This window comes from Hoplias malabaricus, chromosome Y (genome assembly GCF_029633855.1).
Source record: "Hoplias malabaricus isolate fHopMal1 chromosome Y, fHopMal1.hap1, whole genome shotgun sequence".
Taxonomy (NCBI): Eukaryota; Metazoa; Chordata; class Actinopteri; order Characiformes; family Erythrinidae; genus Hoplias; species Hoplias malabaricus.
The window spans coordinates 71,897,249-72,041,427 of record NC_089820.1 but is presented as its reverse complement, the minus strand read 5'-3'; the positions used below and the strand labels follow the sequence as shown (position 1 = coordinate 72,041,427).

At 41.3% G+C, this 144,179-nt stretch overlaps 4 protein-coding genes across 10 annotated transcripts in view; all 4 read right to left on the bottom strand.

The window, feature by feature from the left end:
* Window positions 1-26,438: 26,438 nt before the first annotated feature.
* LOC136679308 (alpha-actinin-4) lies at window positions 26,439-61,313 on the bottom strand. 2 transcript variants are annotated; one of them, XM_066657759.1, is made up of 21 exons: window positions 61,081-61,313; window positions 46,558-46,672; window positions 46,084-46,203; window positions 43,462-43,548; window positions 43,197-43,284; window positions 43,043-43,121; window positions 42,837-42,918; window positions 39,773-39,858; window positions 36,447-36,539; window positions 36,124-36,354; window positions 33,529-33,676; window positions 33,253-33,403; window positions 33,036-33,144; window positions 32,814-32,954; window positions 32,466-32,648; window positions 31,973-32,107; window positions 31,575-31,754; window positions 30,839-30,985; window positions 28,591-28,671; window positions 27,619-27,777; window positions 26,439-27,352 (listed from the first exon to the last, which is right to left on the bottom strand). In XM_066657759.1, exons 1-21 carry the CDS (start codon window positions 61,201-61,203, stop codon window positions 27,194-27,196), a joined length of 2,697 nt encoding a protein of 898 aa, XP_066513856.1. In that variant the 5' UTR covers window positions 61,204-61,313; the 3' UTR covers window positions 26,439-27,193. The 2 variants fall into 2 exon arrangements, with proteins under 2 accessions (XP_066513856.1, XP_066513855.1); XM_066657758.1 differs by lacking the exon at window positions 39,773-39,858 and adding an exon at window positions 39,383-39,468.
* Window positions 61,314-64,373: 3,060 nt separating this feature from the next.
* On the bottom strand, window positions 64,374-68,861 carry LOC136678934 (eukaryotic translation initiation factor 3 subunit K). Of its 2 annotated transcripts, none has more exons than XM_066657130.1 (8): window positions 68,704-68,861; window positions 67,615-67,713; window positions 67,368-67,488; window positions 65,655-65,732; window positions 65,448-65,514; window positions 65,185-65,262; window positions 64,870-64,995; window positions 64,374-64,572 (listed from the first exon to the last, which is right to left on the bottom strand). In XM_066657130.1, exons 1-8 carry the CDS (start codon window positions 68,757-68,759, stop codon window positions 64,541-64,543), a joined length of 657 nt encoding a protein of 218 aa, XP_066513227.1. In that variant the 5' UTR covers window positions 68,760-68,861; the 3' UTR covers window positions 64,374-64,540. The 2 variants fall into 2 exon arrangements, with proteins under 2 accessions (XP_066513227.1, XP_066513228.1); XM_066657131.1 differs by having other exon boundaries at window positions 65,655-65,729.
* Window positions 68,862-69,852: 991 nt separating this feature from the next.
* LOC136679091 (histone H3.3A) lies at window positions 69,853-111,264 on the bottom strand. Of its 4 annotated transcripts, XM_066657376.1 has the most exons (9): window positions 111,133-111,264; window positions 110,762-110,865; window positions 110,402-110,518; window positions 110,046-110,214; window positions 109,496-109,576; window positions 107,287-107,409; window positions 78,201-78,268; window positions 71,789-71,930; window positions 71,435-71,573 (listed from the first exon to the last, which is right to left on the bottom strand). In XM_066657376.1, the coding sequence occupies exons 1-8, from the start codon at window positions 111,218-111,220 to the stop codon at window positions 71,808-71,810; spliced, it is 873 nt and encodes a 290-aa protein (XP_066513473.1). In that variant the 5' UTR covers window positions 111,221-111,264; the 3' UTR covers window positions 71,435-71,573; window positions 71,789-71,807. The 4 variants fall into 4 exon arrangements, with proteins under 4 accessions (XP_066513475.1, XP_066513474.1, XP_066513476.1 ...); XM_066657378.1 differs by lacking the exons at window positions 107,287-107,409; window positions 109,496-109,576; window positions 110,046-110,214; ... (1 more) ...; window positions 110,762-110,865; window positions 111,133-111,264 and adding exons at window positions 69,853-71,258; window positions 103,560-104,051 and having other exon boundaries at window positions 71,420-71,573; XM_066657377.1 differs by lacking the exons at window positions 78,201-78,268; window positions 107,287-107,409; window positions 109,496-109,576; ... (2 more) ...; window positions 110,762-110,865; window positions 111,133-111,264 and adding exons at window positions 69,853-71,258; window positions 76,816-76,974 and having other exon boundaries at window positions 71,420-71,573.
* Window positions 111,265-137,688: 26,424 nt separating this feature from the next.
* LOC136678709 (ephexin-1-like) overlaps window positions 137,689-144,179 on the bottom strand; it is a 14,387-nt gene continuing 7,896 nt past the window's right edge. The window contains exons 9-16 of one of the 2 annotated variants that reach the window (XM_066656816.1): window positions 143,592-143,721; window positions 143,313-143,387; window positions 142,491-142,580; window positions 140,992-141,155; window positions 140,476-140,634; window positions 140,153-140,232; window positions 139,936-140,040; window positions 137,689-139,710 (exon numbers count right to left, since the gene is read on the bottom strand). In XM_066656816.1, the coding sequence (XP_066512913.1) occupies window positions 139,463-139,710; window positions 139,936-140,040; window positions 140,153-140,232; window positions 140,476-140,634; window positions 140,992-141,155; window positions 142,491-142,580; window positions 143,313-143,387; window positions 143,592-143,721 (1,051 nt within the window). In that variant the 3' untranslated portion in view covers window positions 137,689-139,462. The remainder of the gene's footprint in view (window positions 139,711-139,935; window positions 140,041-140,152; window positions 140,233-140,475; window positions 140,635-140,991; window positions 141,156-142,490; window positions 142,581-143,312; window positions 143,388-143,591; window positions 143,722-144,179) is intronic. The other variant, XM_066656817.1, reaches the window with a different exon arrangement.

Sequence of the window (144,179 nt, the reverse complement as noted above, 5' to 3'; positions counted from 1 at the left end):
CTCCTTAATGCTGTTGTGCTCTGAGTTTATGCAACATTTTTATTAATGCTGCATTTTTAAAATGTATTTGTGTTCTCATTTATGCTGTTGCGTTTGCTGAGTTGAGTTTTTGTTTGCTTTGTAAATGTTGTTCTGATGTGACTTAGGTGGTCACCGTAAACAGCCGGAAACCACAACAGTGGCAGTGCTAACATTAAGCACTGTTTACTCATCGTGTATTGGTGTGTTGTTGTTTGGGAACACAGCTTTGTCATGAGTTCAGACAGATTAGTAAAGTTTGTTCCTTACTTGTTGTAGCATCCAGCTCTCACTGGATTATTTCATCAGCCACCGATCCAAGGAGCGTTTGAACCTCTTCAAAACACCATGGCATATTTTTATGAGCTGCCATTGTGCGTTAAGATAAGAACAAATGTGATCTCTGCTGTAGCTGGAGATTTTACACATGCAAGATGCATGGCATAGAGTGATGACTCTCTCTGGACAATCAGCTCTCTGCAACAATCAGCTTCTCAGCTCTCTGAGAACAAGGACTAAAAAAGAACCTGGTTCCAGGACCAAATGTACCTGTTTGAGTAGCAAAAAAGACAAGTAGAGTCGAATAGTGGAGGGACCAAATAGTTCCAAGGGGGAACCATATGTCCTCCTCTACAAGCTCCTCAAAGAAAGTGAGGACAATAAATTTTGGAGGACTGTGGACAACGGAGGTGAATGTAACCAGACGTCCTCTTCTAAAAGCTCCTCACAGAAAGCGGAGACAGTAAACTGCGGGGGACACACGGCTGATGTCTGGCCTTAGTTTGGAGAAGGTGGTGATTTTTAAACCAAGTCCTGGTGGAGAGGGACATGCATGAGGCTGTGAGAGATACATGCTGATTGAGTCAAGACATCCATTGTTAAACTGGCCTCCGCTCTGAGAGTAGTGGTGTGGACACTGGCTCAGCTCTGGGTGGTGTTTTTCCACTGGTTTTTTTTTTTTTTTTTTTTTGCTGAAAAGCTCATTATCTGACTTTGCCAGGAATTATATAACAGAGTTTGCTGGTATTAATCCTTCCTTTCGGAATGCCTGGTACAGGACAAGAATTCTTGACTGGGGCTGAGATTTGAGTTTCTGCTGCTTTCTCGGATGAAACTTTTCTTGACCCCAAGACGTTCAGCAGAAAAACAGATGATTCACTAGTGGACGTTTACTTCACCACAGCCCTCACGGAAACTCTGGAACAAACTTCTCTGATTTTCTTGAAACTCTGCTGTTGTGGAGACACAAATTTTTTGTCTGAAGTGATAACTCACTTTCTAAACTAGAAATGGTCTCCTGCACACTCTCAGATTTTACAGGGCTCTTGATCAGGGACATGAGCTCTCAGACTGTGAGGGTTATACAAAAAACATACAGAGAGAGAAAACAGAGAGGGAAGAGTTAGAGAGATAGAACAGGGAGAGGGAAAAGGTAAAGGGAGAGAGAGGGAGAATGTTAACAACTAACAATGCAAATTAATTCTTTCTTTCCACTCTGTAATGTTGTAAGAGAGGGATAAAGATATATATATATATATATATATATATATATATATATATATAGAGAGAGAGAGAGAGAGAGAGAGAGTGTTTGTGTGTGTGTGTGTTAATGACAGAACAGAACTAGACGGGTCGGTGTGTGTGTCTGTGTGCCGTGTTAGTGTAGGACCCTAAGTTTGCGCTGTATCTGAGACACAAATGGAACTTTAGCTGGACATCTAGCTCCTCTTCAACTATTGCCTTCCTTTTCTATACAAACAGGAATTCTCCCATTTCTGCATCATTATTTAAAAAATTCCTCACAATGCATAGAAATGTAGGTGGAGTTTCCATGTTCTCCCCATGTCTGCGTGGGTTTCCTCTGTGGTCTCCGGTTTCCTCCCACAGTCCAAAAACATGGAGGTTAGGTGAAATGGCTTCTAAAATAACTGTCCTGGTGTGTGAGTGAATAAGTGTGTATGTGAATGAATGTCTGTATGTGCCCAGATATGGACTGGCGCTCTATCCTGAGTGAAACCCTAGTGCCTATATATATATACAAATCGGATTCCAAAAAAGTTGGGACACTAAACAAATTGTGAATAAAAACTGAATGCAATGATGTGGAGATGGCAATTATTTTATATAAATATTTTATTCGTAATAGAACATAGATGACGGATCAAAAGTTTAATCTGAGTAAATGTAACATTTTAATGGAAAAATATGTTGATTCAAAATTTCACAGTGTCAACAAATCCCAAAAAAGTTGGGACAAGTAGCAATAAGTGGCTGGAAAAAGGAAATTGAGCATATAACGAACAGCTGGAAGACCAATTAACACTAATTAGGTCAATTGACAACATGATTGTGTATAAAAAGAGCTTCTTAGAGTGTCAGTGTATCTCTGAAGCCAAGATGGTAAGAGGATCACCTATTCCACCATTGTTGCGCAGAAAGATAGTGCAGCGATACCAGAATGGTGTTACCCAGCGTAAAAAATAGCAAAGACTTTTAAGTTATCATCATCAACCATGCATAGCATCATCAAAAGATTCAGAGAATCTGGAACAATTGCTGTGCGTAAGGGTCAAGGCCGTAAAACTCTACTGGATGCTCGTGATCTCCAGGCCCTTAAACATCACTGCAGCTCAAACAAGAATGCCACTGTCAAGGAAATAACAGAATGGGCTCAAGAATACTTCCAGAAAACATTGTCAGTGAACACAATCCACCGTGCCATCCGCCGTTGCCAGCTGAAACTCTACAGTGCAAAGAGGAACCCATTTCTAAGCAAGCTCCACAAGCTCAGACGTTTGCACTGGGCCAGGGGTCTTTTAAAATGGAGTGTGGCAAAATGGAAGACTGTTCTGTGGTCAGATGAGTCACGATTTGAAGTTCTTTATTGAACACTGGGACGCCATGTCATCCGGACCAGAGAGGACAAGGATAACCCAAGTTGTTATCAACGCTCCATTCAGAAGCCTGCATCACTGATGGTATGGGGTTGCATGAGTGCTTGTGGCATGGGCAGCTTGCATGTCTGGAAAGGCACCATTAATGCAGAGAACTATTTTCAGGTTCTAGAACAACATATGCCCCCACCTAGACGTCATCTCTTTCAGTGAAGACCCTGCATTTTTCAAGTTTAAGTTTACCTGCTTTCAAAGACATGAAGACTAATTTGTATGGTAGGTTTATTTTAACAGAGAGAGACAGAATATCAACAAAAAAATCCAAACAAAAATATTAAATATAAGTTATAAATTAGGGGGTTATATGGACATCCAGCCACACCCACAATATATGGAAATACGTCAGTGAGACTGTGGGGATAAGAACAGGGAAAACAAGACAGGAGAAACTCAGCTACTCCTCAGACCTGCAGACACTGAACAGAACCAACACTGGGTCTGAAAGTAAGAGGTTCAGAAAATTTGATGGTGTTTATAGTGTTTGTGAATCGTACGTCAACCGTCCAGGTATTTCTGGCCCCAGTGGACACATCTTCTCCATTTGTGTGTGTGTGTGTGTGTGTGTGTGTGTGCTCTGAGGCGAAAGAGGAAGGAAACCATTACTATGGCCTTCTCTGGATTAGCCAACTAGTGGCTACGCAAAAACAACATAACAATATCTCCATTCCGTCTCTCTCACACAGACACATGTAGTCCCAATGCATGTTTGTTATGAAAGTGAAGTGAAGGATGAGTATAAAGCTGAGCTCTGAGGAACTTGGTCTGGGCGGTGGAGAAGAAGAACCCCAGGGTTCTGTGTCAGAGGCTGACAGCTAAAGCCCAAAGTCCGGGGGCAGTGGAGGATGGTCATGTGGTCTGAGGACTGCTCACTGCAGTCTTAAATTTCAACCTGTCCAGACTCGGTTCAAAGCCTGTTGGGCGCAGACTGCAGGGAATCGTCCTAATACCTGAGGAGAGACGTCACACACATGTTGCAGTAACACACAAGCTGTCACACACACTCCTGCAGGAGCTGTAGAATGGTGAGGTTGTGTATTTGTGTAGGTGTAAGGGGTTGAAAGTGGGGGAGGTGTATCAAATTCATCATGAAAGAAAAGTCTCAATTTCAGTCTAAAAAAAGAGGAAGATGCTCAGAATAGTGGCAGAGTTTACATCAGGACTGAGGTACTCTGTCTAGACACGGCCGACAGTGAGGGAGGTGAAATGTTGTTAGTGACTGTTTTTACAGCTGTAACTGTGTCGTAATCTTCTGAATTTTTCTCTCTCACATGTCTCACAGATCCATATGTCTCAGCACAGCTACACACACTTCCATACGTCTCAGTACCAATCCACACACCTCAATACTCAATACAGCTTGACACACATCAATACAGCTCCACAAATCTCAATACAGATCCAAACATCCCAGTACAGCTCCACACACTTCCACACATCTCAGTACAGATCCACACGGCTCAATACAGCTCCACACATCTCAACTGAGCTCCAAACAGTTCCAGTACACACTGGTTTATTCACACAGACTGTTCAGGTGTGAGTGACTGAGTGAGTGTTTGAGTAAATTGGTGAGTGTGTGGTGCTCTGTCCAGTGTGTGTTCCTTGTGTCAAGTGATTCTGTGTATACTCTGGACCCATCCTGACCCTGAACAGGATGAAGTGCTTACAGAAGATGAATGAATGAATAATCTATTATTTGTCATTGTGTGTGTGTCTGTGTGTGGACTGTGTCCTCAACCTGAAACTAAATTTAGAAATGGCTTATTTGTTTAAACTTTAGTTAGAGACTTGTGACCAAACATCTACATACATCTGCCTTTTTTAACCTTGCCTGAAATTTCAGAGAAAGAGTGTTTTCTGGGGCAAGAGTTTTCAGACATTTCTCACTAAACAGAACCCAGCGCCAGGAGTGAAACATCCTCCTCTTCACTGCAGGAACAGACTCTGATCTACTACAGACTTCTCACTACACACTGGAACACTGCTGTGAGAATCTGATGGTGTTCAGCCTCATAATCATCAGTGAGGGTCAGTGTCTGTTCCAGGAGTGTTTTACAGCAGCTGAACTCCAGGGGGCATTCTGGAGCCTCCAGCAGATCTCTACAGGGCCACAGAGCAGTTTCTATCTGCTTCCCTTCCACCTTAAAACTTTGGAATGTAGAGAATGCCTCAGTATAAACACACAGACTCATGCACATATAAGGAGCAGAGTGTGGTGAGGACTCCTGAAATTGTTTGAACCATTCACAGCTAAGATCTCCACTCAACTCGAAACTCCTGCAAACAGCTCATCAGTGCCACAATCCTGATGGACCTGGGGCAGGACTGGGGTGGTCTGGTGGACTGTGATGGAAAATGATGAACTATAATGAGCTGAGCTGGTTGTGTGTGTGTGTGTGTGTGTGTGTGAGAGAGAGAGAGAGAGAGAGAGCAATAACAGGAAGCGGTATGTGCTGAATGTGCATCAAGAGAATTCAGATACTCGACGGGCTTTTGCTGGGTTCTGGATGACTGGAAGTTGCTCATTAATGTTTCAGCTCTAGAAAATAATTCCCAACAATATTAAACCTTGAATTACACTAATTTTCCTTTTTTAACCAATTACATCATTCCGACATCCACACACTACCCAGGACTCAACACGCTCGGAGGAGAACACTAAGCATCACCTTGCCTGCACAGTAAAACAGAATTGCCACAGACTTTACCCCAGCCCCCCTGCTACCCTAGTGGGGACTCAGGGTAAAGTCAGAGTGAGCTTGTGCATGAACAGAGCTGTTAACATCCCAGAGTTTTTCCTGTACACGCTGCACAGGCTCTGCCCCCAAAGCCTAAGCCAAACCTTTCCCTCAGAGAGAACACATCTCTCAGCGAAAACCTCCCACTCTGAGCCATGTATGAGAGAATAACTCCAGGATTTCTCTGGACCCATTACTTCAGAGTTTCTCTGGAGTTTGTGTGTGTGTAAAGAGCTGAGAGAGAGAGAGAGAGAGAGAGAGAGAGTGAGAGAGAGACCAAGGGCACAGTGCTGATCCAGGGGAATGAGCTCAGTCTGGGCTACTTTGAGGAGACCTTTCCCATGCTGAGGACAGAGGTGGAGAGAGAGGGGGAATGCCACTGTAAAGGACAATCCAGAGAACCCATTCACACCTTCTACTACAAAAGAAGCCTGACAAAACAGATTGAAAATCTAAAAGAACAGCTCCAGAAACCCGCAGCACATCATCATCCACATGGGCACCAAATGATTTCCACACCCTGTGCAGCAACAGTGCTGAGGCAGTACGTAGAGTGGCTGGAAGCAATTCCCAAAGAGCCACATCGTCTACACCCTGCAGTCATGGTCTGACACCCCCCCCCCCCCCCCACTTCACCTAGAGCTTCTGGAGGAGGGTCTAACTGACTGTGGTATAGATGGAGTATCGGATTGTGATGGAAGGGGTGTATTGGACTGTGATGCAGGGTGTTTAATGGGCTGTGATGTGGTGATGAGGTGGAATATAGGACGGTATTTGAGTGGCCGTGTTGGAATGTGATGGAGTGGCTGAATCTGACTGTGGTGTGGATGTCGAGTAATGGACTGTGGTGGCGTGGTATATCGGACTTTGTCTGAGCAGCTGTATCGGACAAAGTGGAGATGGAGTATCGGACTGTGATGGAGGTTGTGTAACAAACTGTGATGAAGGGGCTGCATCGGTCTGTGATGGAGGTCGTGTATTGGACTGTGATTGACAAGCTATATCAGACTGTAATGGAATGAGTGTATCTGACTGTCTTGGAAGTCGAATTGACTGATGGAGGGGCTTTATCAGACTGTGATGGAGGGGGTGTATCAGGCTCTGGTGGAGGTGGAGTATCAAACTGTGGTGGAGATGGATTTTTGGACTGTGGTGGAGGTGGAGTATCAAACTGTGGTTGGGGTGGAGTATCAGATTGTGATGGAGGGTATATCAAACTGTATGGAAGGGCTGTATGAGACTGTGGTGGAGAAAGATTAGTGAACAGGGAGACATTTTGGAAAGAGACTAAAGAATGTGGTCTGGCATTATCTTGTTGAAAAATGCAGGGTCTTCCCTGAAAGAGATGACGTCTAGATGGGAGCATATGTTGTTCTAGAACCTGAACATAGTTCTGTGCATTAATAGTGCCTTTCCAGACATGCAAGCTGCCCATGCCGCAAGCACTCATGCAACCCCATACCATTAGTGATGCAGGCTTCTGAACGGAGCGTTGATAACAACTTGGGTTATCCTTGTCCTCTCTGGTCTGGATGACATGGCGTCCCAGTGTTCCATAAAGAACTTCAAATCGTGACTCATCCAAAGAGAAGAGGCCCACTTACACAGCTGGTCTGGACCCTAGCTTCACTAACACACATTAACCCCCATCAGGACCAGTCTGAATCGCCACCTATAGGAGTCAACCAAATTCTAACACTCCAAAAACACAGCTAACAGGGAACGTTCCCACAACTTTAGTTAATGTTATGTAAAGGTTATCCTAATATTAGATGCAAAAGTTCTTACAGTAACATCAATGGAATTTTCCATAAACATTATTTGACCTTGATAAATGTTCTCCCTATGTTAGTCTGAAATTTTCCATGTGAACATTACATGAACATTCTTTTAACATGTTTTAATAGAAATAGTCTAAATAAGTATATGTATGGTATTCTTTAGACATATATTAGGAAAGAGTAACCTGTTTTACCTCAATCTTTGAGATAAGGTACCCCATTGAAAGATCTGGATCCATTGGTTGTGTTCAAATACTTTAATATATTTCTTTTTGTCTTATTACAAACCGAATTCCAAAATACTTGCTTAGAAATGGCTTCCTCTTTGCACTGTAGAGTTTCAGCTGGCAACGGCGGATGGCACGGTGGATTGTGTTCACTGACAATGCTTTCTGGAAGTATTCCTGAGCCCATTCTGTTATTTCCTTGACAGTGGCATTCCTGTTAGAGGTGCAGTGACGTTTAAGGGCCCGGAGATCACAAGCATCCAGTAGAGTTTTACGGTCTTGACCCTTATGCACAGCAATTGTTCCAGATTCTCTGAATCTTTTGATGATGTTATGCACGGTTGATGATGATAACTTAAAAGTCTTTGCTATTTTACGCTGGGTAACACCATTCTGGTATCGCTGCACTATCTTTCTGCGCAACAATGGTGGAATTGGTGATCCTCTTACCATCTTGGCTTCAGAGAGACACTGACACTCTGAGAAGTTCTTTTTATACACAATCATGTTGTCAATTGACCTAATTAGTCTTAATTGGTCTTCCATCTTTTCGTTATGTGCTCAATTTCCTTTTACCAGCCACTTATTGCTTCTTGTCCCAACTTTTTTGGGATTTGTTGACACTGTGAAATTTTGAATCAACATATTTTTCCTTTAAAATGTTACATTTACTCAGATTAAACTTTTGATCTGTCATCTATGTTCTATTACGAATAAAATATTGACATTTTCCATCTCCACATCATTGCATTCAGTTTTTATTCACAATTTGTTTAGTGTCCCAACTTTTTTGGAATTCGATTTGTAATAAGACAAAAAGAAATATATTAAAGTATTTGAACACAACCAATGGATCCAGATCTTTCAATGGGGTACCTTATCTCAAAGATTGAGGTAAAACAGGTTACTCTTTCCTAATATGTGTCTAAAGAATACCATACATATACTTATTTAGACTATTTCTATTAAAACATGTTAAAAGAATGTTCATGTTATGTTCACATGGAAAATTTCAGACTAACATAGGGAGAACATTTATCAAGGTCAAATAATGTTTATGGAAAATTCAATTGATGTTACTGTAAGAACTTTTGCATCTAATATTAGGATAACCTTTACATAACATTAACTAAAGTTGTGGGAACGTTCCCTGTTAGCTGTGTTTTTGGAGTGTTAGAATTTGGTTGACTCCTATAGGTGGCGATTCAGACTGGTCCTGATGGGGGTTAATGTGTGTTAGTGAAGCTAGGGTCCAGACCAGCTGTGTAAGTGGGCCTCTTCTCTTTGGATGAGTCACGATTTGAAGTTCTTTATGGAACACTGGGACGCCATGTCATCCAGACCAGAGAGGACAAGGATAACCCAAGTTGTTATCAACGCTCCGTTCAGAAGCCTGCATCACTAATGGTATGGGGTTGCATGAGTGCTTGCGGCATGGGCAGCTTGCATGTCTGGAAAGGCACTATTAATGCACAGAACTATGTTCAGGTTCTAGAACAACATATGCTCCCATCTAGACGTCATCTCTTTCAGGGAAGACCCTGCATTTTTCAACAAGATAATGCCAGACCACATTCTGCAGCAATCACAACATCATGGCTACGTAGGAGAAGGATCCGGGTACTGAAATGGCCAGCCTGCAGTCCAGATCTTTCACCTATAGAGAACATTTGGCGCATCATAAAGAGGAAGGTGCGACAAAGAAGGCCCAAGATGATTTAACAGTTAGAGGCCTGTATTAGACATGAATGGGAGAGCATTCCTATCTCTAAACATGAGAAAAACTGGTTTTCTCTGTCCCCAGACGTCGGTTGAGTGTTGTAAGAAGAAGGGGGGATGCCACACAGTGGTAAAAAATGGCCTTGTCCCAACTTTTTGGGGATTTGTTGACGCCATGAAATTTTGAAACAACATATTTTTCCCTTAAAATGATACATTCTCTCAGTTAAAATTTTTGATCTGTGATTTGTGTTCTATTCTGAATAAAATATTAGATGTTGGCACCTCCACATCATTGCATTCAGTTTTTATTCACAATTTGTTTAGTGTCCCAACTTTTTGGAATCCGGTTTGTAGGTTTAAGACCAGCATCGGGTCACTGCCCTGAGGAGTTTGGTGTGTTCCCCCACAGTGCAAAAACACATGTTTGGTAGGTGGACTGGCCAAGCAAGAGTGTCTATAGGTGTGAGTGTGGTGCCCTGTGATGGTCTGGCACCTTGGTTACAGACAATGAATTAATTTATGGTTAGATTAGTTAGTAGTACTTAATGGCATTGAGTACCAGAAATGTATATATTTTGAGTTTTATTAACCAATAAACACTTAAAGTAAATGTGTATGCATACATCTGGCATTTGAGTTTATGAACTTAAAAAAAATTATGGCAACTGATAACCTTAATTTTTTAAGTTCTGCTAATGTATTCAGGTTTAGAGTGACAGTTTGTTAAAGGTGAAAAATGTCTGTGTCATTTCTAGGTTATGTCATAAGTTCTAATGGGGTAATCATGAGCAACCAAAAGTTGAAGCAATCATATGTTGGCCAGTTCCCACTTCTGTAAAGGAGTTACAGCGGTTTCTAGGTTTTGCTCATTTTTACATGCAATTTATTATTCTCACTGTGTTGCTGAAAGATTCCCCCAAGACAATATTCTGATCATATTTGGCAAATCCTCTCTGCCAATGCCAAACAGCTTATTCTGCCATTGACTCATTTGGTGTTTGGTGGACTGGATGATTGAAGATTGAAGAAACAAGACATTTTGGAAATTTAATAATTTATTCATTTAAGAAAAAGGAGCTTCACTAGCGTGTGGAAGAACCATACACAGCCACAACAGTATATAGTTATTATAAGATAAGCGCCTCGTTATTATGAGATAGTATCACGGTGGGATAGCAGGTAGTGTCGGACCTGGAGGTTGTGGGTTCAAGTGCCACTCTGGGTGACTGTCTGTGAGAAGTTTGGTGTGTTGTGACGTCCATGTAATGTTTGTGTGTATGCTTATTTTCCTGTAAAATGGCCTAATCACCTTGCCTCTTTCACACACTGATAACTAAGCAGCAGCTAATTTGAGCACTTTTCGGTAGGGCTGGGCGGTATATCGATATGTTAAAATATATCGGGATAGAACAGAGCGGGAAATGGAGTGAGGCTATATCATTTATAACGATATTTAAAGTTTTTAAATTGTTCTGAGTCTTGTACAGTGCCATTCTGTTCTCTCACTATGAGGCTGTGCTCTGCTCAGCTTGTCTGCTTCACTCTGCTCACAGCCCCGCCCCCACCCGCGTTCTCTCACACACACACGCACACACACACACACAAAAATTGGAGGTTGAGTAATACAGAGCATGAAGCGGAGTTAGCCTATACAAAGAAGAACAGCAGTTCGGAAACGGACTATCTGCAGGGAATGCCGAAAGGAATGCGCTATTAAAATGCTCTAGTACTACCAACCTATTTCACCACTTACAACAAAAGCACAAAACGTCTTTACAAAGAAGCTGTTAAACTCTGAGGTGCTGTTGCTACTGTTGAAGCATTCACGTCCCAGTACCACTAAACCAGTTCAGACAGCATTGCAAGCTTCATTAGCTAATGCTGTGCTTTACAGAAAGTAAAGTATGAAGTGGTGTGGTAGTTTACTACATAGCAAAGGCTGTTCTCCCGATCTCAGCAGTAGAGCAGAAGGGCTCCAAAAGGCTGATTAAAATTCCTGACCCACGATACCAATTGCCTAGTCACAGTTTCTTTCCACAAAAAGAGCTGCTTAACAGGCGGCACGGTGGCGCAGCAGGTAGTGTTGCAGTCACACAGCTCCAAGGACCTGGAGGTTGTGGGTTCGAGTCCTGCTCTGGGTGACTGTGAGGAGTCGGTGTGTTCTTCTGGGTGCTCCGGTTTCCTCCCACGGTCGAAAAACACACGTGGATTGGTGACTCAAAAGTGTCCGTAGGTGTGAGTGAATGTGTGTGTGTTGCCCTGTGAAGGACTGGCGCCCCCTCCAGGGTATATTCCTGCCTTCCTGATTCCAGGTAGGCTCTGGAGCCACCGTGACCCTGAACTGGACAAGTGGTTACAGATAATGAAGATGCTGACTACAAGGTTGGGGGTGGCTGGGTCGGTTCCCTATGGGAATTAAATCCTGCCAAAATTGAAATTAATTAAATAAATAAAATGCAAAAACTGTTTTGCCATTCCTTTCTCCAAACGTGTGCAAATATAATAACAAAATTAAAATGAAAATAAATGTGTATATAGCTTTTCATTTTCAACTAATTATGCAACAAATGGGACAAAATTAAAATGAAAATGAAAAATGGAAAAATAAAAGTCAAAGTGACCGTTTAAGATTCCATTTTCAGCTCTGTAGGCGTTTCACTGACAAATTGAAAATGAAAAATAAACTAGAAGTGGGCAGATTGATCCAAATATCGAGAATATTGATACTAGCGCTGGTATTGGTATTGATCAATACTTGTGTAAAAAGTATTTTTTTCTCTCGCAGCCCCTAGCGGTATCGGTATCGATATCGGCAATACTGGCCCTGTACTTACTTGGTATCGGATTGATACCAAAACTCAGTATCGCCCACCTCTAAAATAAACATGCCACCTACTGCTGATCTTTTTAATTTTCATTTTCAAGCTGAATAACATGCAAATATACGCTGATTAGCAGTGGGCGGAGCTACCCTCCCTGCTTCTCGCGTTACCCCCACAGAGCTGCTGAGTGGGGCCTCGGCGATAGCAGAGCCTGGTCAAAAAAAGCTAAGTAATGTTTATGTGTGCTCAAAGTTACTCATTCTTGAATATGGAGCCCTTCTTTGTTTTGGAAAACAGTGTCTTTGCTGTTATAAGCTATATGTGTTAAGGTCAGCACATGTGCCGTCTAAATTGGGCAAGTTGCACAAATCGGTTAGCGACATGGGTGGAGGACAATCTTCTCTGAATTTCCTCTGAATCCTGTTTGCCTCCCTTCACATCCCAAAATTTTCCCTGTGCACTATGGCCTTCTCTTAAGTGCACACTTAGGTCAGGATTGGGTTTGAGTGTCTGAGGTTCAGAAACTTATAAACAAATAGTCTGACTGTTTGTAATAAGCCACTGTAAAGCGCAGGTTGCGTCCTCAGCGAGAGGGTGCTCATAAGCATGACACTGCTCCCTACAGACTTGTGGTCCTCACATGCACACAAGGGGCACCATTTGGTCTGGGCTGGTGTGTGCTAGGATGTGGTGCACAATGTGGATGTGGTGTTAGGGGAGTATGTTCTGATAGGGAGCACTGGTGAGAACTGAGAGGGAATATTTAATAAACCAGGCCATCACTCTGACCACAAGGCTGCAAGTGTGAAAAATGAGACACAGCCTCTTTCATTAACATTAAATACTGACCATGGAGCGGTGGACAGAGGCCTGGACGGCAGCCAACGACAGAGGCTTGGCCAAAATACTTTCTGCTCTGTTCCAGGTCTCTGGAGGGTAGCAGAACTTTGGGGGAGGACAGGACCAAGAAAGTCCCATAATGCTTGGGGTGAACCAAGGCATGGGAAATAGGGTGGGATTTTTCCATTCTGTACACAAAAATTAAATCAACATCCCCCACAGGGGATGTCTCAAACACGGTCAGTTTTGCTCCATCTGTAGAGGTCAGAACTCCAGTGGTGTCTGGTCACTGATGGAGCAGGGTCCAGTAAACAGGTTCATTTTTATAAAGCTGTACATTTTACACTGTTACTCCCCATTTCTGTCCAGATCCTCGGGGATGTCTCTGAGCTGCATCAAGTCTCTCCTGCAGAATCCCACGCAGCTCTGCTCATCTCGTTTTGGCCCTGGTTCTAGTTCTTGCGAAACTCTGAAAATTAATTTGCTTCTCTGGACTCTTCTGAGAAACCAGCCCAGAGAGCAGAAACATCCAGATCTGAGACCAGAACTACACCGAGCCGGGACTCTCTCTGACTCTGAAGGGTGTGTTTATTATTTATGGCAACAGGACTCTCATTAAAACACATCCACACTCTCAATCACTGCAGCCCGGATCCGGACCATGGCATAATTTTTGTGCTGTTTTAGAGTTATTTGATTATTTTGTTTCATGTTTCTTGTCTGCCACCTGCAGGTCACACTATGTAATTCTGCTGTTCACACAGCTTTTAGGGTGTTTTATAAAGAAACCATGTGTGTTTTCCATTCAGAAAGTGAAACAGACTGATATTTCAAGTGTTTATTTCTTTTAATTTGATGATTATAACTGACAACTAATGAAAACCCCAAATTCAGTATCTCAGAAAATTAGAATATTACTTAAGGACAATGCAAAAAAAAGGGATTTTTAGAAATGCTGGCCAACTAAAAAGTATGAACATGAAAAGTATGAGCATGTACAGCACTCATTACTTAGTTGGGGCTTCTTTTGTCTGAATTACTGCAGCAATGGGGATGCCATGCCAGGCTGTGGCACTGCTCAGATGTTATGAGAGCCCAGGTTGCTCTGATAATGGCCTTCAGCTCTTCTGCATTGTTGCATCTTCCTGTTCATAATACCCTATAGACATTCTATATGGTTAAGGTCAGGGGAGTTTGCTGGACAATTAAGAACAGGGATACCATAGTCCTTAAACCAGGTACTGTTAGCAGGTGCCAAGTCCTGTTGGAAAATGAAAGCTGCATCTCCATAAAGTTGGTCAGCAGCAGGAAGCATAAAGTGCTCTAACATTTCCTGGTAGACGGCTACGTTGACCTTGGACCTCAGAAAACACAGTGGACCAACACCAGCAGATGACATGACACCCCAAACCATCACTGACTGTGGAAACTTTACACTGGATCTCAAGCAACATGGATTCTGTGCTTCTGTCTTCCTGCAGACTCTGGGACCTTGATTTCCAAAGGAAATGCAAAATTTACTTTCATCAGAGAACATAACTGTGGACCACTCAGCAGCAGTCCAGTCCTTTTTGGAAGCGAGACGCTTTTGACACTGTCTCTTGTTCAAGAGTGGCTTGACACAAGGAATGCGACAGCTGAAACCTATGTCTTGCATATGTCTGTGCGTTGTGGTTCTTGAAGCACCAGCTGCAGTCCAGTCTTTGTGAATCTCTCCCATATTTTTGAATGGGTTTTGTTTCACAATCCTATCCAGGGTGTGGTTATCCCTATCCATATACATCAAAGTTCATTAAATATTTCAGTGGCTTGCCATATATGTAAACACAAAGCACAAAGAACTAAAAAGTGTCCTGTGAAGTTTTTTTCTTCAGACTGTCCACTTGGGAGTGCTGTTGGTCCACGCTTGTTTCTCCAATTTTCCAAGAATGCTTCACTTCAACTGAGGGTCCTTACCATCAAGTGCGATAGTCTTAGTTACACAAATTAGTTACAAAACAAATTTGATGGATGTGTTTGCTTAATGCTGAAAAGAGGAAAGAAGATTTTTTTATATTGAATGCATCAAAACGCACTCTTTAGGCTGAAAAGAAAAGTTGAGATAAAAGTAAGCTGAATCACTTAACAGCCAAGAGGAGAGGGACATCTGCTGATCTCCTCAAAGATTCTACCAGACATTTAGGGTGATGGATATCAGTGGTGATATCACATAAGTCCATCATGGGTCATGGTTCGACCATGAGGGCGTGGGGATTGTTTTATGGTGTTCATAAATCATTGTCAGAGGAAATCTCAGTATCCCCTCTTTTAGTTCTGAGACTTGAATAATCCTGAAGGTCATCAGCATATTTTGTCCTTACAAAACTACATGGGTGACCCTGAACCATTTATATTCCAGGTAATAATATTAATGTAGTTAATGTTCATTTTCTGAAAAGTGTGAAAGCAAGCCCCCACAGAGCTCTGTTATATGACATTTAGATGTGTCATCGTCCCATTTCAAATTCAGGCCTGTCCAAACCCAAAGCTTGGGACGGAATCTTTCATACCTAATTAATTTTATATTTTACTAGACACAAAAGCCCCACTGCCCTTCTAAAAATCTCTATTTACAAGCAGGCAGTTTACCAGCAGCAACACTTCAGAACAGAGCCAGAAATAATTTTCTCCTGAACCGACTCTTATGAATAGATTAAAAGGAGTAAACGCCATAGGTTGTGCGTTTTAAGTAAGAATAGGTATAGCAATGATTGAGGTGCTCAGAATGTGTTTTGTGTTTTACACGAAGAAAGTGAATAACATTATAGAAAAGAGTAAATGCCATTGTTTATTTTAAAGAAACTGATGCAGATTCATGTTTCTCCGTGTTTGTGTTAAACAAATTAAGAAGAATTGTGTTTGAAAAGCCTCGCATATTCACCTATTTACGATTTGCATAGCTGTTTAATGTAGAAATGAATATTCAATAAGAAGTTAGGGAACAAAGGCAGACACCTCTCTGCAGTTTTGAAACCATTATAGTTCCGTTTTTAAATGCTTGGTGTCAATATCACAGATTGCTCCTTTAACAGATGCATGTCTTTCATCCCTGTTTTATCTTTTATTCTTCTTCTATATTTTGTCTTTAGAAGCCATTGTCGGTATGTAGGAAGTTGTTTCTACTATTTATTTCTCTATATTGATGAGTATTTGGAATGTTTGCATAGGTTAAAGGTGAATTTAAGAGATTGATTTATTGTATGCTAATCACCCCTGTGCTTATTATACATGTCCAGAATATGTATAATTATCCAATTTAATTGCCAATTCAATTAATATATTTCAATTGATGTTATGTCCAATGCTTACATTCCACATCTATTAACTAAGTCATTAGCCATTTCAGTTGTTGTATTCAGCTATATTTCTAGATATAGAATATAACAAAATGTCATGTTGATTTCCTTCTAAGTTTTACCCTACTCCAGGTGCCTAAAGTAAACAGAGAGATACTCTTGTCTGTGCGGTTATTGGAGGAGTTAAGACTGCCTGTCAGTCTAAGCAAGGCTCTTCATTCGAGGACAGGACAAATACAGTGATCAATACTGGGGATGCAAAAGACACCATACTGTAGGAATGACCCAACTACCAGTTAATTATACATTTTTCCCCAGTTTACATATATATTTAAATATATTTAATATTTCACTATATAGAAATGTTAAGCATGGATATGCGCCTTGTTCTCCAAAGGGGACACAACTTCTGCCGTGTCCTCATTAATCCCAGAGACGGCTCCAGTCCCTGGCAAAGAAAATTTATATTTTCAATATGTTGGCACATCACATTTTAAACTGTACCTAATACCCATATTCACACGAACAAACCTGTAAATACTAATATAAAGCTTTAATCGACAGAACTGTTTAGAGTTAACTTAGATTCTATTAACTTCCGTCCATTCGTTTGAATGGCGCTTAGCTAAGCCATTTAGATAGATAGATAGATTGACTTTATTGATCCCCAGGGGAAATTCAAGGTCTCAGTAGCTTACAAACTTAGACATCACATACAACAATCACTAAACAGCAATGGACTAATAAAATTTAAAAAAACAAAAAAACAAAAACAAATATCAAAATCAAATACCCAAGAAGTTGACAGTGTGCTTAAGAATATTCAATCAAAAGTCAGAATAATCAAACATAGCCTGGCAAGAATCTGTGATACTGTGAGCAGCTGGGGATGATCTCTTTAGTGCAGCATATGATTTAAAAGTTGAAAAAGTGTGGATAGTGCAAAGGGTATGGAATGTGCAATATAAGTACAGTGCAATTTCAGAATTAGAAATAAATATATTAAATAAAATAGTGCAAGGCAATTCAGTGCAATGTACCTGTATTAAGTATACACCTACTATTGTAGCTGTCAGATTAAGGTACACATGAGGTAGATGAGTTGGTTGACTTGTCCAGTGGTTGACCTGTCCAGTGGTTGACCTGTCTATTGTCCAGTTAGGTACACATGTGCAAATATGGAGGAGGTGGAGGTGGTGGTGGTGTTGGACGGGCAGACAGACTATGCAGAGAAGTCCAACTCTCCTCTCCCCTTTAGTGAAGCATTGAACAGCTCAATAGCCCTGGGGACAAATGACTTCCTCAGTCTGTCAGTTGAGCCTGGCAGTGAGCGAAGTCTCCAGCTGATCAAGCTCTTCTGCTTGGTTATGATACTGTGGAGTGGATGGCACTCATTGTCCAAGATGCTAATCAGTTTGTTCAGGGTCCTCTTGTTTGATATGGAAGTGATGCACTCCAGTTCAGCCCCCACCACAGAGCCAGCTTTCTTAACCAGCCTGTCTAGTCGCCCAGCATCCCTCTTCTTTATGCTTCCTCCCCAGCATACCACAGCATAAAAGAGGACACTGGCAACAACAGTCTGGTAAAACATCCTGAGGAGCTTACTGCAGACATTGAAGGACCCCAACCTCCTCAGGAAGTACAGCCTGCTCTGCCCTTTCTTGTAGAGTGCTTCAGTGTTGGCTGACCAGTCCAGTTTATTGTCTAGGTGTAAGCCCAGATACTTATAGATGTCCACCACCTCCACGTCGACCCCATCGATGGTGACTGGTAGCAGGACAGGCTTTAACCTGCGGAAGTCCACCACCATCTCCTTGGTCTTTGAAGTGTTCAGTTGGAGGTGGTTCAGTTTGCACCATTGCACAAAGACCTCCACCAGGCTCCTGTACACCTCCTCCTGCTCGTTCCTGATACACCCCACAATCGCAGTATCATCAGAGAACCTCTGCATGTGGCACGACTCAGTGTTGTAGCAGAAGTCAGATGTGTACAGGGTGAACAGGACTGGTGAGAGCACAGTTCCTTGCGGAGCTCCTGTGCTGCAGATCATAGTGTCGGAGAGACAGTTCTTCAGTCTCACGTACTGTGGCCGCTCTAACAGATAATCTGTAATCCAGGTTACCAGGTGAGCGTCCACACCCATCTGTTGGAGCTTGTCTCCCAGTCTGAGAGGTTGGATGGTGTTGAAAGCGCTTGAGAAGTCAAAGAACATGATTCTCACAGCACTGTTCCCCTTGTCCAGGTGTGAATGTGTCCTGTGTAGGAGATAAGTGATGGCGTCCTCCACGCCCACTTTCTCCTGGTATGCAAGCTAGTGGGTCCAGTGCATGGCGTACCTGGGGTCTCAGTAAGCATAAGACCAGTCTCTCCATTGTCTTCATCACATGTGATGTTAGAGCCACAGGCCTGTAGTCGTTAAATTCACTTCTTAGGGACAGGGGTGAGACATGATGTCTTCCACAGTGTTGGAACTCGTCCAAGACGGAGACTCAGGTTGAAGATGTGCTTCAGTGGCTCACCCAGTTCAGCAGCACAGGCCTTGAGCAGCCTTGGACACAGTCTGTCCAGCCCAGCAGCCTTACCAGGTTGTAGTCTCCTCAGCTGTCCTCTGACATGATCAGCCGTGACGATGGGGGGAAGGGGGATGGGGGCAGGGGAGGTGATTGTCTCGGGGGGTAGTTGGATGGCTGGAGACTGATGGCTGTTGACTGCAGCCATTGACACTGTGTGAGGGAGGGGTGTGATAGCCTGTGATGGGGGTCGCCTAGAGTGTTAAGGAGGTGTTGGTTGGTCGGGCAAGCACACAAGAGCAGTGAGTCAGTAAGGGGTGGCTGGCACACCACTGCCATCGAAGCTGGAGCTGGATCCGGATCAGGGCGGTCAAACCTGCAGTAGAACTGGTTCAGCTGTTTCGCCATGTCTAGATCCCCCTCCACAGAACTGCTGCTCTTTTTGAGGCCAGTGATGGTCTTCATACCATCCCAAACCTCCCTCATGTTGTTCTCCTGCAGCTTCTGTTCCACCTTCTTTCTGTAGTCCTCCTTAGTCTCTTTCAGCTTAACTTTGAGTTCCCCTTGTACGCGCCTCAGCTCTGCCATGTCCCCCTCTCTAAACGCCATTTTCTTCCTATTGAGAAGGGCATTGACATTGCTGGTAATCCAAGGCTTGTTGTTGGGAAAGCAGCGTACAGTTCTCGTGGGAACAACAATGTCCATACAGAAGTTCAGGTAGTCTTTAGTGCAGTGTGTGACCTCCTCTAAGTCCTCCCCACTCTGCAGCACACTCCAGTCTGTGGATCCGAAGCAGTCTCTCAGAGCCTCACCTGCTTCAGGTGTCCATTTCCTGAAGGTGCGTGTGGTGGCTGGTAGCCTCTGTACTTTGGGCTTGTACATTGGCTGTAGATGAATGAGTTTGTTGTCTGACTTCCCCAGCGGGGGGAGTGGCGTGGCACTGTATGCATCCCTCAAATTTGCGTACATGAGGTCTATTGTTCTGTTTTTTCGAGTAGGGCAGTTGACAAACTGGTAGAAATTCGTGAGAGTGGAGTCCAGTGTTATGTGATTGAAGTCGCCCGAGATCGCAAAAAATGCATCAGTGTGTTGAGTTTGCAGCCTAGCGATTATTGAGTGGATGACGTCACACGCTCTGTCCGGAAGAGCACGCGGCAGAACATAAACACACACCACAATGGCGTGCGAGAATTCTCTCGGCATGTAGTACGGTCGAAGACTGACCGCCAGTAACTCCACATCCTCACAGCATACAGTCTCCTTCACTGTAACATGTCTGGGATTGCACCATCTGTTGTTAATGTACATCACCAGTCCACCTCCCTTCTTCTTGTCAGAAAGTTTACAGTCTCTGTCCAAGCGAGCCACACTGAAGCCGGGCAGCTCAACGTTAACAGTGGGGATTTGGCTAGTTAGCCATGTCTCCGTAAAGCATAGCAGGCTACACTCTCTGTATAACTTTTGGTCTCTTACCAAGGCAGCCAGTTCGTCAGACTTGTTAGCCAGAGAGTTCACGTTTCCCATCACCATCGAAGGAACTGCGGGCTTGTATCTCCACTTCTTCTCCCGCCGCCTCGTCTTCACTTTAATCCCCGCACGGCACCCTCTAAAGCGCCATAGCTCCTCCGGGATGTTTACGTTAACTCTGCCAGCGTTCTTCCGTAGTGCAATCAGCTGATTCCTTGTGTACACAAGTTTGCTGTCGCTGGGTCGTTGTGATCGGTCCATATCCATAGGATATAATAAAACACTCCTCAAGGTGTGTAACCAAAAAGTTGCAAGATAAAAAAGTAAACAAAGACTTAGAAAAAACACGCGGAGACGGAGCTACCTCGAGATGCTGCCACTGTCGTCGGCGCCATTTGGTACCCTCTGTTATTTCTCTTTAAAACAGAACATCTTAAGCTGAATTTAATATTAAACCCCATACCCAGACAGTGAGCATGTATCGGTCCACTGGCATAAAAAGGCTGGCACACCACTGTTGGTCCACTATCGGACCACTCAGATTACTTTCCTCTACAGGATATAACTAATTTTTAATCTCCTCAAACAGATTTTAAAAATTCAGACTTTTATTCCAGAAAACAAACTCATAATGTTACCAACAACTATGAGAGATGAATATGTCTGATATAAAACGATTATACTAAAAATGTTGAATTAAAATTATTTACTAATCTTATTTATAAAGGATAACAAAAGAACATAATGAAAGAAAAAAAATGTAAATTGGACTGTCAATGGAAAAGTGCTAAAATGTGTCATTTTGTCTAAAATTCAGTTTTAATCACCAGTGGTCCACCAGTAAAACACTGGAGTCAAGCTATCCGCGCTTCAAATCCGAATGCACGTATAGGCGCGTCATTACGGTTTTTCATTGCGGAAAACACCACATCCGCTTTGGGACAGATAGAGAGTCTGAAACCCGCGTTTGAGCAGCGATGTCTCTGTTAATAAATAAATGCACGCAATGCTAAAATGGACTAAATGGGCTAAAATTAACAAGCCATTTGGAATATATTTCGTTTTAAATCACTTTAAAGAGGCAAAACACGCTTTGATTTTATTATTTAATACATTTATGTATTTTTTTTTACTTTTCTATAAACACTTAACTGGCTTTGAATAGTAATCCTGGTGGCCATGTAGAAATACAGATTACCTTTTACTGTCATTAAACAGAGGTGGCTCACTGTATAATATTCTCATGGATTTATACTGAATACCTACCAATATGGATTTCTCAAAAACTACCCATAATGCCTAAACCATTCCACTGTCATTAAACAGAGGGGCCTCTTGGCTATCAGCTGTATGATTTTGGTAGAATTTCACTGTGTACTTTTCTCATAAACTCATACTGAATATTACCAATATGGATTTCTCAAAAATTACCCATAATGCCTAAACCATTCAACTGTCATTAAACAGAGGGGCCTCTTGGCTATCAGCTGTATGATTTTGGTAGAATTTCACTGTGTACTTTTCTCATAAACACATAGTGAATAGTACCAATATGGATTTCTCAAAAACTACCCATAATGCCTAAACCATTCCACTGTCATTAAACAGAGGGGCCTCTTGGCTATCAGCTGTATGATTTTGGTAGAATTTCACTGTGTACTTTTCTCATAAACTCATACTGAACATTTACCGATATGGATTTCTCAAAAATTACCCATAATGCCTAAACCATTCTACTGTCATTAAACAGAGGGGCCTCTTGGCTATCAGCTGTATGATTTTGGTAGAATTTCACTGTGTACTTTTCTCATAAACTCATACTGAATACATTCCAATATGGATTTCTCAAACATTACCCATAATGCCTAAATCACTGTACTGTCATTAAACAGAGGGACCTCTTGGCTATCAGCTGCATGATTTTGGTAGAATTTCACTGTGTACTTTTCTCAGAAACACATATTACATACATACTGATATGGGTTTCTCCAAATTTACCCATAATGCCTAAACCATTCCACTGCCATTAAACAGAGGGGCCTCTTGGCTATCAGCTGTATGATTTTTGTGCAATTTCACTGTGTACTTTTCTCATAAACTCATACTGAATACATTCCAATATGGATTTCTCAAACATTACCCATAATGCCTAAATCACTGTACTGTCATTAAACAGAGGGACCTCTTGGCTATCAGCTGTATGATTTTGGTAGAATTTCACTGTGTACTTTTCTCAGAAACACATATTACATACATACTGATATGGGTTTCTCCAAATTTACCCATAATGCCTAAACCATTCCACTGCCATTAAACAGAGGGGCCTCTTGGCTATCAGCTGTATGATTTTTGTGCAATTTCACTGTGTACTTTTCTCATAAACTCATACTGAACATTTACCAATATGGATTTCTGAAAAATTACCCATAATGCCTAAACCATTCCACTGTCATTAAACAGAGGGGTCTCTTGGCTATTAACTGTATGATTTTGGTAGAATTTCACTGTGTATTTTTCTCATAAAGTCATACTGAACACTTACCGATATGGATTTCTCAAAAATTACCCATAATGCCTAAACCATTGTACTGTCATTAAACAGAGGGACCCCGAGGCTATTACCTGTATAATTTTGGTAGAATTTCACTGTGTACTTTTCTCATAAACTCATACTGAATATTACCAATAAGGATTTCTCAAAAATTACCCATAATGCCTAAACCATTCCACTGTCATTAAACAGAGGGGCCTCTTGGCTATTAACTGTATGATTTTGGTAGAATTTCACTGTGTATTTCTCTCATAAAGTCATACTGAACACTTACCGATAAAATAAAATATGCAATATTATTAAGGGTGCCGAATAATATTGCATGCCCCACTTTTCAGTTTTTTATTTGATATTTTATTTTATTCCCGATTGTGTCCCACTTGTTGTTGATTCTTCACAGAAAAATTAAAATTTCATATATTTGTTTGAATCCTGAAATGTGGCAAAAGTTTGAAAAGTTCAAGGGGGCCAAATACTTTCGCAAGGCACTATATATTCTGCTGTTGCATCAGTGGTCTCTTCCCTGCAGTTACATAAGTATGGCATGCTGTACTCTGGGTTGCTCTGTAGCGGATGGATGCTCTCATTTGATTGGTTGTCACGTAGGTTATGTTCAAAAACATAGACAGCTAGGGTTAGTTTCCAACCTATACCGAACCACCTCTACCCCCCCCCACCAACTCCAACATCCTAACAACTTGAACGTTAATAATTATCAAAATTATGAAGAACTTGAATTACTGTGTATTTCCAGATTCTGTTTAAAAACAGCTGTGCAGTCTGCCTTCCAAGCATCACAGAAAAACAACTGTAACTCAAATGCTTTTGCCATATGATATGAAAATGCACAAGGTCCTTTCCCATGGGCTTCAGAAAATATCTTTCTTATCTACGCGAAGCATATACAGTGAAATTCTGTAAAAATCATACAGCTGATAGCCAAGAGGTCACTCTGTTTAATAAGAGTAGAATGGTTTAGGCATTATGGGTAATTCTTGAGAAATCCATATCGGTATATATTGAGTATGACTTTATGAAAAAAGTACACAGTGAAATTTACCAAAATCATACAGCTAATAACCAAGAGGTCCCTCTGTTTAATGGCAGTGGAATGGTTTAGGCATTATGGGTAATTTTTGAGAAATCCATATTGGTAGGTATTCAGTATGAGTTTATGAGAAAAGTACACAGTGAAATTCTACCAAAATCATACAGCTGATAGCCTCGAGGCCCCTCTCTTTAATGACAGTGGAATGGTTTAGGCATTATGGGTAGTTTTTGAGAAATCCATGTTGGTAGGTATTCAGTATAAATCCATAAGAATATTATACAGTGAGCTACCTCTGTTTAATGACAGTAAAATGTAATCTGTATTTCTACATGTCCACCAGGATTACTATTCAAAGCCAGTTAAGTGTTTATAGAAAAGTAAAAAAAAATACATAAATGTATTAAATAATAAAATCAAAGCGTGTTTTGCCTCTTTAAAGTGATTTAAAACGAAATATATTCCAAATGGCTTGTTAATTTTAGCCCATTTAGTCCATTTTAGCATTGCGTGCATTTATTTATTAACAGAGACATCGCTGCTCAAACGCGGGTTTCAGACTCTCTATCTGTCCCAAAGCGGATGTGGTGTTCTCCGCAATGAAAAACCGTAATGACGCGCCTATACGTGCATTCGGATTTGAAGCGCGGATGGCTTGACCGTCAGTTTCCAAAGTGCGGATAGCTTGACTCCAGTCAGAAAACGCTGTGCAACACTAGCGGACTTACAACTTTGCCCTCAGTGGTCCGCCATCTCCTTGCTATCAGGGTTTCTGTATTTAGTATATAGTCGGCATTCTCCTCCAGAGTATTAGCCGCTGCAATTTTTTTTTTCAGTGAAGCAGGCTGAGCTGGTGAGCCCACAGTGAATGATTGAATGCACTACACCACGAAGATAATGGTGAAGTGTAAACCCTGCAGAGCGCTAATTGGCCACAGCAAATGCAGAGCTCATTCAAATCCAGCACAAGCTCGTTGCTTGTAAAATATCAAGTTACAGCAGCTTTAACGTTTATTTTTAATCGGACCCACAGCGGCAGTTCGTAAAATTATCTCGAGTTTTGGGCCATGTTTATATGGCGTCAGTTTTGTGCCACAATTCTGCACCCCCGCGCGCGGATATTTCGAACGAGCAAGAAGGTTTCTGCGCGCGCACGGATATTTTTGATATTTAAGGCTCTCCAGCCTGTATGTCCTTCCCACTTGGCGGTCAAGCCATCCAATCAGAAATTACCTTTGTCATTTGACGTTTCTAATTGGCTGAATCTGAGGCACTTTGTAATGGCTGTAAGTGTGGCGCGAGCGCGCAGGTCAAAGACATCGCGCGCGCAGAAACCTTGCTCACTCAAAAATATCCGTGCGCGCGCGCAGAAACCTTCTTGCTCGTTCGAATTGTGGCACACAAATAACGCCATATGTTTAGTCCAAAAAAATAAACAGCACGCGGATACACAATGAGTAAACAGCGTCCAACTTAACCGCCGCCGTTGTTGTCGTTTTCAAAGCCAGCGATTCCTGTTAGAGGTGTGGGGTTACGGGGGAGCCCTGCCAGTGGGCAAGCTTTAAGCATACTGAGCCGAGCTGTGTCGAGTCGTGTAGAGCCAGACCCATGCGATGGACTACTTTTAGAAAAATTCAGTTGCGAACTCAGGGTGTGTTTTTATAAGGAAACTGTGAGAAGAACATTCGACGTCGGGTGTGATTTATATAGAAATTGCATGTGCGCGTGTGAGAGAGTGAAAAGAAAGAAGGCGCAGTCAGGGATGTGTTTTATAAGTAAACTTTATGTGTGCATGTGAAACTCTGTTCGTTGAGACAGAAGCAGGTTCCAGTACAGCAGATACGGTTGATATTAAAGAGTACAAAAAAAAAAAAAAGAAAAACAATAAATCACAACTCTGAAATCTTCTCCACCGGGCAGAACAAAGCAGGCGTTTGGTCCGAGCTTAAACTCCCCCCTCCTCTGACACATCGTCACTAACCATCAACCTGTGGCGTTCTCTCAGGCAGACCCCTGCGTCTCCGGCCCCCAGCACGGTGATGGTGAAATATACGATTGCATAGATCAATAAGCAGGAATTCCAGGTTTAATTAAGACGGAAAGAATGTGGGTTAAAGACTCTAGCATTTATCTTCATTTTTAAACCGTTAACTTCAAAACTCATTCTACAGCATAATATTCGTAACTCTCCCGGCGTTCCAGTCTGTAGTTATATCCAGGTATGATTAATGAGGGAAGCTGGAAATGGGTTTGGTGCTTGTGCAGATAGAGATGTACAGACAGCACCACCTACTGAGCTTGCAAGGAGACTTCCCAAACCGTTAGCTCTCCACGCAGTGTCTACAGCTCTGCTGCTTGTCATTCGGGGCCGCGCCACAACGTGGGAGAATTCGTTATGGAACCGAGGAAACATACGAACAGCGCAGAGCCACCTCAGAACTGGCACCAAAATAAAACAAGAATACAAGCGACAAAAGCTGAGGTTAGAGATAAACACTCCATCCCTTCCTCACTATCCTACTGCCACGCCTCCTGCTCATCAACGTCCAATCACCTATCAATCAATCAATAATCATCACCACCACCCAACCTGGCAGCAACAAACTAATTAGCGTGAAAGCTGGATTAGCCCGAGCCCCCCGCACTCATCTCTAAACTGGTTTTAATTTTTTATTTTCGTAATCAGTAAAACAAGGCAAAAACAACTCTCTCACACACCGTCTCCCCCATGTCATCCATCTCAATTTCAGTTAATTTTCCTCTTTTCCAGCTTTTATTCATTTATTATTTATAACATGATCAGATTTGCCAGACCGAGGGCAGATTCGACATTTGTTCCTCCTTCTGCTGGTGAAAAATCTCAAAACTAATTAAAGACATAAATGAATAAATTTGCTTCTCATTAGTTTATCATCATCAAAGACTACAAGAAAAAGAAAAACAAAAATAATAAGTTGTGAGCGCATGTAAGAATCAAATCAGAACCACCCCCGACTGCGCCACTAATTCGTCAGGTAAGAGCCCCGCCCTCTTAAAGCCCCACCCCCCCATTATTATATTTGCCCTGCCCCCTCTGGTGTGCTTTAGTCCCATTTCTGACTCTGCTTTCCTCTTCTCCTCTCGCTCCCATAGTGCCACCCTCAGGTCAGAGCGCAGAGGCCAGCAGGGTGAGAGAGATATTTAGAGGTCGCTCTCTCCATAGAGAGCAGTGGAGAAGGACATGTAATCGAGAGCTCCTGGGACAGTGTCTGGTCCAGTGTACGGTGCCATGCGACTGATACAGTATTCTGCCTGGTCCGGGGGCAGCTCACGCCTCAACTCCTCTGCCAGAATATAGTTCTAGAGAGAGAGAGAGAGAGAGAAAGAAAGAGAGAGAGAAAGAATGTTGAATTCAGTCAGCAAATGTAAAAATACCCCTCTGTGGGAGGAGGTGTGTGCATGTGTAGCGCAGGAGGTGTTCCTAATAAAATGACCAATTAGTGGATCAGCTTTAATCTCAGTGTTCCTCAGAACTATTCCAGTCCCCATCACCTGTGCCTTTGTCACCAGTCCTAACTGCAGGTGAGACAGCTGTAGAGTTGTACCACTGTACACAGAGGTCTCACCTTGTCTCCTGCCAGGATTTTGAAGGAGGCTATGACCTGGTCAGCCGTGTCCGTGTCCGTTGTTTCTCGGGACATGAAGTCAATGAAGGCCTGGAAAGTGACAGCACCGCTGTTGTTCGGGTCAACAATCCCCATGATGCGAGCAAACTCTGCATCGCCCTGGAAACATGGATCAAGAGGTCAACCAGAACCAGGGGGCTAGAACAACTGACCCCGATAAGAGGTTTAATATTTAACCTATCTAACAACATCTAACTTCACTGTTCAGGGTCATTTATCATCTACAGAATAAACTCCTCATGAGTCTGTTACAATAAGAACACACCGGACTGGACCGGACCAGACAGAACAGAAAAGACCAGAGCAGGAGCAGCAGAACAGTGAGCAGGAAAACAAAAAAGTGACAGAACAGAGGGGGAAAGAAAGAGTGAAACAGTAACAAGAGAAAATTAACATAAGAGAACAGAGAAAAAGAGCACTAGAGAGCAGAATATAGGAGAAAAAGAAGAGAGTGAGAGACAGAGCTGTAGAGTTGGAGCAGTACCAGGCTGTTGCCAGTGGAAATGAGCAGAGCGCTGAAATCGTCTGAGTCCATGATCCCTGTTCGCTTCTGAACCATGGGAAGATGGAGGGATGAGAGGAAGAGGAGAAGAGAGGGATGAAGGGATCCAGCCGGAGAGAAGAGGAGTGGGTGACAGAGGGCAGGCAAGGACAGATGGAGGGGTAAAGGCAAGGGACAGAGGGAGCAGTGATGACAGAATAAGAAAACAAAATTAAGAACAGAGAAAAAAAGCAGCGTTAAGAGAGACATCACATCCAAGCAGCACAGGGTGGAGGCGCTGTCAGGGGCGCTAGCGGCGGGTGATGGAGTAATGAATGAGTGGAGTTACCGACAAGTGCATTCAACAGCCCAAAAACAAAAACAGAACAACACAGTCCCTCATTCCCCCCCTACTTCTCATTCACGCATACCTGTTTGTCATTCTCCACGTCGTAACCGAGGCTGATCAAACAGGCCTTAAACTCCTCGGCCATTAAGGCGCCGCTGTGGTCCTGCAGTTGGCCAATCACACCACAGATCATGAGGGGGTGAAGCAAATGCAGTAGTGTTGTGTGGATGGAGGGAGGTGGGGCATCACAGCATGAACGGGATAGATGTGGGGTCAGAAAAGGGAGGGGTGGAGACAAACAGGAGGATGATGTCAAAAACACAAACAAACAAGCCAGGATGATGGACAAAATAATGGAAACCCACTCATGCGGGGATGATTCTGACACAGATTTATAATTATATATATTTATAGAATTCAACCAACGCAGCTTTGTCTACTCTCCGCCTCCATGTAGTGCTGACCTCAGTAATTTGTGTGTCTGAGTGGTGTGTAATGATGGATAGAGCGGAGGTGAAAGGAGGTGTAGGATGGTGGATGTGAAGATGAAGACTAATATTAATGCTGCACTAAAGGGTTAATTATGCAGCATCACACCCCACCCTTCGCCAAGGCTGTCCTTCTTAGAGAGACAAATAATCTGTGGCCAGTTGCACCAGCTGTGCTTAAGTTCAAATGTAGGCTAGTAGTAATATAAGTCTACCAAATTTAGGCTTACGCATTACTAAAGCAAAATGGGTTGCTCCACTCAAACCAGTAGGAGCTAGTAACTACTAAATATTTACACCTACACCCTAAACAGGTGTAAGCTGTTATGTAACTGACGGCAACGAAAATATGGCTAGTTTGGAGCGCTTTGAGCTGGATGACGGGAATCATTTTCACCGTCGGGTGTTGAGACAGACTACATCCTTTAGAAGGTGCTGATGTTATGATGTCGATATCTATGCTCAATTTCAGCTCAGGTAAGAACTGTTTCACCCAAAACATATATTACTATGGCAGACATAACCTGACATACAAGACAAAAGCTATATATTAAGAAAATGTCTGGTTTTAATTGCTCTGGTTTTATTTTCAGCCCAACCCGATATATATATATATATATATATATATATATATATAATCCTACTGTGCTGAAATCACAAAGCTACATGTTTGTCTGAATAATAACTCATAATGCATAATGTAATTTATTATTTTAAGACCGTGATGATTTTTTTAACCCACTTTGTCTAGTGCTGCTGTTACTTTTACCATTATACATAAACCGTTTTGTCGTCGCGAGGAAACTCAAAGACAAATAAACAAATATACGCAAAAGTACTTAATTTTTGTTATTTAGTTTTAAAAATATAAACACACAGTTGGATTTAATGTGTACATATATTTTCCCCCCATAAAATGTAACAAATCAGTGCAGGTTTCGGTTTGTGTTTTCATGGCTTATACATTTGTTGTTGTCATGAAAATTGACATTGTTTACCTCGGTTGCAGAGTTCACCTTAGTAAGCAGATAATAGTTAAGACAGCATATGGACTTGTGGTGCAACCCAATTTAGTAAAAAGCTAGAAACTAACTAGTTTTAACTAAGGACTTAGTAAAGGCTACACACAACTTAAAAATGTTAAAGCATCTTCAATGTAATCATTAATAATCATTTTAAATCAGGCCAGGGTTGCACCAGTTTTTCAGTCTTAACTGGATGCAGTGCTGCATTTTCATCTCTATCTTTAAAGCAACATTAAGTCATGTTTTTACCTTAAAAATTACAGCTTCAGAATCACTGTGATGCGCCACCTAGCTGCAACAGGGAGAATAGAGCCCCTGTCGCTGCTACTATAGGGTCAGCACAGCAAAAACTGTGCTATGTAACTTTTTGAGGAGGGTGGGATTGATTTCAGGAAAGTGCTGTAAAAGTGAATTACACTATGCAACCACAGGGGGAGCCCAGGAGCAAAAGTACCTAATCTTACCCAGTGTTCCTCTCTCACTGAACACAGAGCGGTGGATTCCAGACTGGGATAAAACCTAGTCCTGGACTGAACTCCACTGCAACTAGGATGTAGTCCAGGACTAGGCTTAATCCCAGTGTGGGCAACTGGCCCAGAGTTTTCACTGCACCACAGTCACAATCCTGCACACAGCTAATGTTAGCTGGAGGTGGCTAATGCATGGATAAGTGTCTACTCTCACTAATAGCAAGAGCTAATGTTGAGCTAATGTAGAGCTAACAAAGCTAAAGGAGAGCTAATAGAGAGCTATCTGTTGGCCAGCACAGGGTTAAAGCCTAGTCAGCAGGGGACAGCATGTTTAGCAAGTGCCTGACCTTGTCGAAGTGGTTGAAAGAGGCACGGTACTCATGGAGCTGCTCCTGACTGATGCCCTTGGCATCTCTGGTGAGGATCTGGTTCTCGATCTCATTAATGGTGCGAGCGATGGTGGTCAGCAGCTGCTCCCACCCCACACGCAGGTGCTGCACAAACAATAAAACACACAAAACACTCTTCGTCACAGCTACATCTCTCATCAGGGAAGTGTCCGTGCTACAGAAGTCTGCAGACAACAGAATTCTCCCCTGGAAGAGAACACACCGCTATTATTAAAACCTCAAACTGGAGTCGTCTCTTACAGAACAGACTTTAAAGGCTAAGCACCAGCTATATGAAAGTGTCAAACAAATAAATACAGAGGAATTTGAGTTCCTAACTTATGTTTATTGATAGTCAGAAAACATGTTATTTATTACTAATTCAAGGAATAAGGTTTAAAAGACAGTTTCTGTAAAAATAAATCATGATAATGCCTCTTAATTATTTACTGCCTGAACAGATAGCCTCTAGATTTGGGTATGTTATTTCAGACGGAAAATGGAAAAAAGGCCTGGATTTACTCTTTTTTTACTCTTCCATTTGTCTCTCTAAATCACTTTTTTGCTGTGTATGAAAAGTGCTCTACACACACACGCCTCGTCTCAAGTGATTTGTATATAAACACAGGACGGGATGAAACTAACATATCTCGCCTACATTTCACCCTGTTAAACACCAAGTTTGTGTGTGTACCTCCATGGTGTAAGCTGTGTATTTGTTGTCGAAGATCAACGCCTCCTGGATGAGCTGATGGTTTCCCTCCAGTTGGTCAATGTTGGGTTTATACTCGATGATGCTCTGTTCATACTGACGCAGGTGAGTCAGCTGATCCTCCAGAGTCCCGTTCATCTCTATAGATATCCTTCCGATCTCCTACAAACACAAACATTAATAAACATATACTGTGGGTTTGGTACTACATGGTGTGTGAGTTTCTGAAAGTGCAGTTAAAAATCAGTCCTTGAAATTTGTATAACGCTAACGTTCATCCTGCCCCACTGACACAGTAAAGAAAGGGCAAGGGGTGCAATTTGAAAGCCCATGTGGTTCAGGTGAGGGAAGAACTAAGTAATGAAGAACTAGAGACTGACCTCCATCTTGTTCTGGATCCAGGGCCCAACAACGTTGGCCTGATTAGCGAACTGGCGTCGGAGGTGGTCGTTTGACTGTTGTCGTCCAAGCTCCTCCTGCAGCGCATGGTCACGCTGAGGAACCAGCTTCTGCACCTGCATACAACCACCACAGGGGGGAGACAAAACATCAGTTCTGGACTACACTCTACTAATACAGGTTCAACAGTTACCCCTCGTTCACCACCAAGGAGAACCACCAAGCACAGCTGTGTCCTCCCCACCCCGACTCCCACTATTACATGTACATGGAATATGTTACCGATCTTTGGCTTCCATTTTTAATGGAATTAAATATTAAACATTGTAATTAACATAAAACTGCAACTTCGTATTGAACAAATCAAAAGTAAACGATAAATCACCTTCCGGTAGAGTTATTAAAAAGGACAGGGTTATGAATCTCATCCGTGTGCCTTTACTGTACCCTCACTGCATCCCACCCCCCCGGTACCTTGTCCCACTTGCTGTCGATGCTGTTGGGAGTGATGGTGGTGTAAGGGTTATTTCCTGCCAGTTTGATGCCATTGTACTGAGCAATCTTCTGCACCTCCGCCTGGATCGCCTGGATAGCTTCTCGCTCTTTATTGGCCTCAGGCAGTGTGGCCTTGAACTGCTCATGAGCCATGATCAGACCCTGCACACAGCCCAGAGGCAGGATCAGAACACAGAGCCACATGGAACCAGACAGAATCGTCCATTTTGTAAACGTCCAGTGTCCCTCAGAACAAAGCACACACTCTCACCCGGTCTCAGTAACACACTGCTGCTCTCTGGCTGTAAGAATTGATGGCAGATGTACCTGAATCTCCTCGATGTTGTGGACAATGAACATGTCCTGCAGGTCCTCCATTGCTCCCTCCATCCAGTTGTTGAAGGGCGCTGCCCTCTTGGCGTACTCCAGGTATAACTCATCAATCGACTCCAGCTGCTTTTCGGTCCTCTGCGGAACACACACATTTATACAGTTACACACTCATTTTACACAACACAGGGGTCAAGGTGTGTGTGTGTGTGTGTGCACCTCCAGGGATTCTCTGCGGTTCTGTGTGAGAGAACCAAGGCTGTCCCACTGTTCACAGATCTTCTGACAGCGAGCATTCACACTCGGAGAATCATAATAATCCAGTTCACTACAAAATAAACACACACAGTTACACAAAAACAAGAAAGTTACACATGAAAACAGTTATACAAACAAACACACAGTTACTCTCACACACAGACTCTCCCTCACTCACTTAAGCTCCTGTGCGATGGCTGCGATCTGTTCGACTCTGTCCTGGTGTGCCGCGAGGTCACTCTCAAAAGCTTCATGTTTCTTCAAGAGAGCTTTAATCTCAGAAAGAGACGCAGTCTCATAGTCCTTCTGGGTCAACATTGCCTCTTTACCTACACACACACACACTATTTTTTAGCCCTGTCACCTAAACACAGCTTTCTGGTGTGAACAACATCACTGCATCTGTCACTACAGTTTTTATTCATACAATCTGTGTCTGTGTCAGTCTGTTTACCATCCGTCCAGCTCTCGTGGATTGTAGCTTTTTGGCGGAACTTCTCGGCGAGGTGGTCGAGTCTTTCAAGGCGCCGGATCTCGTTCAGAAGCCATTCTTCGTAGCCTTTCTCTGCCCCCTCCAGCTTATGCCACGCCCCATTAATATCCTAAACAGGAACAGAGAAAATATTACATCTCTATATACTAAAAGTAAGGAAATGCTGGTGAAACACAGAAGATCAAACTTATAAAACATGTGAGAGACTCCTGGTCCAGTGTGAGACAGCCTTTACAGACATACACATTAGAAACACTGGGCCTTATACATGAACCATGAGCAGATTAATGTGTGTGTAAACTGATCATTAATCACTATTTATCATAAATATCCGGATTCATCAATCCATTCGTCTCAAAAAGTTCATAGGCATGGACAAAATTTACACATGCTCCTGAAAATGCATAAAGTGTGCGTAATGTTTGAAAGAAACTGAAAGTATCATCTGACATGATTGAACTTTAAACAAAACTAAATTAATTAAAATGCACAAATGAAATATTCAAATAATAATTAAATAGGTAATCAAAATTAAATTTCTCAAAACCATCCTCTTCCTAATACAGCCTATTATTCAGAGCAAATTCAAGTAGCTAAAGGGCACTTGTTTGCTGAATAATTTTGTTACTCATGGTCAGAAAGTTACTTAATGTTGATTATTTCAGTACAAAAGTTTTTAAGGTCTGTAACTAGTGTAAATGCCTGATGATGCCCTGCTGCTGGATTTAACAGACAGCTCTGCACAGAGTGAGGAATCGCAGGTTAGTTAACTGTCAAGTTTACTTTCAAAGTTCTTTTGTGCCACATTTTAGAACGACCTTTGAGAAGGGAGTCCAACAGATCCCGTGCGGCTTCTGAACCTGTGCAAAAGCTGTCCATGTTTGGCTCCTTGAAAAATACTTTTTAAAGCCCTCCATCATCCAAGCATCATCCTAGGAATTTTAAGTAATGTTATATATTTGAGGTACTGTAACTGAAGCGAGGGTGCCTGAAGCCTCGCACATTGCCCATGTCCTGTCACTGCATGTGGTCTTGCAACTCTGATAACTTGCTTCATACAAGACAAATGCACTTGAAGCAACTCTTGCAATTCAGGAAAAAATCCACAGGCATATATCCCTCTGTGAGATTATAGAGACATTCAAATGGCCCCAACTCATAGAAGGAGCTTGTGTCATTAATAAACACCTTTAGCTCCCCCACCACCAGTACTTTCAAACACCTTAGGGTCCTAAATTTATCATCATTTAAAACAAATATATCTTCTAAATAAGCGTTATGCTTGTATATAATTATATAATATAATAAATAAAAAAACAAATACAGTAAAAGGATTTTTTTTCCAAAACATGTGAGAGTGTGAAGAACAACGTTTTTTCCAGATGTTCTCTTTAAATTGTGTGGATTTCGTTAAATCCTCCAGCTAACAGGTTAACTGTGTAACTTTGTTAATCCTCCAGTTAACTGTGTAACTCAGTCTTTGGACGGCATGATCTGTCTAATGCCTCACTACAAGTTCCCTACATAGAACAAAAATAAAAGGTGCTTCAATATATTTTTGCTTTTATGTAGAGTTTTTAAGACTTATCACTGTGACTTCACAGTGCAAGCACTTCCTTATACGCTGGTTATTTGAAATTCATTGGTGGGGATTGTGGTAATGGCATTGTTAACTGTAAAGAAACATGAACATGAATCTAGCGTAAAGGTTTTAAAGGTTACACAAATGAGGACCACTGACCAAACACTCTACATTGCTACCTGCTGGACGATCAAGATCTCACAGCTCATAGTTCAACAAGAGAACATACAGCTTTACGGAGCAGCTGTAGTCCTCATTAACTTCACCACTGACTAAACCTTCACGACTAAAGACAAATTTATACTTCTGCTCTGAACCTATGCTGTAGGCAACACACGGATGCAAACCCTATGCCATAGTCTGATGTGCATCTGTCCAGAAACTTAACTATGTGTCACGTCAACGCAGACCACAACAACTGTGATTGGTCAGTAGTCGGACGGACATCGTTTAGTTGAACTGAACATGTACAGAAACACAAACTCCTCTCCACACACACAGAGACCACAGACAGCAGCAAATGCATGATGAAAGATTTCCTTAGACATAGCGTGGGCATCAGGGATGAATAAAATGCTAGAACAAAGTAAAATACAGACATCTCTGAAAGAAAGAAAAAAAAACTTGTAAGAATAAGAAGGACCATGTGGGAAAGCGGTAAAACGTGCAGGTTTTGTTTTTGTTTCTTTCCTGTTGAACAAGTCTCTCTCCCAAAAAATGACCTATTCTCTAAATAGTGCACTTTAAAGATTTATAAAAATAATTCTATTACACTACTGCATTATCTACTACATAGTGTAGATGGAGACATTTGAGATTCAGCCCTAGTTGTGTGGCGGTGCAATTGCAGCATGATACAGACATCAACGCAGAAGTATAAAGGCTCACATTGGTGTAGGTCTCTTGTGCAAGGCTCTGTGTGTCAATTCAACACTGAAGTATAAATCAGCCTTAAACCTGTGAAATTGTCTCACCGAGACCATGCGTCCCTCCGAGGGCATGAATGCCGGCCGGTTACTGAGCCTCAGTTTGGTTTGCAGGGTGTTGAAGTTGATCTCCAGCTGACACTTCTCCTGTACTTTTGGAGGTTTATGGACGCGACGATAATCTCGAAAATCCTCCAGTTTCTGCTGCATCTCCGCCATTGTCTTCTCAGGAGCTCGGTTCTCCAGCCACGGGATAGTCCTCCTGATCCACTCCAACAGCTACACACACATGTAAATAAAATTATATTAATTGTTTTCCTGAAAATCATCTCATCCTGAGATTAAATCAGCAGCAGTCTGTCAGTACTCACGTCGCTCGCCAGTTTCTCATAGTCCTCCATCAGATGCTCGTTCTCCTGATTCACAGCCAGAACTTTGCAAATGCGATTGGCTGCTGTCTCAGCCTATCAGAGAGCAGAATACTCAGCAACACATACACAAACAATGCTTTAATCACAAACATACATACACCTGCACAAACCTCAGTAACCCGCAGAACAGTGTGTAAACAAGCAATGTACAAACCATTTCAGTCCCACACTTCTAACAGCAGTCAGGGAGGGGCAGGTCGTCTTACCACTCAGGCATTAAGGGATCAACAAAACAGTACTCTCCCAGGAGTTTACTGTTTTTGTGTTATTTATTAGAGCTTATTGAGGGGTTTGATTCATTTGAGGCTGAGTGAAACTCTGTGAAACTCTCACTGTGAACAGGCTGCGACGTGTGCTCATGTCTGAAACACACACTAGTGTGGTTTCCATTGTATTGTCCCGACACTACAGAACTCTACCCGTCATTTCTGCTTTTTCATCAGGTAAATTTGGTCCTGGGTTTCTCGTGGGTTCTGAGCAATCTGAGTAGGGACCAAACTGTGACCGTAAACCTTGCAGAGCGCCAGAGAGTCGCGCAATGCATGAATTTGCCATCTGTATAATCTCCAACTACAGCAGAGATCACATTTGTTTTTATCTGACTCAGCAAATACTCCTTGGATCAGTGGCCGATGAAGGAATCCAGCAAGAGCTGGACACTGCAACAAGGAAGAACAAACTCTACTGAACTGTCTGAACTGATAACATAGCTGTGTTCAGTCCCAAAAAACAACATGGAAATTCGTGAAAAATAAAGAACGCTTAAATGTTACTGCTGCAATTGTTGTGGTTTCCAAAGCCTGCTGTTCCCGTCAGAGACAAGGATTTGAAATAACACCGGATATTTCGGGGGACTCCTAACCCTTCACTGGTTTAACAACCAGCACTGCCAGACTGCAGAGTTAATCAGAACGAGAAATAATCTGATACCTCTAGTCCAGGGCTTACACAGAGCGTCAGTATTTAAATCCTCCTTTAGAGTAAAGGAACACCAGCATCAGATTTAATATTGGTTTCATTCAAACTAATCCAGAATGATGATATAAATACAATCTGGTTTATTCTAAAACCAGGTTATAAGTTTACTCCATCAGTCTTGTGTTTGTTTCAGAATGAAGGTTTAGTTTAATATCAGTGCAATGGAACTGATCTGTAAGCGTTTCACTGCATGACTTGGGCCTTTAGATTTACATTCTTTGAACACACTCCAAGCACACACTCATCCTGAGTGACCGAAACACACACCTCACACAAGTTAGACTAACTCGGGTAACAAGGACAGGCCAAGTGAGGTAGCATGCAGACGTTAGTAAAGTCAGTGGACCCTAGCCTGTGTTTCTGAGGACCCCATGCATCTCACACAAACTCAGGACATTCTGGTTTAGACTACCTTCTGAAGACTCCTACAGCTTTACCTACACACTGAAATACACAACAGCATTATGTTTATATCACAGTGACATCACAACATCAGCGTATCCCACTGAAGTCACGCGGTCGCTCTGTTGTGGACATCATGCCCAGATAAGGAGTTCCTCTAAGGCAGACATGAATGGGACCAAGCTTAGACCCGGAACTCCTTATAAGAGTGTGACCTCCACTGCATTCACATCACAAACAGTGGTTAAGAGTTAACCCCTAGAGACTAACTTAAACCTGAAGTCCTAAGTTCTATAGGAAAAAGAGCTGAGGGACATTCCGGTGGGACAGTCCTTGATTCTGGGCTTAAGTTATCTGGCTAACTCACAAATCATGTCATTGTTAATTTCTGAGAGACTTGTCCTCTACAAAGAATTTACTCCATTTACACAATACATGACATGAGAGATGCAAAGCCTGTTCTAACTGATTTTCTATTAGAAAATAAACAAACAACATAGAATGGATAAAACATGTCATTTGAGCAAGTGTTTAAACATTTTTTTCCACCAGTGAGTTTTCCCATAAATCCTCCACCACAGGGTCCACTACCACTCATCCACGCCTCATTGTCTCATCACACAGTCTGATAAAGCTCACAATCGTCTCAGTATGTCTGAAAAATTAAAATCCAATTCTGACTGAGGATGAGTTTCAAGAAGAGTCACAGTAAATTACTTTTTATTTATTTATTTATTCTGATCAACAGTTTGACTGTTTCTGTTGTATTTTGTAACTGACTGCGTCTCCAGCATCCTGCAGGGAAATATACTGAGGTGGAATGAATTATGGGAAACCCACAGAACATCAGGAATAAAAGACAGTGATTAGTGATGGGGGAAAAGTGTTTGGAGAAGATTCAGAACCCCATCATAAAGAAATGCTGACAGCTTTAAAATAAAGCTGTAAGAAACACTGCAACATGGAATAACTCCACTAACCTAACTTCAGTAGCAAATGAGCTTCCAGATAATACATTCACAACAAATTCAAAGGCTAAATGTTTGCAACTTTTATTCTTATTTCTGTATCAAAGTGTAAACACATATCTGACAAACAGGATTCACCCCACTTTCACCGCTAAGCACAAAAACTAACAGAGCTAAGAGAGCTCAACTTTGCGTTTGTGTGTCAGGCTCACTTAAACCTTCCTAGTACTCACTGCCGGAATGTCTGACTGATTTACTGCAGAGGACACTCTTCTAACCACAGTAAAGGATGCTTCTGCTTGGTTAGAATTATGTCCCTTACTGATTTGCACTACTTTAAAGTAGATGATGCAGCCATTAACCCACAAGCTTTCCTGAATGAAACTGATGAACCCTGCCATCGTCAGAGTGCTGTATGTCATGATTAAGCATCAGGTGCTGTATCTCCTCCTCAGGTGAGAGACAGGCATGTAGGGTCAGCAGCGGTGAAAGCAGAGGTCAAAAGCACAGGCCCGAAAAACTGCTCACCTTCTGAGCGCCAGAGAAGGCGTGATAGAAACAGGAGACATACGTCATTATAGCCTTCTCATCCGGCCTCAGAGTACCCACAATATCTACAGCACAGACAGAGAGAGAGAGAGAGAGAGAGAGAGAGAGAGAGAGAGAGAGAGAGAGAGAGAGAGTGTACAGAGAGAGAGGTGAAGCAAAGCGACCCAGCGCCAGTGTTTTCCTGCAGAGGAAGGTGTGTTTAAGTCAGAGATCAGCTGGTGAGCACGGAGGAATCTGATTGGTTCCAGGGCCAACCAAGCCACGTCCACTTTAAAGAAGCCGGAGGAAGAGGAGGAGACTTGCAGGGTCTCCATGGCATACGCGGAGTGAGAGGAAAGCCATGCGGAGGAGTTGGGGGTGGGGGTGTACCTTCTGAGCTCCAGAGAAAGCGTGATAGAAACTGGACACATAGGTCATTATCGCCTTCTCATCCGGACGAGCTGTGTTCACTATGTCTGCAGAAAAACACACGTTACACACGCAAAGGAACAGAACACACACACATACAGGGAGAGAGGAATAGAACACAAACAGACAGAACACACACAGACACTCACTGGGACAAAACACACACACACACAGGGACAGAACACACGCTCACACACAAAGGGACAGAACGCACACAGACACACAACACGGAGAAATGGAGACAAGCAGTACAAAGGCGACAGATGGAGGACTGGACAGAGAGGAGGACTGACGGATCTGGGAGCAGGAATCACTGTGTCGGAACTACTGCATTAGTTCCCAACAGCCAGGTGTTTCCAGGTGTGAGGTTTCCCTTTTTAAATTAATTTTCCTTTTTCCCACCGACAGTGAACACACACCCCTCAGAATAACACACATACAGTGGGGACAGAAAGTATTCAGACACCTTTAATTTTTCACTCTTTGTTTCATTGCAGCCATTTGCTAAAGTGAAAAAAGGTTAATTTTATTTCTTATTAATATACTCACTACCCCATCTTCACCGGAAAAAAAACAAATGTAGACATTTTTGCAAATGTATAAAAAAAAGAAAAACTGAAATTTCACATGATCATAAGTATTCAGACCCTTTGCTGTGACACTCACTTAACCCACATGCTGTCCATTATTTCTGATCCTCCTTGAGATGGTTCTACTCGTTCATTGGAGTACAGCTGAGTTTAATTAAACTGATTGGACTTGATTAGGAAAGGCACACACCTGTCTATATAAGACCTTACAGCTCTCAGTGCAGGTCAGAGCAAATGAGAATCATGAGGTTGAAGGAACTGCCCAAGGAGCTCAGACAGAATTGTGGTAAGGCACAGATCTGGCCAAGGTTACAAAAAGAATTTCTCAAGTTCCTAAGAGCACAGTGGCCTCCATAATCCTTAAACGGAAGAAGTTTGGGATGACCAGAACTCTTCCTAGACCTGGCCACGCAGACAAACTGAGCAATTGTGGGAGAAGAGCCTTGGTGAGAGAGGTAAAAAAAGAACCCAAAGATCACTGTGGCTGAGCTCCAGAGATGCAGTATGGAGCTGCACCCCTCCACCAGTTGGGGCTTTATGGCGGAGTGGCCTGACTCCCCTGATTTAGAAGACTCCCCTCAGTGCAAGACATGTGGCAACCTCTATGCAGGCTTTCATATGAAGGACTGTAGATACACATGAAGGACTCCCAGACTATGAGAAATAAGATTCTCTGGTCTGATGAGACGAAGATTTAACATTCTGGTGTTAAATTCTAAGTGGTATGTGTGGAGAAAACCAGGCACTGCTCATCACCTGCCCAATACAATCCCAACAGTGAAACATGGTGGTGGCAGCATCATGCTATTGGGGTGTTTTTCAGCTGCAGGGACAGGACGACTGGCTGCAATTGAAGGAACAATGAATGCGGACAAGTACAGAGATATCCTGAACAAAAACCTCTTCAGAGTGCTCTGGACCTCAGACTTTCAACAAGACAATGACCCAGCACACAGCTAGTCAAGTCAAGTTTATTTATATAGCACATTTAAAAAGACAGTGAATGTCAGCCAAAGTGCTGCACAATAAAAATCAACTAACAAAACAAACCAGATAAAATTATAAAACATACATGTAAAAGAAATAAAACAAATAAAAGAATCCAACAATAAAACGTTGTGGAGAAAAATACAGATAACAAGACAACATAAACCAAGGCAGAGACAAATGGCTAAAGTAATTTAAAAGGACCCAAAGGCCAGAGAAAATAAATAGGTTTTTAAATTGGACTTAAAAGTTACTACTGTAGGGGATTGTTTTATAAAGAGTGGGAGACTGTTCCAAAGTCTTGGAGAGGCTGCAGCAAAAGCCCGATCACCTTTGAACTTCAACCGAGAGCAAGGGGTGTCTAAAAGCAATTTGTCAGAGGAACGTATGGCACGTGAGGTAGATCGAAAGCAAAGAAGATCCGAAATATATTTCGGAGCCAAGCCATGGAGAGCTTTGAAAACAAACAGTAAGATTTTAAATTCAACTCTGTATTTCACTGGTAGCCAGTGCAACGATTTCAACACAGGGGTAATTCTCTCCCTTTTCTTAGTACCGGTCAAAAGCCTTGCAGCTGCATTTTGGACCAGTTGCAACCGGTACAGGCTCGATTGAGGTATATCCAGGTACAGAGAATTACAATAATCGATACGGGAGGAGATAAAAGCATGTATAACTGTTTCCAGGTCTTTAAAAGACAGTATTCTCTTAAGTTTAGCTATATGACGGAGTTGAAAGAAAATACCTCTCACAACAGTGCTTATTTGCTTTTCAAATGTAAGATCGGTGTCAATGATGAAACCAAGGTTTTTTACTTGGCTGTGTACATTAGATGACAGATGCCTCAGTTCATTGGCCATTGTGGGGGTCAAGTGGGAATTTCCGAAAATGATCACATCTGTCTTGTCTAAAATAACAAAAGACTTCAGAACAACTCTGTGACCATTCTTGACTAGCCCAGATAGAGCCCTGACCTAAACCCAATTGAGCATCTTTGGAGAGATCTGAAATGGCTGTTCATTAACAAACCTGACGGAACTGGAGAGGAACTGCAAAGAAGAATGGCAAAGGATCCCCAAATCCAGGTGTGAAAAACTTGTTGCATCATTCCCAAGATGACTCATAGCTGTACTAGCTCAAAAGGGTGCTTCTACTCAATACTGAGCAAAGGATCTGAATACTTATGATCATGTGAAATTTCCATTTTTCCTTTTTTAAATAAATGTGTAAAAATTAACATTTCTATTTTTTTCCCCTGTCAAGATGTGGTAGTGAGTGTACATTAATGAGAAATAAAATTAACTTTCATTTTAGCAAATGGCTGCAATGAAACAAAGAGTGAAAAATTTAAAAAGGGATCTGAATACTTTCCTTACCCACTGTATACACCCCTGACAACAGCACACATGCACATCCCTCACAATAATACACACAAATACTGTATATACCTTCTGCGTCCAACATCTTGGGAATGTCCAGATATTTCTCTGCAACTTCAAAGGCGTTGTTTAGGTTGGTGACTGGGTCATCCTAATAAACCACAACAAGCCCTTCAGTTAGCAATTACGCACCATGAACACTTGTGTTCTACCCCTAGACATGCACCAATATCTTCACCTGGGTGGGTGTGTGTGTGTGCGCATGTATGTCAAACCTTGCGCAGTTTGTCATAGTCGATGAGCTCTGGTCTGTGGCGGTGGATCAGGGCGTTAAACGCTAGTCCATCCTTCCAGCTGTAGGAGAACAGGATTATTATTACTCATAGTCACCAACAGCACTTAGCCATTTTACTCACACACAAAACTTACCTGATGTGGAAATTTTGGACGTTTACGTTTTTATATGGCGCCGTCTTCCTCTGACACCACAACAACAGCCCCTCCTTCGCAGAAGTCTCTACAAAGAGAGAGAGAGAGAGAGATTTTTTTTTTTTAGAGAGAACAATCCCTCTGTCATTCCTCAGAAGACTGGAGTTGATTTAATCCTGCTTCTCTGTGTCTCTCTGGCATACTGAGGACTGTAATCAATAAACTCTATTAGCTAATCAATAATGAGAGGGTAATGTGCTCCTACCCTCCACGGAGATGTCCTGGATGGCAAAGCGCAGGATTATGGTCCAGATCATCCCCAGAGTCATCTTCGTATTTCCATCAACGATTTCTACACAACACACACACGATTACACACAACAACACACAAACACATCACACATGACAAACACTAAAGACACAACAACAGACCACACACTGAACAGTTTCAGTAGCAGAAGGCTAAACTCTGGCTCTGAGTGAAAGGAGAATAACAGATTAAAGGACAGCTGTGCTTGAGATTGAAGAAGTAAATTGGGGCCCGGGGGCAGGGATGTACAGGGTGAGAGCACAGCAGAAGTACCCAGATGTGGAGGATTAACTCTAAACAAAATGTAAAGTGTAACAGCAGCGTTGTGTTTCCTGTCTTGAGCCTGATGGGAAATTCTTCCAAAAAATAAAAAAAAAAAACAAAAAAAACGCTTCCCCACTTCCTGCCAAGATTCTCACTCTCTCTCTCTCTCTCTGTGTGACCTTTCTGATCCTCCTCCATGTTTAGCACAGAAGAAAATGAAAATGCCTCAGAAAATAGCATTCCTCTGAATGTTTTATTTGTACAGCAACTTCACACAGCAACAAACACACGCATGCTTAACACTAAAAGTGTGAAAGACGATTTTTTTCATAAGGCAAAGATCCCCTGCAGTTAGTGCCTATTGTTTTGCTATGTAGGAGCGCTAAGCATGGGGATGGGGTGGGGAGCGACAGGCTGTGGTCTGTGTTTCAAATGAGTGTCAGAGTTGGCTATGTAGAATTGGGCCAAAGTGTTGGACAAAGTTTTTTTTTTGTAATTGATTAATTCATTTCACTTGTTATTCGTCTAGGCTTTTAAAAAAAAACGCCCAAACAGAGTCATATAGACTCTCATCCGAAGCTGGTATTTGGCAGGAGATAAGTTTTTGCAAAACTATGGCGCAAATGTGTGGTGTGTGGCAGGATATATGCACGTTTGTTAATGCTTGTTTGCTCGATGCTGGCCAAACAGTGGACTCTGCTGAGTTCAATAAGAAAGGAAACATTTTCACCAAGGGCAGAGAAATCAACCAATAAATCAAGATCCAGAATACAAAAAAAAAAAAAAAAAAAAAAGCAAGCTAATTCTCAAATAAACTAGAGCCAATACACAAATACTCTCTCTCTCTCTCTCTCTCTCTCTCTCTCTCTCTCTCTCCCTCTCTCCCTCTCTCTCTCCCTCCCTCTCTCTCCCTCTCTCCCTCCCTCCCTCCCTCTCTCTCTCCCTCCCCACACAGGAGGGGTGGGGCGATTCTATATTATGCAGGCTATAAAAAAACAAAAAAAAAAACAAACAGTACCAAACAATAAAACATGTCACAAATACTTTTTAAACACTCATCTGAAGCTGCTATTTTGTCATTCATTTGATTATGTTTATTTATTTATTTTCTTGGTCACATTATGACATTTTCTGCATTTTTGTTTATTTTGCCGGACCGCCTGCAGGGCTGGCCTAGAAGAAGTATATGCACTTACTCATTGACTAACTGACACCTAATGTTGAAACGTGCTTGTGCAAGTAGGAACTGTTAGTTCAGCCATATTTCACATTCCAGTTCATGAACTATATTTGGAACCTTTCGGCAGTGACCAGAGGTCCCTGGTCAAGTACTCTTTTTGGGACCTAAAAAATGCATGTTCAAGTGTTCAAGGGGTCAGAGAGTTGATAGCTGAATGGGGATAAGTTGGAGAATGTTTCTGTGTCCCAGTCTTTTGTTTTCGACTATATATTTAACAAACAGATATCTTGCCTTGCGAGGTGTTGCTCAAAATAAACAGGGCTGTGAATTTGTTACAGCACCATTTTATCCATCTGACCATAGAAATGTAAGTCAGTAATAAATATCTAGTTCCAGCGATATCCCGTTCCTTTATTAAGAATAGATTACTTGGCTAATAAAACGTTAAGGTGCTTAGTTTTAGAAATTTTAAAAAACAAGTAATAAACTAATTTTGTAATACTTGTTATTATTGTAAAAATGGCACCAAATCTTCTCCAGACCTTCCAATGACAAGGGTATGTATTTTGGGCTTTCTTGTTGAAATGCCAGAAAAACCTGTGATGTATATATCACATTTTTCAAGCAGGTTTAAATACATATAACTATGTCTATATCTGTCTGTCTAACTCTGATATGTGTAAAAGTGTAAATGTGTGGTGCAATAAGAAAAGAAAAAGTTGCACCAAATTAGGGCATAGAAATTAACCAATATCCCTAGATCAAAATTTCAAAGAAAAATATATAAATTTTATTAAATATGAAATTTTAACAAAAAATACACGCATAGCTATGTAGCTTTATATCTCTCCTTCTCTCTCTGAGAACTCATGTGACCTTCTCTGCTTTGTCTCATTTATATAAGAAAGGGAAGCTAATAGTCCACTAATGGGCTGCAAGAGAGAGGGTGGTAAGGTCTTCAGGTTCTGAAAATTTCAAAGTGTGAACCCTCAAGCATGGAGTGCAGAATCACACACTAAAGAGAAAGTTCTCACAAGAGTAAAATCATATACTCATTCTGACAATACTCGGAAATCAACACATTCTCTATGAGAAAAGTGTGTGTGTGTATATAATGTGTACAATGTGCGTACCCTCAGCTCCAATGGACACCAATTTGACTCCTTTGCTGGCTATGAAGTCCAGAGCTTTGTTGACATTGTTGATCTTGTGAACTCTCATCTTCCCTCTCTCAGGTTTGGGTAACCTCTCACCTATAAAAACACACACACACACACACACACACTTACATCTTCCGAAAGAAGACACATTTTCTGCTGGTTGTACATCAGCTCAGTTTTTCAACTCGCAAAGAAACAGCATTAAAAGGGGGCGGAGCCTGTGCAAAATGTGGTGCTGGCAGGAGGTTGGAGCCTGTGCAGCATAGTTCAGGCAGTGGGCAGAGACTGTGCAGGAGACACAGTGTGATTCTCCGGGAACATTCCTGGCTCTGTACACACAGGATCACTCAGACATGCCCTGGACTGTGTACCGGGTGCAGGATAAAGTCTGTGTGTGTGTGTGTGTGTGTGTGTGTGTGTGTGTGTGTGTGTGTGTGTGTTTCTGACCTGAGATGACCTCGAGCAGCAGCATGAGCTTGAGTCCGTCTCTGAAGTCCTCCTCGATGTTCTCAATCTGAGTACCTGCCTTCCGCAAGTGAGAGTTACACCAGGCCGTGAATGTCTGAAACATACAGGAAGTGAGGTCACACACAAAGCACAGGACACAACGGCAAAATATACTGGACAGGAAGAGGGCAAGGCACCTTTCCTGTACTCATGTCTCTTTAAACGATGAACAAACAGCCGCATCACCACCATCTATCCCCACACTGTCCTTCCATCTCAGCTCCACTATACTCTCACTGTCCCCTCCCTCAGTTCCACTATGCACTCACTGTCCCTCTCTCTGCTCCACTGTCCCCACTGTGCCTCTGTCCTCTTGTCTCAGCTTCACAGACCCTCTCTCAGCTCCACGGTCCCCTCATTCAGCTTCACGATCCTCTCATCTTTACTCACGGTACCCCCCTCAGGCTCAATGTCCCCATTCTCAGCTACACTGTCCTCCCTGTCCTCTAACTGTTCCCTCAATGTCCTCTCTCCCTCAGCTTCACTGGCCCCTCTCTCACTCCCAATTCCCCCTCAAATGTCCCCTCTCTAAGCTCCAGTGTCCCCTCCCACCTCCACTTTCCCCTCACTATCCCCTCAATGTCTCCTCTCTCTCAGCTCCATTGTGCCCTCACTATACCCTCTCTGAGCCTCACTGTCCCCTCTCCCAGCTCCACTTTCTCCTTACTGTTCCCCCTCTCAGCTCCACTATCCCCTTGCTGACCCCTCTTTCAGCTCCACTGTGCCTGTCCTCTCACTGTCCCTTATCTCTGCTTCACAGCCCTTCTCTCATTTCCACTGTCCACCCCCTCTGCTACCTGCTCCCCTCACTGAACCCTCTCTCAACATCAATGTCCCCTCACTGTCACCTCTCTCACCTCCACTGTCCCCACATTGTCTCCTATCTCACCTGTCCCTCACTCAGCTCCACTGTCCCCTCATTCTCTCCTCTCAGCTTCACTGTACACACTCTCAGCTTCACTGTACACACTCTCAGCTTCACTGTACATGCTCTTAGCTCCATTGCCCCCTCAATTTCCCCTTACTCAGCTCAACGTTGCCATCACTGTACCCTCTCAGTTCCACTTTCTCCTCACTGTGCTCACTCTCAGCTCCACTGTGCCTATGTCCGAGCTTCACAGCCCCTCTCTCAGTTCCACCATCCACTCACTGTCTCCTCTCTCACCTCCCCCTTGCTCAGCTCCACTGTCCCCTCAATCTCTCCTCTTAGGTTCACTGTACACTCTCAGCTCCACTGTCACATCAATGTACCAACTGTCTTCTCTCCCAGTTCCATTGTCTCCTCAATTTCCCCCATCTCAGCTCCACTGTTCCCTTTACTCAGTACCTGTTCTCACCACCCCCCACTTTCTTCAAATGGTCTGGACCCCCACCGAGCATGTGATTTGGGTGGTGGCTCATTCTCTGCACTGCAGTGACACTGACATGGTGGTGGTGTGTTAGCATGTGTTGTGCTGGTACGAGTGGATTAGACACAGCTATGCTGCTTGAGCTTTTAAAACCCTCAGTGTCACTGCTGGACTGAGAGTAGTCCACCAACCAAAAACATCCAGCCAGGACAACTAACACAAACTGTGCAGCAACAGAAGAGTTTATGTCTCTGAATTTACACCTACAAGGTGGACCAACAAGGTAGGAGTGTCTCAGAGTGGACAGTGAGTGGTAACAGGGTTTAAAAACAAGCAGCACAGCTGTGTGTGTGAGCATGCACATGTGTTATAGTGTTTGCGCTCTATTAATATTTGTCTATTAGAGGAGAGGATAGTCCGCCCACTGCTCCCAGATCAGCTTAGACTCATCATCCATAGACAAAATGTCAGAGCGGGGTTGGAAAATATTACTTAGCTCTGGAAACACACACACACACACACACAAAGACTGCATTGAGTTTAGTGAATAATGAGTCTCTTCAACCCCCTTGTACCAACACCACCCCCCACTACTGGGTATGTGACGGGGGCTTTGTTTTGAAGCAGAATCAAAACATGGATCCGCACATCCCCCTCAGTGAGTCCACCCTCACCATATCCACCCACCTCAACATCCCCCCCGGACAGGTGTGTGTGTCTGTCTGTCTGTGAGAATGTTGAGGACATGAGGAGCAGTCACTCTGATCTGACTGTGCTGTAAACAGTGGAGGCACCAGTCCAGTACTCACTGGCTTTGGTTATGTCCTGGTTAAAAAAGCGGGAGTGGTTACTGGAGAGTAACTAGTTCAAGAATCAGAATTGGTTTGGTTTAAAAAAGACTTTCTCCTGAAGGGGGCGCCACTCTCAGATCAGTTTCTCAATACATTGAGACATCTGCTCAGGTTTAAATGTTTCGTTTAAAATACTCACACACCCTGCACAGGCATGTACACTCGCTCTCCCACACACCTTAACGTACTTCTTCCTGCACACATATACACTCACTCACTCTCGCTAATACAAACATCCTAACACACCCCAGAGTGTGACGCAAGCACACACATGGACACCTGCAGAATGTGTGAATGCAGCAGAACTACCAAACAGGGTGCGGCACACACACCTGTCAGATCTGATTTTTACAGTCTCCAAATATTACTGTCTTCCTCCGTAACGGACAGAGAAACAACAATAAACACAAACACAAATTAGTCCTGCACTGTGGAAAACACAAACACAATCACCTCTGAAAACTCCCTGACTGAGTGAGCGTGTGCTGGGTCAGAGAGGCTATACACACACACACACACCTCCAACATTATTCACCAGTTCCTTCAACATGTATCATTCCAGCTTCAACACCTGTCAGAAATAACTTCTGTCCTGCTTATTCACCACCAACACTAATTTTCCATTTCACCCTAAATAGCACAGATGATAAATCCAGGTGTATTCTTATTCACCAGCGCAACTCCTTTAGATTTTCCATTTCACCTTAGTGTGTGTAAAACAGCAGCAGACTGAGAATATCAGTGATGACAACACGACCATTAAACACACACACACACACACTTTTACATAAACTTTACACAACATTTACATTATTTCACATCCAGAAGTTTGTGTACACCCCTCTGCACAGAGGAGTCCAGCTGTGTTCTGCTGCCCCCCCCAGTGGCATATAACACCCAGCACTGGTGTGTGGAACATTGTAATTGTGTTCTCTGGAGAGATGGAGTTCCTCTAGGATGAGGAATCCTCAGATCCTCACAGCTATGTTCTGGTTCAGCCTGTGTGTGTGTGTTTGTGTTAGTGTACTGGGGTTCTGAGGGAGTTCTGGGCCCTAGTTTTGGCTGCGGAGCGGATCTGGGTTTATTTGTTGATTTATTTATGCTGCTTCCTGTCTTTGTGGAGCTTGGGGTGAGGATCAAGTTTTAGACTCAGGCCTTGGGAATGTGTGCGCGTGTGTGTGTGTTTTTAATGAGGTGTGTTTGTGTGTTTGGTGGGAATGTAACATCCACAGCAAAAAAACCTCATGGTCAGATTAATCACGTCTCACTTCCAAAGGAGAGGATATTCGTTTCAGAACTTCAGTGTGTGTGTGTGTGTGTGTGTGTGTGTGTGTGTGTGTGTGTGTGTGCACACGCGTGAGAGGGATTTTAAGCGCTGCTCTGGTTCTAACAGAGGTTTGGACCGGGGCTGTAAACCCTGCATCTGGAAAAACGACAGCCATTTCAGGAATGTGAGGAACTCATGTTATTCCGAACAGCACTAAACCTAAAAAGAGAATATTTCAGGAACGTGGAACAGAGCAGGTGGAACCTACTGGGCGTGTGCAGCTGAGACTTTCACCAAATAAGAAGAAAAACCCAAAGATGAATTAAATCTTCCTTAGCCACCTTAAACAACATTAAACCACCTTAAAGGAAACGGTCTCAGAAAAAAGGCCTGTCTCCAGAGACATGCTGTTAATGTGTTTAAACACTTAACCTGCACATTGCGCAGGAGTCTCCCTCATCGCTTACCCCTCGACCACATGGCTGAGAACAGAGGGAAGGTGGTCTAACACTACCTTCGGAACCAGGGGACGTTTTATATTTAGTTGTAAACAAGCCTCAAATACGCTCTCATGTAATAACCTCAGATGAAAACTAATGAAACCTGCTGTAAACCCTCAGTGTTATGGAACAACTGTTCTTCAGTGTGTCATTAAAAAATATTTATGCAAACTGTTGTAAAATACTGAGCACCACTAGTTACTATTAAATATAAGTACTGGAAAACTACTATTGTTCATCTAAAATCTGAAAAAATAGCTGTTCAAATATAAATCTCATAACTATTAAAGAATATTTTGTAATTGTTACAAATTTAACCTTAAACGTTCTATAATAACCACGAATCATTTATCATAGACTATAAATTATTCACTACCACACAGCATTTAACTTTACGTTTTTATCACTGAGAGAGAGAGAGAGAGAGAGAGAATGTGACTGGGCGAGTCAGGCCGGTTTGTATTGTGACTCTCTTCCTGTCTCTCCTCCTCACACACTTTTCCTTATAAGGCAAAAGCTGAACCACACCACCGCTGCCTCTGTAATGTGACAAAGGTACATACACAGACACACACACCTTGTGAGGATCTCTGCACTACTGTGGCCTAGTGACCTAAACCGGGCCTCAGGAATATTAAGACTGCTCATATCCTCAAAAACGTCAGAGTGAAATCCATGCATTTTACAGAGAAATTACAAACAGCATCCTGACTGCTCACCACTGTCATACACACACACACGACACAAATAAAAAACTGACTACCCATAAATAAATAAAACCTGTCACTTAGAGGCCTGTTTGCTTTAGAGTGTGTGTGTGTGTGTATGTGTGTGTGTGTGTCATTTGAGTGCAGGAACGCAAAACATGAGACCCCCGAAACACGCTAAAGTGACCAGTGAGGCAACAAAAACACAGGCGCTGAGGAAAGAGGAAGAAGAGAGGGAAGAAAAAACAGACACACCCAACTTCCTGTCCCAGAGAGAGAGCATATGTGAGAGAGAGAAAGAGAGAGGAAGATCGAGCGATAGAGAGATATAGAGAGGAATAGAGAGATGGAGAGGGTGAGAGAGAGAGAACAAGCAGACTGGACTTCTATGGAAGTCAGAAAAAACAAACTCAGTGGAGCTGCTGGCTTATGATTTAAAAATCTGCTACTTTCTCCTTAAGGGCTCAGCAGAACCGGTACCGGCCAGCAGAACCCGCACAGTATGACTTACAGATGTTTACACAAAAAACATCTGTCCTACACCAGCCGGGGTCATGCATGCAGTTTTATCTAGCTGTGAGTATTATCAGCTGTGAGAAACATGGCTACAGTGAGTGAGTGAGTAATTTAGTGCATGATTATTCAGCAGCCAGGCGGCACAGCAGGTAGGGCTGCTGTCACACAGCTCCAGGGTCCTGGGGTTGTGTGTTCACCAACCCAACTCCAAAAGACTGTCTGCAAAGAATTTGGTGTGTTCTCACCGTGACCATGTGTTTCTAGCGGGTGCTCCGGTTTCCTCCCACTGTCCAAAAACACACATTGGTAGGTGGATTGGCTACTCAAAAGTGTCCATAGGTGTGCGTGAATGTATGAGTGTTTGTCGCTCTGCAGTTTGTTTTCCTGCCATGCACCCAGTCAGTTCCAGGTAGGCTCTAGACCCACTGTAGCCCTGAATTCGATAAGTGGTTACAAAGACTGAATGAAAGAATGAATAATTCAGAAGCCACTTCCATGAGGTGATTTGGATTAAAAACAAATTTCTGATCCTTCACCTCCTTACTTATGAACTCTGCAGTCAGTTAGGGCCATGTTATCCTGCAGATAGAACCGTGTCCTGTTCCCTGATGCAGTTCCTGACACTTCCTTCCTTGACTTTATCAGGAGAAGGTTTATCTCATAACATCACACCATACACAATGAAAAAGCCATGTAGAAACGCTCTCAACCTGAAAAAAGCCTGCGACCCAAAGAAAAACTGGTTTTCGAGGCTTTAAGGCTAAAGCCAACTTTCTGCTTCTGCATTGACTTTGGTCACCATATCTCCCACCCCCAAACAGGTACAATGTTGTGTAGGAAAATAAGGGGAGCTGTGTGACTGCGTACTGTCAGTGGAGGAAGGTGGCTCTTTCTGCATTTGTAGAGTTCCGTTAAAGTTGTGAAAGTTGTTCACACACACTGCTTGACACTCAACAAAACCACAACTGCTGAGTTTAACCTTCTGGAGGCCTTTCAGCCATGTCTGAGGTGATCCGATACATCTTGACATTTTAACAAATTTCACCTACCGAAAAATGTTTATTCTCAAAAAGCTACACATGCTAATATTCAGCACAAATCCTGCAACAATAATGTGAGAGAAGTCTATGTCTTGCATCTGTTTTTTGTTTAAATTAACTCTAAACATGGACTTCCCAAAAACCTATTTTCAAAAGTACTGATATACAGTGAAAAAACATATTGTGAACATTTATGAAGTTGTCTTTAGAGCTTTGAACTTTGTAGACATGAGTGTTGGCTACACACTGGTGTTTACAGTTTTCTGATATTTTAATTTTTCGCCTGATGCAGTGTGTTCACCTTCAGTAGATTTCACAATTACACATTTCTAACCCTGCACTTCTATTTATAACCATCCATAACCTTTTCTAACTGTGTATATCCACATATAACCCTCTGCGTACCCCAGTGGTTTGGAGTGGTGAGGAAGGGTCTAAGTCACTTGCGTTCAATCTGATATTTTATGGAAACGCTGATGATTTAATTATAAGACACAGAATAACAATCATATTTTAAATGTTTAAGAGGAAATGAGAGAAACCACAGGAACCACAACTTCCTTATCCTGGCTCGGCCGAGTCAGGGCAAACCACTCACCAACCTGCAACTCAGCGTGAGAAAATGCTTTAAACCAGGAGTTTCAATCACTATCCTCCATTTACAGCACAGGCCAAAACCTGGCCCACCAGAACCAAACTCTCACACACCATGGCACAACACCCAGGAAATGTGTTACTGTGGTTAAATGTGTTAGTGATGTCAGCACTCACATCCTTTTAACACAGCACTTTATTCTTATGACTCATGCTAGCTAAACTACTTGTGTGTGTGTAAAAATGTGAGCGCGTGTGTGTGAGTGTGTAGTTTTACAGCAGGCTAAGGTTCAGAGTTTTACAGCTGTGCTGCGACTGTGGTCCGTTCTGAAGGTTTGTCTAACAGTGAGGTAAGGTACATTATGTTCAAGATGCGCACACACACATACCTTAAAACATCCATCTAAAACCATACTGTTATCAAATAACAGTTATCTAAACCATTTCCCTATTACAATTCTCTCAACCTAGGTTCAATTAAAAAAAAAGCTGGTTAATCATGTTCAATCCTGGGAGGAGTTCTCTGTCAGGTGATGGTCAGTAGTGGGTCAGTAACTAAGGGGATGAGTAGGGGATGATTAAGTGGTATGTTTAGTGATTCAGTAGGGGAGTAACAGGGGGTCTGTTTAATTACTTATGTAGAGATTATGTGCATGTGGAACCCTGACTAACAACATTAATATGAATATCCCTCAGAGCAAACTCCTCACTGCTTTAGTGTGTTACCCAGCGACACAGACTGTAAAAGAACACAGATAGGCTTTAGAACCTAAATTATTATAAAACCCTTTTACCGACAGCAACTATGTATTTTTCCTATTTCCTCTGTTTTCCTCTTTGTGAAACATTCCCAACGTAACAAGCAGTGTCAGTGTCGAGGTGCAGAAACGCATGGTGTGCATCTCAGACATGGATGGCACAGTGCGGTAATTTGACCACCATGATCTTCACTGACAGGGCATCAATGATGCAGCTTCTCCGTCACTTTTGGATTTTGTGTTTATTTAGTAACTGGCTGCACTAGCTCACTCCCTACCACCCTCATGTGGCAGAATGAGGACAGGAGAGAAGGTAGAAAACACAGAACTCTTATTTTTATTTATGTTTTAGAGAAAACGTGAAGGGGGAAAAAAATAATAAATGAAATAGTTTTTGGAAATATTTATCTTTCTCGTTTGGGGTGGGGGGCTGTTTTTGCTGGTTCTCAGTGTGATACGACCCGAAGAGGCGGAGCTACTCCAGAAGACACTTTTACATACATTATTATCGGTTATAGTTTTACAGCAGAGCAGCACTGACCATCTGCTTGAATTCTGATTCCGAGTCAGAGCCGAATGTCGGATGCAGTGACAGAACTTCTCTCCGTCTTCCATTTTAAATATCTGCTCCTGGCAGGAAATGTTTTATGAAAGTGTTTTTAGAAAGTTATATTAGAAAGTGTAAGGTGCATAACATTAACGCACGAGCGATTCTCCTCATTTTCTAGATTCAGGTTTTGTTTATGAGAGGGAACTGAGTGAGCAGAGTTTACACTCCACACACTCAAGATTAAGAGCAAGTTTTGCTTACAGTCGCAGTGTGAGTTTAACAGTGAGATCGAGCATTTAAAAAGAACATTTACATTTTTTTCCAGAATATTTAAATCTTTTTTTCACACAGTTAATGTGTGAGATCTGAGTCAGCAGACTGCTATGCATATTAGTTTGTGAAGTGTTCTAGACACTAATTCTGTCTCAGTGTAAGAGGTGGCCGTTTCTCTAAACATAAAACACACCACGTGAGAAAAAATAATAACCAATAATAACCGTCTCCATAACAACCTGCTGTGTGTGTGTGTGTGTGTTTTTACACCGCTATCTGTGCATGTATGGACTGAGCATCACTGACATTTTAAAATAGTTTTCACCCCTAAAACCGAGAAATGTAAACTTAGAGACTGTTCTCTGCAGAAACTGTGAAAAGTGTCCACACGGCATAGTTGTAAACAATAAAGGTATCGCCTGTAATATCAGCAAAAGTTCCAATAATTTTGCACAGATAACAATAATTTAAAAAAATAATAATAAATCCACAAATTGTCAAAATAACTTATTGGCCGGAGATATATAGTGCATCACCTATTACTGCACTGTTACAAAGTCTACCAAACTACTGCACTTAAATATATTAAACAGCACATTCCTCCGAAACTGAACTAAGGGCAAAAATTGTCCACTGATATTCTGCAGGGCATTCTTTTCCCCTCACAGAATCGTATTTACAAACACACACACATTCACTGTTGTGTAGTGTGTGTGTGTTATGCATGTATGTGTAGTGTGTGTGTAGGTCTGGTCGGTATAATCATTCATTCATTCATTTTGCTTATTCTGTTCAGGGTCGCGCTGGGTCCAGAGCCTACCTGGAATCATTGGGCGCAAGGTGGGAATACACAGGGCAACACACACAGTAAGTCACACCTACGGACGCTTTTGAGTCGCCAATCAACCTACTAACGTGTGTTTTTGGACTGTGGGAGGAAACCGGAGCACCCGGAAGAAACCCATGCGGACACGGGGAGAACACACCAAACTCCTCACAGAGAGTCACCCGGAGCATGACTTCAGGTCCCTGGAGCTGTGTGACTGCGACACTACCTGCCACCGTGCCGTCCCTGGGCGGCATACTGATATATTAAAATATAGCAGGATAGAACAGAGTGGGATATGGAGTGAGGCTATATTGTTCATATCGATATTTGAAGTTTAAGTTTTTAAGTACTAACTCGTGTACAGAGCCAATGTAATTTGCAATGTAATTTATTTTCAATATATGAGGAAAAGTTAAGACACCCAATGAAAACCTTTGTCTTAAACATATTTAAATATGGAAATTTGATTGTCATTTGAATATTGAGAGATGAAATTGAAATAACACATAAAACTTCATATTCATAAAATATTATTTTTCACTATGTGTATAATATCATTTCTTATATCGGCATTCAGTGTGTTATATGTGTGTGTTATGAATGCAGGTGTGTAATGCAAGTATGTGTGTTTTTGTGATGCATTTAAGTGTAGTGTGTACGTGTTATGCATGTAAGTGTGTGATGCATGTATGTGTAGTGTGTGTAGTGCATGTATGTGTGTAGTGTGTGATGATGCATGTATTTGTAATGCATATTTGTGTGTGAGATGCATGCCAATGTGTTGTGTGCACACGTGTGTGTGTGTGTGTGAGAGAGAGAGAGAGAGACGCATGCATGTGTAGTTGTGTGTGTGTTTGAGAGAGATGCATGCATTGTGTGTGCGTGAGAGAGACGCATGTACGTGTGGGGTGTGTGAGACACATGTATGTGTGGGTGTGTGTGAGACGCTTGTATGTGCGGTGTGGGTGAAATGCATGTATGTGTGGTGTGTGATGAGTGTGAGAGATGCTTACGGTAATACCATATACCACAATAATATTTTGAGATGCATGGTGGAATGAAAAATATCGCCCATCCCTATGTGCATGTGTATGTTAGGTATGTACATGTTGTGTGTGGTGCATACATTTTACTGAAAGTCAATGAGATTTACACAAGTTCAAATATATTTTTTTAATTGTTGTTATTTCTTCTCTATATTTTTACCTCTAAACACACTTGTCCTCATGCGTTAATCACACTACAACAAGACTGAATGCGAGAACACAGTGAGCAATCAGAAACCACTAAATATCTGTGTGTGTGGTGACATCACAAACATGACTAACAGGGAGTCCGGCATTCGCTCAGTGATCAACCCTCAAGCCAGACGCTCAGGAATAATCAGATAGCGTCCGACTACCATACAGACACAAACTATCTTTCTATATCTCTTTGAAACAGGAGGTGTGTGAATTGAGATGATGACAGGTATTCACACACACCCAGTGACCTCATTCACCTACACACACTGCTGTAGTAAAGTCTGTACTGTTCTGTTCATTGTTCATTTTCAGGTCGCTCTCTGGAAGTCTTTCTCTCTCACACAAAAAACAGCATGATGTTTACTTCTCCACATTAAACAATGTGACAAAACTTCCTAGTGTTAACTTTGTAATGCTACACAAAAAAAGAACATTACAACATCAACAGGAACTTACGAATACAGAGACAGTTTACACACACTCTCACAAATTCTCACACTCAGACACACATATCTTACTCACACATTTAAAATAGCACAGCTCTATTTGGTGTGTTCTCCCCGTGTCTGCGTGGGTTTCCTCCCACAGTCCAAAAACACAAGTTGGTAGGTGCCAGAAACACCTCTGTGACAACGGCTATATTGATAATGGCAGTACAACAAAACTAGGCTTGCCTAGCTTCTCTTTACTCTTGTTTTGTAACATATTAGCACCGATACCACTTTTTCCCTTTCGATACAGATATTTCATGTTCAAGTATATGCTGATACTGAGTACCGATACCTACGTTATCTATTTTAACTACTAGACAAATGCCTATAAATCCTGATATTTATATTGCTATACTTACATATTTTATTTTGTTAAACCAGTGTTCTGCATCACTAATAAGATATAAGCTTGAATTAACAACATTTACTTTTTATTAACTGCACATTAAAAACATTTATGTTTCAGAGCCATGAAAAAGTAAATTTCCATAAGTACAAATAGAAAAACATAGTATAGCCTAACTGAACAGCTTTTTACACTCGAGAATATTTGTCACAACTGTGAAATGCTGCTGACCTGTGTTAGCATGCTTCTTTGTGGTTGCTTGAATGAAGTCAGTGTTCTTTGGCATATCATTAAGCTGGGTTACACTACACAACTTTTAGCGTTTGATTTTTCTACCCAACTTTGGAGGTAGTCACATAGTTTAAACTCTCCACCAACTCAAGGCTGAATGAGTCCCTTCAACAGCCAATCAGAACAGAGAAGAGAAAGTAAACACATGCTCGAACAGTGGAGCTCTACAGTGGAGGACAGATTAAATGGTAAAACTATGAAAAAGTACAATATATTACATAGTGCTGGATGCACATATCCCCAAATAATGAGTATTACCTGTAGGAGAACATGGTGAGCCACACATTCTAATTTTCCATTCCACCTTAAATGATGCAAAACTGACGCACGCTACAGCGCTGTTTCTGAACCATTTAAGGTGGAACGTAGCCGCAACAAAGTACTATTCTAATCTCCAGCTCCAACTGCAGTGTGTAGAGACAGCGCTGACCGAGTTTACCCATTTTTACATGTTTTTTTCCTTTGTGTATCTATACAAACAGCAGACTGTGAAATACCCAGTCTGTTTACAATCTGCTCTGACTTAAATTCGAGTTGCATCTAGCGGCGTGCATGCATGTCAGTATTGGCTTCATGGGGTGTGTCCTGAAAAGTGCCCTGTGCACTACATGTAGGGAAACACACGAGAGTAAAGAGCTGGTTAGGACATTCCTCTAAAAAAAAAAAAAGTTTACCTTAATCTCTTATTCATCAAACTGAGTCAAACCTGAGCATAAACAAGCACATACTTAAACAACCTTTAATTGTTCATCAGTTCCATCATGATATGTCTCCAACCAGACCCAATCAATGCCTCGCACCGAGATTTCGGCTGACGGCGGACTTAAATTAAATCAGACACATTTTCCCATTCAGCCAAGTCTTGCAGCAACATCACACGGACCAGAAACCACGTGTAGCTCAACAGTATCCTGTCTTCAGGTGCAACCTTGGTAATCAGTGTGTACAACACTCCTCCCACACACCTCCAAAACCCAATTTGAACCCACACCTGCTCCCCAGGCCCAGGGGATGGCTGCCCACCGCTCTGGGTGTGTGCTCACAGCCCCTAGTACACTAACGTGTATGTGTGATCACTGCCACAGATGGGTTACATGCAAAAGACACATTTTGTTGTATGTTGTACAATGACAAATAATTGCACATTATCACCATCCAAAACCTGACATAACCCAACAGAACCAACCCCACAAACAAAACTACATTAAACAAACATCTAAAACCTGACAAAACATAAACCGAACAAACCTCCAAAACCTGACAAATCTACCTCAAGCACACCCTGGGCCCTTCTCTGAATTACCCAGTACACAGAGCCTGGAGAAGTTTTGGACTCTGGAGTCACCTGTGTGACTTCACAGAGATCTTCAGCAAGTCAACAAACAGCAGCAGATAAAAAAAAACACAGTATAATCTCCAGAACACGTCCAGAACCAAACCTCCTATATCCTACAGGGCAGAGACATCCAGAAGGGCGCAATTCTGGAGCTAAATTTAACCAAATGCAACTGGACATTACAAACTCTTCACACTCCATAGGTTTCTGACAAGTGTCCAGAATAAAGAGCTTATCAAATTCAAAATAAAGGGAGAAATGGCGTGAAGACAAGTCTGAGCTGGAAGGACAATTTGAGGGCAGTTCTCTTTAATTACACACACCAAACCTGAACCTGCCACAGGTAAACACACTTGGATTTACTCGACAGGCCAACAGCAGCACTGCACACAGTGTGTAAACACAGACAAAAACATTAGAGAATGCGCAGGTTTTAGAAGGAATCATCAGTAAATAAACAGTTAAAGTTAAAGCGCTCGAGCGGCTAAAGGTGCAGAAAAGTTGAACGTGTCAAGGAACACTAAATTTTACCTCAGACGTCTGGTCCAATCAGATTACGCATCAGGATTAAGTGACGTGGCGCTGGACCAATCATATCATCCGAACTCCAATTTGATTTTAAAAAGGGCAGTGTTTTAATCATGTATTTCTTTATGTTCCCTATGCAGGCCTGCACAGATCAACACGATCAACCTGATCGATCCGATCAGCGCAGAAACTGCACCGGTTCGGAGACAGGGGGTCTTGGGAGACCGGAAACTCTCACTAAGCGAGGGTGGAGAAGAAAAAGAGCAGAATGGCATTCATCCGCTCCGCCTGTCTCCATTCACACGCCAATACCCCACACCGAACTGCTCTGAAAACGCCCTCGAACTGGCCCCTACTAATCCACACAAACTGCCCCAAAATCTTCTTTTAACATTCCCCTAAATCTGCCTCGAAAACCTGTGGAGTTATCCAATCCGCCTCAAAATCACCCACCCAGTAATTGCCCTCAAATATCCCCATATCTGTCCCTACAGAACCACATTCCCCATGTCTGGTCCAGCCGTTCCCCACATCTGTCCCAGACATTCCCCACAACAGTGGAACAGTGTTCCAGAATTCCAGGAACGCTCGGCCGAGCTGAAAGACTGCTGTGGGCTCAGTTCCACTTTAAACAGCGGCGCCACGGTTCCACTGCTGCACTGTTTAAGGTGGAATGTGGACAATCGAACAAGAAGCGGGTGAGCTGAACTTCTGCATCCTACTCCAATCTATCTTTACATGTTTAATAGACTAATTAATATATTTAAAACGCGGATTAAACGGTCTCAGTTTTAAGGTCGTTTCTAATATCATTAAGAAGAGCATTTTCCTAAGTTCACGGTCAGCATCCACGGCTCCGATTTCACTATATTAATTTTTATACCGCGACCATTTGAACGATTTTTAAATGGCTAGCGTTTAAGCAAAATATACATTAGGCCCCGGAGCTCATCCCCGGGGTTTCCTGCGGCGCGCAGCCGCCCGATAGCTCACCTTCCTCTGCTGCTTCTCCCAGGCCGGGTCGAGCAGCAAGTCCCGGTCCCAGTCACTCTCCGGCTCCATGTAGCTTGCTGGACCGGAGGAGGAGGCGTTGTTGGCTGCGTGGTAATCGACCATGGTCGTGTAGAGCGGACGCCTCGAGTCTCTCAGCCGAAATGAACTCGCTGCGTTTCAGTCAACAGCGGAGCAGTCAGTCAGGTCCAGAGCGGCCGCGGAGCTCTGATACAGCGCACAGCGAAGGGGCGGGGTTTTCGAGGGACCCGCCCGCGCCTGGTTAATATTCAACAGGGGAGGGCGAGGCAACTCTGGGAAACGAAGGCGGGTTAAACACCAGATACTCCCATTGCCCACTAAAATTAAAGTTCTAACTGGCCCAGCTCCAAGCAGCTGGAACAGAAGCCAACAGAAACAGAGCAGTGATTTGTAAACACACTGTGAATCACATTCAGACAAAACCAGAATTTATAATATATTCACTCATTTATTAATTTTATCACAAGTCATTTATTAATTTTCTGTAACCACCTCATCCTGTTTAAACACTTCATCTTCAGTCAGAAGCTCAGGTCAGTGGCATGTTTTATAGAAATTAGGACTTTTTACTAAATGTATAAGAAGATGTTTCTATGTTTTAACAAATCATGAGTTTGCTCCTCTGTGATGAGGCGTCTGGAAAGCACAGCCGAACTCGCCCCTGAATCACGCACAGTATCAGACAGTGAGTAACAGAGCAGGTATAGGCAGTTAGTCCTCTTCCAAGCGTGTTGAGCTGTTCAACAGGAGCCAGGGGATGGCGACGTAGGTAGGTAGGAGTGGAAGATCCAGTAGAATTGTATGGTGAAGTTCCAATACAGCTCTGCAGCAGAGAACTATTTAACAGAGGGACAAAGCATGATGTAGATTCCAGTCCAAAATAAACGTCTCTGAAGCAGGATAAAACGAGGATAGAATGACAGTGATGAACACAGTTGGGGACTTATTTCTGTTTTAATATTTCTGAAATGCATTGCAGGTGTCAAATCTGGAACACATTAAAATGAATTAGCTTAAAAATGTATTATGAAGAACATCAGATGTCCACGTTTTTAATAAATCAGAATTAATTGATGAATGCTTTTTAAAATAAATTCACCTCCTTTTGGACCTGAGGTCTGTAAAATTCTGGCACACTGATAGGAGTTTGAGGAAATGATGACATCTAAATTTTGTGGGGGAAATTATCAAATAACTGTGTATTAAACAAAAAATAATTATTAACTGCTTTCTGGATCAGGCAAACACAGACTCACATGTAGTTCATTAACATTAAAAATAGAGTCTGGAAAAATTGCAATAAAATGAAAGAACATCAATCTTTGCAGCATTACACATTATTATAATTATGTAGTCAGTATAATATTAAATATATACAACAACTTTACTTAAAGATTGGAATTAAGGGACTGTCCAAAAGAAGAACTGCATCATGAATATAAAGCAGAGAAGGTGGAGACTAACGTCTTATTATTAGTAATTCAGAGGATGTGATTAATAATGTCTCATGAATATTAATCATGAGAAGAAGAAATATTTGAAGAATGTTGATGAACCTCTGTGGCAGACACACCCAGCATTCCTCTCTCCAAACGAACTCTTCCTCTTTCCAATGTCCTGTAAACATTTACTCACAACAAACTGACTGTAACTTCAGAGTCCAGCGTTAAACTCCAGAATCGGTCTGAAACAGAACCAGCAGCTGTGAGTGGGTGCAAAGAATTCAGGGATAAGAGGGTGAATAAACCTGTGTTTTTGTTATTTAGGAGGAAAAAGTGTGAATTTACAGAACAATGCCTCATAAATTATTCATGAACAGCCTCCCTCAATGCTGGCCTGATTGTGGGCACCACAGGCTCTGACCCTCTTCTGGGATTGGTTAATGCGGTCACTCCTCCTCTTCCTCACTGATTGGCTAGGAGAACTACTCAGGTTGATGAACTACCAGCCAATTAGAATGCAGGGGTGAAGCATCACCGACCAATCACCGTCAAGTGGTTGGGGTTTAGGTGACAATTCATTCCCTGTGGCAAAATGTTTCGTTTTCCTTTGAGTTAAACATGACTTAAAAATCAGTTCAAAACCAAACTGGTTTCTATCAAATATAATCAGAACACTGCAGTAAATGAGAACGGCTCTCTGAGCATCATGACCTCACACAGCAAAACATTACAAATACCCTCTCTCTTCTTTATGTATTTACTCTTTTCTCTATTCCCCCATTCTTTCCATCTCTCTCTCTCCCTGTTAACTCTGACATTTCCTCATTTTTCCACAATGTAGTTACTTTGGCTGAATTTCACACACTCAGTGGCTTACACCTGTGGACAGTTTCACACACTCACCCAGTCATACCTTTACCCAGCCATTCACACGGTCACATTTGTGAACAGTTTAACCCAGCCATCAGGGAGGGTTTGACTCCTCTTGCACCCTTTGTGTGATATTTAGTTTTTTTGAAGCAGCGATCCTAAAGGTCAGGGATAGTGCCGCACTGTTGCCTCCAAGTGGTTCACACAGTATATGGTGTGGATCACAAACACTTCAAACTCTTGTGGACAGGAGATGGTGAGATGTTCTTTTTCTACCATTCAATTCTCTCATGGGGACGGCATGGTGGCGCAACAGGAAGTGTCACACAGACCTGGAATTGGGGGTTTGAGTCCTGCTCACCGTCTGTGAGGAGTTTGGTGTGTTCGCCCAGTGTCTGCGCAAGTTTCTTCCGGGGGTGTTTTTAAAAAATAAAAATAAAATAAAATAAAAATAAATAAATAAAAATAAAAACCAACACGCATGAGTAGGTGGATTGGTGACTCAAAAGTGTCCATAGGGTGTGTGTGTGTGTGAGTGAATGAATGAATGTGTAAGTTTGTGTTACCCTGTGAGGGACTGGTGCCCCTTCCAGGGTGTTTTCCTGCCTTGCGTCCAATGATTCCAGGTAGGCTCTGGACCCACCATAACCCTGAACGGGATAAGCAGTTAGAGACAATGAATGAACGAATGAATGATTCTTTCATGGACTTTGGTACAAAGTGGTGACCATGCAACCTCTCTGCTGCAGAGACAGAGCCTTTGGTGGGCGCTCCTCCTATATTGTCCAGTATTCTATAAATACTTCACTCTTATTTCACCTCCATCACCAGTTTTCCTGAAGCAGGAATTCTCCATTGAAACTGAAAATGGGAACGAGGCATATGTTCAGAGGGTCAGGACAGTGAGACTGAGCGGAAATGAATCAGGATCAGAACAAGGTTTACATAAAGTTTTATTTTGAAAAGTGGAAATCAGCAGTAGCTATGTGTTCACGGCTTTGTATAGTAAAAGCCAAGTGCGGTGGTATAAATATCCTCAAAGCAGTCCTGCAATACTGGGGTGTGTGAGGTTTAAGTCACCGTCTGAGTATGTGTGTGTGTGTGTGTGTTCACTGAGATGTGGCCATGATGCTGGAGACACCTGCAGAAACAGAAAAAGACAAAGTACAGGTGTGAACATAGACCCACTGTACACTAACTCAGGAATAATCAGATGTTACTAAACTCCTCTCCCCAGCAGGGCTGTGCCAGGGTTCTCACCGCAACACGCTCTGATCTGTCTCCAGAGATTTTACACTCACCCGTAACTTAAGAGTTCTCCTCCAACAAAACTGACTCTAATGTCTTCTGTGTGTGTGTGCATGTAGTGAAATGTGTATATCGTTATGGGTAGTGTGATGTGTGTTTGTGTGTGTTGGTAAGTGAATTAAGAACTCACTCTCAAAGTCGATCTTCTCCACTATGTTCTTGGGCTTCACGCTCTCCTCCTGATTATAAATAAATATTTGACCTTCTTCATTTTCCATCCAGCCATATTTATTCATCCACACCTTCACCTGAGTGTCTGAGAGAGAAAGTGTGTGAGAAAGAGAACAGAAAGATAAGAGGGGGTAGAGAATATTAATATTAAAATAACAATTTTTATGTTCAGGAGGCGATGTGATATCACAGTGTGTGTGTGTGTGTGTGTTTCTGATTGGTGGAGCTATGTTGTTGATGGTGGAGGGTTCGATCCTGATTCTGTTCGACTCACCCAGAGGGTCCCCGAGCATCTCAGCCAGCAGGCGGTGCTCTATCGTCTGATACGTGATTCCTACAACATGACAGATAACTACACACACACACAAAAACAGATAAACCAAATGTTAACATTGGTACAATGGTGAAACAAGAATACACAACTACCATAAAATCCACTTTTTTATGATAAAAGTATACTTCACAGTTCCAGATAATTACAGACTGAACTTCTCTCACAAACACAACATTCCTGAAACCCACACGTGCTTTACCTACATTTTCGAACGGAGTCCTCAAACCCTGTGATTCCATCAATCAGCTCCCGGTTCTCCTCCAGACTCGCCTTACACACACACACACACACAGTGAGGAGAGAGAAGGCATAAGTGCGCCACCTGCTGACAGCCTTTAGCACTTTCAGTCTCAAGATCAACGTGTCTGAGATTGTGTGCAAGAGCCCGTGTGTACCAGTGTGTGTATTACCCAGAAGCTCTGGAAGTGGCAGGTCTCGAGCAGGTTTCCGAGGTACAGGATCTGTCTGATTGGTCGCTCCTCCTGCTGCGACACTGCTGTCAAGGAAACAGCCTCCTACAACAGCCCCCTCCCCCCTCCCCAGTTTCTATCCCTCTCTCTACTCACCCCACATCTGTTTCTCTCCATCCTCACTCATCCCTCTCTCTCTCACTCACTCACTGTCTGACCCACCACTCATCCCTCCCTCTATCTTGCTCCCCCTTTCACTTTGTCATTCCCACTCATCCCCCATCTCTCTCACCATCGTCTAACCCTCATCTGTTTTCTCACTCCCTTTCTGCCCCTTCACCGCAACTCATCCCTCTCTATCCCCCACTCATCCCTTTTCTATCTCACTTTCCATCTGTCCCTTACCCCACTCATTTTCATCTCTCACGCCCCCTTTTTGCTGCCCCCCCATCCCTTTCATTTCCTCACTCCCCTTTTTGTCTGTCCCTTCCACTACTCATGACCCTCTATCTCACTCCCCCTTTGTCTCCCCTACTGTCTCATTCTCTCACACTCCCCTTTCTCTGTCTCACTCCCCACCTGACACACACACTCATCCCTCTCTCTCTCACTCCCCCTTTGTGTCCCCACCAGTCATACCCCACTCTCTCTCTCTCACTCCCCTTTCTGTCCGTCCTCCCCATTCATCCCTCACTCCCCATCTGAACACCCGGCCCATCCTTCTCTCTCTATCCCACACTACTTATCCCTCTCTCTCACTCCCCCTTTCTGCCCCCCCCCCACTCATCCCTCACTCCCACTTTCTGTACTCCTCTCACTCCTTCCTTTCTTTCACTCCCCATCTGACTCACACCAATTTATCCCTGCATGCATCCCTCACTCCCCTGCTGTGTCTCCCCCAATCCCCCCTTCACATCCCTCTCTCACTTCCTTTCTGTTTGCCCCAATCATCCCTCTCTCACTCCCACTTTTTCTGTCCATCCTCCCCTCACTCATTCCTTTATTTCTCACTTTCCATCTGACTCACACCTCTCCTCCATGCATCCCTCTCTCACTCCCCTTCTGTCTCCCCCACTCATCCCTATCCCCCTACTCCACCTTCTATCCATCTCACTTCCTGTCTGCTCCTCCATTCATCCCTCTACCTCACTCCCTCTTTCTGTCTGCCCCCATTTATCCCTTTGATGCCCCATCTAATCCCCCACTCACACCTCTCTCTATCCCCCACGCATCCCTCTCTCATTCCACTTCTGTCTGTCTCCCTCCACTCATCCCCCTCCTTCTATCCCCCCACTCATCCCTCTCTATCTCACTCCCCACTTTGTCTGCCCCCAATTCATCCCTCTCTCCCTTCCTCTTTCTGCATGTTTAAAATTGATAAAATAGGAAATAAAAAAACAAGTTTGGTTTATAAAATCTAGTGCTAGCTTTAGCTTCACAGAGCTGTTTAGGTGAAAATGAGTATTCAATAAGAGGCTGGAGAAACACACTCATTCCATCTGTCTCCCCTGGCTCTTGTTCCCACCTCAGGGAACTCTGTGTATTCCGTCTGGAAACAGAGACTTTGAATAATGTAAAGCCAGAGTGAGACGCGAGCATGTTTCTGTGTAATGCGCTCCTCAGACATGGATTCTGGGATCTGTACTGTCCTCTAACCTGTCTGTCTGAACTCTGCAGCACCATTGGTGTCCACACACTGCACTGAAAGGATACGTGAGGCTGGTCGATCATACACTTACACAGAGTGAAGTCTGTATGGGGAAGATTAGTCAGAGCCTTCAGCAGAATCTGAGCCGTCACACTGGTCTGAAAATATGCAGGATTAAACTGATACCTAGAGAAATAGAGAGAGCGTGTGTGTGATGACGGAGGTCAAGTGGTAAATATTCACGCTCGATGATGAGAGACAGGAGGATGAGTGTAATCTGGGTCTCTCTGGTTCTCCCAGGTGTGTACTCACAGTTTCAGCACAGCCAGGTTGGCCTCCAGGTCATATGCGTTCTCCCGGGCCTGGGTCTCTACATACCGCTCCAGTGTCGCCAGGTTCTCTGGGTTATACCTTAACACAACATACACAACATAACGGTTTAATCTGCTGTTTTAATCCAGCTCCACTCAGATGCAGCACTGACTCTGGATCATACCCTTATTCCATAGCAGAATAATCCACAACCAGAGAATCAGAAGCTCAGAGACGTTCCGCTGTGGTTCTAGAGTAAATGTCTAAGACAGAATCTCACAAGCTTCTATTACTTTTACGTAGTCAATCAATACATTCAGATGTTTAAGACGGTATTCAAGCAGAAAACCATTTTAAACAAATATAAAATTTAAGTAGTTCTGACCTGGTTATGGTTCTGCTGCAGGGGAACATAAATGTACATTATTCTATTATTATTGTAGAATGTAAATGTGTGTTGAGTCCAAACACCCCATTTCATCTCAGGATACATGTTCTTATATTTTACACAGTTCTATAATGAAAGATTACAGAAATCCACCTCTCCTCCTGAAGAAGAGAACGTAATTAAATTTTAGGGAAAACAACTGGATTTTAACACCACTGCTGTACCTTTAAAAGGTACATTACACTGTTGTACCTCAATACAATTTCTAAGAATGTGGTTAAATGTTTATTAAACCTGTCTATATCGTTTTTACAGGATCCCTGTTACAACATTGAGTTAAGGTTTCAGTTGTGTTTCGCGTTTTAAAGACCATAGCAAAACTTGTTTCAGAGAATATTTTATAAGTTTAATATTCTGTTGTAAATTTTCTTCCTGATGTTTTAGGTTTTTATTCTTTGGTTGGTTTATACTATGTGAATGCAACATGTGAATTTTTTCTCAGTAATATTGCATGTGTGAACATCTTAATAAACAACACAGTATAAACAAACGTGTAACATTATACTACACCAAACACCGTAATAAACCATTTATAGCACGCTACACAAACAGAACCACATCTGAGGTGTTTATGCTCTTATTAAAAAGCATACGTTGTTGTTTTTGCTGTTTATTTGTTTACTGTTGTGTTTGTTGTTTACCTGTCGATGCCCCGCAGTAATTTCCCCACATTCGCTCTCATCTGCTCGAAGGCCATGTTTCTGCGATCCGGGGACGAGTTTATTCAGAGGTTCCTTTTAAATTGATTTCAATGTAATTTTTATTTTTTATGTCAACGCACGCGGCCACTTCCACTGGCTCCCACAGCGGAAAAGGAAAAGGAATCGCTTAAAAGTCTCTGTTAGAGCTTCTAACCAATAAAATTAAAATAAAAAAGGAAAACAAATAAAAAAAATAATATATATTATGAATAATAATATATATTATATATATTAGTAATTCATATTTATTGATCACTAAATTCAGCGAGTCACGCTTTAAGCCGAGACAAAAGTAAAAAAATATATTCATACAAATGATAAAATATATTGTATCCGTAATATTAATTTATTTATAAAAGTACAAACAAAATATTTATATATTTCCTAACTTATAATAATATGCGTTCAGTTATTAGTGGGTAGGCTCCCACCCTGAACTGGATAAGCGGTTAAACACAATGAATGAATGAGTGAATGACCGTATGCGATAGAAAAAATGAGGGAAATTATCAGTCATCCACAATAGATTTATTATTTTTATTTTATCCTTTTCCAAACTTTCAGATTAATCTGATGTGTCTCCGTTTAAACAGATATTCTATGTTTAATTGTATCTTTATTAAAGATTAAATTGTTTATGTAGACGATAAATTCATTCATTATCTGTAACCGCTTATCCAGTTCAGGTTCGCGGTGGGTCCAGGGCCTACCTGGAATCATTGGGCACAAGGCAGGAATACACCCTGGAGTGGGCGCCAGTCCTTCACAGGGCAACACACACACACACACACACTTTTGAGTCGCCAATCCACCTACCAAAGTGTTTTTGGTCTATGGGAGGAAACCGGAGCACCCGGAAAAAACCCACACGGACAACACATCAATGTTTCTGGATTAAATCGGGATTACTTTTTTTCAAACATTTTCCATCAAACCAATGAAGCTGAATTCCAAAATATGTTCTAAATTCCAGCTGTTTTCTTTCGGTGTTGAGTAAATGAATCCAGGGACCTGGGGTAAAAGTCCCGCTCCAAGAGCCTGAATGAATTAATAAATGAGTCCAGGAGAAATAGTTCAGGAAAAACACGTTTATTTTTCCATTTGGTAAATTCTGAAAACACAAAGATATGCTTCTTTAATTTTGTTAAAAAAATGTAGAAAAACCTGAGCCGTCACCAAAGAATGACACCAGGATTCATGAGACAAACGAAGAAAGGAAACGACTCACATGTCTTTTATATTCTCAAAGGAACCAACAGACCATTCCAATCTTAAAAGCAAAATTAAACCAATTCCTTCCTGAATTTGAGGGAAACAGCCTACAAATAAATCACTGACAAACTACCACTCTATTAAAGATAAAAAAAAATCAATAATAAAATATAAGCACTCAACAACAAAGACAGGAAAATGTTTCAGATGAAGAGAGAGTATTTCAGACCAACAGTTCCACAAATCCAGCTCAGAGTGGAAACTGACAGACGATAGTCAGCCCAGAGTGTTCAGCCCCTAAAAAACAGTTTATCACAAACTCCCTCGTTTAAACTGTGTCTGACCCATGACCTGACACCTTTCTGTATTGATCCCATTTCTCTGAAAACTGAGCAGGAGAGGAACTCTTTTCTGAACTGGGCCCTGTCTGAGTTTGAGCTGCTCCAGCCTCCGCTCCATCGTTAGCATCCTCTACTTCTTCAGACTACATCACAGTGCTAAAATATGAAAATGAGCCTCTAACAAATCAAACTAACACAATCTAACAAGTGGCAATTTTTATTGTAAATTGGGGCTGATTTTCATATTCTAACAGCTGTTATAATAGTTTCCCCACAATGTTCAAATGTTCTCTAATCATGGAACTTTAATAATGCAGTTCCTGAATATCACACGTTGTGGGGATCAGTTGGTTCCTCGGATTGTGCAGCTCTGACTTGGAAGTGTTTCAGAGGCGAGAGATGTATGGACAGGGCTCAAGATCCATTTAAACAAAACAAAAAAAAAAAAAAAACAAAAAAAAAAACAACTCTGAAATAAGTCTTATTAATTCCCTTCTACACCCTACAGAACAAACCCCATGGACCCGGACCCACGACTTAACAGCTACGTTGATGTGCGGAAAATAATTGGACACAAGTTCTGCACACGTATGCTTGCGCAATTCCGAGAAAACACACAAACACCAAAAAAACAAAAAAACACACACACAAAAAAAAAAACTAACAATTTAATCTCAATGATCTGATCCACACTTATAGAAGAGGACAGGGAGGTCAAGGGTAGGGAGGTTGAGGGTGGGGGTGGGTTGGGTGCTGATGAAAGGTGGTTCAGGGAAGCTATAGGGAGGCTTTAGGGGCTGGAGGGGGGCAGGTTTAAGCACGTTCTCCGCGGATCCGGCGGGCAAGCTGGATGTCTTTGGGCATGATGGTGACGCGCTTGGCATGAATGGCGCAGAGGTTTGTATCCTCAAACAAACCAACCAGATATGCCTCACTGGCCTCCTGTAAAACATACACACACACACACAGACACAGAGTGTTGTCACCTCATAATTTCAGCTGTAGGTTTACAGACAACAGCAAATCTTAGAAGAGACTCCCTTATCCAAGGCAGCTCTGAAAGAGTTAAATAAAAAGTGTTTGGTAAACAGAACGGTTCTGACCTGCAGAGCTCCAATTGCCGCACTCTGGAACCTGAGATCTGTCTTAAAATCCTGAGCAATTTCTCGAACCAGACGCTGGAAAGGTAGCTTCCGGATCAACAGCTCTGTTGACTTCTGATACCGACGGATCTCACGCAGAGCCACAGTCCCGGGCCTGAAACACACACATACAGATACATACAAATTACGCAAATATACTTTAAATTCATCCTGTAAACATACACCAACTGTGGGAGCATTACCATAATTTGAATAACAACAGAATAATCAGTAGATGATGACATTACTAAAATATCAGATGAAAAAGGTGCACAGTAACTAAAAAACATTTAATACAGCACTGATGTATTTCTCAGTGTTTTCTGTCACCTGTAGCGATGGGGTTTCTTCACCCCTCCAGTAGAGGGTGCACTCTTGCGAGCTGCTTTAGTGGCAAGTTGTTTGCGAGGGGCTTTTCCTCCTGTGGATTTACGGGCAGTCTGTTTGGTACGAGCCATCGCTGCTCAACCTCCTGCAATACCAACAACAGGGAAATCAGGGTTCCTTAAAAGTAACTCTAAATACACTGTACAAAAATAGAAGCCATCTTTATGGAGAGAGAATAGTCTGAAAATACTTGACAAATGCATAAATGTTAATCCACAAATTAAACACAAGTCACAAATATGTTTCATTATTCACAAATAAATACATCCCAATCTGAGTCTCACTGTCTACAATTTGTGCAAATACAGTTAAATTCATAAATACGTGTGTTTGGTTTTCATAGATCATTTTATTTTTATGTGATATTTTTATGCGAAAATAAATACATTTGTTTAAATTTATATTGCATATATTTGTAAAGTCTCAGTCTCAAACTTAAAATGTGTTAATATAGTGTTGAATCTGCATTTGTAGATCAAGTCATTCACCTGTATTTTCGTCTGGATTTTGAGACTTTCTTTCGCATTTTACTTTATCCACAAATGCAGCCTCATCCACAAATATGGCTAGCAGACGAACACGTTACCGCTAGGTGGCACTGTTGTTTTCCCAGTGTTTTAGGAGAGCAGCGGCTGCTTCTCAATTTTGCATCTTATGAAAGACACGGTCTACGGAGGTCTGTTGTTACCATCATTAAACGCCGCTCTTGTTCGCTCCTGACTATTCTGAATGTGATTGTAGACATTTTAAATAGTTATTGTTACTAGTTCAAACGTAGTTGATTTACATAGCACATTTTAGCGCCATGTAAATGTTGCCAGGTCTTCATATCATAGTGGATTTTGGTTTTACATTTTCAGTAAAGTTACTTACAAATATTGGTGGTTATGGGTTGCTTTTTTAAGCTTGTTTCTGAAATGTAGTTGCCTTTTTGGGATTGCTTCCTCTATAGGGAATGTCCAAGAAAATAAGCCAAACGTGCATGGTATTATGTTCATATGTTGCCATCTACTGGCGACAGAATCCAATTACTGCACCATTTAAGGTGGAACAGAGAATCTGAATAAGCCAACTTCAGCGTTGCGGATTTTTTCAGTATTTGCCCCAGTCCCTGACATGTAAACAAACATATTAAAATTTCTCATTAATGGAGCGTCAGCTGGTGTTATTACGGTATAAGCGACTTTACAGAAAAATAAATCCAAAATAAGTTCAAATGAACACACCTGGCAACAGTGGTGGCACATGGGGCGACGAATGCATGCAATGACTAGAATTCAGGTATAGGATATGTCATTTTGACTAGTCGAATTCGAATTTGAGATACCTTTAATACTAATTCAGGATTCATGACTCATCAGATGAGGAATACACTGACGTCATTAGAAATATCTTAAAAGACTTTTTGACTAGTCAAAATATAATTGTTGATGTCTTAAATCTTACTAATCAGATTGTAAATGCAGATATCTTAAATTGTCATTTGACTAGTCAAAAAACGAATGATTTAATGTTTTAAGTAAAATAGCTTTCATCTGCCTATCTTTAATAAAATACTGGATATCTACAACAGTTTTGACTAGCGACAATATTTTGACTAGTCACAATCACAATTTAAGATATTTACAATCTTTCTAGTAAGAACAGTTATTTAAGATATCTAATTATATTTTTTACTAGTCAAAATGTCTTTTAAGATCTCTGAAGAAATTCAAATTCGACTAGTCAAAAATAAAATTTTCAGATATCTGAATTGTAGTCATTGTGTGTATTAGTCTCCACCATGTGCTGCAACGGTTGCCATGAGTGTTCATTTTAACCGAATTTGGGCATATTTCTCTGTAAAGTTGCTTATATCGTAATAAATGAATGAGAAAATGTTCATAAGTTTATTTACATGTCAGGGACTGGGGGAAATACAGAAGAATCTACAATAATGAAGTTGGCTTCCTTGACAGCAAGGAGACCACTGTTAGCCCACTGAGGGCAAAGTTGAAGGTCCACGAGTGTTTTGCATAGCGTTTTCTGGGCGGAACCCTGGTGATTAAACAGAATTTTAGACATAATGCCACATTTTAGCACTTTTCCATTCACAGTCCAATTTACATTTTTTCCTTCATTAGGTTCTTTTGTTATTCTTTATAAATAAGATTAGTAAATAATTTAAATCCAGCACAGTGTCAACATTTTTAGCATAATCATTTTATATCAGGCTTATACTCATTATTATGAGTTATATCCTGTACAGATCAAATCAAATCAAATTTATTTATATAGCGCTTTTCACAACTGATGTTGTCACAAAGCAGCTTCACCGAATTCAGAATACAGGACAGTAATCCGAGTGGTCCGATTGTGGACCAGCAGTGGTCTACAATTAGTGGTGTGCCAGCCTGTTTATACCAGTGGACCAATATATGCTCGCTGTCTGGGTTCTTATTCGCCAGCTTCTTATTCAGATATTCTGCTCCACCTTAAATGGTGCAGTAATTGCATTCTGTCCATGTGACCATGTCATATGACCATCACTTCCATACTGTGGAAATATTACGTTTGACTTATTTTCGTGGGCATTATCTCTATGAAGCAAGTCCAAAAAGGCAATAACATTTTAGAAACAAGCTCCAAAAAAGCAACTCACAACTACCAATATTTGTAATTGACTTTACTGAAAATGTAAAACCAAATTCCACTGTAATATGCATGTTAAAAGGCAACTTTTACATGGCGCTAAAATGTGCAATGTAAGTCAGCTACGTTTTGACTAGTCAAAATATTAATTTAATATATCTATAATAACATTCTGACTAGTTAGAATTATCATTTAAATTATCAGAAGTACAAAATGCGAATAAGTTCAAGATATCTGTAATTTATTTGAAGATATCTTAAAAGGAATTCTGACTAGTCAAACATACAATTTTGGATATCTCTAACTTAGTTTTGACTAGTCATTATTTTCATTCAAGATATCTAGAATTTAATTTCAAATCTACAATTTAGTTTCAGATATCTTAAAATATATTTAAAATATACTTAATATAGTGGGAATTTAAGATATTTTTAATTGGAATTATGACTAGTGAGAACAAAAGGATATCTCTAATTTACTATTTGACTAGTCATAATTTAATTGTCGATATCTACGATGAAAGTTTAAGATAGATATCTTGAATTGGAGCTTCCATTGAACTCAATGGTAAATTTAACATCATTTACACTAGTCAAAGAGTAATTAAAGATATCTCAAATTGTTATTTCGTCTACTCAAAATATAATTAGAGATATCTTCATTTAGAATTGTGTCTAGTCATAAATGAATTGCAGATATCTATAATGTAAATCCAGTCGCACGATTTAATGTTAATGTGGCCCCATACTTCCTAAATCAGTGCCTCCTAAACAGTGCCACCTATCAGTGACTTGTACGCCTGATGCCTAAATTTGTGGATGAGGTTGCATTTGTGTTTGGATCAAGTGAAATGCGAAAGGAAAGTCTCAAAATCCAAAACCCCACGAGAGGAAATTAACAAAAGTACGTCACAGAAAACAGGCGCGTGACTTGATCCACAAATGCAGATTCAACAATTTATAAATAAATATTAAATTCGAGATTGTGACTTTATCAATATGTGCAATGTAAATGTAAACAAATGTATTTATTTTCACATAAAATTATGATAAATGAAAACCAAACATGTATTTATGAATTTAACTGTATTTGTACAAACTGTAGACCTTAAAACACAGATTGGGATATTTATTTGAGAATAGTGAAACATATGTGACTTTTATTTAATTTGTGGATTAACATTTCCACATTTGTCAAGTATTTTGAGACTTCTCTCTCCATACACCTTCACATCCTCAAACAGAAAATTATCACACCATCTGTGTTCAAACAGACACCAGTTTTCCTATCACCACACAATATAAACCCTATTAACAAATATAACAATCTACATGAATAAATTCCAGCACATCAGAACTGATTTTATACTGTATTTCAAACAAATGACAGATACTGATAATAAAGAGGATTATACATTTTTATACTTTCCATTTCATAATGTCATATATTAACGCAAATTTGCAACAGAAAACTTCATTTTTTTCCCCATAATTTCTGGTCAGTAATAATCGAACTAAAATCACAAAGTGTGTTTGTAACTCCAAACATATATAGGGTGGTTTAGTAATGTGCTGTTAATTTTTATGTTTTATACTCCAAGTTGTGTATTTAATGACACCTGCACTGGGACAGTTATTAATTAATCTTAAGTCGAGCTTGACCAATTGGAAAGAACTGAAGGAGATTCCTATTGGACAGAGTCTTTAACTCTAGGTTTAAGTTATCCTACTAACTCACAAATCTCGCTTTTTGGAACACCCCCGGTTGCCAACTGTCATTCGTCTACTGTCGTTTCCAACCAATGAGATAATTCCCTACAACACCCTATCCAATCAGAGCTCCATGGGGCGGGACCTAAGGACCAGTGTTTAAAACCGACAGCTGTCATTGGTTGAATTAGCACAAAGGCCGCCCATATTTGATAGTGACATAATGGCTGCAGCGGGACTGCGGGAAGAGAGAAAATAGCAGTTTAGAAAACGCACGAAATAAACGGTGGTTTAAGAGAAACATCCACAAGTATATTCAGAGTTTTTTTTATCCGGATGTATTGGCAAACGTGCCGGGAAGCTCGGAAACGGTTCTGCGTCGGAGAGAGTGGTTGATTTAACTTTAATCGACGGTAAAAGGACATCAATCGAAACTCAGTCCGAGGCTGAAGCTAGCCGTTAGCAGCCCTGAGCGTCGCGCGGATTTCACTCTCTTTATTCTGCTTTATTTCTTTCACTCATTTAAAACTAATTTATCACTGTTACACATACCAAATAAGCCCTTTTAGCACGGAACTGTTCTCATCTCTGTACATTTACGCAGACACGCCAATTACTTTGTTACTCACCTGGTATTTTAATCCGAAAACGAAGCGACAGTAAAAGCAGCTGAAACTGGATTTTGGGTGTTTGGAGATATTCTTTTATTTCGCACCCGTTTTCCAGCAAAGCCCGCCTTCCTGTGCCGGGATTGGCTAATAATTCTTACTCTTCTGTTAAACGGATTGTTTGTCAGTATTTGGTCAAAACCAATTATAGCGCGGGACGCGATATCCATTTGGCCAATCACAGTGCAGTACAGACGGGGTTTACCGGAATAGGGGTGGAAAGAATAATCTCACCCCGCAGCTCCGCGGAACAACAGGGACAGCGAAATGGCTGCTTGTCCGCCATTTTGTTTCAAACAAATACTCGCTTTTGATCAGAATTTCACTTAAACATTTCACCATATAAACCTTTATCAAATAAACCAGACTGTATCCCTGGGCTTACACAATTTTATTTTTCCATTACCAGTGTGGACTGAAAAAAGGTTGTTTATATAAAGCATAACATTCAGAAATTATCACAAAATTTGGAACCGGTTTTCAAATCAGCCACAATATGATAATACAAATGTTAAAAATGTCTCTGATTTCAAGACATCAGACCACGGTTGGTCCCAAGGCCAAAATTGGAGGTCCACAGGCGTTTTGCACAGTGTTTTCTGTGCAGACCATTCATTCATTGTCTGTAACCTGTGTGGATTAAATGTAATTTAACAGAATTTTAGACAAAATGCCACATTTTAGCACTTTTCCATTTACTAAATTTTCATCCATTAGGTTCTCTTTTTATTCTTTATTAATTAGACTTGTAAATAATTTGAATCCAGCGCAGTGTCACCATGTTCAGCATAATCATTTTATATCAGGCATACTCGTATCTCTCATAGTTGTTGGTAATATGTGTTTTAGTTTATTTTCCAGAATTCAAATCTCTGTGAATTTAATCTGAGGAGGTATATCCTGTACACAGGACAGTGGTCTGATGGTGGACCAGCAGTGGTCTACGGTCAGTGGTGTGCCTACATTTTTATGCCAGTGGATCTATATATGCTCGCTGTCTGGGGTGAAAAAAGTATTGAAGATTATTTAGTTATTAAACTTTCAGTGGAGCTAATAGTCAAATCCTTTTATTTCTCATTATACATGAAAATGTCTTATTTTGCTAATATGGCTCTAATTCCTGACTTTAAGATTAGTAAATAAAAACTACAGGTGTTGAACAAGACTCAGAAAGTATCATGGTTCAAATAAGATGGAAAAAACTATTTTATAACTTTCAAATATATTTGTTAATACTTCAAGTATAACTGATTTTAGTAAACGTGTGGTATTAATTTATATGGAACTAGATGGCAGTATTGTTTCCAAGCTTCTCCATGCTTCTCCAGGCAGGATGCTTCAATCACCTTAATTCTCTTTCTCAGGAGATTAAAACACTGCAGAGCCGGCAGGTATGGCAATAGACTTGAGAAACCTGCACAAAAAACAGAAGCAGACACCATTTTTATTACCTGAGGATGTTCCACAAAGATTTCTCTACTTATTCAGATTACTTAAAATTCAGCTTAAGTCTAACAGGGAAAGAGCTGAAGGAAATTGCTAATGTACATAACTTAGCTGCAGGCTCAGATTTCCAGACTAGGTCATTATATTGACTTGAGGAACTGCCATGTGTTAATTTTTAATTTAGACAGAGGAATCAGGCCTGTGTGAAGAAGTCAGCAACATTCTCACTGGAATTCCAAACTTTTACCTAAAATGTGTTTTTAAATTAGGATTTAAGCACTGTGTATAGAACCCTATTGCTTTTGTTTAGAATTTTAGGGTTCCGAGCACTACATTGCAAGGAAACCTATTGTAATTGTTCAGATTATTATTATTATTTCACTGCAAAAAAATTCTGCCTTAAAACAAATTGCACAGCCCAAACCGCAAGATCAAAAGATAGTAAACCCTCCCGCTACAGGTGCAAAGAAAGAGCCTGATTGGCCTCAAGGGGGCTACAGCGAAGGAAAATGCTTTCATTAAGATTTTACACACCATGAGGCGTAGATAATTTGTTTTATTCTACATAATCCTTGGGTCCTGACGAATCAAAAAGGTTGATACAACTAATAAGTTCCGCCCACTTAGATTTGTTGCTAATATGCATAATTCACATAACCTATTTTTGCAAACTAGTCCCTGGATTTTGAGCTGATCCCCATGATCTTGCTGGTCCATAATTGTCAAAAAAAAATCTGGAACATTCAAATCAAGATGACTGGCATGGACACACTTTGTAAGAGTGTACAAAGTGTCATGTTGATAGCAACAAGGGTTTCTTTTATATATATATATATATATATATATAACCCCCCTCACATATACTAATGTGCCACAAACAGGAAGTTAATTTCACCAATCATTCCCATTTTATTAAGGTGTATCCATATAAATGGCCCACTATATATATATATATATATATATATATATATATATATATATATATATATATATATATCTAAGTGAGCCAAACTGATAGAGGTTGTAAGGTAAATTCTTGAGTGTAGAATTTAAAATCTGAAAGGGCCAAACCACATTTGAATCTTTGTAGAGTGGGTATCTTTATCTGAGGTCGCTTACTATTCCAGATATATTTAGATATTATGTGTGTAAATGTTCATTGGGTGGAGATAGAGGTATCATATAGATAAAGTATAATCTCTTCAGAATATTAATTTTCACCACCGCAATCCTAGCCTGTAAAGAAGTGGGAAGTTTTGTCCATTTAAGCGTATCAGATGTAATATGCCTAAGCACACCATAGAAATTCTTATTGACTGTTTTATAGAAAAGGGATATACAGGTGCTGGTCATGAAATTAAAATATCATGAAAAATATCATTGATTTATTTCAGTAATTCCATTAAAAATGTGAAACTTGTATATTATACCCATTCATTACACACAGACCGATATTTCAAGTGTTTATTACTTTTAATTAGATGATTATAACTGACCATTAATGAAAACCCCAAATTCAGTATCTCAGAAAATTGGAATATTGTGAAAAGGTTCAATATTGAAGACACCTGGTGCCACACTCTAATCAGCTAATTAACTCAAAACACCTGCAAAGGCCTTTAAAGGTCTCTAAGTCTATATCTGTAGGCTACATGATGATGGGAAGACTGCTGACTTGACAGTTGCCCAAAAGACGACCATTGACACCTTACACAAGTAGGGCAAGACACAAAAGGTAATTGCTAAAGAGGCTGGCTGTTCACAGAGCTCTGTGTCCAAGCGCATTAATAGAGAGGTGAAGGGAAGGAAAACGTGGTAGAAAAAAGTGTACAAGCAAAAGGGATAATCGCGCCCTGGTTAGGATGGTGAAACAAAACCCATTCAAAAATGTGGGGGAGATTCACAAAGACTGGACTGCAGCTGGGGTCAATGCTTCAAGAACCACCACACACAGACGTATGCAAGACATGGGTTTTAGTTGTTGCATTCCTTGTTTCAAGTCACTCTTGAACAAGAGACAGCGTCAGAAGCGTCTCGCTTCCAAAAAGGACTGGACTGCTGCTGAGTGGTCCAAAGTTTTGTTCTTTGATGAAAGTAAATTTTTCATTTCCTTTGGAAATCAAGGTCTCCGAGGAAGAGAGGAGAGGCACAGAATCCACATTGCTTGAGATCCAGTGTAAAGTTTCCACAGTCAGTGATGGTTTGTGGTGCCATGTCATCTGCTTGTCCACTGTTTGTTCTGAGGTCCAAGGTCAACGCAGCCATCTACCAGGAAGTTTTAGAGCACTTCATGCTTCCTGCTGCTGACCAACTTTATGGAGATGCAGATTTAATTTTCCAACAGGACTTGGCACCTGCACACAGTGCCAAAGCTACCAGTACCTGGTTTAAGGACCGTGTTATCCCTGTTCTTAATTGGTCAGCAAACTCGCCTGACCTTAACCCCATAGAAAATCTATGGGGTATTGTGAAGAGGAAGATGCAGAAGAGCTGAAGGCAACTATAAGAGCAACCTGGGCTCTCATAACACCTGAGCAGTGCCACAGACTGATAGACTCCTTGGCACACTGCATTGCTGCATTAATTCAGACAAAAGGAGCCCCAACTAAGTATTTAGTGCTGTGCATGCTCATACTTTTCATGTTCATACTTTTCAGTTGGCCAGCATATTCAATATTCAAATTTTCTGAGATACTGAATTTGGCATTTTCATTAGTTGTCAGTTATATTCATTAACTTGTAATGAATGTAATATTCTTACACTTGAAATATATCAGTCTGTGTGCAATGAATATACAATACGGATTCCAAAAAAGTTGGGACACTAAACAAATTGTTTATGGCAAATGTCAATGTTTTATTCGTAATAGAACATAGATGACAAATCAAAAGTTTATTCTGAATAAATGGAACATTTTAAAGGAAAAATATGTTGATTCAAAAATTCACAGTGTCAACAAATCCCAAAAAAGGTGGGACAAGAAGCAATAAGTGGCTGGAAAAAAGAAATTGAGCATATAACGAACAGCTGGAAGAACAATTAACACTAATTAGGTCAATTGACAACATGATTGGGTATAAAAAGAGCTTCTCAGAGTGTCAGTGTCTCTCTGAAGCCAAGATGGTTAGAGGATCACCAATTCCACCATTGTTGCGCAGAAAGATAGTGCAGCAATACCAGAATGGTGTTACCCAGCGTAAAATAGCAAAGACTTTTAAGTTATCATCATCAACCGTGCATAACATCATCAAAAGATTCAGAGAATCTGGAACAATTGCTGTGCATAAGGGTCAAGGCCGTAAAACTCTACTGGATGCTCGTGATCTCCGGGCCCTTAAACGTTACTGCACCTCTAACAGGAATGCCACTGTCAAGGAAATAACAAAATGGGCTCAGGAATACTTCCAGAAAGCATTGTCAGTGAACACAATCCACCGTGCCATCCGCTGTTGCCAGCTGAAACTCTACAGTGCAAAGAGGAAGCCATTTCTTAGCAAGCTCCTCAAGCTCAGACAAGGATAACCCAAGTTGTTATCAACGCTCCGTTCAGAAGCCTGCATCACTGATGGTATGTGGTTGCATGAGTGCTTGTGGCATGGGCAGCTTGCATGTCTGGAAAGGCACCATTAATGCACAGAACTATGTTCAGGTTCTAGAACAACATATGCTCCCATCTAGACGTCATCTCTTTCAGAGAAGACCCTGCATTTCTCAACAAGATAATGCCAAACCACATTCTGCAGCAATCACAACATCATGGCTACGTAGGAGAAGGATCCGGGTACCGAAATGGCCAGCCTGCAGTCCAGATCTTTCACCTGTAGAGAACATTTGGCGCATCATAAAGAGGAAGGTGCGAAAAAAAGGCCCAAGACGAACAGTTAGAGGCCTGTATTAGACATGAATGTTAGTAGTAATGGAGTATTCCTATTTCTAAACTTGAGAAACTGGTCTCATCTGTCCCCAGACGTCTGTTGAGTGTTGTAAGAAGAAGGGGGGATGCCACACAGTGGTTAAAAATGGCCTTGTCCCAACTTTTTTGGGATTTGTTGACGCCATGAAATTTTGAAACAACATATTTGCCCCTTAAAATGATACATTCTCTCAGTTTAAACTTTTGATCTGTGATTTGTGTTCTATTCTGAATAAAATATTAGATGTTGGCACCTCCACATCATTGCATTCAGTTTTTATTCACAATTTGTTTAGTGTCCCAACTTTTTTGGAATCTGGTTTGTATATATGTGTGGCAATATATATATGAATATTATACATTTAATTCACATTTTGTATGGAATTACTGAAATAAATCAACTTTTTCATGATATTCTAATTTTATGACCAGCACATGTCTATTCCTAAATATTTCAGATGCTCAACTACAAGGACTTTTATTGAAAGTATATCAGGAGTCAACTGAATATTTAAAGGGAAGAGCGCAGAATTTTCCCAGTTTATCTTGTAACCTGACAGTTTGCTGAAATCATTAAATAAATTAAGCAAAGGTGGGATGGAATATGTTGGGTCATTCAGAAACAACATTATCATCCACAAATAAAGAAATATGATGGTGGGACCCATTCACTACAATAGGCAAATTGAACGTTGCTCTGCGAACAGCTTGGGCCAGGGGGTTCCAATGATATGGTAAACAAAAGCTCTGACAATGGACAACCTTGACATGTACCTTGTCCTAACGAAAAGGATGCTGAGCATTTACTACCTGTAAGGACCATTGCAGATGGGTTTGTATAAAGTGTTTTAATCCAGGCAATAAGTCTAGGACTTGTTGTAGAAAACAATTTTATTACTTTGTGTTTGTTGACAAATATCCTTAAATGATGATTAGATAAATTAGCATTTATAACTACATACTCATTGTGTGAAATCCTGTACCCTATATGCATTTATATGAATGACTAACCAGCATTTACATCATGTATTACTTACACATGTAGTTAAACATTTTTGCTTGATCCTGCACTACTAACTCATATGATAATTACTCTTAAAGACATATTATAAGCTAACTTCACTATATGGCATGATAACTTGATATTTACACATTTTTAATTCTTAACGTCTAACCTTGAACAGATGTGCACTCCAGGATTGTAACACACTGACATCATAGTGTTGGTCACGGAGGCGCTGATCTGTAGCTTCTGTTTGTGACCTTGAAGTGTATTTCTGACTCCCTAAATTTTAGTCTCTTGGGAAAAGAGGGCTGGGAAGAGAAGCCCATTGTCAGCCTGGCCAGATAATGAATGTCTTCAGGGTCACAACAGCCACCTGAATATTGCACGTGAAGAGCTGAGTACTAACACGTGAAATTATGCATATTAATATACGCTAATCAGCCAGAAACGCCTCATCACCAGGCTATACGTCATCTGGGGTATAACTGTTGGAGTCAGATCATGTGAGGTCAGAGCTTCACTTGGGAGGGGTATCACACTGTTCTCAATGTGTTAGTTCTCCTGGATCCAGTATTGTTAAATAAATACTTTGATTTGCTTTGAACTTCACTCGACTGGTGTCTGTGACTCTCTCGTGACGGACACGCCTCCCCCGAAGAGGGAGGGTGTATTTTGGACCTTTTTGTTATTTTCTCATGAGTTGGTAAATTTTAAATACTTTGAGAATGGTCCAAAGAACATTTTTATCTTCAGACTGAAGCCAAACTGTTCTAAGGTAGACCACAAATATTGGCACTCAAGTCGGTCAAAGGCATCAAGCGATAATATCACCCATTGTGCCTTGGATATATCTGCTACGTGGATAATATGCAAAAGACGCCTAATGTTATTGGGTGCAGAGCAGGACTTTATAAAACCGGTTTGGTCACTATGATTGATTGCAGGTGCAAGTGATTTTAAGCGTCTAGCCAATACTTTTTTGAATGATTTCATATCAGTGTTAATAAATGAAACTGGGCATTAGCTATTGTATGACTTGTTATGAGCATTGTGATGAAATTCACTTATATCTAATGAATATATAATAATATCTAACATCAATGGTCCAAGCTCAGCCCAAAAACATATATAAAATTCTACTGGAATCCCATCCTGTCCAGGTGATTTCCCTTGTTTTGTGTATGTAATGCCTCTTGCAGTTCAAAAAGTGTAATATCCTGAAACTTGCTGAATAATCTGTGGCATCACTATGAGACTCTGATGCATATAAATCTTCACAGAAAATATGAAATGCATCGTTGATTTGGGATTGTTCTGTGAGCAGTATTACACCTTGAGATTTTATTGCTATAATATTTGAGAATTTTTCATTATTACGAAGTTTCCATGCTTGAAGATGGCTTGGTCTATTTCCATTAAAATAGTAATTTTGCCCAACTCTTTTAATAAGAGATTCTGCCTTTTACTTAAAAATCGTATTAAGTTCATTTTTTAACAAAAATATTTCTGCTAATTTAACATGAGATTGAACACTAATTCCACCTCTGATTCCAAGTTTTTTTTCAAGATCAGATATTTTTTGTTGATGTAGTTTGTGTAACCAGGAAGCATACACAATAAAATTGTCCCTAATAAATCCTTTTACCACTGCCCATAATGTTCTAGGGTCATCTACTGAACCTTGATTAAAACTAAGAAAGTCTGCCAGTTTGCTTCTAAATTTAGAACACAATCCTCAAATTTGTATTAAAATGACATCTAGGGGCGCAAGATTGACCTACAGTTAATTTTATTTTTGCAAAAATACTATAATGGTCCAACAGTGACATTGGCTATATATCAATATTATCTATTGCTGAGACAAGTGTAGTGGACATGAACAAAAACTAAATTCTAGAAAAAGATTTATGTCTTGCAGAAAAGAAGGTGTATAGTCTAGCAGTTGGGTTGAAATGTTGCCAACAATCCACCAGAGACAACTCAGTAAGACGTTGTTTGAGTTCAGTGATTGAAGTTGACTGATTCTAAGATGCTCCACTACATGATTGATCTAAGTTATGGTCCATTATTGTATTCATGTCTGCTCTCACCACCAACTCAAAAAAAAAACAAAAAAAAACAGCCAGATGGTTCAACAAAAAGGGGATAAATTCCAGGTCTCTTGGAGTAGGGGCATAGACTGAAACTAAAGCAATTTTTTATTTCTCATATTAGTTGTTACATATGTAATTCTTCCTTCTTCATCCCCCTGATCTTATATCTCAATCTGCAAATTTCTTCTTATCAATATAAGTACCCCTTTTGTTGCGCTCTTTGCAGTTGCATAAGCTGCAATTCTGTAATACCTATTATTGCATTTGGGAACAGAATCTTTTCTCAAGTGGGATTCCTGAACCAGAGCAACATCAATGTGTTTTCTATGAAGGAGATCTTGAAAACTAGAACACTTAAGAGACTCATTTAACCCATTAATGTTCGAGCTCAAAATGTTCAGAGACTTAAAGTTTAGAATGAAAATCAAACAAATCTATTCTTTAGATCAAAGCAAAATAAACATACATCAAAAACAAAAAATACACATGTACTCTCCAACTGCACAACTTTCAAAATCGCATCCCAAAATGCACTGTGTCAACACACCTTACATTACCCTCTAAAGAGCAAACTCTGTTGACTGGGCAAAAACATACCCATGTCAACTATCCTCCCATGTTGAGGTCTGTGGCAACGACATTAACATAGCCAGTGTCTAGACAATCATGACAACTCCACCCCCACTACCAAGATAAACACTTAAAGAAAGGTTTAGAAATGCAATGAACTATTGTGTTATGAGCTCAAACTAAGCATAAGCCCCTGTCCCGATTGCATAACAATTTGTAGAACCATTTGCTGGTAGCATTCATAACATAGCTGTAGCAGAAGCCAGGAGCTGTTGGGCATCCTCTGGGGTATGCAATAAGTGAACTTCCCCTTTCAGGATTACCTCTAAAACAGCTGGATATAACAGGAACGACTGTACACCAGCCTCTCTCATTGCTTTCCTCACCTCACAGACGGGAGCTGTCTCTTGATAAAGCTGATAGGATCATCCTTTTTGCACCCTCTGGTAGACTGATAACACGCAAATTATGTCAGGCGGAGGTGAGTCAGGTTTTAGTCAGGCGACATACCTGGGGTAAGAATGAGCTGTTTCTTGCATGCAGCCATTGCATTAACATATACACCAAAGAAAACCTAGAGCAACAAAAATGGGACCCAAATTCAAAAAAATTTTAAAAAGGGGATGTTGTGTCAGGAGCTCTAACAAGGTGCAGCTGGGCTCATGTAACTCCCAATTCATGTATTTAACCTGACAATATGGAATATCTCAGTGAAAATTTAACATATCAACATGACATTAGCTTTATAATATGCTTTCCCTAGTGTCTCATTACATTGAAATTGCAACTATTTTCAAAAAATGCAGTTTTTCCTGAATTGTCAGGAATGTGAAAATGGAGCTTTTTCAACTAGTCCCTGGATTTTTATCCTGTGAACGAACAATTGGTCCCATTGCAATCTGTATTGCCTGTAGGTAAATAATTATCAAAAAGTTTGATATTTGAACAAGCTGATGCTGCAATATTTCAATAAACCTGAGTGGATGGAGCTTGATGCACTCTTTGAGCAATAAAATCAAACTTGACCCAAATGAAAGCAAAATGGGTACGCATGTGCATGGCATTACTCTTATGAAGTGTGCCATATAAGATCCAAATGCACATATAGGTAGCTTTACATTTGGAAAAATAACTTAAAATTAAGTTTTTAATTTATTATAGCACCACCTAAGGATGGAGTAAAAACAAAATGTAATGACGTTTTCTGAAGCTCATATGAAAAATAGCTTGTGCATTTTCATAACATGGCAAAAGTATTTTTGACTTACAGCTGTAACATCTCTCTCTTTCTCTCTCTCTCTCTCTCTCTGAGATTCAGTTTCAGATTCAGATAGCTTTATTGGCATGATTGTTAGAAAAATATTGCCAAAGCATTACAAGAAGGAACAATAAAAGAATATAGCCAAAAGAGGCAATTTACAGGGTCCAAGCATATATTCACATCAGCATATGGCAGAAGCCACACTTTAGGGTAGTTTTTGTACTGTTTATAAAGGTGGTCCTTGATGTTCTGTTGTCTCTGTGGAGATGGAGTGAGAGAAGGAGGTATAAAGTTGGGCCTCTTTCAGACAGTGTGTGTTCGCTGGAAAATACCCAATGTGTTTACACCTGACCATTCCTGAGACAGAAGCCATGATTTGGTGTTTTTGTAGTGTTTTTAAATGTGGCCCTTGGTGTTCTGTTGTTGCTGCAGAGTCTGAGTGTGAAAGGAAGGGGTAGCTGTGGACTCCAGTCTGTGTGTGTTTGCAGGAGTGGGAGAGGGAAGGGCTGATGGGAGCATAACAGAGTGTGTGCATTGAATGCACTGGTGAGATTTAACCTACATATATTTGCCAACTCATTCCTGGATAATAACTAAATATGGACATATGTGGCATCAGAAGAATCTTAAGAACCTGAATTTTAACTGTTATCAAAAATATGTTGAACTTTCATTACTGTGTGGCTTCCAAGCATCACACAAATACAGCTGTTACTTTTGCCATATGCTATGAAAATGCACAAGGTCCTTTCCCATGGGATTCAGAGAATACCCTACTCATTTTGGAGTTACTGCATCCCTAGGTGGCACTATATTGAATAATAAAAAGCTATAAAACCAGTAACTGGCCAACTGTAGCACGCCCTATATGTGCATTTTGATCATATTTGGCACAATTGTTCTGCATATTGACCTACATATTTATACCAATTTTGGTTTGATTTGGGCAAAGTTTGTTTGAGTTATAGTTCAATTACTGTTTAGGGCTCTGCCACTTATATTTGTTGAGATACTGCAGTAACAGCATGTACAAAGTTGAAAGTGTTTTAATAATTATTTACCTACAGACTGCAATAAGACCATTTCCTGGTGGGCAAACAACGTTGATGTGACATTTTTGTTTTTGTTTTATTCAGGTCGCGGCCTGAATCCAACACGGCCAATTTTCAACATGCTAGATTTTGGTTGTGAATATGATGTTGACTTAACGTTGAAATGCTACTTGAATTTGTAGATATTTTAAACATTATGTTAAATTTTGGCAGGGGTAGCAACTAAAATTTAGCTAAAAGTTTGGATCCAGTTCTTATCTACAGCATTTCCATTAACATATTTTATTTATTGTTTGCCATTCATATTACATTTCTAAAATGCCTCACTTAAAACCAAGGCAGCAGATCTCCTGATCTGTAAATCATACACAGCCACAGCTGCAGGATATGGCTCACAGCGGATTAAATCAAAATACTAGAGAGTTCTAAACTGTTCAGTTTACTCCAAACACTGTTCAGAGTGCTTATGCTTGGACACTTAATTTAGTTTCTACTGGTAAGAACAAAATGTATAATATATAATAAACTTATAATACTATATAAAGCCTGCTGATTAAAATGTCGTTATATTTTTAAGGAAACTCATGGCTTGCCCCAGAGAGATGCGGTGGAAAAGGAAGGCAAAAATAATGAATATTGCGTGTAATGTTATGTGTGTGTGTACGTGAGTGAGAAACAAAGAGAGCATTTATTTATTTAGTATGTTATAAACAGATCAACCATGACATTAAAACCACTAACAAGTGATGTGAAAACACCTGTGCTAAAAATGGGTGGGGAAATTATTTGAAGTATATTTGTAAATGTTTTCATGTATTAAATGAAGTAATATTCTGCTTTAATCTCACACTGTGTATATTTTTGTATTTTTGTTGCACGTTCATATATCTATTATGATTAGCTATGACTGGGTATGTATTTAAACTTTTTTTTAGATATTATATATTTGACATTCTTTATGTTTACATGTGATCTTGTGAATACAAACATTTGGTGTGAAACTTTAAATACACAGCACAAATTATGACTAAAGTATGGCTTTAAAGAAAACATGTTAATAAATTGACATCAATAAGACATCACAATGACCTAAAATTAACTTGGTAAACAGTGTTGTGAAAAATCATTTTATTACTTTGTGTTAGTGGACAAATATCCTTAAATGATTAGTTAAAATTAAGCATTTATAATTGTGTGAAATCTTGTATCTTATATGCACTCATATGAATGACTAACCAGTATTTAGACAGGCATTTAAACAAGTTTAGAATCTGCACACTAACTGGCATGTTGACTCAGTATTAGCACCTTTCTAAATTCTTAGACCTCTAACATTGAACAGATCTGCACTTAGGCTCACATAAATTACAAGTGTTAGCCAAAAGGGGGAGTTGAACTTTAGGGCATCTCAGTGACCTTAAGTCCATTAGTGACTCCTCTAAATTTTGGTGACAAAAGGAGTGTGGGAAGAAAAGGTATATTGTCAAGCCTACCTAAGAATTAAGGTTTTGGGGTCACAGGTGCATGTGAAACCTGCACGCGAGAAACATGAGTACTAACATGTCTTATTATGCATATTAATATATGTTAATCAGTCAGAAACGCCTTGCCAGTAGGGTATACGTCATATCAGCTATAAAACTGTGGAGTCAGATGCGATGAGTCAGAACTTTGCATGGAAAGGGCACTTTGCGTTTCTTATGTATTAGTTCTCCTGGATCCAGTATTGTAATAAATACTTTGATTTGCTTTGAACTTCACTCGATTGGTCTTTGTAATGCTTCCGGAACGAGCACGCCTCCCTGAGGAGGAAGGTTCTATTTTGGAACTTTTTGATATTTTCTAAATTTTAATTACTTTGGGAACAGTCCAAAAAGAACATTAATTCTTCAATTGGTGACCCCGGACGTGCGGAAGTTTGAGAACAAGACTGACTTCGGACTCCTTTCCACTCGCGGCCGCAATTTATTGAGGTGGGTGAGCAGACCCTGTTTTATTCAAATTCTGCATATTGGAATTTCTAAATCAGAGTGGTGCGGAGGCCTGAAGGCGGTCTGGAGTGAGGTAATGAGCAAATCAATTTATTATTGGTTTATACATTTGGGGTTGCTTGGTTATGGAATTTAAAATGGAATAAATGGATGATTGGTTCCCATCTTGAGACTGAGTGGTGGCGTCCTCCATTCGGAACCTGAAGAGGTACCGGATTAATTGCCCGGTCGATAGGTCGTCCGGGGGCGTGGTCTGTCCCGAAGTATTAAACATTTTTAAACTGAGTAGTGGCGTCCTCCACTCGGAACCTGACGAGGTATCGAGTTAATTGCCCGGTCGGAAAGGCCGTCCGAGAGGGGTGGTTCCCTCTGAAGTATCAAGTGTCCCCGCGAATTAATTAAAAAATAGGAGCCGAAGTTGTCCCCGCGAATTAATTAAAAAATAGGAGCGGAAGTTGTCCCCGCGAATTAATTAAAAAATAGGAGCGGAAGTTGTCCCCGCGAATTAATTAAAAAGGTTCTATTTTGGAACTTTTTGATATTTTCTAAATTTTAATTACTTTGGGAACGGTCCAAAAAGAACATTAATTCTTCAACAGCTACTGTGCTGATGTCACATGGACGTCAGGAAAAAGACGTCTAAAAAAACGTCCACATTCAACCATATTTTGTCTGTCAGCTGACATCAGGGAAAGATGACATCTCAATGTTTTTCAACTGACCTGTGCCCACTGGGTTGTTTGTTGACAAGATGAAGATCCAGGTACTACTTTGAAAAGCTCAATTTTCACATACCTGACAACTGAGGGAAAACTATGCAGTTTTTGACATTATTTGTAATTTCAAAGTTGTTAGACATTATGCAGAGTATACTGTAAATCAAATTTCTTGTCAATATGTTTAATTTTCATTGAGATATTACATTTACATGTTGAAAATGTGAATTGCGCCCATTAGTAGCAATTTTTATTATTTTTATACTTATTTTTGTTATTGTTATTATTTTATATGCTTAGGAATTGCTGCCATGGACATACCATTCAAGTGCCATGATGATTGGACCTTTTTAAGGCGTCAAACAACTGCTGAAATCTGATTAGCCAATGGTGGCCATGTTTTTTTGAATATGATATAATCATCATCAAATCTGATTCAGGACATCACGCAGTACATGCATACCAATTGTCATGTCAATTGGACAATCCTGTGAAGTGTAACAGTGTTTTTTTTTTTTGGTTGTTGTTATAGCACCCTCTAGGCTTGCAATTGCACCACGATGTAATTATGTCTTCCAATCCCTATAGGAATCAACCATGTGAAGTATCATGAGTTATTGCTGTGTCTAAATATTGGAATGCAAGCTCCATCCCCATATTTGAGTTTGGAAGCCAAGCAGGGATGAAATTCCAAAACATTTTTTGGATAATTATTAAAAGTCAGGTTCTTAGAATTCTGCTGATATCACATATGACCATATTGGGTAAATTTCATGGAACAAGTTTGTGCTGAAATATTTGTGTGATTTTGTATATTGTGCAAATTAGCTCAAAATCTAAGTTGGCAGAGATTATGGGTTCTTGAGGCTTTTTTGTAAGGTCTGACCAGAGGAATAAGGGAAAGAAAGAATTTCATTTCTACATCACATGGGGAAGGAGATACAGACCTCAACTCATTCTAATTCGCTATAGCGCCACCATGAGGCCGATCGGGCTGAGCTCAAGCGCCTGAGTTGTGGGAGGGCTTACTACCTGTTGACCAAAAATGAAGTCTGTAGGCCTTACGGTTGGGTTTGCCTATCATGTTTTATCGGCGATAAAGAAGAAGAAGAAAAAAAGCTATAATACCAGAATGGTGTTACCCAGCGTAAAATAGCAAAGACTTTTAAGTTATCATCATCAGCCGTGCATAACATCATCAAAAGATTCAGAGAATCTGGAACAATTGCTGTGCGTAAGGGTCAAGGCCATAAAACTCTACTGGATGCTCGTGATCTCCGGGCCCTTAAACATCACTGCACCTCAAACAGGAATGCCACTGTCAAGGAAATAACAGAATGGGCTCAGGAATACTTCCAGAAAGCATGGTCAGTGAACACAATCCACCGTGCCATGCGCCGTTGCCAGCTGAAACTCTAGAGTGCAAAGAGGAAGCCATTTCTCAGCAAGCTCCACAAGCTCAGACGTTTGCACTGGGCCAGGGGTCTTTTAAAATGGAGTGTGGCAAAATGGAAGACTGTTCTGTGGTCAGATGAGTCATGATTTGAAGTTCTTTTAGGAACACTGGGACGCCATGTCATCCAGACCAGAGAGGACAAGGATAACTCAAGTTGTTATCAACGCTCCGTTCAGAAGCCTGCATCACTGATGGTATGGGGTTGCATGAGTGCTTGTGGCATGGGCAGCTTGCACGTCTGGAAAGGCACCATTAATGCAGAGAACTATGTTCAGGTTGTAAAACAACATATGCTCCCATCTAGACGTAATCTCTTTCAGGAAAGACCCTGCATTTTTCACAAGATAATGCCAGACCACATTCTGCAGCAATCACAATATCATGGCTACGTAGGAGAAAGATCCAGGTACTGAAATGGCCAGCCTGCAGTCCAGATCTTTCACCTAAAGAGAACATTTGGCGCATCATAAAGTGGAAGGTGCGACAAACAAGGCCCAAGACGATTGAACAGTTAGAGGCCTGTATTAGACATGAATGGGAGAGCATTCCTATCTCTAAACTTGAGAAACTGGTCTCCTCTGTCCCCAGACGTCTGTTGAGTGTTGTAAGAAGAAGTGGGGATGCCACACAGTGGTAAAAAATGGCCTTGTCCCAACTTTTTGGGGATTTGTTGACGCCATGAAATTTTGAATCAACATATTTTTCCCTTAAAATGATACATTCTCTCAGTTTAAACTTTTGATCTGTGATTTGTGTTCTATTCTGAATAAAGTATTAGATGTTGGCACCTCCACATCATTGCATTCAGTTTTTATTCACAATTTGTTTAGTGTCCCAAATTTTTTTGAATCCGGTTTGTAATAAGAAGAAATATAGCCGCAAGCTACGATTACAGGGGGCAAGCAAGACATGGCACTACTTGGCACCATAGGTTTCATTGCAACTATTTTTGCTTTAACTGATTTTTTTCTGATTTGGTTACACTTGTGAAATGCTCAACACCTGACATCTTGCATTGAAAATGCTTCAATTCAACACATCAACCAGCTGCTGGATTTGAACCCAAGACGATTCAATTACAAAGCCAACTGCTATCAGGTAGCACACTTGCATCATTTGAGTTTCACTGCATTCATTACACTATTCCAACTTTTGGGTCAATAAGTAATCACACATGAATATATTCTCCTCCCTGGATCACCACCTTAATGTGGTGTGCGTGAGCCTAGGAGCTATTCTGTCATACAGAACGACTGTCATTTTTCTTGACCTGGGCCCCTGACCTGCCCGTTATCCTGGGGTTCTCTTGGTTACAGAGGCACAACCCTCAAATTGATTGGCTCTCTAAGTGTATTCAGCTGTGGGGACCCCATTGCAAAGCTTCATGCTTACATCCTGGATTCCTGGGCAGCACTAGGACATTCCTAGGTAACCCCATCGATTTAAGGAAAGTAGCAACCGCTTACCATGACCTCAAGGAGGTTTTTGGTAAGCAGAAAACAAAGGTACTACCACCTCATCGGACCTTCGATTGTGCCATAGAGTTACAACCTGGCACTCTTCCCCCCAGGGGGCATCTCTTTTCTCTCGCCAGTCCTGAGAAGGTTGCCATGGAGGATTACATTAAAGAAGCTCTGGCACAGGGTTTTGTCCATCCCTCTACCTCTCCCGCGGGTGCAGGGTTTTACTTTGTGGGGGAAAAAGGATGGTGGTCTACGTCCCTGCATAGATTACAGAGGTCTCAATGAAATTAATTTCAAGGACTGTTATCCTTTGCCTCTTATGGCCACCGCCATAATTGATCCAATTGATCCAATTTCTGGATTTTGACAATTTTTACCGTCGGTTTGTCAGACATTTTGGCACTGTGGCGGCCCCACTTACTGTGTTGACTTGAAATCAGTCTGGCCCTTTCCGATGGACTGACGAAGCCCAGAAAGCTTTTGAAGATCTCAAGCACAGGTTAACTACTGCCCCTGTCTTACGTCTCTCGGACTCAGACCTACCCTTTGTGGTAGAGGTAGATGCCTCTGATATTGGAATAGGCACTGTTCTGTCCCAATGCTCAGGCGAGGACCACAAACGCCATCCTTGTGTGTATTTCTCCCATCGCTTGACTCCCAGCAAACAGAATTATGACGTGGGTGATCGAGAGCTCTTAGCTGTTAAAATGGCTCTTGAGGAATGGAGACACTGGTTGGAGGGGGTAAAGCACCCATTCTTGGTCTGGACAATAAAAAAAAAACAAAAAAAAACTGACAATAAAAACCTGTTGGGCCTTGTTCTTCAATCGTTTCGACTTCACACTCTTATGTCCAGGTTCCAAGAATGTTAAACCTGATGCTCTTTCCAGGCAGTGGGAAGATCGTCCTGTACTGCAGTCTACTCCGATTATCCCTCCTGAATGCATTTTGGCAACATTACGGTGGGAGATTGAAGAGATAGTCAGAAAAGCCGTGCAAATTGAGCCAGACCCAGGTGGGGTTCCTGCAAACAGGCTCTATGTCCCAGCTAATGTCTGGACCCAGGTCATAAACTGGGGACACACAAGTTCCTTTGCAGGGCATCCAGGGACCACCCGAACTTTGGAATTTTTACAACGACGGTTCTGGTGGCTTAATATGGCAAGGGAGGTCCGACAATTTGTGTCATCCTGTGACACATGTGCACGTAACAAGGAACCCAGAACCAAGCCTTCTGGGCTATTCTATCCTCTACCTATTCCACACTGCCCATGGTCACATATGTCTTTGGACTTTATTACTGGGTTGCCAAAGGCAACACTGTCATCATGGTGATTGTGGACAGGTTTTCCAAAGCAGCCTGGTTTCTTGCTCTGCCCAAACTCCCTTCAGCCCAGGAGACTGCATAACTCATTCTGAACCAGGTAGTGCGATACCATGGAATTCCCAAGGACCTTGTTTCAGACAGGGGTCCCCAGTTCTCCTGCCGCTTTTGGAAGGCTTTCTGTGCTTCTCTAGGGGCTTCAGTCAGCCTATCCTCTGGTTATAACTCTCAGTCTAATGATCAGACTGAGAGGGTGAACCAGGACATGGAACAGTCTCTTCGGTGTCTGGCATCCACCAACCCTGCTACCTGGGCTGATAAATTTTTGTGGACAGAATATGCTCACAACGGGGCGGCACCATGGCGCAGCAGGTAGTGTCACAGTTACATAGCTCCAGGGACCTGGAGGTTGTGGATTCGAGTCCCACTCCGGGTGACTGTCTGTGAGGAGTCGGTGTGTTCTCCCAGTGTCTGCGTGGGTTTCCTCTAGGTGCTCCGGTTTCCTCCCACAGTCCAAAAACACACGTTGGTAGGTGGATTGGTGACTCAAAAAGTGTCAGTGGGCATGAGTGTGTGAATGAATGTGTGAGTGTGTGTTGCCCTGTGAAGGACTGGCACCCCCTCCAGGGTGTATTCCCGCCTTGTACCCAATGATTCCAGGTAGGCTCTAGGCCTACTGTAACCTTGAACTGGATAAGCGGTTACAGATAATGAATGAATGAATGAATATGCTCACAACATGCTCTAGCACTCATCTCTGGGTATGTCCCCCTTTGAGTGTCAGTTTGGATATTCATTCATTATCTGTAACCGTTTATCCAGTTCAGTGTCACGGTGGGTCCAGAGCCTACCTGGAATCATTGGGCGCAAGGCAGGAATACACCCTGGAAGGAGCGCCAGTCCTTCACAGGGCAACACACACACACACACACACACTTTTGAGTCACCAATCCACCTGCTAATGTGGGTTTTTTGGACTGTGGGAGGAAACCATACACTCTGTCCTGGATGAAAAGATGGCCCTAGCTGACGTCGCCGTTCTGCTAATGTCTTGCGAGAAGCAGACCGTTCCTGTAAGGTGAAGTGTGCACGCCGCCACAAAACAACGTACGATGATGGCAGCCGAAGGGACATCAGTTTCAGTCTCTTGGTCAGGGAAGAGAGGAAACCCACGCGGACACAGGGAGAGCACACCAACTCCTCACAGACAGTCACCCAGAGCAGGAATCAAACCCACAACCTCCAGGCCCCTGGAGCTGTGTGACTGCGACACTACCTGCTGCACCACCGTGCCGCCAGTTTGGATATTTAACTCCCTTATTCCCTGACCACGCTTCACCTTACAGGAGCGGTCTGCTTCTCGCAAGACGTTAGCAGAACGGCGACGTCAGCTAGGCCGTTTTTTCATCCAGGACAGAGTGTATGGTTAGCCGCCAAAGATCTCCCACTCAGGGTCACAATAAAAAATTGGCGCCCAAATACATTGGACCATTTAAGGTCCTGTAAGGGACCGCCTGCACCGTGGTCATCCCACCTGGAGATAATTTACCTGTTGGGAAAAATTGTTTGAAGTTTAGTTCTCGCCTTTATTGGGCTCTCTTCTTTCCCCTTTTGTTGTGAAAGCAGTTATAAGGTTCCTGGTGGCACAACGGGTTTGTTAGCTGCTTCTCACGTAATTGTTACTCGCGGGTGATAGATTCCCGTTCTGAACTTTATTTTTTGGTTTGAGTTTTATTCTTTCTTTACTTCTATTCATTTGTCGTTTTGTCATTCCATTTTGTCATTTTGTTCCCTTTGATTTTCGTTCTCAAGAATTTTGTATATTTTTGGAGTTTGTCTCCTCTCCAATTTTTTTTGATAACTATTTACTTTGAGATTCCACAGATTATTTTAATACCAAGTTTGAACATGTGTGTGAAAGCCCATTTTTCAAACTTTCATAAACTTGAACAAAAACTATCCACTTTTATAATGGACATGAATATGTGAAATTGTCCGCAGTAGGTTGTTCACCTGCTGGCGACATTTGTGGATCAGGCTGTATTTGTATTTGGATCGGGTAAAATGCGAAAGGAAAATCTCAAAATCCAAAACCCGTGAGAGGAAATGAACAAATGCACATCACGGAAAACACGTAAATGACTTGATCCACAAATGCAGATACTACAATTAAAAAAAATTCTAATTTGAGACTTCGACTTTCCAAATATTTGCAATGTAAATTTAAACAAATATATTTATTTTCACATAAAATTGTGATATATCTATGAAAACCAAAAATATATATTTATGAATGTGACTGTATTTGTACAAACTGCAGACCGTGAGACAGATTGGGATGTATTCATTTGTGAATAGTGAAACATATTTGTGACTTGTGTTTAATTTGTGGATTAACATTTAGGCATTTGTAAAGTATTTTGAGACTAATCTCTCTCCATATGCTTCACACTCAGCTGCAAGTTGCTCAAGTGAATGCTAGAGGCCTCCATGCGAAGAAGCCAGAAGAACAACATTGTCCGCAAAAAAAAACAAATGCCACCTCCTGAGCCCCTCGACGGAAGCCCTCCTGTCCCAGGCTATGCCTCGCCACCCTGTCCATGGATATCAAGAACAGGAGTCGATATAAGGCCACAACCCCGTTTGCCAATCCAAAGGCACCGTTCCCGAGGTCCATGCAATATTGTATAGGTGTGTCATCCAAGACAACTCCACAGTATTGAGTGCCTTCAGTAACTCTGGGCGAATCTCACCCACTCCTGGAGCTTTGCCACTGCAAAACATTTTCACCACCTCAGTGACTTCACCCATGGAAATGGAATCCAGATAAAATAACCGCACCAGAGAACAGCCAAGCCGCAGCAGCACCTGAGCAAGTGGCAGTGCAACCACCTCCACCCACCGGAGCACCAGGCCTCAGTTGACCCGCATCCAGCACCCGGCCCCTATGTCAATCTGCAGCGGGAAATAGGTAGCTGGCCCAGAAAAACCCCTGTTAGTACATTGATACTGGATTGAAAAGGACATGATAGAAGTTACCTCTGATCTGTCCGACCCCCTACAAGTAGGAGGACGGAAGTTCAGAGAAGAATTAGAGGATTTTTGCAAGTCATGTCGCCCGACAGAGAACGAGATAAGGAAAAAAAAAAAAGAAAGAAAGCGGGCAGACACTTTGGTTCAAGCAAATTGATGATGGTAAAAGCAAAAGCAAGTTGATGATGGTAAAAACAAGTTGACGACGGAAAACGGCAAGTTGACGATGGTACAAGCAAGTTGCGACCCCCCCACCCCCACCAACGTTTCACGTGAAGGAGACAGAGGAAGAGGACAAAGAGGGTTCAAGGGCAAAACAGAGGAAGAGGATTTGCAGGCAATGGGCCAACTTTCCAGCCAAACGTGTTTCAGAAAGATACATGGGTGAATCGATGCTCAGAGACTACCTGGAGCAATAGGCTCAGTAGGAAGAAAAGCCAGAAACAGCACACTGCGAGAAGTGATGGGCGACAGAGAGGCAGGACACGCTGAGATGGGACCCACTGACACAGTGAAAAGGGAAGTACTCTCTTCTTCTCAAAACTTAAGTTAACTGCCTGACTAGATAATTACTATAAATCTGCAGATCAGATAATGTTATTGAAACTAATGATAAAAAAAATAATAATAAATAAAGGGGATTTTATTGATAGACCATGCAAAGTATTTATTGGGGAAAAAATATAAAATGCTTCTATTCTATGTGTAGATTGGCTGATCTGAAATATGTGATTTCAAGGGATTACCTAAGATTGAATGGAATACCCCAGAACTCTGGTGCAAATATATATATGCATTTAGCATGACGTATAGATATATTTATATAGACTGTATGCAAACATGTCTATATAAATAAAAAATAATAATAAAAAATTAAAAATCCCTATTTTGCCGCATAGAGGCCACTGCGCGACAAAAAAGCGGGATTCATTTGATAAGGTGATTCGGTTGAATCATTGGTTTGATTCAGATTGAATCGCTGAGTTGATTCATTGAGGTGACAATTTGATTCACTTGAACCTTACATTTGAGTCATTGGTTTGATTCAGATTGAATCACTGAGTTGATTCATTGAGGTGACAATTTGATTCACTTGAACCTTACATTTGTCTCATTTAAGTTTATGATACTTTGTTTCAAATTTCAACTTGTTGAAATTGATTCATTAATTATCATCGAATTTGTTGAGTTTGGTGATGGTTTGATTGACTTTTATTCTAAATATTTGAGATTTTAAAATGATTATTAACAATGAGATTCATTTTATCCCCAGTGTGATTAATGGTTATTGATATGAATTGAGTCATTATTGATTTCAGCCAACCAATGTGTTTAATATAAGATCTGATTTAACATATTTTAGAACATGTGATAACTGAGAAATCAATATATCACATTTTGATTAATACATTTATATCACATTTATTAGATATGCATGCGTGTGAAACCACATGAAACCTGACATGGGATAATTATAAACTCATGTAGCTAAACACACAGCTTTCACAGCTCCGGTCGCCGCCACACAACTTCCTGTAACAGATCAAGAGAAACCCACTCTGCAGGCTATTCAATCCACTGCCACTGGAGCAGAACGAGCTCAGTGGTCCAAATCAGGGTGCATTAAGCAAAATAATGTATGGATACACACTGCAACGAACAGACCATGTCTCCCAAAAACATACATGAAAGGGTTAATTGCTATTGCTCATGGGAAAAGTCACATGAGCAAAAGGAGGGAATGATAAAATATGATACCCAGGCATTGATATGCACCCAGACTCTCTACACTCATCCAAATGTTTTGTTCAACATGCCTCACGTGTGCACAAAACACACACAGGCACAAACAACCCCTGTCGCAACAACCTGTAGGTCACCCCCCAGCAACAGAGCCATTCCATTGGCAGATTGAGTTTGTGGAGCTAACACCAGCAGAAGGAAAGCGGTTTCTCTTGGTCTGTGTATGCATGTTCAGTAAATGGGTTGAAGCGTTTCCCACAGGTATTCAAGATGGCGAGGCAGTAGCCAAAACATTCCTCAGAGAAATAATCCCCAGATGGGACCTGCCACAACGCGTCTCAAGTGATAATGGCACTCCATTTGTACATACAGGCCTAATTAGTCTAAGTAAGTACCTAGAAATGGGTACCACCGATGCTGGGGCAGTAGAAAGTGTTAATGGAACCATTAAAAAATGATCTTGCAAAATGACACAACAAACAGGCCTTAATTGGGTTAAGTGTCTCCCTCTGGTCCTCTGGCAAAGCAGAACCAGACCACAGAAAAGAACTGGTCTTAGTGCCTTTGAGATAGTGTTTGGCAGGCCTCCCAACACGGGGTTAGGTCTACCTCCACTTGATAATCAGTTGCTTGACCCACTCTCTCACAACGTATTTCATCTCGAGATGTTTCTGCCCATATCTAAGCAGGTGAAAGCAGTGCTGCCGCAACCAGCCGACCAGCCCTTCCACGACCACAAGACAGTTGACTGGGTGTTGATACGAGACCTCCGCAGACGAAGGTGGAACCAACCTAAGTGGATTGGACCACACCAGGTGCTCCTAGTGACCAACACGGCCGTGAAAGTGGCAGGACGAGGGACGTGGGTGCATCATACTCACTGCAAGACCTCACCAACCTCACCTGAAGAAACAAAAACCTTAAGGGTACCCCAAAAGGACTAGAACGTGAACGAAACTTTGTCTCATCATGTTCAAGCGAGATACCAGCTCTTGCAGATCACAAAGGACTCTAAACCTGATGAAGTAGATGGGCTGGAACATTTGTTTGATGAAGATAATCTGTAAAAATGATTGATTAAGAATCAAAGGAGGGAATTGTGATGGAAATTTGTTTATAGAAATGATTCATAATCAATAGAGATATTTAATCAACAATGGCCACGCATGCTTGTGTAAACTGAAATTGTTTTATTCCTAATTCTCTGTGTCAATCAACTCCCTTTGTCTCCAGACCAAGGAGGTAGAGGGGGAGGCACAGGGCACGTCTGGAATGGTGTTAGAAATACAGGAGATAGGGGAAAACAAATGGTGGGAAACTCTGAGTTTTGGGAACAGGATACAGTGAAAGATGACTGAAATGTAAAAGAGCGAACAGATGGTGAACTTCAAAGGGTTTTCCATGTATAAAAAGACGCTGATCATAAATGGTCAGCAGAGAGGTGAAAAACAGCGTTGCCCGCAAGTCCCTCTCTCACGTTAATATAATTTGCGATATCACTTGATGCCGACTCAGAGACTCAAAGAGCTGTCTTATTTTCTGTCATAATTTTCCACCACATAACAAATAAATAATCTACAAACACAAATTTCTATATAAATATTTATAATAATATTAGAAATAACCAGACATTGTTAATATACACACCGACATTCAATGTTTAAACAAACACAACTTTATGAATTAAACTCTGCACTTTGGGATATTATATTTGTATTACACCTTCTGTAATATCAATTACAGATTCTTGATAATCTGACAATTAAAAAAAAATACCATAGGACATATACTCCAAAGTTCATGTTTCCACATATTCTGTCATATCACATGCTATGTTCACAGGGCCATTACAAAAAATGTTTCACAGTAAAATTTCTTCATATTCAGGATATCAAAAGTCTGTTATATTGTGTCTTTAGTGAGGCTTTCAGATTTTTGAGACATTTTGAAAATAAAGAGATAATATCCATGGAAGGAAGCTTAACGTGTAGGTTTTCCACGGTATGGAAGTGGTGTTCGTATTTTGCCATCTAGCGGCGACAGAATGCAACTAGCATTTAAGGTGAAAGAGAAAATTCAAATGAATCGATTGCTCATCCTTTGTATCCCGGATGTGTACTCTGAATTTTTTGTAAATCGTATTTTGGTATCTGAATTTTATCTGTCGAATTTGAGCAACTTTGAAATATATTGTTTGATTTTTTTTACCTTGAATTTTTTTTTTATCTGAATTTGTTAACCTTTATAAATAACAGTGAAAACATGTTCTTGAAAATGTTTTCACTGTTTCAGGAGTTCTATTTAAGAGCAATTATATTCAGATGCATAATTTCAGTGCAAAACAAATTCAGATACATAATTTCAGTGCAAAATAAAATCAGTGCTACAAATTCAAAGGTGGTAATATTTCAAAATCTGATGAGACAGATTTGCTTCCATACTTTCCACTCTGCAAGCCAGAGCCGCATTGAGGCGCCCCTTTTGTTTACTGGGACAAACTCCAGCTGTACAGCCGCCAGCCGGGGACTTGTGAGTATCCCCACACCCGACCAGCGCCTCTCACCCTGTGCAGCTCCTGAGTATGAGAATGACCAACCCCTATCGAGGAGTTTGGTTCAAGAGCCCACACTGTGTGCAGAGGTGAGCCCATCTATATCTAGCTGGCACCTCTCAACCTCACGCACAAGCTCTGGCTCTTTACCCGCAGTGAAGTTACGTTCCACATACCAAGAACCAGTTTCTGCTGACAAGTTCCACAATGCCAAGGGCCCCACTCTGTGCTCGATGGGCACTAAACTGCACCCCTACTCTGGATCTTGCAGGTGGTGAGCCCACCTGATCCTCACACACTGCCATTTCAGGCTGAGCCCGGCCGAGTTACATGACAAATATATGAGCCCAGCCACCAGACGCTTGCCGTCGGACACTAGCCCAAGGCCTGGCTCCAGGGGTACATTCCTGTAACCCTCTCCCAGTCAGGGTACACTTACTTCTAATGGTTGTACTCATAGGGATGCTTCTTTGATCATGTTTGTCTGGATCTTCACTACAGACCTGTTCGCATGGGAGACCCTACTGGGAGCTAACAGCTCCCAACAACATAGCCCTGGAAGTCATGAGACCACACAAGCCCTTCCACCACCACAAGGATCTGATCCATGAAGGGAAAATGAGGATATAAATAAGCCTATCATATTTCATGATGGTTGGGCTATGTTATGTCTCCCAAGTGGATGTTATAAAGTAATTGGCTAATGGCGGCCATATTTTTCAGTTGATTGTGTTGCCTTTAATGGACTTGTCAACAGGTATCTCACAGATGCCTCATGCAAGATTTAATTTCACTAGAACCATCAGGGGCTGAGAAACAGATTTTTGAATTTTACAGTGCCCCCTATGGGTTAATTGATATGGCATTTGAATGGGTTCCACAGAATCATGTGCCTAAGAAGAATGCTAACTTTCATTAACATATGTGCCAGCGAAGAGGGCTGGACTAAGAGGGCTGAGTGAACGCTGGCGCGACTTGCTGCCGCTGCTCACCCGAAAAACTGCTAGTTTTATTTATTTCTCCTAATCTTTTAAATATTTTAAGCAAGCCCACATTGTCTGCCTGGACTACTGATATTTCACAAACCTGTGATGGGTCTGCTGCGGTATTCTGTTGCTGAGCTTCTCCGTTTCCGATTCAGTCAGTCTGCTGCTCCATCAGATCTACTGCTGCACCCGGATGTTGTCTTCACTCCTCGACGGAGATACATTCACCGCGGGTCTCATCGGAATGTTCATGAAGACTCATCAAAGGCAATACAATCTATCTGGTCCATTTCTCGCCGTTCCCGATGCAACACAGGTCGGATTGCTGATCACAGGGTGCTAGCCTGCCTAGCTCGGTCGGCTAACACTCCAGCTACATCATTTCCCAACTCCATTGGCAAGTTCGGTCTGCTCAATATTCGCTCAATATTCGCTCACTCACAAACAAAGGACATCTCATCCAAGATCTCATCACGGACCGTAAGTTTGACTTTCTCTGTTTAACAGAAACCTGGCAATTAACAAATGACTTCACACAACTCAATGAATCGACTCCATCGGGGTTTGTTTACACCTGCAAACCACGTGACACCGGCCGAGGAGGTGGTCTCGCGATAATTCACAGCGAGAAGTGGAAAGTCTCGCCAGTATCTGTCCCTACCTTCTCCTCGTTTGAATTAACTGCATGTAAACTGTCTGGATCTACACCAACCATAATTACAGTCATCTATCGCCCACCAAAACCCAACAGTACATTTTTAAATGACTTTGCCACTCTACTCACACACCTGTCAACCCTGTCACCTAATAACATCGTGCTGGGTGATTTTAATATTCATATGGACAACATAAACAACCCTCTCACCAAAGATTTTATGTGCTGTCTTGAGGGTTTTGGGTTTCGGCAGTACACCAATGCTCCCACTCACTCCAAGGGTGACATTCTGGACTTAATTTGCTGCTCAGGTGTTTCTCCTCTGGACCTTACAGCTGATGAACTCCCAATAACTGATCATTTCCTCCTCTCATTCAATGTCAGTCTTTTACTAAATGTCACCAAACTTCCCCGCTTCATTTCTTTCCGAAATATTAAGGACATTAATTTGGATTTGCTCTCCTCTAGTATTAACTCCATCTTTGACACTCATCACCTAACCACCCTCGATGATCTTATTGCTCGCTATAACACTGGTCTTCATTCTGTACTTGACTCACTAGCCCCACTAAAAACTAAGTCAGTAACCTTCACAAATTCAGCCCCTTGGTTGAAGGCCAAAGGACGGAAGCTAGAGCGGCTCTATAAGAAAACCGGACTAACTGTTCATAAGGAAATGTATAAAAATCATGTTACAATATAAGGAATGTATTATCCATACAAAAACAAATCATTATACTGATATAATCTGCTCTAATGAAGGTAATGCCAAGTCACTTTTCTCATTATATAAAAGTATTACCCAAGCCCCGGACTCTATCCCATCTCACCTGTACTCTACTGATTTCTGTAACTCACTCTTGTCATTTTTCACTGACAAAATCCATACAATCCACCACCTTCTTAATGTACAATCCACTCCCAGTTTGCTCCCTGACTTTTCTCCTCCTGCTCATTCTTGGTCTGCCTTTCAGCTTCCCACTAACTCAGATATCTCTGATATCATCCAGAAGCTAAAGCCTTCCACCTGCATACTAGACCCTCTCCCTTCAGTCCTAGTGAAAGCCTGTCAGCCCTCACTAGTCCCCATCATCACCAACATTACACACTCTTCTCTTTCCACTGGGACTGTTCCTGCTCATTTTAAAACTACTGCAATAACTCCAATTCTGAAAAAAACTGGCTCAGACCCCACTGATTTTAATAACCTACGGCCCATCTCTAATCTTCCCTTCATATCAAAAATTCTAGAAAAGGTAGTAGCTTCGCAACTCCACAATCACTTAAAAAATAATAACCTCTATGAACAGTTCCAATCTGGATTCCGCCCACTACACAGCACGGAAACTGCCCTTATAAAAGTCACAAATGACCTCCTTATGGCGGCCGATTCAGGACTACTCTCCATCCTTATCCTCCTTGACTTAAGTGCAGCATTCGACACCATCTGCCACACCACCCTTCTAAACAGACTTTCCTCCATTGGAATCACTCAAACTCCCCTAAACTGGTTTAAATCATATCTCTCTTGCCGCACTCAGTTCGTTCATATCAAATCATTTACTTCTCAATCTTTCCCTGTTATTTCAGGTGTGCCCCAGGGCTCTGTTCTGGGGCCCCTTCTTTTCATTATCTATCTCCTTCCCCTTGGCCATATCTTTCGAAAACACAACATTAGCTTCCACTGTTATGCAGATGACACCCAGCTCTATTTCTCCTGTAAACCCACTGTCCACATCCCACTCTCCACCCTTACTGATTGTTTGACAGAAATAAAATCCTGGTTCACTGCAAATCTATTAAAACTAAACAGTGATAAAACCGAGGTTCTACTTGTTGGCACTAAATCAATACTCTCAAAAACTAACAGTCCCTTAATTGATATTGATAACACATCTGTTTTCCCTTCCTCTCAGATAAAAAGCCTGGGTGTCATCCTCGACAATTCTTTATAATTTAAATCACATATCAATAAAATTACCCAGTCCGCCTACTTTCATCTACGTAATATCAGTCGCCTTCGTCCTGCCCTCACACCACATACCTCTGCCATCCTCGTGCACAGCCTCGTGACTTCCCGCCTTGACTATTGCAATTCTCTGCTCTTTGGTCTTCCACACAAATCTCTCCATAAGCTTCAGTTGGTTCAAAACTCAGCTGCCCGTATCATCACAAAAACCCCTTCATTCCACCACATCACTCCTGTATTGTTTCAACTCCACTGGCTCCCAATCAAGTTCCGTATAGACTATAAAATCCTTCTACTCACTTTCAAAGCCATCCATAACCTCGGCCCACCCTATCTCTCTGATCTTCTCACTGTCACTACTCCATCTCGCACTCTCAGATCTTCCTCCTCTATTCACCTGACTGTCCCCTGCGCCCGTCTCACCACCATGGGGAGTAGAGCTTTCAGTCGCTCTGCTCCCCGGCTTTGGAATTCGCTGCCACCTGACATAAGGAACATAAACTCACTTCTACAGTTCAAATCCTCAATAAAAACTCACCTGTACAAGATTGCTTTTAATGTTTAACTGATCCATGTTTTTAACTGTGTTATATTTTAATCGTTTCTTTTACCTGTATTTTATGTATAAATTTATTTATTTTTATTTCTTGCTGTTGTAATTGTAAAGTGTCCTTGAGTGTTAGAAAGGCGCTATTAAATTAAAATGTATTATTATTATTATTATTATTATCCTGATCTATAGCCATTTATGCTGGCTGAAAGTTCGCGCGTTCAGTTTGTTTGTTTGCTTGCTGCTGTTTAGTACTATTCCAAAGCCTTTACTGTTAATACTTTGCTAACTTATCCTTGTTAGTTGTACTTAGTGTTTTTCTAAATTCACTGTTAATACCACTACCATTTTATTGTTGTTTTTCATATTAATAACTACTTCTCTCCTGATTATGGCGACCGTGGAGATCGAGCAGTTGGGCCGCCAAATTCAGCATCTCCTGGAGAAGCAGACGGAGCTCATTGTGCTGTGATTGTGCTGACATGTGCTTGAACCCTCAGATTGCAGTTTAAAAAATGTTTTGTCTTGCATAGTGCAAAATCTTGTATTAAATATAGAGCACACTTTGTGTAAGCATATGAGATGAATATAATTTATTATTTTAAATTATTTGTCCCACATATTCCCAGTGTTGCAATAATATTTGTCCTCACCACAGGGCAGGCACCAGGCCAACGTCAGCAGAATATCTCCAAGATAATTTGGGTGTCTGACCCAGGCAAACCAACCAGACACCAAGAGGTTCTGACCTGATGGACTTGGGATCGTCTGAAAATCTGTGTTACAAACAGAATATATATATATATATATATATATTAATTAAAAGTTATATTATTAATCAATTCAAAAGAATAATTTCATATGCCATGTGACCAAGGACTTGGTAAAGATGATATTTTTGAGTGTATGATTAGATGTAGTCAGTATATCTCAAAGACTGAACAAACAGATGATAAATTCAAGCTATAAAATATAGCCGCAAGCGGCAATTCATGGGGTCCAAGCAAGTATTTGCTGGTAGACGACCAACGCGCCAGCATATGACCTTTCCTGAGATAGAAGGGGATTTTTGGGGAAGTTTGTGTAGTGTATTTAAGGTGATCCTTGTTGTTCTGGTGTCTTCTGGTGTAGAGATGTAGCATGAGATGGAGGAGTAACAGATGACAGAGAGAGCATAGAGCACAGAAGTCACTCTGGAATAGCACCCTGGTTTCTCACTCTAATGTTCAGGACTCCCAAACAGCAGATAGGATGTGGAGTTGCTTGTACTTGAGTCCAACATTGGTGTACACAGAACACTGTCTGCTGGATGTGTTTGGTTGTAGGCTTTTCTCAGTTCAGCAGTGATGCTGAGGGATTTAAAACTCCAACACCTAAGTCAGACCTGCTGTATGCGTGTCCTGACCATTGAAGACCAGGGTGAAAGTGAGCAATTTTTGTAGAGCAGGAGGGTACCATATGACATTTCCTGATACAGGAGCCACACTTTAGATAGATTTTGTAGTTCTTTTAAATGCAATCCTTGGTGTTCTGGTGTCTCAGCGGAGCTGGATTGTAAGAGGGTAAGTGGATGAGTGGGGGTATTTCTGGGCTGCAGACAGGTGAAGGTTGGGCTTGGATTATAGAGACTGCACAGAACTCACTCTGGAATTTCACTCAGAATTCTGACCCAATGTTCAGGACCCCCACAAAGCAGATATGATTTAGGTGGTGGATCATTTTCAGCACTGCAGTAACACTGACATTGTGGTGATATGTCAGTGTGTGTAGCACTCTTATGAGTAGATCAGACACAACAGTGCTGTTGGAGAATTTAGCACCTGTTTCCACACCTATTTTATTGGTCCACATTATAGATATAAAATCAGAGACAGTAGCTCATACATTCTCAGCACTGTAGTAACACTGATATTGTGGTGATGTGTCAGTGTGTATTGTGCTCTTATGAGTGGATGAGACAGAGCAGTGCTGCTGGAGAATTTTAAACCCTGTGTCCACTCACAGCCCACAGTGTTACACACACCTACTGTGTTGGTCCACATTATAGATATAAAGTCAGAGACAGTAGCTCATACATTTTCAGCATACCTGCTGTGTGGGCGTCCTGACCATTGAAGAACATGTGAAAAGGAGTAGCTACTAATCCACTGCCTGCTGGTCTAATGGTCTTAGCCATGTTAAGATCAACTCTAATGACTCTATTGTGTTGTGCAACCACTACCCCTTTATCGCTGCGGCAATTTGAGGACTTGAATTACCAGTCATGCCATCCCTCTTTCACTCTAGAACTTCTGTCATCATTATAATCAATAAAGGATGTTAAATTTACTCAACCTGATGCTATTCCTCTACCATCTCACATGGTGCTCAGTCATGCACCATTTTATTAAAGGCAGTTAATTTTTGGACTCACTAACACCTTTTCACTCACAATCCAGGACACCAACCAAACCATCGACCAAACTACATCTCAACCTACATCTCAACATAATGACTAGCATTCCTGTACTTTATGAGGTACGGGTTCATACGTAGCTATAAACCACCCGGAACTCCTTTCCAAAAACTTCTGAGTTCACTTCCATGTTTCAGCCATTACAGGCCTGGTCTGTACTAGCACATAAAGGATTACAGCAATAACAGAAAGCCTATACAACAGCCAGGACCTGCTTTATGCTGAGGATCGGTTTGGAGCTTGGCTCATTATGGCATTTTTAAAGTCTATAAATAGACTGTGTTCTGGACACAGTTTTTATTGGCACTAGTTTGTTCTCCAGCTGCATTACATTCAGATATAGGTAGTTTATTCAGTCATGTATTTATTTTTGGTAAATGCATATATTAAAAACAAAGAGTGCATACGGCTGAGAGAGGGATGGTTTGGGTATTTGCGGAATCCACTTTTCTCTTCGTTGGACAAGAAATAGATCAGGAACCCAGCATCTGCACAGGAAACAACCAGAGGAGAACCATCAGTAAAACAAGCCTGATAAACCTGGTGAATATACTGTATAAACATGTTTACCTTCACAAACATCAGCCACAGCAATAACACCACCACAATGACCATATAGCTGTGTCTGATTCATTCGTACCAGTGCAACACACACAAACACACAATCATCACATCATTGTCACTGCAGGGTTTCCTCTAAAAGTTAAATAGTGCAGATTCTGCAGTGCTAACCCCAGAGTAGAAAAGGCTCTATTCTCCCTACAGCTCAATGGAGCTTCACAATCATTCTGAATGTGTAATTGTAAGGTAAAATTATTACACAGTATTACTTTAAAGTCACAGGGAATTAGAATATCATGTGCTTTAGTGTGTAGCACCAGTTTAATCCAGCAGTAGAACATTATGAAATTATTTTATTATTAATTATTACATGAGTAATATTATTTATATATTTACTGAAAAGCAGGAAAATGGGGACAGCGGACAAGAAGTGGAATTGATTGGGATGCTGAAGGAGGAAATAAACTGGGAGACTGGAGAAGAATGGGATCCAGATAAATTCTCCCATAATCATCAAGAATCCAATGGGTTCCTCTGTGAACTCCTTAGTGTTCAAAACTGACTCCTGAAAAAATACATCCACAAAAAATATAAACATAAAAACAAACAAACACAGTAAAATTAATACAAAATACACGCGAGCACACAGCACATGTGACCTGACTCTACAGCCGTGTCAGGCCCAAGTGCAGGGCTCAATGGCTGATCAATAATTGAATATATGCAGGTAATTTATGATCAGTGAAGAGAACCTCGTCTATGAGGAAGTCAACGATGTAAACCATCTGGAAGAAGGTCGTCAGCAACAGAGAAACAGAGAGAGAGTCAGTCTCTGCAGCCGCCAAGAGGTACCACACATCCATCAGGCCCTAAACAACACAGAACCATCAGGCCCAAAAACACAGAACATAGATCCATCAGGTCGTAAATAACACAAAGCATAAAACACAGAACAATTAGGCCCTAACCAGAACAGAACATACAGCCATCAGATCCTAACACAAATCCATGTTCTTATGTGTTCTGTATGCTTCAGCTGAACATCAGCAGAAACTTGGGCCTGACCCGGTTCTAGGGACAGAAGGAAGCATGTTGATATAACATTGTCTGACCCAGCCGATGAAGCCGATTCGGACCATGGCAAACTGCTTCATGTCGATCTTTCCGATCCGAGGGTCCATCTCCCGACCAAAGACAAAGTCCAGCAGGAAACTGCCTAAACCACAACACAGAACATTAATAACACAGTGAGTCTTGTCTTCATGGGAACCGTGCATGGTCCAGTGTAAGGTCCATAAGCAACACTAGCCTCGCAGTGAAATTAAAGAATAAACTTCAGACTCTGAGCCTTACTAACCTCTCTTGGCCCTAATCCCCACACCCACAAAACCCCCTTCCCAAGACCTGAGATAAGACCCTCCTTATTACTACGTGGTCATAAAGTGCTACTTGTATTATGAATGGTTGTCCCCTTTGTTATTACCTGTGTTAATATCCTGACTGTCTTGTGCTCTTTCTGCGCGCAGGTAGAGACAAATACTGATCAGAGCCGAGGTCACACACCCTGCCATGACCAGCGCCGAGACCCTACCACAGACACTCTCAGCCTTCACAAACCCACACATCCACACACCCAAACATACCAACACACACACCACAAATGCATGCAGACCTGCAAAAGAGAAAACACTGAAAATACACACACATCATACAAACCAGCACAAACACAAACAAACACACACCCTTAAAAACTGACTTATTTATATAGAACTTTTCTGGACAATGAGAGACAATGAACTCAGATGAAAGTTTAACCCCTAACCGTTCAGATTATATTTCAGGTGATTTTCGTGGGGACCCATCTTCCCCTCTGCCACCTAAATAGAAAGAGAGAGAGGGAGAGAGACACAGTGGCGTGTTGATATCCCATAGAAGACAATCACTGGAGGCGTGCCATCTGTCCCCAGTGCCACAGAGTCTCCAGTGTCCCAGGTATAAATATTACATTTTGTATCTGTTTAATCGTACAGGTCATAATCTTCACACTGATTATTTCACATTATTTCACTTCACATTATGAGTCCGGGTCAAAGCTGTGTCCATTTCCCCAACATGAACAATGAAGAAGAAAAATCTAGTGTCCTCACCTGTCCCACTGGAAGATAGTAGAGCACCCCCTGGAGCATTGTGAAACATAGCACAATGGCAAATGCACTCCAGTCCCACAGAGGAGCTTTAAATACCCACCACAGACTTCCGGGGTCAGAGCGGTCTGATGGGTCACAGGCGTTTAACAACAGAACCACAGCAAACCCCAGCAACACACATAAAAGGAACAGACCTTACACACACAAAAAGAATATGTTTCAGATATGAAAGGGTTTACGTGATTCGCGTGTAAATTTAACATGTAAATTCACTGGAGTCATGTCTCACTTTCTTATAGCATGGATTTATCATTGTTCATATTTCATGAATGTTGTCCTGATAATCCAGACGCTCCAGTGAAAGAGTCTGAAACTTAATTCTTTAAAAAACGCGAAACCTGACTGATTTCTGAGTCAGAGAAAATCCAGAATTAGATTTGTGCCAAAAAGAATCTAACCAAAAAATGAATCTCAAATGTTAATAACTTAAGCAAAAAAACACCCAACTCTGATGTTTGTTCTCCATGACATTTGTGTGTGAGCACTGAGTTCTTGCTCATGCTCTAAGAGATTTGTGCGCAAGCTTCCTGAATTTTTTGTGCAAACTCTCCAAGTTCTGCACGTGCTGAATTTTGTGTGCGAACTCCTCAAGATTTTTGAGTCTGATCCCTAAGTTTGCAAGCTGTTTTGGCACAAACCTCTCGCGTGGGTTTGTTTTCTCATTGGCTAATAAGTACTGAATGACAACTCAGTGATGCTTTTCCACCAACAAGGATCCGGAAAGGTTCTAGTTCGCAAATTAAATTTAGAACCATTCGGTGCATTTCCACCAACATAAACTGGCTTACAAACAAGAAAACTGCTCCCAGTTAGAACCATAGATTTTTTTTTTTGCAGCATGAACCATGATGTCGTTCATCCATTGGTTGTGTCAAGGTTTAGTAACTCAAGAAGGGGCTCTGAGCCTCAAACACAGCATTATTGCCCAGTGGAGCTGGATGGGGTAATTTACAAAGTTTTATATAATAGGTAATAAAACAGGAACACACTCCTTTTGTGTGTCCTTCTGGGGCTGCGTGACACTATGCGCATTGGTCTTTGTTATGTTTATCCACTATTCACAAACTCAGCAGGAAGGTTTGGAACTCAGCAACATTTAAAAACATACTATACCTCACTCTGATCGGACTCCACAGTAAACAAAATATAAAAAATGACCCTGTCATGACTATGACTGTTTATCTGTGTCTCTGGCACTGTATTCAGCCACAGTGACTCCCCTGCTGATGGCGTATCCTTGGTTCCCCATTAAACTCATAGAAACATGGGCCGGTTCACTTGAAAGAACCAAGAAAAAGGAATGGAACTGGTTCATGAACCAGAGTTCATTTGGTGCAAAAGAGCTATCAGTGCCCTGAAACATGTAAACATGGGAAAGTCTAAAACACTTAAAGTGAAAAATCTTTATGTGACTTCATGTACTGAAAGAGCACCAAATTCCCATTAGAGGGAAACAGCTTAATGTGGCTTAATGTACTAAAACAACGACATAGGAACACTAAACATTTCTCAATCACTAATGATAAGTAAGCTGAAATGGTTCATGAAAAAAAGAATAGTATACATATAATGTATATGCCTTGCCAGGAAAGTTTTTAATTAAAAAATATTAGTGACATTATAGATATTCAGATTTTTCACTGAGCCACATTGGAGTCTTTGAGGCTGTGTACATATTACACATCGGTCCAATGCGCAGACTCTCAGAATTATGGGAATAAAAGCCATTATACTCTACAATGTACCACTGAGGAATTAAAGCCAAAAGAAAATGTATTCAAACTTCTTTCTTTTTCAAAAAGGATTTTGCACGTGCGCGGATATTTTGAGTGAGCAAGGAGGTTTTTTGAATGCACACTACAACCTACGCATCTTGCTCTCCTGTCCTGCGCGCGCAATGTCTCAGACTCGCTTCACACTTACAGTCATTACAACGTACCTCAGTTTCAGCCAATCAAAATTGACAAAGGTCATTTCTGATTGGATGGCTTGACCGCCAAGTGGGCGGGATATACAGGCCGGAGACCAGTAAATAGTGGGATACGGGTTACAGGTTATGGTTAGGGGCGAAATCTGAAAATGTCCTCCAAACGGCAACAGACCAGTGCATCACAGCCAGTAATTTTATTTTTAGGGGTCCAAGCACTGCAAGTGCTGGAGCCCTATTGTTTTTGGTCTGTTTCCTCTTCTTCTTCTTCTTTTTCTCCGATGAAACGCGATAGGTAGCCCAAACCGTAGGTTTTACAGACTTGTCATTTGGTCAACTGGTAGTAAACCCTCCCTCTACTCAGGTGCAAAGAATCAGCCCGATTGGCCTGATGGTGGCGCTATAGCGACGCGGAACGCGTCACTCACTATATCTCCTACCCCGTGTGGTGTAGAGACGAAATTCTTTTTTTCCCTGATTCCTCAGGTCAGACCCTACAAAAAAGCCTCAAGAACCCATAAGCTCCGCCTACTTAGATTTTGAACTAATTTGCATAATATGCAAAATCGCACACATTTTTGAGCGCGAACTAGTATCTGGAAATTTATCCGATATGGACATATGTGGTATCACCAGAATCCTACGAACCTGAACTTTAACAATTATTCAAAAAAAGTTGGAATTTCATCACTGGTCGGCTTCCAGACTCCGCCCAAATACAGGGGTGGAGCTCACATTCCAAAAATCAGATAAATACAGATATAACTCCCAAACACTTTCTCTGAAAGTTACGATATTTCACATGCTTTATCCCTATAAGGGCTGGAAGACATGAGTACTTGGTTGTGCAACTGCAAGCCTAGGGGGCGCTATAACAACAAAAAATTTGTTCCGCTTCACAGGATTGTCCCATTGACATGCCGATTGGTATGCATGTAGTGGGTAATGAGCTGACTCAGATTCTATGACGATGATGTCATATTCGAAAAAACATAGCCGCCATCAGCCAATCAAATTTCATCTGTTTCAGCTGTTTCATGACCTTGACAAGGTCCTATCCTCATGAGACTTGCATGGTATGTCTATGGCACCACTTCCTGAGCACATAAAAATTTTCATTACGATAGGCACTAGGAGGCGCAATTCGATTTTTCAACATGCAAATATGGAATATCTCAGCAAAATATAAACATATTGACAAGCAGTTTGCTTTATTGCATACTCTGCATAGTGTCTTACAACTTTGCAATTGCAACTATTGTCAAAAAATGCATAGTTTATCCACAATAGTCAGGTATGTGAAAATGGAGCTTTTCGAACTCCTCCCTGGAAATTTGTCTTAACAATAATCAACTGGTATTTTTGCAATCTGTATAGACTGTAGGTCAATAATTATTTACAAAAGTTGGAACGTTTGACACGCTGTTGCAGCAGTAATTTAACAAATATGCATGGGCGGGGCTCCATGCAATCTTTGAGCTATAACTACAACAAACTTCACCCAAATCAAACACAACTTGGTGCACATATGTATGTCATTACTCTGAAGTATTGTGCTAAATATGACTACATTGTACAGAAACGGGGCGCTACAATTAGACAACAACTAGTTGCATAGGTTATTAATTGATTACACCGCCACCTAGAGATGCAGTACCACAGTACCAGCAAGATGAGATAGATATATTCTGAAGACCATGGGAAAGGAGCTTGAGCATTTTAATAACGTATGGCTAAAGCATTTTTGAGTTACAGCTCTTTGTTATGCAATGTTTCGAAGGCAAGCTGCACATCTCTATTTAAGCAGAGGCTGCAATCACACAGTAATGAAAGTTCCACATTTTTTTGATAATTATTACAGCTCAGGTTCTTACAATTCTCTTGATACCACATATGTCTATGTTGGGTTTTGATCCAAGGACTAGTTCTTGATCAAGTATATGTCGGCTACATCTCATGTATGTCTGCAGACTCTGTTTTGCAGATTCCCCCCTCAGCCCCTCCCTCTCCTCCTCACAGACTATCACCTTTTCTGGTATGCTGAAAATATATGAGCTACTGTCTCCTTTATTTCTATGATGTGGACCAACAGAGTAGGTGTGTGTAACACTGTGGACAGTGAGTGGACAAAGGTTTTAAAATCTCCAGCAGCACTGCTCTGTCTGATTCACTCAAGAGCAGTACTCACACTGAACTATCACCAAAATGTCAGTGTCACTGCAGTTCTCAGAATGATCTACTAGATTGATCTACCACCTAAATCATCTCTGCTTTGTGGGGCTCCTGAACATTGGGTCAGAATCCAGGGTGAAATTCCAGAGTGACATCTGTGCTCTATGCTGTCTCTGTCATCTGCTACTCCTCCATCTCACGCTACATCTCCAAAGAGATGCCAGAACAGCAAGGACCGCCTTACAAACACTACACAAACTTCCCCAGAAATCCCCTTCTATCTCAGAACAGCTCGTATGCTAGTGCTTTCTTCTTCTACTAGTGAATACAGACTGTCAACTCTCCCCCTCCCCTCCCCCTTGCCAGTCAGAGAAGGCCAGAGAACACAGACAAAGAAATGCAGATATTCAGCAATAAACCCTAACCGCCTCCTCATTTCACAATGCCAGTGTCAGTAGAGTTCTGAGAATGTATGAGCTACAGTCTCTGCCTTTATATCTATAAGCTTGATCAATAAAATATGTGTATCTACAAGGACTGTGCACTATGCTGTCTCTGTCATCCCCTACTCCTCCAGCTCATGCTACACCTCCAAGGAGATGCCAGGACAGCATGGAACACCTTACAAACACTACTCAAACTTCCCCAAAAAGCCCCTACTATCTCAGGACAGCTCAAATGCCAGTTTTTATTGTATTTATCTAGTTTTACTGAGTAAGCAATGTAGCTGATGTGCTGAAAATAATGTACATAGTATAAAATAGTGCTAGCAACGACTGTAAATGGTACTGCAACTACTGTTGAAACTTCTCTATTAGTAATCCCAGACAGTGAGCATATAAAGGCTAGCACACCACTGACTGTAGACCACGGCTGGTCCACCGTCGGACCACTCAGATTACTGTCCTTTAGAGGATATAACTAATTTTTAATTTCCTCAAACAGATTTTACATTCAGAGACTTTTATTCTGTAAAACAAATACAAATATTACCAACAACTATGAGAGATATAATAAGTATAAGCCTGATATAAAATGGTTATGCTGAAAATGTTGACACTGTGCTGGATTAAAATTATTTACTAATCTTATTTATAAAGAATAACAAAAGAACCTAATGAAGAAAAAATGTAAATTGGACTGTGAATGAATGAAAAAGTGCTAAAATTTGGCATTTTGTCTAAAATTCTGTTTAATCACCAGTGGTCCGCCCAGAAAACCCTGTGTAAAACACTAGTGGACCTCCAACTTTGCCCTCAGTGGGTCTACAGTGGTCCGCTGTCTCCTTGCCATCAGTGATAGAATATACTGTAAATGCTATCTAGATAGGTAGTTATCAGCATACAGCATAGTTGATTGTGTAATGCTAAAATCTATATAACTTTATAGCTTAATACTGCAGTTAAGTTAGCTTGCGGTTAGCTATTCCTAATTCTGTCGGCTATAACTCTAATGTAGTAAAATATGCCTTCTTGTTCAAGTCAGTTATTGTGGGACCAGTAATAACATCCGTGGATGTCCAAAATGTGTTTTAAACAAGTCAGTTAATTTGGGACCAGTTAATAATGTCAGTGGACATTCAAAATGTGTTTTAAATAAGTCAGTTATTTTGGGACCAATTAATAACATCAATGGACCTCCAAAATGCGTTTTAAACAAGTCAGGAAAAAAAGAGAGAGAATATGGGTGTCTGAGAGAGAAAGACCCTCTAAATATATAATTCCACATACACTAATCCTTTGTTAAGGAGTAGCACTGATTTTGGGCTAGTGATTAATGGGTTGAACAAGGTTATATTGAAAACGATAGAAGCCTATTTATTGAGAGAAAAAAATAAACAAAAGCATGTGAAGTAATTTATTTTTAGTGCTGTGAAGTTAGTTAATTTTTTGAAACATATACATTTGTACCAAATGTATGGAGGGGATAAACTTATAACCGGTAATGAGCCAGAGCTGGGCCAAGTTTGGCAGCTATGGCGTGTTATCGCGAATTAGTTATGGCTTGCCGGACTAGGGCCGAGTTGTTTGAGTCGCGCTTCAGCCACAACACTCGGCCGAGTCTGGGCCGAGAGTTTCCCAGACTCCATGCCGACTAAGTGTGCTGGCATCAGGCCGAGTGTTTTTGTTCCGGCGTGCGTAATTCGGCCCGAGTGTGGGCCGATACAATTTTGTCAGCTGGGTAGCCCTTGCAGTTCGCACACAAAACTCAGAGAGCACGTGCACAACTCCGGGAGCTCGCACGCAAAAAAAAAAAAAACTCGAAGAGCACGCGCAGAACTTTCAGAGCTCGCGCACAAAAGTCAGAGCTGGTTATTTTATTTTCAAGTTATAATTTTCACCTTTGAGATTATTTTTTGTGGGATTCTTTTTGGCACAAATCTGATTCTGTACAGCATAGACCCTGAAATCCTTATGGACAGGACTCCCACTACAAAGTCATACACCGGAAATATGTAATAAAAAAATATTAAAATCTCTGACGTGTCTTACAGGTTTGGTTCCAGTCGCTGGGGGTAGGTTTGGGGTTTTCCTTCTGTTCCCCGTTTGTCACTCCGGCGTTCAACTGCAGAACAGAACACAGCAGCATTAACCCCATTAACTGTCCATCTCAGCACACGTCTTTAATAAACAGACAGTAACTACTGCTTTATTGAATTTCTTTTATGGGAAAACTGTGGCTCACCTTCTGCTCCGGTTCCATTTTTATCTGAAACCTGCACAAACACGAGGAGATTTACACTCACTCACAGGAGCAGTTTTATATAAGTATATATATTTTTAATAATACAGATTGTTATATAAAAGTTCAGTACTTCATCACTGAATCCTGCAGGAATTTCATTTACTCCCTGTTCAATAACTTCTTACTCCCTAACCCTGCTATGCTCCCTAACCATGCTATTACACATTTTACATTATTGCTTACTTGTTATACTTTACTCTCGTAGACATAAACCTGTGTATATTCATATTCCTTTTTATTTATTGCACATTTTTGCCCTTGCACTCTTCTGTCATCTGTGCAATTAAGTCACGTGTAGCGCCCCCTGCAGTACTTGCTGTTTGAGAACTTTTCACCTCACGTCTCATCTGTTTGTTTAATCATTAAAATGTTGAAATGTTAAATCATTTTACACACGACACAATGTCCATCCGCAGTGTCGCAGGATTCTGTGGAAGAACAAGAGTTTTACTCTACAAGGGGACATTGAGGACATTTAATGAGTGTGAGGACATTTTGGTCTAAAACGGCATTTAGCTTGAGTCAACTCTAAGTTTGTTTTCAATATCTGGTTCCAAAAATATGTCCTTCCGCAGCATCTCTGTTCATGGCGAGAGCAGGATGACACAGTAAACGGTCACGGTGCATTTACACTAGGGTTTGATGCAGCGCTCTTTGAACCGACAGATTATGGCGTTATTTCAAAATGTTTATCACTGACTTCACTGTAAATGTGTTTTTAAAATATTAAGCTATTGTTTGTGAAAACTAGTAATAAAAAGTAAAAATAAAAAATAATATATTTAAAACATTTAATGGACTACAACTAAAAAAAATTGTAAACTAAAACTAACAATAATTATAATTACAATAATAATAATTACTAACAATAAACTGTCTAAAATTAAAATAAATGTAATTTATATTTTAGTTAAAAGACAAGCTACATCACAATAAGCCGCCAGAATGAACACTGAGGTGCAGTAAATGTTTATCATTTGTGTTTTATCTTTTATCAGCATAAATTTAACTTGAAATAAATCCACTCATGTAATGGCACTCAAAAGGTTTCCTCTGACAATGCCTCAGATCAGAGCAGAAGAAAAGACTGAGCTGTATATACAGAATGCTGGAGTTTACCTGTGATTGAAATGCACTGCAGAAGAATGCGGTCGGTTTCAGTCTCTGAGGCCCTGCTGTGGCTTTTTAACAGAAAGTTGCGTTAGTTCAGTAACTGAACAGAGATTATGAAACACTCAGAAAAGGACAAGAAACTTCAGTGCTATAAATTATAATCCCTCCCCATTTACATTCAATGAAGCACGCTGAGCAGACAGATATTTGCAAGAACAAATAGTTCAACTGAGCTATAGCACAGGCTATAAATATTTAAAACCTGTGATGTGGAATTTTCATTTCCAATTTTAATATATTAATTTCAGTTGGGAGCCTAAAGGGTCTGGATATTAAAGACCTTCTGTTTCTAAAAATAAAGACTGATTGAGCATTTCGTGATACTGAGTCATAATACTGAGATGAAAGTTTTTTTTTGTTTTTGTTTTATTAAATTGTCTGGCAACGGTATGGACCCAGAAATAATTGTACAAGGATCAAAACTTAGGATTAGATATGAATTCAAATATCTAGGAGTTATACTAGACTCAAAAAGTATTTTATAAAGCATGGAAAGGAAGTTTTTTTTACTATAGTGAACTATAGTAATTTTAGATTCATTAGAAATAATTCAACTACAGAGGCAACAAAACTGGTCTTGAATGGCATGATTTTACCTGATATTACTTAGTGCCAGAGAAGTTGTACAGAAACAGGTCAGACGACAGACTGAAACGGTACAAAAACAAGCGCTGAAAAATGTAGACAATAAGTCATATCATCACCATCACTGTAATAGTTTTAGCAAAGTATGGTTTTCTAAACTGGAAATATCTGGTTACATTTTCAGATTTAACCCTGTTCTACAAAATTGTAACTGGTAATGTAATTTGTATTAAAAATTGTAACTGGTAATTTGTATAAAGTCACAGGTTGTCTGCGTTGTATCCAAGCACTGATTCTGTAAGAGGAAAGTGTTCTGGGCCAGTCTGCTTTCTCATTCTGTGCATCACACAACTTGAACTTTCTTCCAACTGATGTAAAATGGCTCACAACTATTGGTTTAGTCCCCAAAAAACCCAAAATATTGTTATTGGACACAGACTTTTCATTTAATATGTAAAATACATGTTGTACTTTATGTAATATGTGTAGTTTTATAGCCTATTAATTAGTTTGTCATTTGTTTAAATAACCTGCAGGGACAGCAGATGAAAATTAGCCATTTGGTTAAAATATGTAATAATAATGTTGAGTAATGTATGTTGACCCTGTTATGTAAATAAATTCAGTGTCAAGTCATTTTTTTAATAAACTAAATAAATTGTAACTTTGTACTACAAAAATTGTCTTAAAATTTCATTGATAGGTTTAAAGGGTTAAAATATTGAAAGACCCTCCAAACTGTGTTCTGTGTTATGTCAGCAGAGCATTATTATGTTGGTCAGGGATTCAGGAAAAGTAGACTGGATGCTGTGTTAACTGTAACAAAGCTTAATTTACTTTAGTAACTGACACCTGCATTACCCTCCAACAGTTGGACAGTTTGTAATAAGACCAAAGAGCTTATCAGTTTTCCAGGTCCACAGTTTTGAAGTCTTGTATCAAGCAAGTACTCGACTCACAAACTCTGCTCACAAAAGTGCAGTGCTGAGTCTCCTCAATTCCCAAACGCCAGTGTCAGTAAAGGAAAGGTGATGGAGCTCCGTGGGGAAACTTACCTCCATCACCACTTTTTTTGGAGCAAGCTGCAAGATTCAGATTCTAAATGTGTTTATATTTACAGAATACACTCAAGTTGTTCAGAGACAACTTGAAAATCTGTCCTGTTTTTGCTTTCATCATTTAATAAAGCTTCAGGAGAATTAACACAACACAGATATTTGTTCGTTTGTAGGTGTGATGTTTGTCTGTGTTGCGTGAGTGTGTGTGTGTGTGTGTGTAATGAAGCGTTTCAGTTACATGGACAAACTCATAACGAACCTTGAGGAAATGATGCAACATCTGAAGGAACACAGGCCAGATACAGAGGGTGAAGAAAGTTGCAAATTTACTCAGTAATTCAGTAAAATGTTGATGAAAATTTATCACTTCATCATTCATGTGATCATCCTTAGCTCTGTCTCCCATACTGTGAAAAAATGTGTTGTAGAGTTTAATTATCATTATACAATAATGCAAATATATTAAGTGTGGTACCTGATGATCATGATAGAGTATGATCCACCACCCAAACCACATGTCTTACTACACACACCCTATGTAGTTCTGCACCAGTGGCAATTGCTCTAAGACTGCAAGGGAAGCGCAGCTTAATTTAAAATGTAAAAAAATACGTGATCAAATATATACTATTGTGTGTACATGTCATTGAATAAATATGCACTACAACGCGCTCAATTTTTGTTCAGAATCAGCTCAGAATCAGAATCAGAATTATCACTGGTAAAGAGAGTGCTTTAAACAGTGTGGGCACTGAGCGTCCACAGAGTTCAATAGCGAAGCAGCTAAACGAGACGAGTCATTGGATAAATGCTGGGCTTTGTCCCGCCCATCGGACGCTCAGCGTCTCTGGGGGTCTATGGGGCAGTGGGCTGGCCTCGGCTGGCCCGGACGCACAGCTTCTGCATGATGATTGGATGATCTGTCTGAGGCTGAATCCCTTTTTGATTGACAGCGAAATGAGCAAATCAGCGATCCTTTGGTGTAAAGATCCGTGGGAGCACAGGCGGACACACTTCACATGGGCCAAGGCCGTTTAAGCAGCCTAGCTCTGCTGGCCATTGAGAGGACACTAGTGAAGTCCCTGGAAAAGACTCCTTGTTGTTACGACAGGGTCAAAGATCATTTTCTTAAAAAGGAACGGAGGGTAGAATTTACGTATAAATAAACCGACACATTTTATGATGTAGGCCGAAATAGAGCTTCCCCTCCTTGAAAGACCTGCATCCGCCACTGTTCTGTACTCATGTAATATGTAGTTTATAAAATCATTTCATCCAGCTTTAATGTTCATATCTTGCTGTTGTAGTCTTTTAAAATTTGTTATTTTGTTCCTGCTTTCGTCGCTGGAAGTTGTTTTTCTGCTGGCAAGTTGTTTCTTGAAAATAGGAGAGGAGACTCGAAAAGTAGAGATGAAATGAAGTTTATTGGGTGCGCATGGGTCTCTTCCTAAACAAGTCTGAAACTCTATCTGTACAATACCCTTTTAAGAATAACACAGTGATCCTCCCACCCTTAACCACACCTAATCAATTACCATAGCAATCAGATTAACAAAAATTGGGGACATCCAGTCTGTCTGCAGCTTGGCCCAAATGGTTGGAATAAAAGGCACCCCATGGTAATTACATTATACAAAGTCACAAAGGTGAGTGTGGCAGAACAAGGGTTAGGGTTACAAACATTGTGTGCAGAGAGGCATTGGACAGCATGATGGATTTGTAACCATAAATAATTTGGGATATTTCACAGTAATATCTGCCCCAATGTCTCAGGAACGTAAGAAAGAAAGAGTTATGAAAGGTACACGGACAGAGGCGGGAAAACAACTGAGAGGGGGTGGTATAATGACTTACTGTATAGCAATGAAGGCGAAAACCTTTCTCCGTGTTGACTTTGAGAACTCACTGACTTCACATAATACACAATATTCACTGTGAAAAATTGACTTTAGTGACAAAGTCCTGTATAGTGAGTCCTTTTAGACAACATTCAGCCAGACTGTGTAGTTCCACAGCCACACTTTAGTTTCCAAACAGGAATTTGCTGGCAAAGGTGTCCACTCCATCATATATCCCCGTTAAATGGTGCCTCTGATAAACCCTGCTCTGTGGGGGTGAGCGTTGTCATCTTGGAGCATAGTTGTTTTGGTCCCAGATTGTGAAGATATGCAATTGCCACTTGTTGCAGAATTTCATCTCTCTTTCTGCACTTTTTTTTGGAGGAGATTGCCTCCAATGATGACAAGCTTCATTTTTCCATTGAGGGAGATGCCACCCCACACCGTCACACAAAATAAGCTGTTTGGCATTGGCAAAGAGGATGTTATGAATATTATGAATAATTAAAATGAAACATAGAGACAACGTTCACAGAGGCTTTATGTTTCACTGTCAGCTAAAATTTGTGATATAAGTTCCAGTGTTTAATGTTCTAAAAAATGTCATTTGGGAGATTTTGTATATAAAAAAAAGAAATTATACTGTTGTACAATTTATTTGAAAGCATAACTCACATATATCATGAACACACACACATATTTATATATATATTTATTAATTAGTTTATGATATGGTGTATAAATGTCACATCCTGGCCCAATCCTGTTTGTTTTCCCCGCTATGTGCTCTCTCAGCACATGGTCCTGTCTGTTATTGTTCATGTCTCCGCCTTAGTCCCACGTCCTCGTCTGTGTCTCATTTGTTACCCTGTCCTTTCATTATCTGTCTCAGGTGCGTCTCGTCTGTGTTCAGTATTTAAGTCCCCTTTTGTCACTTCCTGTGGTTGGTCATTTGTTTTGTGTTGTTCTCTTACTCGTTTCATTCCCCAAGTCAAGTCGTGTTGTTTTGTGGTTTCCTGTTACAAGTCGTGTTGTTTCGTGTTGTTCCATTTCCTTGTCGTTTTGTTTCCAGTTCTTCGCTTCGTGATTACCCTCAAGTTCGTTTCTGTTTGTATTGTTATTTTGTTCTTAAATAAAGGTCTGTGTTGTAGCGTGTGCGTCCGCCTCCATCAGTCCGCCCTTTCGCGTCCCAACAGAATGACCGATCGACTAAAGGACGCAGCTAACACAGCCAAATCACCGGAGAAAACCATGAAAATTGCAGAGGATTTACTGGCCATAAGCGCGGGTGATCAACCAGCTTTGTTGCAATCCGTCGTGGGAGTACCTGGTGAATTCGAAGGAGGTCCCAACTGTAAGGGATTTTTATTAGAGTGCAAACTTTATTTTCAATCTCTTCTCAGAGGAGAGGCGTTGCAGTGGGCAGAACAATTAATAAAAGAAAAGGCCCTTGAACTCACTACAAATACATTTTTAGAACTCTTAAACGAGTGATTCTCCCAGCCTGCTCCCGAGGACGTCTCTGCAGGAACCCCTGCTCCTGAGGATTACCCCCTCAGGTCCGGGGAGATTTTTTGGGGGTGTTGAGTAGGGGCTGTTAGCCTCAAATCACTGGACATGGGAGGTGAGGCTAACAAGGGCGCATCTCCGTGGGAACTACGGTCGAAGAAGTCCCTCAAGAGTGCGCCCATCAGTCCCCCTAAACCCGCTAAAACTACAGCACGTACCCGGCGAGCAGCATGAGCCCCTGCCTCAGTGGACGTCTCCGCTCCTGTCTCCGAGAAGGCTGCGAACCCAGCCGCACCTGTCTCCATGGATGCGGCGAAACCAGCCGCTCCTGTCCCTGTGAAAGAGGCGCCTCCAGCCGCTCCTGTTCCTGTGAAAGCAGCGCCTCCAGCCGCTCCTGTTCCCGTGAAAGCGGCGCCTCCAGTTGCTCCTGTTCCCGTGAAAGCGGCGCCTCCAGCCGCTCCTGTTCCCGTGAAAGCGGCGCCTCCAGCCGCTCCTGTCTCAGCGAGGGCGGCTTCCTCAGCCGCTCCTGTCCCAGCGAGGGCGGCTTCCTCAGCCACTTCTGCACCCGTGACTGTGGCTCCGGCCGCTTCTGCACCCATGACTGTGGCCCCGGCTGCTTCAGTTCATGACCGTAAATTGGCCCCATGGACTTCTAGGCCGATTCCCAGAACTGTGCCCAGGCTGGCACCTCGGACAGCCCCACAGACTTTTGCCAGTCCTGGGTACCCTCCAGTTGTTTTGGTTCCCCTGTCTGTTCCTGTCATAGTTCCTGTCTCTGTCCTTGTCCCTGTACCTGTGTCTGCTTTTGTCTCGGTTCCTGTCCCTGTCACGGTGTTCGTGTCTGTCCCTGTAAACGTCCTGGTCCCTGTTCCCCAGCCAAGTCATGTCCAGTCCCCATTTCAACCCTCTGTCCAGTCTCAAGTCCAGTCTCCTATTCATTCCCAGTTCCCAGTCCCATCACCTGTCCTGTCTCCATTTCCGTCCAGTGTTCCGTCAAATGTCCAGCACCCTGTCCAGTCACGTGTGCCTGCTCCTGCCCTGTCTCCGTTTTTTGTCCTCTGTATTCTCACGCTTCCCGTCTCTTCTTTCTAGTCCTGTCCAGTGTCCGTTTCAGTTGAGCCTCTTGTCCCCAGCTCCATTTCCTGTCTTGTCATGAGTCTTGTGGTTTCGTTCTGTTTTGTTTCTCCTGGCCCCTCCTCCGCCAGCTCCTGGGGAGTCTAGCTTTTCGCGCCCCGGGAGTTGCGCGTCTTGGAGGGGGCGTTTGTCACATCTTGGCCCAATCCTGTTTGTTTTCCCCGCCATGTGCTCTCTCAGCACATGGTCCTGTCTGTTATTGTTCATGTCTCCGCCTTAGTCCCGCCTTTGTTCCACCTCCTCGTCTGTGTCTCATTTGTTTCCCTGCCCTTTCATTATCTGTCTCAGGTGCGTCTCGTCTGTGTTCAGTATTTAAGTCCCCTTTTGTCACTTCCTGTGATCGGTCATTTGTTTTGTGTCGTTCTCTTACTCATTTCATTCCCCAAGTCAAGTTTCTGTTGTACAGAAACAGGTCAGACGACAGACTGAAACGGTACAAAAACAAGCGCTGAAAAATGTAGACAATAAGTCATATCATCACCATCACTGTAATAGTTTTAGCAAAGTATGGTTTTCTAAACTGGAAATATCTGGTTACATTTTCAGATTTAACCCTGTTCTACAAAATTGTAACTGGTAATGTAATTTGTATTAAAAATTGTAACTGGTAATTTGTATAAAGTCACAGGTTGTCTGCGTTGTATCCAAGCACTGATTCTGTAAGAGGAAAGTGTTCTGGGCCAGTCTGCTTTCTCATTCTGTGCATCACACAACTTGAACTTTCTTCCAACTGATGTAAAATGGCTCACAACTATTGGTTTAGTCCCCAAAAAACCCAAAATATTGTTATTGGACACAGACTTTTCATTTAATATGTAAAATACATGTTGTACTTTATGTAATATGTGTAGTTTTATAGCCTATTAATTAGTTTGTCATTTGTTTAAATAACCTGCAGGGACAGCAGATGAAAATTAGCCATTTGGTTAAAATATGTAATAATAATGTTGAGTAATGTATGTTGACCCTGTTATGTAAATAAATTCAGTGTCAAGTCATTTTTTTAATAAACTAAATAAATTGTAACTTTGTACTACAAAAATTGTCTTAAAATTTCATTGATAGGTTTAAAGGGTTAAAATATTGAAAGACCCTCCAAACTGTGTTCTGTGTTATGTCAGCAGAGCATTATTATGTTGGTCAGGGATTCAGGAAAAGTAGACTGGATGCTGTGTTAACTGTAACAAAGCTTAATTTACTTTAGTAACTGACACCTGCATTACCCTCCAACAGTTGGACAGTTTGTAATAAGACCAAAGAGCTTATCAGTTTTCCAGGTCCACAGTTTTGAAGTCTTGTATCAAGCAACTACTCGACTCACAAACTCTGCTCACAAAAGTGCAGTGCTGAGTCTCCTCAATTCCCAAACGCCAGTGTCAGTAAAGGAAAGGTGATGGAGCTCCGTGGGGAAACTTACCTCCATCACCACTTTTTTTGGAGCAAGCTGCAAGATTCAGATTCTAAATGTGTTTATATTTACAGAATACACTCAAGTTGTTCAGAGACAACTTGAAAATCTGTCCTGTTTTTGCTTTCATCATTTAATAAAGCTTCAGGAGAATTAACACAACACAGATATTTGTTCGTTTGTAGGTGTGATGTTTGTCTGTGTTGCGTGAGTGTGTGTGTGTGTGTGTGTAATGAAGCGTTTCAGTTACATGGACAAACTCATAACGAACCTTGAGGAAATGATGCAACATCTGAAGGAACACAGGCCAGATACAGAGGGTGAAGAAAGTTGCAAATTTACTCAGTAATTCAGTAAAATGTTGATGAAAATTTATCACTTCATCATTCATGTGATCATCCTTAGCTCTGTCTCCCATACTGTGAAAAAATGTGTTGTAGAGTTTAATTATCATTATACAATAATGCAAATATATTAAGTGTGGTACCTGATGATCATGATAGAGTATGATCCACCACCCAAACCACATGTCTTACTACACACACCCTATGTAGTTCTGCACCAGTGGCAATTGCTCTAAGACTGCAAGGGAAGCGCAGCTTAATTTAAAATGTAAAAAAATACGTGATCAAATATATACTATTGTGTGTACATGTCATTGAATAAATATGCACTACAACGCGCTCAATTTTTGTTCAGAATCAGCTCAGAATCAGAATCAGAATTATCACTGGTAAAGAGAGTGCTTTAAACAGTGTGGGCACTGAGCGTCCACAGAGTTCAATAGCGAAGCAGCTAAACGAGACGAGTCATTGGATAAATGCTGGGCTTTGTCCCGCCCATCGGACGCTCAGCGTCTCTGGGGGTCTATGGGGCAGTGGGCTGGCCTCGGCTGGCCCGGACGCACAGCTTCTGCATGATGATTGGATGATCTGTCTGAGGCTGAATCCCTTTTTGATTGACAGCGAAATGAGCAAATCAGCGATCCTTTGGTGTAAAGATCCGTGGGAGCACAGGCGGACACACTTCACATGGGCCAAGGCCGTTTAAGCAGCCTAGCTCTGCTGGCCATTGAGAGGACACTAGTGAAGTCCCTGGAAAAGACTCCTTGTTGTTACGACAGGGTCAAAGATCATTTTCTTAAAAAGGAACGGAGGGTAGAATTTACGTATAAATAAACCGACACATTTTATGATGTAGGCCGAAATAGAGCTTCCCCTCCTTGAAAGACCTGCATCCGCCACTGTTCTGTACTCATGTAATATGTAGTTTATAAAATCATTTCATCCAGCTTTAATGTTCATATCTTGCTGTTGTAGTCTTTTAAAATTTGTTATTTTGTTCCTGCTTTCGTCGCTGGAAGTTGTTTTTCTGCTGGCAAGTTGTTTCTTGAAAATAGGAGAGGAGACTCGAAAAGTAGAGATGAAATGAAGTTTATTGGGTGCGCATGGGTCTCTTCCTAAACAAGTCTGAAACTCTATCTGTACAATACCCTTTTAAGAATAACACAGTGATCCTCCCACCCTTAACCACACCTAATCAATTACCATAGCAATCAGATTAACAAAAATTGGGGACATCCAGTCTGTCTGCAGCTTGGCCCAAATGGTTGGAATAAAAGGCACCCCATGGTAATTACATTATACAAAGTCACAAAGGTGAGTGTGGCAGAACAAGGGTTAGGGTTACAAACATTGTGTGCAGAGAGGCATTGGACAGCATGATGGATTTGTAACCATAAATAATTTGGGATATTTCACAGTAATATCTGCCCCAATGTCTCAGGAACGTAAGAAAGAAAGAGTTATGAAAGGTACACGGACAGAGGCGGGAAAACAACTGAGAGGGGGTGGTATAATGACTTACTGTATAGCAATGAAGGCGAAAACCTTTCTCCGTGTTGACTTTGAGAACTCACTGACTTCACATAATACACAATATTCACTGTGAAAAATTGACTTTAGTGACAAAGTCCTGTATAGTGAGTCCTTTTAGACAACATTCAGCCAGACTGTGTAGTTCCACAGCCACACTTTAGTTTCCAAACAGGAATTTGCTGGCAAAGGTGTCCACTCCATCATATATCCCCGTTAAATGGTGCCTCTGATAAACCCTGCTCTGTGGGGGTGAGCGTTGTCATCTTGGAGCATAGTTGTTTTGGTCCCAGATTGTGAAGATATGCAATTGCCACTTGTTGCAGAATTTCATCTCTCTTTCTGCACTTTTTTTTGGAGGAGATTGCCTCCAATGATGACAAGCTTCATTTTTCCATTGAGGGAGATGCCACCCCACACCGTCACACAAAATAAGCTGTTTGGCATTGGCAAAGAGGATGTTATGAATATTATGAATAATTAAAATGAAACATAGAGACAACGTTCACAGAGGCTTTATGTTTCACTGTCAGCTAAAATTTGTGATATAAGTTCCAGTGTTTAATGTTCTAAAAAATGTCATTTGGGAGATTTTGTATATAAAAAAAAGAAATTATACTGTTGTACAATTTATTTGAAAGCATAACTCACATATATCATGAACACACACACATATTTATATATATATTTATTAATTAGTTTATGATATGGTGTATAAATGTCACATCCTGGCCCAATCCTGTTTGTTTTCCCCGCTATGTGCTCTCTCAGCACATGGTCCTGTCTGTTATTGTTCATGTCTCCGCCTTAGTCCCACGTCCTCGTCTGTGTCTCATTTGTTACCCTGTCCTTTCATTATCTGTCTCAGGTGCGTCTCGTCTGTGTTCAGTATTTAAGTCCCCTTTTGTCACTTCCTGTGGTTGGTCATTTGTTTTGTGTTGTTCTCTTACTCGTTTCATTCCCCAAGTCAAGTCGTGTTGTTTTGTGGTTTCCTGTTACAAGTCGTGTTGTTTCGTGTTGTTCCATTTCCTTGTCGTTTTGTTTCCAGTTCTTCGCTTCGTGATTACCCTCAAGTTCGTTTCTGTTTGTATTGTTATTTTGTTCTTAAATAAAGGTCTGTGTTGTAGCGTGTGCGTCCGCCTCCATCAGTCCGCCCTTTCGCGTCCCAACAGAATGACCGATCGACTAAAGGACGCAGCTAACACAGCCAAATCACCGGAGAAAACCATGAAAATTGCAGAGGATTTACTGGCCATAAGTGCGGGTGATCAACCAGCTTTGTTGCAATCCGTCGTGGGAGTACCTGGTGAATTCGAAGGAGGTCCCAACTGTAAGGGATTTTTATTAGAGTGCAAACTTTATTTTCAATCTCTTCTCAGAGGAGAGGCGTTGCAGTGGGCAGAACAATTAATAAAAGAAAAGGCCCTTGAACTCACTACAAATACATTTTTAGAACTCTTAAACGAGTGATTCTCCCAGCCTGCTCCCGAGGACGTCTCTGCAGGAACCCCTGCTCCTGAGGATTACCCCCTCAGGTCCGGGGAGATTTTTTGGGGGTGTTGAGTAGGGGCTGTTAGCCTCAAATCACTGGACATGGGAGGTGAGGCTAACAAGGGCGCATCTCCGTGGGAACTACGGTCGAAGAAGTCCCTCAAGAGTGCGCCCATCAGTCCCCCTAAACCCGCTAAAACTACAGCACGTACCCGGCGAGCAGCATGAGCCCCTGCCTCAGTGGACGTCTCCGCTCCTGTCTCCGAGAAGGCTGCGAACCCAGCCGCACCTGTCTCCATGGATGCGGCGAAACCAGCCGCTCCTGTCCCTGTGAAAGAGGCGCCTCCAGCCGCTCCTGTTCCTGTGAAAGCAGCGCCTCCAGCCGCTCCTGTTCCCGTGAAAGCGGCGCCTCCAGTTGCTCCTGTTCCCGTGAAAGCGGCGCCTCCAGCCGCTCCTGTTCCCGTGAAAGCGGCGCCTCCAGCCGCTCCTGTCTCAGCGAGGGCGGCTTCCTCAGCCGCTCCTGTCCCAGCGAGGGCGGCTTCCTCAGCCACTTCTGCACCCGTGACTGTGGCTCCGGCCGCTTCTGCACCCATGACTGTGGCCCCGGCTGCTTCAGTTCATGACCGTAAATTGGCCCCATGGACTTCTAGGCCGATTCCCAGAACTGTGCCCAGGCTGGCACCTCGGACAGCCCCACAGACTTTTGCCAGTCCTGGGTACCCTCCAGTTGTTTTGGTTCCCCTGTCTGTTCCTGTCATAGTTCCTGTCTCTGTCCTTGTCCCTGTACCTGTGTCTGCTTTTGTCTCGGTTCCTGTCCCTGTCACGGTGTTCGTGTCTGTCCCTGTAAACGTCCTGGTCCCTGTTCCCCAGCCAAGTCATGTCCAGTCCCCATTTCAACCCTCTGTCCAGTCTCAAGTCCAGTCTCCTATTCATTCCCAGTTCCCAGTCCCATCACCTGTCCTGTCTCCATTTCCGTCCAGTGTTCCGTCAAATGTCCAGCACCCTGTCCAGTCACGTGTGCCTGCTCCTGCCCTGTCTCCGTTTTTTGTCCTCTGTATTCTCACGCTTCCCGTCTCTTCTTTCTAGTCCTGTCCAGTGTCCGTTTCAGTTGAGCCTCTTGTCCCCAGCTCCATTTCCTGTCTTGTCATGAGTCTTGTGGTTTCGTTCTGTTTTGTTTCTCCTGGCCCCTCCTGCGCCAGCTCCTGGGGAGTCTAGCTTTTCGCGCCCCGGGAGTTGCGCGTCTTGGAGGGGGCGTTTGTCACATCTTGGCCCAATCCTGTTTGTTTTCCCCGCCATGTGCTCTCTCAGCACATGGTCCTGTCTGTTATTGTTCATGTCTCCGCCTTAGTCCCGCCTTTGTTCCACCTCCTCGTCTGTGTCTCATTTGTTTCCCTGCCCTTTCATTATCTGTCTCAGGTGCGTCTCGTCTGTGTTCAGTATTTAAGTCCCCTTTTGTCACTTCCTGTGATCGGTCATTTGTTTTGTGTCGTTCTCTTACTCATTTCATTCCCCAAGTCAAGTCGTGTTGTTTTGTGGTTTGAGGACCACCATTTAGGTCATTCATCTTTGTTGGAAATAGATATCAGCATGGTCACTTGTCTTCCACATGATTATATGTGTTTGGTGTGTCTTGGGGTAGTGCGAAGGCTTTTAGACCTTTGGATGGGCAGTATTGGGCCTCATGTCGTCAATTGACCTAATTAGTGTTAATTGGTCTTCTAGCTGTTCGTTATATACTCAATTTCCTTTTTCCAGCCACTTATTGCTACTTGTCCCAACTTTTTTGGGATTTGTTGACACTGTGAAATTTTGAATCAACATATTTTTCCTTTAAAATTTTACATTTAAACATTTAACAGCTTAAACATTTGATCTGTCATCTATGTTCTATTACGAATAAAATATTGACATTTGCCATCTCCACATCATTGCATTCAGTTTTTATTCACAATTTGTTTAGTGTCCCAACTTTTTTGGAATCCGGTTTGTACAAGACATATGTACCACATAGTAAGCTTTATGGATACAGAAAAAGTAGAAGTTGTCCCTGCCATCTGGGTGAAGGATGGTGTTTGTCTGTGGCCTCCATATAAGAGTGAAGGTGTCCAGAGGGCAACAGATTCAGGAGCAACCTCATGAAAACTGGATCCCATACAACATAAAAGTGTAATACACAGCAAGCCCCTAAACTGAAGTTCTCACGGACTACTAACTATTATCACCAGTAGATTGACCAGAGCTGGGGGAGTTTTTCCTTGCCACTGTTGCCCCTGGCTTGCTCACTTGAGGGTTTTAAAATTTGTTTTTACATTTCAAATGTAAAATGTACAAATGTACATGTCAAATCTTGTCTTACTGGAATTCTGTGAAGCCGCTTTGTGACAACATCAGTTGTGAAAAGCGCTATATAAATAAATTTGATATGATGATTTGATAAGTATGTATAACTATACACATTCTTTGATAATAAATTTGTCTAAGTTATGACTGATGGATTAATCAATATTCATAAGTTTTTTTTTTTTTTTTTTTTTTTTTTGACAGAAAATCACAATGAAGCCAGAAGGAAGCTTCCACTTGCAGAGCTTCAGACAGATCTCCAGTCAGAAGCTGAGAGTGTGTCACTGAAGCCACCAAAAAGGGAAATTAAGTAAGCTTTAATTTAATGGCCATATGCCATTGTATTTTTTTAAAAAACAAAACTTCCACATTCCTTTTTAAGGTACTAATTGGGGCTACAAACTAAACAACCCGAGTTACAAATTAGATTCTGCGTTAATTCAAACAGTGAATAAAACTTACAAACACGTTAAAACAATAGTCATCTTTCTTCCCAACATGATGTTTTCCTGACAGTCGTGGGAACCGAACTTCTCCTCTAAATATTAGGCCACAGCTGCCCTAACTGGCTAACTTGTACTAGAAGTATAATGTTGGAAATTGCACCCCTACCCCCTTAAGTCATGCAAAATCTTTGGGATTACAATAATGTCACAGTCATTAAATTTTCCCATGTGATGCATGTTGGGCCCCATTGTTTATTCCATACACCTAGAGTTTACTGTCCATCTGTGTTGGACATTTGTGAACGTACCCTACAGCAACCCATCAACAGGGTGCGTCTGCCTAATAAATTTTGCTTGATACATTTGCATTGCAAAAAAAAACTGAGAAGATCATGTGAGAAAAATATTTTCATAAATTCGGGTGGGATTTTTGAGTGATTTCCTGTTACTTTTTTATTTTAATTTAGTTGGGAACTAAAAATCTTTTCAAGTTTTCTCCAAAGACCAAACAGACATTTGCTTGAAGATGGATATGACACTGAAGAGGACTTTGTTCCCATAAAGAATGTCTTACCTCATGCCCCCAAAATACAGCAACCATTTAAAAAAGGCACTGCTTCAAAATCTAATGAATTACATGTGCAACCTAGCCCTGAATCTCAGAGACAAAGCAACACTACCCACTACCTCATCTCTGTGGCACCAAGTATCTACAGATCCATTGCTGTGCCATACAACTTCTACATCAGCTTCGGCAACATCATTGCTGTCAACAGCCTCACACACTCTAGAAAAATCAGGATCTGAGTGGCATGAGCAAAATTTTCTTGGGGCATCACTGCGCCAGACTATTGATATAGCAGGCCATCCAGGAAATCCTAGTCAGCCCCTATATCAGACACACAAGCAATTATAGCAAGAAAAAAATCTCATAAGAAAATTATGAAGGACTGTCACAGATCCAAGGTCATCAAATAAACTCAAGGCATCAAGAATCAATTGCATAGCCGCAGCACCGGGCTGCTCAATCAGTGTGAAACAGGAAGCCCCCCCAGGGTCAACCAAGGAAAGCTTCAAAGGCTCAGAAATATCTCTGTTTGTGGACAAAATTGTGGATGTAAGAATTTTGTTATATATATAACAATTTGTCAGATTTTGCTGGTTATGAGTTAATACAATAGGCCCATTTAATATCTTAATGTTTTTACCTTTTAAGACACTCTGTTCAGTTTGTTACAGCACCACTACATGACCTGTTGACAAAGCAGGAAATAATAATTGCTTGTGACTTGGATCAAAGGAAGTTCCTATTGAAGTCCTTCCTTCACTTTTAGCTTTGGAAAATGAACTCAGATCATCTCCAGACTTGAGGAAAAAAAACTGATAAACATAGAATTCTATTTTATATTGTTTTCCTATTAGAATATATGCTCTTAAATAGTTTTTAAAATATTTTCTAAGACTAAACATACTTTTAATTTTATAGTAGTAATTTCTAAATTAATTTTATGAAACAGCCTGCTGCTCATGTTAATGATGGTATACCAGAAGATTCAATGCTGTTTTTTTATTTTATTTTTAATTTTTTAATTATTTTTAATAATTTCTTAATTATTATTAAAAACAGGTACTTGACCTGGGGCTTATTGGTGGTGCAGATATCAAGGACACTGTCTGGTGCATTTTGAAACAGATGATTAAAAACGATTTGGTTAAAACTGCCAACTGGCGGGGCGTGAATGGAAAGACAGCTTTTCAAAATCTGCAGCTGAAGAGTGTTATAACTGGCAAGTGTTTTGCTAAAAAAAGCTGATTTTAAACATCATAATTGAGATTAAGTCCCTGTGAAGGACTTGCGCCCCATCCAGGGTGTGTTCCGGCCTTGCACCCAGTTGTCACGGAGGAGACGTGATGAGTGGAATTACGGGAGGCGGACACACTCGCTACAACACAGACAGTTTAATGAAGAGAGATAACAAAACACGAACTTGACGATAAACATGAAATAACACTACTTAGAAACCTAGGAGAGAGCACAAAACAACACATGGACAAGAAACTAGAGCGTAATCACGAAATGGGGCAAGAGAGACGAGCAAGTGAAACGAGCAAGACAACAAAACCTAACACAAACACAATACAATGACCGATACCAGGAAGTGAGGGAAGAGGGCTTAAATAAACGAACTAAACAAGAGACACCTGACAATGATAACGAAGGACAATGACAAAGAGGCGGAACAAAAGGTGGAGTTAGAGTGAAACGAGGGCGGAGCTAGGAATGACAACAAAGACAGAGCCACATGGAAGGGGAAAATAAACAAGAAAGTGCCAGGATGTGACACCGGTGATTCAGGAGTTTCAATGTTCTCCCTTTGTCCACCCCAAATTTCTTTTCTGAGTCTACAATATGGTCCACAGTATGCTGCTGCAATATTTGCTATCTACAGCAAGAATTAAGAATTTAAATAATTGTATTATCTACATAATCTATTATTCTGAACCACCATGCTAAAAGCATGTGTACAAATACCTGTATGTCATTTAAAGTGCATAAGTTATCATATGATAATTTTAACATGGGTTAATGTCATTTGTAAATGTTGAAATTCTTACTTTAAACAATTGTGCAAAAATAACACATTTTTACTAACCTCTTTACATTTTATACGCTTATGTTAGAAGCTGTAAGAAGAAACCCAATTTGTGCCCAGGCCACTGAGATGGAGGTTGAAAGAGTGATAAGAAGATGGTTTCATTTGGCTGGTGATAGGGAGGGTGAAAATTGGGATAGGGAGAAAAAGGAGGAAACTAAATACAGAAGACATCCTGGACAATACATCAGGACACAACTAAATGTAAAGTACACTTTACAACACACTGGATATTACGTCAAGACAATGGACTGTACAACAAAGCACACTGGAAACTACATCAAGACACAGTAAAACAACAGTACAACACCCTACAATATTTTATGGTTACAGGCCAATGCAAGCCTTAATAGAAGCTACAACACACAATGGAAACTTGGACACTGCATCAAGCCTTAATGGAAACAAACAAAAAAAAAAAAGACAAATGTGATAGTTGCACTGATGTGACAAAACCATTTTATCACATAATCCCCATATTTGGAATTCCCCTGAAGGAAAACAAGGCTTTGGGGTCGTGGGGGTTTGAAATATGTCTCATTGATGTTCTCAAGTAATATATACATGAAGATACAGTAAGATTGTATATATCTAAACAAAAAGATACATAATAAGTATAATAAGTATTGTACTTAGTACGACATGTTAATAATGGCTTTGAATTGACTTGACTTGAAATTAAGTGACTTAACTGTACAGATCTAGGTCTGGCAACATTTTAGTCTGCATTTGGTGCAGTGCTGGCTTAAATCTGGGTCTTCTGGCTCATTTGTGGCTGTGTTTTCGGGGTGTAGCATAAGATGTGGGTGAGTTTTGGCATTTTTCTGGAAAACGTTTGGTTTGACTTTGTTAAATGAAGTATGGGCCAGTTATGGGACGTAATTCCATGTGGCGATTGGGCCGAATCCGTTGGCATAATACGGCCTAGATTTGGGCCAGAATTTTGTTGCTATCTGGGATGTCTCTTAACAACCACAACCAGTATTTAATTAAAGATAGTCAGACGAAAGGTATTTAATATTAAAACGTCTTGCCATACTTACACTGGTTGCACTTGGGGATCCGCTGCCTGCTCGTGTGTTGTTGGACACTCCCACCAGCGACACATCGTCAGCTGCACGGGCGATGCTGAGCGATTTTTTCGCTTTCGGTGTGCACGCACAGTAGTGTTCTGCCACCGCATGGGTCCATTTAGTCAGTGACGCGCTGTGGCCGCAAGAGGACGCTTTTAGTCAAATTTGTTTTCGATATACATTTCATTCCTATAATTCTTTCAGTGGTTTCCGAGGTCACATCGATTTGTGATCTCAGATAACAATTTCAACCCATTAGACAGACTCAATTTACATTTAAATAACCAGACTAATAATATTCAAATTAAAATTAATCATAATAATGACAATCAGACTGGTAATACCTAATAATAATAAGAATAATAATAAGACTGTTTGGAAGGTGTGTTAGCATTCAAGCTTGATTTTTTATTAACAATAAATTATTTTTTACAAAATCATTTTAGCAATTACAAATGATTCCACATTGTACATCACTGATCACTGATGACCATGCAGAAAGACACACACGCACACACACAAACTTTACACTGAACCAGCTGCATATTTGTCAAACGTTCCACAGAGGAAGCACTGAATGGTTCAACTGGTTGTTCAGGATTTAACTATTTTGAATATGTGTGTGTGTGTGTGTGTGTGTATTAAAGTGTTGCTGCAGGATGTGCAAAAACCAATAGAACATTCACCATAAATAACAGATAACTATAAACAGCACTTTTTTATAAACAGCCTTCACTAAGAGAGAAACAGCCCTCCTCAACCCCCCATCCCCCCAACACACACACACACACATTACCCCCATGTCACAATTCAGAAGTCCAGACACATTCACTTCAGAAAAGTCTGGACATGTTCACTCACTCACTTCAGAAGATTATGACACTTTTGTTATGTTTTGTTCAATTTGAGATTTGTTCTTCGAGCTGAAAGTTTCCTTTGATCTGAAATGTTTAATGTTTGTTTTGTTTCTGAATGATAAACAGGAAGCACCCAGAGACAAAGCTGAACTCAGATCAGATGAAACCCTGGTGTTTACAGTAAACTGCACAACAATTACAACTGAGCACACCCCGATTAAACCCCGGGAACTGAGAAATTGTATTAATGAGCCCTTTTTCTCGGCAAGTCCAGATCTCAGAGTTTCAGCATGGTTCTGATCCTTAGTGGGCTCCCACAGTGCATTGCAATCTGCTGACACCAACAGGTCACCCCATTGGGTCACTACAGCAGCGGAAGGTACAGAGCAGTAATTTATTTCAGAGCATAAATTTCAAGAACTAGAACAGAGGGGTCTACACTTCTGCTCTGGACACTCTGAAGACATCCCACTGACCACTGACTGATTTCTCAGGACTCACCACTGACTGATCTATCAGGACCAACCACAGGCCACAGACTGCTCTTGCAGGACCGACCACAGACCGGTCTCTCAGGACTGATCACAGACCGGTCCCTCAGGACTGAACAAAGACCATTCTCTCAGGGCTGGCCACAGACCATTCTCTCAGGGCTGATCACAGACCGGTCTTTCAGGGCAGACCATAGACTGTTCTCTCAGGACCGACCACAGACTGGTCTCTTATGACTGACCACAGACTACAGACCAGTCCCTCAGGACTGACCACAGACTTTGGACTGACATTCAAGGTAGTTTTTACTACAGGCAGTGCTGGACCTGAGGGTCAGGACTTTACTGTATGTTGGGTCCAGGACCCGGCTCAGGATCCCGTCAGACTGGATTCTACACTGAAAAATTAACATCAGCCTTTAATTCCCTGAGCGAATATGAGACCGGGACTGTGATATTTTACCAGGGTTTGGGCTTGTTGTGGAGTTTGGTCAGTGAGGAGCCGAGGACGTCCAGTCTGGGCTGGTATTAATAGTAGCTGTGGTTTGAAGGGAAAAAGTAAAATACTTTAAAACACTTTAAAGTTTAACAGCTCTGTGTGTTTTTGCTGAAATTGGGAGTGAATTATGGAAGGGTGAATGAAGCTGCTGCACTGTTTAAAGTGAAGCAGAAATTTCAGAAAAAAAGTCAACTTCTTTGCACAAGCCTTGTCTCCTCTGTGACCTCTGACCCCAGTGCACACCTGAGACATAATCATTTCCTTGTGTTAATCCTCAGATCAAAAGCCACATTGTACATTCTTTATTGGTAGGCAGAGCTTTAAATTCCCACTCAGAACTCCTGCTCTGATTGGACCACCCTTGTGGGACTGTAGAGAGGAGTTTTGGTGGTACGGCGTCCCCTGGAGGCAGCTCTGGCTCCAGCCCCCTGCCCTCCCTGCGCCCCACCTTGGGCAAGCTGGATCCTCTGGCATTCCCGGAGGTTCTGGAGCCGGATCTCAGAGCTGAGGATCTCCTCCACAATTCTAACCGGCAACCAGCCTCGCTCACCATCATGGAGGCGCTCCCCCAGCATCCATCCTACACCAGAGAGAAGCATAAGGACATTATTGTCCTGCAGCACTTTACCCTGACTGTAGACTGCAGTGGACAGTGGGTGTGAATAGAACCAGACATCCTTCTCTAAAAGCACATCAGAAAACGTGAGGACAGTAAACAGTGGGGGACACACAGCTGAGGTCTGTGCGTGTTTGTGCATGTCAGTGTGTGTGTGGGGTAAAATTTGCTCTGTTTTGGGGTTCTCACCATCGTCAGTTTTCTCAAGAATGTGCAGAACATCAGCCATCTCCACAGAGAGCTCATCAGGTTCCTGAGCACAGTATGACAGAATACACTGAACCTGTGGAGAGTCTAACACACACACACACACACACACACACACACACACACACACAAGTACAATTTACTCATTCATGTTTAAATAATTTTGTGTGTTTGTGTGTGTGTGTGTGTTTATGGGTACCTGCTTGGTGTGTGCTTGTTGATAGGAATCGTGTTCTGCGGTTGGGTGTGAGCGCATAGATCCATCTTAGTTTCTCACTCCTGTTACACAAACAATAAATACAACAACAGAAGACACTGACACAAAACATAGTCTGACATCAGCTGAACCAGGAACGTAATAAAAACCAGGCTTTCAGCAGAGTACTGCTCTCTCTCACACTCTCTCACTCTCTCTATTTCTGTCTGGCTGTCTCTCTGGCTGTGTCTCTCTCTGTTTTTGTGTATTTGTGTTTGTGTCAGAGCATGTGTCTGAGAATGTGTGTGTGTGTGTGTGTTCCTCACATGCTGTTAGTCTTTAGCATATAGCTGACAGGTCTGTCCTCCTGGTTCTCTAGAAGTTTGAGAACAAAGACAAATGCAAGCATCTGTCCCTGGTCATCTAGGTCCTCCGTCCTCAACATGGAGCGACTGCACGAGTCTAGAACCTGGAATTTATCACTACTGAGACACAAATACACAATATACAAAATAAATAACATGATTAATATCATGATTAAATTAAAGGCATAACGCTGATAAACCATGATAAAATGATAAAGTAATGTTGACATAATGTTGGTGACATAGTGATGGCGATGCAGTGACAACAATGACGTAGTAATGGTGACTAAGTGATTGTGATGCAGTGATGGTGACATAGTCATGGTAACATGGTGACAGTGATGGTGGTGTAGTGATGGTTATAAATAATGATAATAATGTCTGTAATAGATATTATATGTATATAATGTGTTTATAATAATAATAATAATAATAATAATAATAATAGAGACTAATGGTGACGAAGTGACCTCTGACCTGGAGCTGCGTTTGGTGATGAGCAGGAGGTTGTTGAAGAGGAAGAGGTAGATGGGATGGTATAGCTTTCTGCTCTTCATGGTCCTAGTGCTCTTGGGTCCTGACATCTGCAGAACCTCGCCCTTTTTCAGAAGCCAGCGTGAGTGAGAGATCACCGGCACTGACTGGGTTAAACACCAAGAGCAAACACATGCTCAACATAAGTCTCTACGAGGCTTGCACAGAAACACAAGATATGCATAGAAACATGATTCAGGTCAGGGGCTTGTGGAGATCTGTTCCAGTATGTTCTGGTGGAGCTCCATCGCTCCAGTGGTTGGATGGGGTGGGGGGGTCTGAAACTAATGTGTAAATCTCTTTCTTTCTCCTGATCTTGCAACATAGTCAATGACATTGCTGTGAAATTACTATAAAATTATACTTTTTTTTGGCTTTTTGGGAGTTTTTTCCCAATCTTTCTTTGCTTCCAGTACTTTGATGTTAGCTGTTAGTTGAAGCTGTTTATACACAGTGCCACTAATACCTGGAGGGTGAGGGCAAGTTTTAGCATCATATCAGACACACAGATATCCATGTAACTGGACAGCCCGATGTGCCCAGGGACAGCCCTGACTGCCCAGGTCCATCACATCAGCTGACAGACTCCTGAAAATACTAATGTGGCTAACAGTGAATAATTGTCTTTTTCTCTCATTATGCTCCCCTGTGGCACAAATAGGCATTGTGTGTTTGTGAGTGCTGTGAGACACTCTCCAGCACTGGGAGATGACCTGTGTATGAGATGAATTTATACATCCTTCACTTCTGTTTAAACAGTGCCCTCTGAATCAGACACTTTCTCCCCGATATGGCCCTGTTCACTCCAACAACATCATCTGACTGTAACACATGGATACCTTGTTTGAAAATATCAATATATCATTAAAAATTATATCCCAGCCAGCCCTGTGTGCAGTTGCTAAAATTCCATAAAAAAAGATTATACACACAGCATTTTTTCACAAACCCTATTTCCAGAAATGTTGGAACGTTGGGCAAATTATACATTTTTAAAAATGGCAACAATGTTCAAATCATTTAAACTCTATATTTAAATAAAAACACTACAAAGATAATATTTTAAATGTTGAAACTAAGAAAGTTTATTGCTGTTTGAAAAATGCTTGCATTTGTTTAACTTGTGTATTTAACTTGTGTATGTGGATGCGGGTATGAACTGTGTTCACAAACAATGATTTTGGGAAGTGTTTCTGAGACCATGCAGTGATTCTCAGAAATTTTTTAGGATATTATTTAAGTTGAGAAATGTTATTCTTTAATTGACCCCATCTCCGCCCCCCCAATCTTTACTTCTGAGACTCATGAACTTTGAGGGCTGAAATACTTTGTTCTATTTTCAACAAATAGGTTTTAAATAAATAAATACACACACACACACACTCACAAATATGGGTGTGTGTACATAATTTCTGTGTATGTGTGTGTCATGTAGTTAATACCTTTGATTTAAACTCAAGCGTTTTTTCGATGCTTATCAGCTCCTCAGTGCGGCTCATTTTCCTTGCACCTTCATTACATTCCTTCACAATCTGAAATACACACACACACACACACACAGACACACACACACACACACACACACACACATGCAGAGAGAGCAAATTTAATCTTCACAAAACCCTGAAAATCCTGAGTCTGAGTCTAAAAAGATTAAATAAATTCTGTGTTTTCATTTTGTGTTCTCTGATGACTATGAGTGTTTTACTGGTGAAACAGAGGTTGTAAAGTATGTTAGTGATTTTTCAGATGACGGTGAGTGTGTTACTATTGAAAAGGAGGCTGTAGAGTGTGTGTTAGAGATTACTCTGATGGCAGTGATTGTGTTAGTGATGAAACAAAAGCTGTAAAATGTGTATCTGAGAGATAAAACTACATTCCAGACAATAATTAAGCTCCTGTGTTAGTTCCCATAGCAACAGTGAGGTGTGTTCTGGGCAACACAGGTAAAGGAGTGTCAAATAGGTGAAAGTCCGCAGACATACTCAGGCATAAAAACATACTCACACAAAAGCACACATTTGTATTACTACCTTTGTGATGGCTGGTGCTGACAAATCTATAAGTGAATCTGATTATGTTTAATGTTATTTTAACTTTAAACTTTAATGGAGAGGTGTGCATCAGGCTATGCCATAGCTTAGGCATAGGGTCTGTGTTGATGCGATGCCTATGGCGTAGGGTCAACGTAGAAGTATCAATTGGGCTTTACACACACACACACACACACACACACACACACACACACACACACACACACTTACCTTCTCTAATTCCTGATGAGCTTTTATGGCGTTAATTTCTCTCTCTGAGTTTTCCTCCACCTTCTTCAGAATATTCTGAAAGACACACACACACATTTTAAAAATACATTGAAGATGATCCATAATGTCAGTAGGACCACAGCAGGTTTTGAATATTTTGGGCTGTTTAGTGGAGTGTGGATGGTTTACATGTGTGTGTTTGGCATGTTTAGAGGCATGTGATTAGATGATTTAGATGTGTGTGATTGGCCTGTTTGGAGGCGTCTGGCAAGTTCTCACCTGTACCAGCAGCTTGAGGCGTGTGATTCGTTGAAATGGCAGAATCAGGAAAGAGGTGAAGGACAGGCCTTTAACTTTTGGCTGATTCTCCAGAACAGCCATGTTCTCCCGAAAAACTGGGTTCTCCTGTCTGGAACACACACACACACACAATAAATATATAACAAATGAACACATGATGAACTCTGCACACTCATACAGATACACTTACAGTCACTGTCCCTCTTGTATCTCCGTCATTTTTGCAGGTTATTATAAAGAGATTTATCTAATGTTTAATTAGAAAACATTTTATTGGTCTTTCATTTAAAAGAAAATATGTTGTGTTCAAAGAGTGTGGAAATAGTAATTATAATGGAGAATCCTGTTTTTCGTGGACAGTGTTGAAGCTCGTTGTTATTCAGAGAGTGGGAGGACACTGGCACCAACTTCACTCTGAATTCATCTGTGTCTGTCCAGAGAACAAGCTTCATCACTGAGATATGTCCTTTTCGCACCGCTTTACATAACTGTACTTACTGGAAACTGTGTATGAGTGTGTGTTCAGAGGAGTGGAGGTTGTGTGTTGTCATGGCAACACTGTTATGT

What these genes read in the sequence shown, in the direction of transcription:
- LOC136679308 (XM_066657759.1), bottom strand. Translation starts at nt 61,203, where the DNA reads ATGGTCGATTACCACGCAGCCAACAACGCCTCCTCCTCCGGTCCAGCA. An exon ending in GCTGCTCGAGGTCATCTCAG is followed by an intron (nt 46,204 to 46,557) that starts GTCAGAAACACA and finishes GTGTTTTTATAG; the next exon opens with GTGAGAGGTTACCCAAACCT. An exon ending in CGGAGGGACGCATGGTCTCG is followed by an intron (nt 33,677 to 36,123) that starts GTGAGACAATTT and finishes GTTCCTGTTTAG; the next exon opens with GATATTAATGGGGCGTGGCA.
- LOC136678934 (XM_066657130.1), bottom strand. Translation starts at nt 68,759, where the DNA reads ATGGCCTTCGAGCAGATGAGAGCGAATGTGGGGAAATTACTGCGGGGC. An exon ending in TTACTGCGGGGCATCGACAG is followed by an intron (nt 67,714 to 68,703) that starts GTAAACAACAAA and finishes TGTTGTGTTAAG; the next exon opens with GTATAACCCAGAGAACCTGG. An exon ending in TGAGGACTCCGTTCGAAAAT is followed by an intron (nt 65,263 to 65,447) that starts GTAGGTAAAGCA and finishes GTGTGTGTGTAG; the next exon opens with TTATCTGTCATGTTGTAGGA.
- LOC136679091 (XM_066657376.1), bottom strand. Translation starts at nt 111,220, where the DNA reads ATGGCAGGGTGTGTGACCTCGGCTCTGATCAGTATTTGTCTCTACCTG. An exon ending in TTGACTTCCTCATAGACGAG is followed by an intron (nt 110,215 to 110,401) that starts GTTCTCTTCACT and finishes GTATTTTTTCAG; the next exon opens with GAGTCAGTTTTGAACACTAA. An exon ending in TCCTGAGAAAGAGAATTAAG is followed by an intron (nt 71,931 to 78,200) that starts GTGATTGAAGCA and finishes TTGGTATTGCAG; the next exon opens with GAGGTTGAGCAGCGATGGCT.